The 144,179-nt window shown below is 43.7% G+C and overlaps 1 protein-coding gene across 1 annotated transcript; it reads left to right on the forward strand.

Annotated features, from left to right (window-relative positions):
* Positions 1-15,634: 15,634 nt before the first annotated feature.
* C12H11orf87 (chromosome 12 C11orf87 homolog) lies at positions 15,635-16,244 on the forward strand. Its single transcript, XM_056858643.1, has one exon. It carries the CDS (start codon positions 15,662-15,664, stop codon positions 16,121-16,123), a length of 462 nt encoding a protein of 153 aa, XP_056714621.1. The 5' UTR covers positions 15,635-15,661; the 3' UTR covers positions 16,124-16,244.
* Positions 16,245-144,179: the final 127,935 nt, after the last annotated feature.

The following is a 144,179-nucleotide window of genomic DNA, read 5'->3' on the forward strand; positions in this document are numbered from 1 at the left end:
ATTGCAAGTAGTGGGCTTCGCCATTGTGCAAAGTAGGAGAAAGTGGAAATGTGAAATATTAAATGGGGCCACCAATCATGGAGAAATGTCTATGGATAAGTATGGATAAGTGTGTCTGTTGTGTGTGTGTGTGTGTGTTCCATCAAGTTGCAGCCAATTTATGGTGACCCCGTAGGGTTTTCAAGGCAAGAGACATTCAGAGGTGGTTTGCCACTGCTTGCCTCTGCATAGCAACCCTGGATTTCCTTAGAGGGGCTCCCATCAAAAAACTAACAAGGGCCAACTTTGCTTATCTTCTGAAATCTGACGAGATTGCCCTAGCCTGGGCCATCCAGGTAAGATTGTCTATAGATAGAGATAGCTAAATAGGAGTCCACTACTAAATGCCAGTTGTTGGGAGGAGGTAACCACAGGGGATGACCTTCATGTCCTTGTGAGCTGCCTGGCAGCATCTGACTTGCCACTCGGTCAGATGGACCTTTGGCAGTAATTGCAGCAATTTTAATATCGTGTAAGCCACTTTTACTTGTTCTAATCAATTAAATGAATGGCTTTGGTCTGATACAGCCAAGATCTTAACGTTAATTATGTTGGGCTGGATCCTGAAGAGAATCTCTACTGATGGGAGGCACTTTTGTCAGTGGAATAGTACTTTTTAACTTCGCTCCTTCTGCTGCAGCCCAAAATGCCTCCCAAATGCTGCTCTTAGGGGACAGGGGACTCACAGGAACAGCACAATGGGAAGGTTGGAGCTTTGCCCCTTTGCAGGAAAAGGAGGAAATTGGCAGAAACCACTTCTCGTTCCATCAATGGAAATTTTCTACTGGATCCAACCCATGGAAGCAAACCTAGGTTCAAACTAGACCTGACTTTTCAGAGTAGTTTTTTTAGTGCAGTGTTCAGACCATGTGCAGCCCTGCAATGGGGCACCCTCATTTCATATAGATCAGTGGTCTTCAACACTGTGCCGGGACCCTCAGGTTGGGCATGGAGCATCATTTGCTGAGTCATGAACTCTTATAGAGTTACCTTTTGTTTTTCCTGCTCCTTAAACCTTGACAATTTCCAGTTAGTCTTTCTGAAGGATTGACTTGTGCCAGATCAGATTCATTTATATGCAAATGTTCTAATACTAATGGAGTGGGGGGGGGGAGAGGAACCAGCATTATGGGGGCTATGTGGTCTCCTGAGGACTGGCAACACTAGAACGAGATGGCACTGCATTAATCACCCAGTCTATGTGGTTCCTCATTACAGACATTACTAAAAAAAAGTTATGTGACATCATGCCCATTGAGAAGTTACATTAATACTGCTGAAGTAATATATGAATCAGTCCTTTGAAGCCTACTGAGAGTTGTAGATAATACAGCGCACAGCAGCTCACCTTGGGAGCACTTGTGTTCTAGACTTTGCATTGGCTTCCACTACTATTTCAGGCATGATTCCTGATGATTACCTATGCAATCTTAAGAATTCTCAGCCCTAATGTAAGGTGGCTTTTCTTATGTCTTACCATGATCCCTAAAATCAGTGGAGGTAAATTGTTCCAGTGCTGCTTCAGCAACATTCGAAGCCCTGGACCACAGGGGAGGGACTGGTGACATGGTCACTGCCACACCAGCATCCACACTTGCACCCTAGCACAGGAAGGGTTCATGTTGCCTTGGAGTGTAATTCTGAGCATACTTTTGGGGGAGTAACTCACATTGAACTCAGTGGGGCATGCGTCTAAATAAATCCCCACAGAATTGGGCTGCATCTTTTCTCTTAAATAATCTTGCGTAGGCTGTTTCTGCACAGGGATTCTTCCCTACATGGAGGGCATGGAGCTCCTCCATCCTCATGACGTTGTGCTTGTTCTGAGCAAAACTTGTGGCATGCCTGTGGCTTTCCCTTTTAAGATGGACTGCGACTTGACAGCATAGGTAGGTAGATAGATAGATGAGAGAGACAGAAAGAGATGGACCAAGGGTCTGATTCAGTATAAGGCAGCTTCATGTGTTAGTTCCTGCATTGGCAGGGGGTTGGATTGGATGACCCTGGTGGTCCCTTCTAACTCTGAGATTAAATAAATAAGTAGGTGTTCTCCCACTGAGTTAAGACCACTCTCCTTCACTTATTATGAAGCGTAGTATATAATATTAAGAATAGTGATTTTTTTAAAATTAGTATTGGCCAGAGCTCACTTTTTAAATGTAATACATTAAAATTTATGCTGGAACAGTTGGAAAGAACTGTCACTCATTAGTATTCCAAAGGCAAAACAGAGCCAAAAGCGTTTTCGGAAACATAAAGCTTTCTCCTATAACTGCCAAACATTTCCAGCAGTAGTTTCACATCAGGGATTTTTTAAAGAATGGGTGATGAAGACCGTATAGTACAGGAACCTAAATAGAGAGATGAAACGAGATGTAGTGCTTTGCACATTGGATGTGAAGAATAAATAATCGCTGTAAAATAAATAATTGCTATAAAATAGAAAAATAAATTCTGCAAAAGGGAAATTGGTGGTGTACCAGGGAGAGCATGGATATGAAACCGAAGGCTCCTGGAAGGAGTTTCACTTGAATGTCTGATTCTATATCAGCATACTCAAGCACCAGCATATAGACGCAGTAACACTGAAGGGAAGGATGCTATTTGCTACACTGCTCTGTACCTCAGCAATTTCAGGGGCTGCTGTAGACGGCTGAGGCATCTCTCTTCTGAAATAGCTGTTCCTCGTTGAGCCATTAGTATGCACAAAAGATATTGACTGAATCGGGCACCTGAAGTAGTAAGGCTTGCGCTTTCTAGCGACATTTGCTCTAGTGGCACATTTCTCGCGCTTGCTCAGAGCAAACCATTTAAATTCATCACCAGATGAACAGCAACTACATTTTGTGAAAGGTATACTTTAAAAAAAAATGGAAGTGAACAGCCACTATATTTTTCAAAAAGTATAACTTTTTATTTTACATGGATTTTATTTTAAAATACAAATAAGAAAACCAATGAGAAAAGAGTACTGAGATTACAGAATTATAATCACTGATAAAGACAAAAATCATCAATGACCTGCAATTAGGCTTACCAATTGCTTGGTGGGGGCCGGCAAAAGCCCACCAATCCACCGGGTTGCCCACCGACCAGCTGAGGGACAGCGGGCAAAAGAGAGCTAGCTAGAGTTTCAGCAGAGATTGCTAGAGCATCGGTGTTTTACTCACTAATGCAGGGATCCCTAATCTACTGCCCATGGGCACCATGGCACCTACCAATACCTTTCTCAGCACCCATTAAATGTTTTTAGAAGGTGGGTGGGGCCAGGTGGGGCTCTTGTCCCCAGGGCTTCTGATTGGCTATGCAGATTAAAATAGCATTTTGGTAGCAGCTACCACCACATTGTTTGTTTTATTCTCTCTAACTCCTCTTGGCAGTGTGTTTTAAAAATCACCCTTCCTTGTGTGGTTGACTCCGCCTCCTGCAGCAGCCATGTTGGGGTTGCGGCTAGCAGTACCCTGTGTCAGAATAAGGTCAACAAGGGTAGGACCCCTGCACTAATGAATAACCATTGCCAAGTTCCTATCTTCACCTCTCCCAGCTACAGGATTGGGGCTAAATAACCAAAGAGGCTTAATGCTGAGGCAGGTATAAACATCAGAACCTACAGAAAAAGAAGGACTTTGTTACAGAAGTAGGGTTGCCAGGTCCCTCTTCACCACCAGCGGGAGGTTTTTGGGGCAGAGCCTAAGGAGGGACTTCAATGCCATAGAGTCCAATTGGCAAAGTGGCCATTTTCTCCAGGGGAACTGATCTCTATCGGCTGGAGATTAGTTGTAATAGCAGGAGATGTCCAGCTAGTACCTGGAGGTTGGCAACCCTATACAGAAGGCTTCAGGGCCAAGAGAGCACAATATCCAGACAGTCTTGGGAAGGACCTAAATACATTCGAGTAAAGAATAATCCCTTCTCTGAATCCCATGACTGAACACATGCACAGTGCAAAATATTGTCGAAGGCTTTCACGGTCAGAGTTCATTGGTTCTTGTAGGTTATCCGTAACCTACAAGTGGACAAGTTTACATCGGGACAACAAAATGCAGCAAACAAACAAGGATAAAAGAACATGAAAGATATTGCAGACTTGGCCAACCTGAGAAATCGGCAGTGGCTGAACATGGACTGACACAAACAGGACACAGGGTCTTATTCCAAGACACTGAAAGACTGGACAATTCTACCAACTATTTTGTCAGATTGCACAGAGAAGCCATTGAAATTCATAAACATCAGCACAACTTTAACAGAAAAGAAGAGAGTTTAAGAATGAATAAGGCTTGGCTTCCTGTCCTGAAAACCTCCAGACTAACAAAGACTACAGTCAACAATAGCCATGCAGATTAGCTTTGGATTTCACACATTAACAGATCACTTCAGGATACAATGGTTCCATATTAACATACCACACCCTCATTAGCACATTATCTTGATACTTACAGGACAATGATTAGCACATTACCTTTGATACTTTTTGCAGGACAATGATTCAGCTCAACCCAACCCCTTTCTGACTATATATTACTCTTCCTACACACTTAACACTGAGAGACACTGTCCTTCAGTGTTACTCCTCTGAAGATGCCTGCCACAGCTGCTGGCGAAACGTCAGGAAAGAAAATACCAAGACCACGGTTACACAGCCCGGATAACCTACAAGAACCAATATGCACAGTGCTTTTTTCTCTCCCTACACAGTAACCACACATGTAACAGGGGGTATTTTCTAGGTTGGAGAGAGTGATTTGCCAGCAAGTATAATTTAGGAATGTCTAATTTTAGCACTGTCTCCCACCCCTCAAATTTCCCAACACATTTTGAATTTTACCACCCCCAACTTCCACCTTGTTTTATCCCTTGAACAACCCTTAGGAGAAGAATATAGATACGATTGCAGATATATGTCTTCTTCTTCGTATGTCTGCACGCTGGTACTAAACTGCACATTTAAATTGGAAATGAGAGGCAATAATCTTGTACTAATATAGCTCAACTATATTTTACGTTCAGCACATAGTTACTTTCCACATTTTAATTTATTTCAGTCTGCTGCATAGCTCATCTCTTCAAAGCTACATGAGTGTGACTACAGAAAGATACCTAGTGGTGGACAAGGAGTACTATTAAGAATGCCATTCAAGTTGACATCACTAGGTTTCACCTATGACCTCACAGGACCCCACCACATGACATTATCAAGCCTCACCCATTAACCCCCCTTTCAGTATATTCATGTCTCTTCACCATAACCTTTGTGACTTTGGGCCAGAATTGGGCATGGTTGACAAATCGATGCCAGACAGAATAAAACTTTTTCTGTTTTCTGGAGTACAAGCACGATTTTATCATTGTGCTATTGTATTTCTATTTATCAAAAAGATGGATGTATTTGTATTATGTAAAACATTTTGTAGCTGCCCTGACTGTAAATATGGACATCTGTATACATATCTTCTGATTCTCTTTTCACTCAATCATGCCTTCATATGAAGGACATGAGCCTTATTGGATCACCAACTAGAATTTGCTAAACGAAACCTAGAATAGGAAACTGAATTGATGCACACTAATGGTATCCCTGCAGGGAACCTACATGCTATAAACTGAGAAACACAGGGTCAAGTATAAAGTATGGCATTAGGTAATGTATGATTATTAATTTTGTATTGTTATTGCCATTTTGCAGTGTTAAACACTATATCAAACCTAGGAGTTTACTATTTATTATTATTGTTTATGGTAGGACCATGAAGTGCATAAGTACAATGCTGTAAGACAAGAATGTAAGGAGAAGCATAAATGCATTATTAGGTAATGTAGATTTATTGGTATTTTGTAAACCACAGTATTTTAATCACTCAGAGATGTATTGACATTGTTGTTTATGGAAGGACCATGAAGGGGAACTGATGAAGAATAGAAATGGCCGTCTTCCTCTTCTACCTTGGGGTGGACTTACCTGAGTCATACCTGTGAATAGAAATAAGATTACTACAAATTGTATAATTGTCATTGGCAAATTCATAACTTTGAGTTATAGCTATTCTGTACTAAGGATATGAGTTTGTAAATTGAAGTCTACATTGTTGATAGATAATATAATTTCATGCATCTTTATGGATTGTGTAGCCTTTCTGTGCTAGCTTTGGTGTTACTACTATTTACACAGAAGTGTCATTATTTTGTTACTACCTGGAGGTTGGCAACCCTATAACAATATGGTTCATGACATTTAGGAGCTAACAATGCCACCCTAAGTATAGTATAACTCTTCAAAGCCCATTGGCTTAAATGTACTTAGAAGGGTATAACTCTGCTTAGGATGACACTGTAAGCGAAGTTCTACATTATATAAGTTTTTTTAAATGTCTAAAACTGACTCAGGCTATTTTTTAGGATACTATTTTATGTTTTGTATTTTATCACATTCCTGAATTTTTCTTCCCCCCAAAAAAAATTAAACCTGAGTTTCATTTAGTTTATATAGTTGCACCTGTGTTGCTCAAAGCTCCAGACATCCAGACTCATTTTATAAACACAGGGGAGAGAGAAAAAAACACTATGGTTTGGAATCATATAAGAAGGCTGCACAGTTTTACTTCTGACTGTTTTTGAATTCCCATGAGACCTTGCCCATTCCTGAAATTTGAAGCTGCCGGGGACAGCATGGCCGCAGCACGGCCACGGTGCCTCCACTGAGGTTTTGCGGCCGCTGTGGGGGGGAAAGGGTTTTAAATTTATAAAAACCCAAAAATGAGGGGGAAAGGCCCCATTGCAAACAGCAATGCTGAGTCACCCAAAAAATTGGCGCAGTAACGCTGTTTTATTAGGGGGTGTTCCCAGCGCAAAAGGGGTTAGGAAGCTGCCTAATGGCAGCTTTGCCTCCCAGGATGCCCTTGGAACACCTCCTGGGACATCAGTGCGGAGAATTGCACCGGGAGAATGCTAGCGGGAGGCTGCACCGGTGTCCGAGAGCCACGCTACCACCATGGTCCAGGGGGGCCGGCATAAGTGCCCTGATGCTGGCTTCCAGCCAGTTTGCATGGTGTTGCATGGCACAGATGCCAGCATAGGGGTTATGCTGGATTCAAAGAGCATTTGAAGGCACCCCACCTTCAGTAATGCATTGTCTGTGTTAAGAAAAGTTTTTGGTGATGGCTAATGGTACTACCTGTGTTAAACTTAACAGGAAATGTGGATGCCCTAGTCTTGTTTGTGATTATAAATTCTCTCTAGAGGGGCTCTGGCTGGCAAGCATATTGGCTACTCTAGGTCCCTGGTTCTGTGACAGTCACTCATCGCAAATGGATGGAATTGGCACATTCAATATTGATGTTTTCTTTATCCAATGTAGGAAAAAATTGCATAGGAGAACAATTGTCCTCACTTGGAGGAATTTACTGTGTGTGTTTTGGAAGGGTCATATTGCCCTCGACATTACTTTATTGAAGCGCTTTAACGCCCTGTTCACGTAGTCAAATTCTGCTGTACAGCTGCAGGGGCAATCATCGGCCAAAATTTCTTTTGCTGTCTGTGCACGATGCTCCTGTTGAAGGTAATGAGGACTCCACACATGCATCCAAGCACAGAACTTGACCTAAACAAGTATTTACCAATTCCAAATGTCAGAGTGAATGATATACAGAATTATCTCCGAGCTGCACTCCAAGTGCATTATGAAAAACAGATGAAGGGCTGTTAACAAATCCGAGTCGCATTATGGATCATTACGCTGCCAGGTCTGTGCAGCACCGGACCAAATAAAAGCAGTGATGCATTCGGGTTGTAGGTGTTACCTGAACTCTAAGGAATGGCAATGAAACAAAGAAAAATAACTTGGCAGAAGATACAGCATTCAGAAGCCTCAGTTTGACTAATGCAACATTGGCGCGAGTGCCAAACTGCCCCCTATAGCAAAAGGATCCTGCTTCATTGAAACTGCTCAAGTACTGCAATCTGTTAAAAAGCTATGAAAGGTTATTAAGAGTACGTTAGCGTGCCAGAATGTACTGTTATTTTGAGACCAAAAAAAAAACACCCTTTAACCAGAGGCACTACTTCAGATTCTAGTAGCAGCTTAGATGTCAGAGCGAGTCTGTTTGTCATCTCTTTTCCAGCAAATGGATTTGTGGCCTTTTGCATCCATAACTAGTACATAGTGCCTTTTTCTTGTATAAACAAGTGCACGGAATCAGTTGCCTTGGGCATAAATATGACAATTAGTTTACTTGGATTGGTTTACTTCCTTTCTCCAGGGATGAACTCAGAGGGTAGTCATTGGTGAGCTCTGTGCCTTGTCCACTGGATTGTGGCGTGCCACAGGGCACTAGGAGAGTAAGGTGACCTCTCACAGTCGGAAAAGGCATGCATTATCATAGCAAAGCCCCGAAGCAGAGTGTGTGTGTGGGGGTGACAGCGAGGAAACAGCCATGCATAAATAGCATCTGAAAAAGACAAGCAAAATTTGCAGGGAGGTGACCTCTGACGGATGGAAAAGGCATGCATAATCAAAAGGAAGCCCAGAAGAAGTCAGCGGGGGTGACCGCGGGAAAATGTCCCTGCATAAAGGGCCTACGACTCAGCTGCTCTCCACATTCCATCCCTTCTGAGGTATATCTAGTCCTCATCAAGCCATTTTAAAGGGCTCCCAACTTTTGCCTTTTGGTTAAATGACAAAGTCATATTTATCTGCATATGTAGGGTGTTACCCAATAATTTAGAAACCTTCACTTTGTCTGTGGGTGGCCTACTTTTGTACTTTTCATCATCCATACAGGGGGTCAGCCACTTTACCATTATAACTGGAGATTCTACTGTAATTTCTTTTCTGCAAGCTATAAGATTAGAATCAGAATGCCTACCAACTACTCATACTTTTGACAACCCTTTATCCTAAATTTCACACCCCAAAGTAAATCTATGTGGGAGCTCTTGATTTTCAGGCCATTTAAAACCTAATTTGGTTTCACCTGGAGTAGCAATTGCTTCTGCAGATACCTAAAGCTATTTTTCAACAAATGATGCCAAACCCCTAGGGAGGTTACAAATCAGTGTCAGGGTCATTGACATTCAGCAAGTTGCTAGGCAGATTGACAAATGATGATATCAATCTCTTTTCAAAGATGATGATGCATTGTTCGGCATGTAAACAACCAGTTTAATTGTACACATGGTGTACTGAGATTTTGCAGCTAGAATAATAAATAGTTCTAAGTAAGGACTCACTAGCTACTAGATGGAAGATCATTAACAGTATCTCCACTTTTCTTTAAAATGAAAACAAGCATCACAGGACCCATTGAGAATAGAGTTGTGGTTAAAGGTAAAGGTAGACCCCTGTGCAAGCACCAGGTCATTCCTGACCCATGGGGTGACGTCACATCCCAATGTTTACTAGGTAGACTATGTTTATGGGGTAGTTTGCCACTGTCTTCCCAAGTCATTTACACTTTACCCCCAGCCAGCTGGGCACTCATTTTACCGACCTCAGAAAGATGGAAGGCTGAGTCAACCTTGAGCTGGCTACCTGAAACCGACTTCCGTCAGGATCGAACTCAGGTCGTGAGCAGAGCTTTTGATTGCAGTATTGCAGCTTACCACTGTGCCACGGGGCTCTCAAGAGTTGTTGGTTAGCTGCTTAACCCTATCCCTCCCAACTGTTTCCCACTGCATTGTTAGCAGCAAGGGACAGAGTCCCTGTGCAGATAGAGAGACCATTTAACTTTTTCCTTACAAGAAGAAAAACAGCTTGGGGAGGAAAGGAGACAGAAAGCTTCAGCAGGAGAGAAATGTTTCCATCCATTCTCTGCTAAAAGGGGAAGCCTCCCACACCTGCTTTTCTAAAAATAAAATCAGGGGGCTATTTGTGAACCTCTTCTACAGTTTGTCCCTCTTGCTGTTAGTGAAAATCAGAAGTTTGGTTTTTAAAATACAAGTCTCAAGGTTTTAAATTAATTGATTGCCATGCAAAGAGGTGAATTTCCCATTTCCATTTCCATGTGACCTTCAAGTCAACTGTAAACAGAAGTGTTCTGTCTGAAATATGTATTTAGTCATCCACCCACCATGTTTTCCCCCAGAACTGTAGGCATTTTGGAATAGCTTTCTGAGGTTGTTTGGAATTTTCTTTTTTTTGGGGGGGGGGTGGTGGTTACATTTTACCCTGTCTGCCTGGTATGAAAGTCTCTTTGTCACTTAAATGTTAGGAAATGGTGCCTTCAGTTTTTGTCTATTTAGCAATGGATTCTACTTCAATAGCTCTGAATTGCAGATCTCTGGATTTGAAGAACTTTGGAAGCTCTTTTATTGCTGTTAATTAACAGCTGCACACAACACACAGTAGAGATGGAAGGGGAAAGAAGAGACTTCACCAGCACCATGCAAGAATTGTCACTGAACCAGAGTGAAAAACAGAAGAGGAAGCAAAAAGATAAAGTCCAAACTCTTTTGTGCACTGTGAGGTAGGAAGAGGAAGTGCGTGTGTGTGTGTGTGTGTATCAGTACAGAAAAAACATTGCAAGTTCAACAAAGGAATTCAGAGCACACAGCACCTAGTCATGTTCTGCTCTGCTGAGGATATCCATAGACACTGCCCTCCCAAAGGAAATAAATAAGGCAAAAATGGGATGTTACACCTTGTATGCTTGCTCTGAGCCCGACCTCGCCTGGGGAGTGCAGGGTAGTAAGTTGAAATAATAAATAAATAAATAAAATATCCACAATCATATAGTTAGAAATATCATCACGTCTTTTCCCCTCTTCCTTCTATCAACATTCCTAATCAATTAAAACTTTTAAAAATATTTGTTTATTTTTAAAAAAAACATGTGTGCCTACCAGTACAGGAGGATATCTATAATAATAAATATGGATCTGTCAGTCAATCTATCTGTCTGTCCGTGGCATGCATATCTCATCAGAAAATGAAGTTAGGATGCTCAAAACTGGCCACCAGCTTTCCAATGGTTATGGGATTTGCAGTGCGAAACATGAAGGACATTGGAATATCCTGGCCCACATCATCTCCAGAAACCTCCCTCCTTGTTTCTTCCATTGGAAGCTAAAGTTTCCTCTGGCAGGCGTAACTCATCAGAATATAAAGCTAGGAATCTGAAAACTGGACACCAAGTTCAGGATGATGATGGAGGTTACAGAGCTAAAAATGAAGCGAGCTGGGAAATATTGGCCCCATTTATCGTCAGAAGCCTCCCCCATCCTATTTGTTATAAAAGCTAAGGCTATCTGCGGCATGCATAACTCATCAGAGCTATGGGGTTCAAAATGTTAGCTGTGCTAGCTGTACTGAGGCATTATTACGTTTAAATTAGGGTAAGCATAACTTGTGAGTGGAGATAATGTGCATTAGCTGAGGTATCCCAAGTGATAATTAAAGCGCTTTAAAATGCATGTTTGATTTTGGCCTAGATATCTCTATTCATTGTGAATGATCTTTTGGAAACTGCCTACATGAGAAATGAGTTCAGTTAGGACATTAATTGATTAATCGGTGCTCTACACACAATGAAATCATTTTCTAAGCTAAAAGGTAGCTGAACAAAGGAAGTTTAGAGTGTCAGTGGACAATGAAGGTATTATTATGGTTCTGATGTTTATAAAGAGGTAGCAAGGGTTTAGGGGAGCAGTTTAGAGGAAGTTGAAGAGCCCCTTGGTGCAGAGTGGTAAGCTGCAGTACTGCAGTCCTAGCTCTGCTCACGACCTGAGTTCAATCCCAACAGAAGTTGGTTTCAGGTAGCCGGCTCAAGGTTGACTAAGCCTTCTGCCCTTCCAAGGTTGGCAAAATGAGTACCCAGCTTGCTGGAGTTAAAGGGAAGAAGATTGGGGAAGGCACTGGCAAACCACCCCGTAAACAAAGTCTGCAAGTAAACATCGGGATGTGACGTCACCCCATGGGTCAGGAATGACCCGGTGCTTGCACAGGGAGCTTTACCTTTTACCTTAGACGAAGCACAGTGTGTATATGGAGACAAGTGGGTATTAGGGTTTTCACACAGTGCAACTGTTTCAGGAAGGGAGGAAGTAGGGTTGGCAAGTTACCAGATTTTTTAAAATGTGAAAACCAGAATTTATTTAGTAAAGCTGGATTTTTGGGTGTGTAAATGTTTACAGCAGCATTTTTATTGAATGATATTGTTTAAGTTGTGTAACCATGCAGTATGTCGAGGGCACCAAATTTTTGAGTTTGCCCTTTCAGATATGTGTGAGCGATTCTTGCACAAACTTTGTTGATCTGATGGAAACAGGGTGGCTGAAGAGACTTAAAAACAAGGAGATGGTAGCAGCGTAACAATGCAGAAGAATTGCTAACACATTTGTTTTCCTGTGCATCTCCTCCATCTTAACCCACCAGAGTCTACTGGACATTGTTTCTTGAGTCCATCCAGGCACCAGACTTTTAAAAACTGGAAATTGGCATTTAAAAAAATCAGATAAATATTTGTTGTCCTTTAATGTTGCCCCAAATGTACAACCTGGGTAGCCCTTCCATTTGTTCACATAAAGTTGGCCCTGACTGGTACGTTCCATTTTAGAAATTGGACTTTGGAGTCTTAGGTGGATTTGCAAGTTTAGTGTTGTGTATTGGGAAAATATGTTTGTTTAGTTGAGGTGATTGGGGATTGGGGAATGGATGGTATAGCAAGGTGGGAGGCAGTTGGAAACTTTTCTGTGGTGGTACCTTGGCTATGGAATGCCCTCCCCATAGCAATTTACCTAGCATGCAGTTTGTGAAGTTGTAGATGTATGTACTAAGTAAAGCCCAAACTGGCATTTCCATTTGCCCAGGCGTTCTCTTATTTATTGCAACCCCTCATTTTAATGCTTAGAAAGTTTAATGTCTGCCATATGCTGAGTTGTTTTGATTATATTTTTATTGCTTTGTTATAATTCCGGGCCTTTGCTTTCTCATTAGAAAGTTTTTTTACTGCTTGAACTTAAAAAATTTTTAATGCCTGTTTTATTTGGGTGTTTTTACTTTGCTGCTAAGGGTTTCAATGATTTTGGTCGTTTTATGCAATTTTATGTTTTTATTCAGATTTCTTCTAAATTTTGTAAGCCACTTTGATCATGGTGGGTGGGGGGAAACACATGAAGCTGCCTTATACTGAATCAGACCCTTTTGGTCCATCAAAGTCAGTATTGTCTACTCTGACCAGCAGCGGCTCTCCATGGTCTCAGGTAGAAGTCTTTTGCATCACCCCTTTGCCTGGACCCTTTAACTGGGGATGCCAGGGAATTGAACCTGGGACCATCTGCATACCAAGCAGATGCAGAAGGTAGGGGGAGAAGGTAGGTACTAAATACCCCCAAATGCATAAAATGTGTAGCACTTTGTATATGAGGGGAGTTTTTAGGCTGGTTCTTGTAGGTTATCTGGGCTGTGTGGCCGTGGTCTTGGTATTTTCTTTCCTGACGTTTCGCCAGCAGCTGTGGCAGGCATCTTCAGAGGAGTAACACTGAAGGACAGTGTCTCTCAGTGTCAAGTGTGTAGGAAGAGTAATATATATTACAATGATTCAACTCAAACCCAACCCCTTTCTGACTATATATTACTCTTCCTACACACTTGACACTGAGAGACTCTGTCCTTCAGTGTTACTCCTCTGAGACACTGTCCTTCAGTGTTACTCCTCTGAAGATGCCTGCCACAGTTGCTGGCGAAACGTCAGGAAAGAAAATACCAAGACCACGGTCACACAGCCCGGATAACCTACAAGAACCAACGAACTCTGACCGTGAAAGACTTCGACAGCTTTTAGGCTGTTGATTGAAATGATGAGGGAAAGGATAGGGGTGGCGTGAATCAGTGGGATTGTTGTGAAGGAGGGAAACCGAATTGTTAGGCTGGCTTGACCCGGGTGGGGGGCTGCAGACTTAACAGCGCCATCCCAAAGAGAGTTACCTCAGGCTAAACGCGCGCGCGCGCCAAGGGCCGCAACTCCGGCTTGGCCGTTGGAGCGGGGGAGGGGGACGCAAACGCGCGCGCGAGGGAGCCCGCCAAAACGCGGCTGCTGAGGCGCCGCCGGGGGTGGGGAGGGGGGGAGTGGCGGGAAAGCAGAGAGAAGCCCAGGCAGGCAGGCAGGGCGGCCGTTGGTGGGGTGGGGGGATTGAGGGGGGGGTGGGGAACCAGCCGCGTGACGTCACCGCCCGGCCCGCCTATAGGCTGCGCGCTGAGCTCCCCGAAGCGGCGGCGGCGGCTCTGCCCGCTTCAGTCGGCGCTTTCCGCAGCCTTGTGCGAGCGCGGCAGCTGGGGGCTCCCTCGGCTCCCCCCCCCGTCAACGGCCAGCGGCAGCCCAGGTAGGGGGGGGGCAGGAAGGAAGCAAGGGGGGGTTGCTCCGCCTTGCATAAGCGGTCTCCCTCCTCGGGCAGCCCGGTGGGGGAGAGGGGCAGGGGGGGGTTGCCCTGGGGAAGCCCCCTGGGGGGGGGGGCGCGAACCGGCCAAAGTCCAAACTTTGTCCGGCGCTGGAAGTCGGGGTAGGAGGAAGCCTGGGGACTCGCGAGCTGCTGAGTAATTCGTCCCTTCCCTTTTATCCCTTAGAAGCTCCTTGATCCATTGATCTTGAGCAGCATAGGTCTAGTGTTGGAGGGATATAAGGACTGGAACCAATCTTGGCACTGACAATGTAGCCTTGGGGTCCCTGTCGCTTAGTAAAACAGGCATCATGTCAGTCACAGAGGCATTGGATTTGTATATTAAAAGGGGGAAAATATAGTGCGATCGAAGTTCCTCGTCAAAGCGGCATTCCAAAAGGGCATGGGCTAATGTGTCAATAGAGCCAGAAGAGCAAGGGCAGATCCTGTCTGAGTATGGGATATTCAGAATTCTGCCCTGCATTACCATAGAAGGGTTAGCATTCAATCTAGCCAAGCAAAAAGCTCTACAGAGACGAGGAGTTGTCAGATAATATGTATAGGGCTGAGTAATTTGAGGCGGCCGGGCTGCCGAGCCTGACCCTGCCCACCCTGCTCCCTTCCCCGCTGGACTTGGTTTTGCCTAAGGCGGCTGCCCATAGGGAATCAGCTCCTGGGATTGGGAGGATGCAGGCTTCGAGCCAGGGCACTGCTGTGCCTTCTCTCCCACCCCCACCGCCCGTACAATCCTATGCAGACTTGGATTTCCATGGGATCGATGGGTTTAGACAGGAGCAACTCTGCATAGGGTGGCCGGTGTCCATCGCTTTGTCTCCCGATGGGTTCCCGTCCCTTGATTCCGCATGCAGAATGATCCCTTGTTCCTGGTACAGAACAACGGGCGTCTTACCACTTTGGGGGCGAATGGGTGGCTAGGAGGACGTGGAGGGGGGCAACGGGGCGAAGAAGCTGAGAGGGTCGCTTTGGGGTGTGTCTCGTCTCCTTTTTTTTTTTTTAATTGAAGCTGTGGTACACCCCTTCCTTTTTGCAGGCTGGATCTCCGTTTCCTCCTAGAAAACGAGGGAGGGAGGGAGCGTGAAGGATTGCTTGAAGGTGAGGCATCTCCCCCCACCCCAACACCGCTCCAGCGAGTGCAACATTGCTGCCGGCCCAGTTTCAAGCGTTCTGCAGCGAAAGAAACACGATCCTCCTCCTTGGGTTTCCGTTTTTTTAAAAAAAATTAAAAGCCTCCTCAATGAGTGCCAAGCTTTCCAAGGAGTTGAGGCTCTCCCTGCCGCCTTGCCTCTTGAATAGGACATCTGGCTCTTCAAATGCCAGCAGCACCTGCATCACGCAAGTGGGGCAGCTCTTCCAGTCTTTATCTTCCACTCTTGTGCTCATCGTCCTGGTCGTCCTCATCTTTTGCCTCATCCTGCTCTCTCTCATTACTTTCCACGTCCACAAGCGGAAGATGAAGAAGCGGAAAATGCAAAAAGCCCAGGAGGAATACGAGCGGGACCACTGCAGCGCCACCAGCCCAGGGTCAGGGGATCCATGTGAAATACCCCAAGGAAGAGAAGCATCCGGCCTCGGAAGAACCCACCAGGATTCTAATATCCAGTGTACTTCTGCCCTGGAACCTCAGAACCCCCATCCTGCAAGATCCTGTTTGGACACAGATGCTCCAGAGCTCTTGCAAACAGTGGTATTGTCTTGATTTCCTTGATTTTATTATTTTTGTGTGTGTGGAGACCTCACCAAAATACACTGTTTGGGGTTTGTACATATTTGAGTGATTATTATAATCCTGAAGAAGATGATGAAGAAAAATATTATTACTATTACTACGATTAATAATGCAAGAACGAGCCAGCCAGAATTCAAGAGCATGACAAATTGTATTGCGTTTCTTGACTTTTGCAAAGGGAAGGATGCATCTCTTCATTTATGTATTCCCCCCCTTTTAAGAGAAGATGAGAAAAAGAAAAGCTGCACAGTTGCCACCAAATATAAAGTCATCTGCACTAAAAGAAACAATGCGGGCAGTACAGATGTGATGTACATATATAAAAGATCTCAAATATTTCCCTACCCTTTTGCGCTGAGGATTATACGTAATTGTAATAGTATTTAAAGGACCATTTTTTAAAAAGAGCAATGCCAAGAATGAAAGGGGGAAGGAAAATCTGGGTGTGTGTGTGGGGAGGGGGAGGTCAGGGGGCAGAGATAACAGAAAGGAAGAGACTGATTCTGAACACGCATTTGGAGTTCAGCGGCACTGGGCAGGGGGCTGGCTTTTTGCCCCATTTGCTACAACTGAAGAGCAAGATGACCTTTCTTGTAAGGTTTCTCGGGTTAGAAACTGCACCCACTTCTTCCTTTTTCTTCCCTAACACTACCATGCTTTCCTGTTTAAGAGACTGTTTTGCTTTTCTTTCCTTTTTTGAAACATTTGCCCCACTGAAGTCAAGTAAGTCCAAATTGACCTCCCTGCTGCCCAATGCTCCTCCCCCCTTGTTAATTTCTCTCCTTCTCTCTGCAGTATTACCTATCCTGTGCCCTGCAAAGCTGCGAACTCTGAACAGTCTAGCTATGCTTCTATATCTATATCTATGGGAGGGGGTGGGGTTGTTGCTCCAGAGGAATGTTTTGGGTTGTTTCTCTCTATTTCTCAAGGCATTTTCAAGTGTAACAAGCCTTTTTCTTACATTAAATCTGGAATAAGGTACCTTTTTGTGATGAGCGAGGCCAATGTGATGTGCAGTAATTTATTTCATCATCAGATTACAGAAAAAGAAGAAGTAATCACCTTGTTGGTATAGAAGGAAACCAACTTCATGCTGTACCTTATGCACATTCCTTTTTGACGTAGTTTAGTCCCGCCTAATTTGCAGTGTGCCCCACTGAAAACTGAATTTATCCATCAGTCCAGCACAGAGCAATGTTCTGCTATTCTGATGAGGATATGGTTTTGTTGGTGTTATCCTGTCCTACACTAGGCTGCTACGTAGTGACAGTGTACCACCTTTTCCTTACCTCCTGTCCTCCTTTTGGGAATCACCTGCTAAAAAGTCTGGTAGAAGAGCCTGATGTGATTTCCCCAAGGAATAACGTCACAAATTATTTGACCATGAAGTAAAGCGTCTGAGGGACAGCTTGAGCTTGATATTGTTTGACTGATTAACAAATGGGGCATTCCATCCATCGTTAAATACTTTAAAAAGTCCCCTTTGTTTCCATGGGAAATAATTATGTATTTACCTCTCCCTAGAACTTAAAAGTACTTAAAGTTGCCTGTATTGTGGTCCAAGGTGGCCTTTAAAAATATTTATCTCCTTTATTTCAAGCAGAAGAAACGTTACTTGCAGGAAATGCAGTTTATTTGGCTCAACTAATATCAGGCCCCCCCCTTTTTTTGGGTGCAAACTGCCTTAAGGAAGTGGGCTGTTTTAAAGCTAAAACCAAATGACTGAACTTCAGGAGAAATAGAAGCTCTTAGGTACATTTTAATTAATAGCAAATACAACGAAGAGAAATAAATAGAAGAAGACATCTCCCAGACACACATTAAAAAGTAAAGACCCAACTGGATGTAATTTTCTGCCTATCTTTAATTTATGTTCTCTTTACATTCTTCCCACTTTTCCCTAGTGACAGTGGCAAGCATACTCTTTTGAAAGTATGCTCTGCTCACTTAGACAACTCGTATGTAGACTTTAGAAGATCTCTGGAGAGGGAGAAGGGAAGATGGCCTTGGTACATGGGCAGCACAGGTTCCAGCATGTTGTACTGCAGTGTGATTGTGATATCAACTGGCAACAATCTGTGTTTAGTGGATTTATTTCATATTTTTCTCTTCTTTCTTCCACTCTTGGCTAATTGGATATTGCTGCTGAGCTTCCAGAATCTTAGTCAAGAGCTCTATCATCTAGCCAGAGGAAGAAGCTTCAGAAACACGAATGGTATATCATGCCAAATATACTTTGGAAGTTATGTTAAAGCAACGCAGCAGTATAAAACTGGCAGGTTATTCTCAGATGGTATTGCTTTTCTCCCCCTCCCCAAAAGCATGGTGTCCATTTTGATTCTGTGCAAGATACTCCTGCAGTCTGATCTGGTTGTATCCCAGAAATAGCTTTCATGAGAGGTAGGGCATAGTCCCATTGAATCTAACAGAACAATGTAGTCATGCCTGATTCGGTTATTTTCAACGGGATTTAGGCTTACTCCTTGTGAACAGCGGTGGTGATAGCAAACACATGACTAGAGTGTACCAGTGCAGAGTGTAGATAGGGGCTTCAATAATTAAATATTTCTCAGTACAAAAAAGAATCCCTGCATGTAGAAACCTAGATGTTGGGATGAAAAAGACCAGCTTAGCCTAATCCCTGATATGCGAACTTTCTAAATTCAGGGAATTATGGGTTTTTTGTGAGTTTATTTTATTTATTTATTTTTGCATTAAGTGATGTGTGTCTTCACTGGCCCTGGGGCAGCTTAGGTAAAGATTCACCACCTCAGCATGATATGGATAAAGGTCATAATGGGATTTGGGACAGTGTATATGCATGTATGAGCTCATGAAGTGCCTGAAAGTAGTAGGTAAGGCTGGACTGAGTCTAATATTCCTAGCCACAAACTAAACACTGTCCATTTGAGAATTAAGCATATGCATTACTTCCTCCCACTGATAGCAATAGCACTTGAAAGTGCTTAAATTTATTTTTTTGGCTACATTGTACCCACTATGTTCCCCATGGATTGTATGTTTTGCTTATGAATAATTATATTCCATAATATCCAAGGACCAATAAAAAGCAATATGAAGCTCTGGATTACTCCAGGGCATTTCAGGCTGGCGATTCTGTCCTTCTAGTGCATGAAATCAATCACTTTCCTTCCTGTTTTATGCACTCAGTAATTCACCAGAGGTGTACTGCCTGTTAACCCTTATTGCAATTATAAATGTGTGCCATTTATGAGGAAGGGACAAAAAAAGATACCTCAGAACATACAGACAGCTCTGCATTTTAAAATGGAAATGATAACAATTAATAGCATTTATAGCTTAGCAAAAAAAGTTGGGTTGTTAGTTAGCTTTTAAAATATCTTTGTATGTGTGCATAAAAATGGTTTATGACTAAATTTGGCTTTATTTCGCAGAGAAATGGTCTGTTACTTCAAGGGTTACTTTAAAATAAACAAGCAACCCAGAATGTTTAAAACATACACACGCACACACACACACAAGATGCCAGGCATGCAAATTATTACAACAAATGAAGGCAGTAAAAGTTAATGAAGTCTTCTGGATTATAAAAATAATTTCCAAGCATGACTGGCTTTGAAATGTTTAATTTGTACAGTTTTAGGAAAGCAAGATCATGGTATTAAGGTATGTCAATTTTCTTTTCATTTTCTATGGAATAATGCACAAACTAAGAGAAGAGTATCTAGAATGCTTCCCCCCCCCCAAATGGATTTAAGGCGCAGAGGTTCTGTCAAATCAATTGCTTCAAAACCCTACAGCTACAACGAAACTTCTCCACTTAGCATTCAGTATTAATAAGGCCGACAATTCCTCAGCTTGCTGCCTTGCTCTCTTTCTTTCTCCGAATCAGAACAGCTGAAGAAGGGCTTGTATTAACTGTTTGGGGAGTCTGAGGTCACTTGCAGCTTTCAAGGGAGACCGCAGCACAATGCTGGAACATTGCTTATGATAACAGATTATTGGGGGCTCCTATCTCACTGCGGTCAAATGGTTTTTGGGGTGGCTTTCTCTCTGTGTGTGTGTATGTTTGTGGTGCTCGAGGGTTTACCCTAGAGAAACCAAATCCCCAGAAGCATAACTACATTTTGTTGTGTGGTATCTTTTGGAAGAGAGCCCATGATGGATAACACATTCCCTCTCCACTGACTAATATGTTTTTTAAAAAAATGCTTTTAAAGCTTAAAAAACAACAACTTGCATGTGAAAAGATTGGTGCATATCCAAATAGGCATCCATGTAGCCTTTTGTGGAGTGAAGGGGGAGAAAGGCTACAAAGGGTCCCTTGAGACAAAATTGGCTAGACTAGGAGGCTTTGGCAGTCTTTCCATCTCACCATTTGAATGGGATGAGGAGAGGTGCAGCAAGTTGGAAAAAGATGTGCACAGGCATTTCTTCCCACAGTGAGGATTTCCTTTTCTTCCTCCATTCTGTTTATAGAACCATAGAGTTGGAAGGGACCACCAGGGCCATCTAGTCCAACCCCCTGCACAATGCAGGGAACTCACAACTACCTCTCCCCCCACACCCCCAGTGACCCCTACTCCATGCTCAGAAAATGGCCAAGATGCCCTCTCATCATCTGCTTGTGTGTGTAAAGTGCCTTCAAGTCGCAGCCGACTTATGGCGACCCCTTTTGGGGTTTTCATGGCAAGAGACTAACAGAGGTGGTTTGCCAGTGCCTTCCTCTGCACAGCAACCCTGGTATTCCTTGGTGGTCTCCCATCCAAATACTAACCAGGGCTGACCCTGCTTAGCTTCTGAGATCTGACGAGATCAGGTTAGCCTGGGCCATCCAGGTCAGGGCATCATCATCTGCTTAAGGTCATAGAATCAGCATTGCTGATAGATGGCCATCTCACCTCTTAAAAACCTCCATGGAAGGAGAGCTTACCACCTCCCGCAGAAGCCTGTTCCACTGAGGAACCACTCTAACTGTTAGAAAATTCTTCCCAATGTTTAGACGGAAACTTGATTTAATTTCAACCCATTGGATCTGGTACGACCTTCCAGGGCAACAGAAAACAACTCGGCACCATCCATCTATACGACAGCTTTTCAAGTACTTGAAGATTGTTTTTATAAAAGGTGATATGATAACTATCTAGCAGAATTTTTGAACCTTGAAATGCAGCTCACCAGCCATGTGTTTTTACCCTGCCAGCTGCATGATCAGATATTTTTGCAGTCCCAAGCAGACAGGAAAACCCAAGATATCTCTCGAGTTATGGCAAGCCACAATTCATAGCTGATGAACTATATCCAAGCCTTGGTGGTTTTCAAGCTGTGCAGGCTTGTAGAGTTATTGAGCTACTGGTGTTGGGTCTTGGCTAGTGACACGTAGGGTTGCCAACCTCCAGATACTAGCTGGAGAGCTGCTATTACAACTGATTTCCAGCCAATAGATATCAGTTTACCTGGGGAAAATGTCCGCGTTGGCAATTGGACTCTATGGCATTGAAGTCCCTCCCCTCTCCAAACCATGCCCTCCTCAGGCTCCGCCCCCAAAACCTGGCAACCCTAGTGACATGGTAGATATAAGTGGGGAAAATTCTTCCTCAAAGTCTCAGATAAATGATTGTCTTTACATAACCTAAGTTTCCCTGTGCCGTTGTCCCTTAATTTATGGTGCATTCAGTGTAAAAGCCAACCATGTGGCACCTATAATGGTGTAAGGGAAGTGGACATCTATAAATACCAGCCACAAGCCCAGTTTTGCAGGTTTTCGCATCCTTGAATTTCCTAGTTGGCTGGGCAGGGGTGTTGGATTCATCTCTGGCTGGAGGCACCAGAAGGCCTCTTTCTCTTGTGGTCACAGGTGCCATATGGATAAGTTTCAAAGGCCTGATATAAACCTTCAGGAGACAGAAGTGGCAGAGTCCTGAGGTAGATTTTTTTAGAAACTAGCGAAGTCAGCTGGACTAGAATCTTCCTGTTGTGTGTGTGTCTGTCTCTGTGTGTGTTGTAAAGAGCATTAAAAATCAATGCTCCTCCACCTGAAGTCTGTAGTGGTACATTCTACTCTCCACTTCAGGGCTCTCCCAGCCCATTGTGTTGAACATATAGTCCATGCCTAAGTGGCTATTGTACACCTCTCATTTTGCGAAATCCTCAGGCATCCTTAGATCCATTCCCAACACAGCCATTGTAACAATGGGAGAATTTCTGTCTTTCATTCTTGCTTTCATTGTCTGTTAAATGTGGATAACGATGACCTAACTCACAAGGCTTTTGAAAGAAGAATTTAGAGTAACAATTATATAACCCTTTGTACTTAGTGGGGGCTGCAGTTCTCAGAAGAGAAATGCTTTAAAAATTAACAAATGTATCGTGACGTTAGCTTTCATGGGCTACAACCTAATTTGTCCAATGCAGCAAAGAAGTTCTTTGCCTGTGCATAGAACTGTGACAGACTGCTGGTAACACATTGCATTTCATGGCCAGTTGGGCATATGATTTACAATCCCCTCCCTCACCCCGTTTCTTCATTGTACTCCATGTGTATATATAAAAGCCAACCTATGGTACCACTTCACTGATAAATTAGATTCTGGCCCACCAAAAGCTGACACCTTCGTGCAGGGTTTCCCAACATTGTGCCCATGGGCACTGTGGCATCTGCCAGTACTTGCATTGGCGTCCCCCCCCCCCACCACCAAGCTTTTGTAAGTCGGGGCTGGTTTTTGGCTGACCTCATTGAAATGAAAAGGTTTTCTGATGGATTGAGAGGACTGGGCTTTTTTTTAGTCAGTTTGTGGTTTTATTCCCCTTCAGGCTTTTCTTGTTCTCAGGAGCTTTGAGGAGAGAGGTATCCCATTTGACTCCGCCTCCTGTGGAAGCCATTTTGAGTTTGGCTTTGCCTCCGGTGGCAACCACCCCTCTCAAAATTCCAAAGGAGCCCCCAGATTCCAAAATGTTGGGGACCCCTGCCTTAGAAGAAGAAGAAGAGTTGGTTTTTATATGCCGACTTTCTCTACCACTTAAGGAAAAATCAAACCAGCTTACAATCACCTTCCCTTCCCCTCCCCACAACAGACACCCTATGAAATAGGTGGAGCCGAGAGAGTGTGACTAGCCCAAGGTCACCCAGCTGGCTTCATGTGTAGGAGTGGGGAAACAAATCCAGTTCACCAGTTTAGCCTCCGCCGCTCATGTGGAGGACTGGAGAATCAAACCCGGTTCTCCAGATCAGAGTCCACCACTCCAAACCACTGCTCTTAACCACTACACCACGCTCGTATGTTCTCTGGTCTTCAAGGTGCCGCAGGATGTTTTGCCTTTGTTTTGTTTTGTTACAAGAAATAAATACAGCCACCACTCTGGAATTAATTTCCAGGGCTAGATGAGAACTGTTTGACCCAGTTTGCAAGACGAGGATGTTAATATAGTTTAACCAAAGTGAAACAGCAGCCATAATGCTTAGTTACGAATGCTCTTTCGGGAGATGTAGCGAGGGAAACTAGCTTAGACATCTTTTTAAAAATACAAATTCATGGGGGATAGGTCTATCAGCTACGATAGCTAAATGAAACCTCTGCTTTCAGAGGTTGGATGCTGGGGGCGTTGTCTTCATATCCTGCTTATGGGCATCTGGTAAGCAACTGTTGGAAACAGGATACTGTAAACAATAAAATCTAGGGGGAATGAAGGTACTAGAAATATCAAATATACACAAGCATACAGTAGTACCTCTCATCAAAAAATATCATTGAATACAACTAGATTTCTGACATCAATCTCTAACTTAAACAAAATACAGGTTGTCAATTCACCAGGTAAAGTTCCAAAATAAACAAATGCTTAGAGAAAATTCAACAAATTCCAATTGTAGATAAGTCAAACAAGTTCAAGTTACAAGTTAATATTCAAAATATAGTTATCCAACAAGTACAGGCTGTACATTCCACAGGTGGTGTTCAAGAGAAGTTCCTGGGTTTTTACTTGTTTTCATGAAAATGAAGAATTATCTGTTTTCTCTATTTGTTTAAGTTAAAGAGATGGATGTCAGAAATCTAAAATGGTATTCAATGGTATTTTTTGATGAGAGGTACTACGGTATGCTTGTGGAAACAGGATACTGAGCAAGAAATAATTTTGGTCTGCTCCAGTAAGGCTCTTCTTATATTCACTGTAGAACTTAAGAAGAAGAAGAGTTTGTTTTTATATGCCGACTTTCTCTACTGCTTAAGGAAGAATCAAACCAGCTTACAATCACCTTCCCTTCCCCTCCCCACAACACACACCCTGTGAGGTAAGTGGGGCTGAGAGAGCTCTAAGAGAGCTGTAACTTGCCCAAGGTCACCCAGCTGGCTTTGTGTGTAGGAGTGGGAAAACCAACCCGGTTCACAAGATTAGCGTCCGCCGCTCATGTGGAGGAGTGAGGAATCAAACCCAGTTCTCCAGATCAGAGTCCACTGCTCCAAAACACTTGCCTGTTGTTATTAATGTATCCTTTGAGTTTAAAGGGGAGTTTCCCCATTAGTATCAAAAGAGGGTTTCAGGAGGCAGAGTTCAACAGATTACTTTCCACAAATCATAGTTGGCTCCAAAATGGGACAATGACTTCTGCTAGTTGAGGAGGAAATATCTGTCTGACCTCATCCTTTTCCTTTTAGGAACTACTCCACATGGAGGACCGGGTGCCTTATCGGCACTGCATACAAAAGCAGGCTGTTTTACTGTCAATACAGATCCTATGGGCTGAGTAGGAGAAAGTTGTACATTTTCCAGCTCCCACTGGACTCAGAAATACTTTCAGTTCTGTTTTTTAAAAAGAATAACATTTTAATGAGGATTTGAAGTGACGCACCTCCAGTCTTACAAACAAGAATTCCATCCAAACATGTGTGATTACAGAATTAAGATGATCCCTGGTTGCAGAAGAGAAACTATTAAACCACAAACCCCATGCATGGCTGTGAATCTTGGTAGAATATTTAGAAATGTCAGATTTATAAATCAGAAGGTACTGTACTGCAATCAAAGCTCTGCTCACGATCTGATTTCGATCCTGAAGGAAGTTGGTTTCAGGTAGCCAGCTCAAGGTTGACTCAGCCTTCCATCCTTCCGAGGTCGGTAAAATGAGTACCCAGTTTGCTGGGGGTAAAGGGATGATGACGGGAAGGCACTGGCAAACCACCCTGTAGATATAGTCAGCCTATTAAACATTGTGATGTGACATCACCCCATGGGTCAGGAATGACCCGGTGTTTGCACGGGACTACCTTTACCTTTTTCATTGTGACCAGGAGCTGTGGATGGCGAATAATTTCTTTTCTCCCTTTGAGTATGTATGATAACACCCAAACTGGGATAATTTAATTCATTTTTTACATTAATATCCTGTTCTCCACTAATAAGGCCTTCAGAACAGCTCATGACAAATATCAGTGCAGTGACAATGATGAAATACAAATCAATTTTAAGTACAAAACAATAAAACAGCATTAAAAAAGCGGGAGTAATTTGAAATGATTCGTCTGTCATACCGCGACAAATTAAAAAATGTCAGGAAATAATTTTAAAAGGCCTTTGTCAGCTCAATACAGACAGATGGAAAACAGACGTCCTTGCTAGGGTTGCCAACAGGCCTGGAGAAAAGGCCCTGTTTCTTTAATAGAGGCTTAATGGGAAGTCGGAGCCCCGTGGTGCAGGGTAGAAAACTGCAGTACTGCAGTCAAAAGCTCCGCTCACAACCTGAGATCGATCTCGACGGAAGTCGGTTTCAGGTAGCCGGCTCAAGGTTGACAGCCATCCTTCCGAGGTCGGTGAAATGAATATCCAGCTTGCTGGGGGTAAAGTGTAGATGACTGGGGAATGCAACGGCAAACCACCCCGTAAACTAAGTCTGCCTAGAAAATGTTGGGATGTGACGTCACCCCATGGGTCAGGAATGACCCGGTGCTTGCACAGTGGACTATCTTTACCTTTTTAAATGGGATGTCATTTACCAATTGATGTTACTTCTATGCCATGGAAAGCTTCCACTGCCCATTTCTACACATTAAGCCTCTGCTAAAGGGAACAGACATTTTTCTCCAGGCTTGTTTGCAACCTAAGTACCCACAGCAATGGGAGGAAGCAAGAGTTGCACTTCCTCCTCTCTTAAGGAGAAACCTGGAAGGAGAAGTTCACGTTGCAGTCATGGACCTGGCAGTGATGTGAGCAAGAAACAGAAGGACGGGGATTTACCTGTGCTTTGCAGCCTCTTGGCCTCATAGAAGGGGGATTTTTTCACAGGCTGCTTCATTAGGCTTTGGATCTTTTTACACCCGAGTACTGCCAATGTTAGAATTTTTTTAAATTCCCAACTGAGAAATACATTGGCAGCCAAACTAGGATTCCCTATAAATACTTTCAGAGATAGGTGAGAATGTGCATGTCACAATATTGCATTTTCATTTTCCCCTTTATGAAATGCAAGAATAAATGATCTGTGGAGATGGAGACATTATGAATGGATCTTGACAGGATTTTTACATTGCATGTTTTATTTGCATGGTTCCACCAACTGGGAGATGATAAGACTTTGCTGGTTCAGGTCTGCTGGGTAATTTACAGCGCAGTCTAAAGAAGAGTTAAACCCTTCTAAGTCTATTGGCCTCAGTGAACTTAGAAGAGTGTAACTCTGCTTAGAAATGCACTGTAATCCTTTTTCAAGATGTGCTGCAGAACACACCCCTCACTCCTCCGGCTTATATTTGTGTGCATCAGAACTGAATGTTTTCCTTTACCATATGATTATTGGTTTGAATTCAGCCCTAATTCTCCTAAGCAGTGAAAACTGATAATGATCTACTGAGTTGTTTTGCAGTCAATATGGAATCATAGTTCTGTTGCTGCTGGCCCATGTTTCTGACAATCATATGTTCATAGGGGGAAAATTCATTATGACTGGCCCTTAGAGGCAGCTAGCACTGTAAGCCAGCACTGAGAGCCAGCGTGGTGTAGTGGTTAAAAGCAGAGGACTTTAATCTGGAGAACCAGGTTTGATTCCCCACTCCTCATGAGTGGTGGACTCATAATCTGGTGGACCGGGTTGGTTTCCCCACTCCTACACATGAACAAAGGGAATTAGCTCACCTGTTGCCTCCTCCTGTATCTCCACTGCCAACTGTGAGTGAATGCCAACTGTTGTTTCTGCTGAAAGGCTCAAGCCAAGTGGCCCCTGCACCAGTGGCAGAGCTACTGGGGGTTGACTACTGGGGAACTAGTGTGGCGTAATGTAGGGCTGTCGATTCGGTTCGGCCCAAACCGAAAAACAGCCGAATTTCCCGATTCGGCGGTTTTTAGTTCGGGACGAACTGAACTCAAAAATGGCGAGAAAACGGGGGAGCCGAATTCAGCGAGTTCGAGAGTTCACGAATAAATTCAGCAAATTCGGGGCACAGCAGCATAACCGTCAGTAAGCAGCATTCTCCCCCGGCCAATCAGTGGCCAAGCTGGGTCTTCTTCTTGCCAATCAGTCAGGATTGAGTACTGGAGGAATCAGCTGCTTCGCGGCCCAGCTGGGGAGAGAAAGAGAGAAATCCTCGTGGGGGGGTGCGTGTGCACATTCGCTCCTTTCCGTGGCTGCAGGTGGTGCATTTTGGGGGGTAGAGACCACAAACTTTTAGTGGAGCTTCAGATGAGCCTTCTTAAGAGACCCCCCAAGTTTTGTAAACATTGGGTCAGGGGGTCCCGAGATATGGGCTCCTCTGAAAGTTTGGGACCTCTACTCCAAAAAATGCCCCCAGGAGCCGCGGAAAGGCGCGGTTGTGTTTTTAATAGCTTTATTGGCCGAATTTTTTCCCCGAACTTTGAATTCGCGCAGAATTGCACGGACCCGAAGCGAGGGAGTTCGGACTTCGGCATATCCCGAATCCAGATGGGCCAAATTCGGCCGAATCTGAACTATATCGAATTTTTTTTCAACAGCCCTAGCGTAATGGTTAAGAGTAATGGACTCTACTCTGGAGAACCGGGTTTGATTCCCCACTCCTCCACATGAAGCCTACTGGGTGACCTTAGGCCAGACACAGTTCTCTCAGAACTCTCTCAGCCCCACCTACCTCACTAGGTGCCTGTTGCGAGGAGAGGAAGGGAAGGCAATTGTAAGCTGCTTTGAGACTCTGTAATGGTAGAGAAATGTGGGGTATAAAAACCAACTCTTCTTCTTCTTAGCAGTGGCAGGACTGAGTTAAGAAAGGGCTGGCATCAGTGGTGGTAGGTCAATCTCACAGTTAAGATCAACGGAGGAGAAAGCTCAGGGGACTTAGAACCGTCTCATCCTTTCATGCATATGAATGGGAATAAAATCAGACACAGCCAACTTCAGCAGTAAATCAGTCAAGCTTGACTTCGTGCAATACATTTACTGCGGTTTATCAAACAGCAAACTCTGAACCTACAAATATGTATTTATTTGACACAAATTTATACCACACAATTCTTTTCCATCATCGCACTGAGAAAACATGCTATACTCTTGTCAGCTAATTATTTTTTCCAACAGCTAGTTAATCCTATTTTACCTTCCTTTTGCATTGCTGTGTGCATCTGTGTCTTTGATGGACACAAATGTGCAATCACCAATACTCCTGTATGTTAGAACATCCACAATATGTCAGCTGAGCAACGTTAGACTGGGTTCCTCGCATGCATGCTTCCTTGGGTCTGCTGCTGCAGGGTGGTGTGTTGTGGCCAAGGGGACTTGTCTGTGACTTAGATGGTGTGATGTCAGACAATCATTTTACAGACATTGCTGTGACAGGACTTTTAAATGCTAAAGCAGCCTCCTAAGTATACAATAGTCTAATCAGGAGGGATGTTGTAATATCCCTGGATGGAAAGAGATCTTTTAAAAGTAGTTTACAATGCAATCCTATGCAGAGTTACTCCAGCTCTCAGCTAATTAAAATACACAGGCTAGCACTGCTTATAATCTATTTCCCCACAGAAGAGGGACCTTCTTCACATTTGGCTAATTCTACCAACCCTAAGGATGCTTTCAAAGCAGAGTATGGCACAAAGCAGGTGCCAATATTCAGTTGACTTGAGACCAACAAGTGTAATGGGGACTACTCCTTCTGAGTACAAACGATCCAATGGCTGTGCTCTGAGCAATACCTTCCACATCTTTAATTCCCCTTGTAAACTAGTTGGGGAATTCATACTAACTTTTCAAAACCAAGAAATATACTTCCTCCCATCAATCTCTGGTTCAGACTAGAAAACTTGGAGGACAAAAAGCAGAGCCAGGGGTATGGGACTATGGCTCCGTGGTAGAGCACATGGGTTGCACTCAGAAGCTCCTTGGCAACTCCCATTAATGGATCTGAAGTATCAAAGGTTGGGGAAGACTTTTCTCTGCGTAGGACCTGGAGAGCTGCTGCCAGAGTAGTAAGACTGAGGTCAAAGTGGCCAATGGAAGCTTCATACCAGATAGATAGATAGATGGATAGATAGATAGATAGATAGACAGACAGACAGAGATAGATAGATAGATAGATAGATAGATAGATAGATAGATAGATAGATAGATAGATAGATAGAACGTGGGCCTAGCAAGGCAATGCGTGTCCTTACAATCCAGGACATTCTAACCCCACTCAACCCAGTCCTGAGAAAGAATAGTACTTATTGCATTAACTTAACCACTTTATTGCATTACTGCTTATTGAATTAGCTTAGACTTGTCAGGAAGAATGTAGTGCATGAACTAGTGTATTAAAACAAGGAAGCATTTGTCAGAGCACACACATACAAACATCAAGAACAGGCAATTACAAATAAAAAGAAAATAGCATTCTTGCCAGCCCTCAGTATTTAGACTTATCTGGAAGTTCGTTATGTTGGTGCAAAGTCTGTCCTTCATACAGTGCTACCACCGCAGGAGTCTAGCGCCATGCAAACTGTCCTGGGTTAAGAACATTTACAGTGCATTCCTAAGGAGAGTTACTCCAATCTAAGCCCATTGAAATGAATTGGCTTAGACTGGAGTAACTCTTCTTAGGAATGCACTGTTAGTTTCAGCACCCTGGATAGATCCCATACTACAAGCTGCTGCTCCTCACAGGGTTTCCCTGCACAACCAGTTTGAAGACGCTTCCACAGAAGATACAATTTACATTGTATTGATAAATGACATTTCCAGAGGTGCCTCACAAATTCTTAAGGCTTTTTTAGTCAATCAGTTCTCATTGTAGGTTGGCTCCAGACCAATGAGGAGGAATGCAATTCACAGGTGGAAAGAATGACATCTTGCCGCCACTGGTTTGCTCTGTAGTTTTTAGAACCTCTCTTTGCCTTCCAGGATTTCATTGTGCAAAGCAAATTTTAAAAAAGGTATTCCCAACCACTGAGTGCCTTAAAGCTTCATTAGGTAATGGCTATTTAGTACTTCGATCACACGCATTAGGAGCATAATAATTTTCTCTGCTATTGATCCAGCTACTCCAATATAATTAAATTACCAAATAAATATTCATAACACATGTACAAACTCAATTGGACATGACTACAATCAGAACAGTGGAAGCACCATTGCTACCGCTGTACAGACAGACAAAAATGTAGATTCCTCATACTGATTCACTCTCCTTGAAGTGGTTCTGGCAAAGTCCTTGACTGTTGAAGTAAAGTCTAAGGCAGCCATTTGCGGAAAAGAAAAAAACATAAAAGAGACCATGATCAAATGATTCAATGCAAAACATCTTGCATTATGCACATATGCATTAGGAGGGGGAATTCAACAGGGCAAGTTTTTATTTTAGCATCCTGCTGCTCACATTATGTAATTCTTTTCTTCATAGCCTCAAGAGAAGAGCCACTTATCTTTCAAGAGTGGAAGTGGGGAAAAGGCAAAACATTTGCAGGGTTTCACAGTGGCCTAACTCTGGAGCTGCTGTATTCTCTCAACAGTGGTCCAAGATGCGGACTTTATGATGACCATTTTAATTGATAGTGCCATCAGTGTATATGCTGCTTTACACGGTTTCATAACCTCAAGAAGCTTACAATCTACAATTGACAGGAGGGTAGACAATAGAAGGAGAGGAAGGGAGGACTCAGGGCATATGTGAACAAATGTTTTCACACACCCTTAAGCTGTTAAACTAAAAGCTTTTCAGAATTTTATTTATTTCATTTAGACCTCTCCTTTCTCCCCAATGGAGGCTCCCAATGGCTTACATCATTCTTCTTTCCTCCATTTCCTCACTTTCACTCATACAAGATGTTTCCCACATGTTTACAGACCACCCATTGTTACAGATCTAGTGCTAGTATCCAAAATATCATGAAATTCAAGAAGGAAGAACCAAACAAATTCATTCAAAAATGGACTTTCCCAAGGTGAAATACAAAACACGCTTAAACTAAAAATAAATCTAGACCCAAGATACTAAGCATAACACCATTGGACCTACCTACGAGATTTAAAGATCTGTTCAAATATGCTACAACGGCTGCGAGAGTGGTTTTGGCAAGAACCTGGAAACAAACGTCTGTACCTGGCATTGAAGAATGGAAAGACAAGATGCTTGACTATGCAAATATGGCCAGAATGACTTTTATGATGAATCTAACAGACAATGAGTCTGTGGAACAGTTTAATGAGAAATGGTTGCCCTTCCATACTTATATATCAGCCAACTTATAGATAAATATAGTATAAGATATTAGACAACATAATCAGTTATATGAAAATGTAAAATGTTTTCTGAATACACTTGACCATTAAGAATGTTCGTTTATTGCGGTATGAAAATGTAAAATGTTTCTGAATATAATAGACCAATAATAATGCTTGTCTATTGCAGACAGATTGTTTTTGCCCCTCCCTCTTTTTCCTTTCCTGTACCCTATATTTACAATTTAAAAAAAATTTTTTTTTTAAAGGGCTTTCCCTTGTTTTGGAGTTATACATTTCATGATGAGGTAAGACTGTATGTTCTTTTGACCTTAATATGATTATTTATCTTAGCGTTCAGTTGACTTTTAGGATTAAGGTTTTGTATATAAGAAAGCCAACATGTTGTAGTGGTTAAGGTGATGGACTAGGGCCTGGGAAACCCATGTTCAGATTCCCACTTGTGCCATGGAAGCTTGTTCGTAGACCTTGGGCCAGGCACACACTCTCAGCCCTGACCCTGGCTGCTATTTGGTTGGAAAATACCTCCAAGGAACAGCAGGGTTGTGATACGGAGGCAGGCAATAGCAAACCACCTCCTAACGTCTCTTGCCTTGAAAACCCTACGGAGTCGCCATAAGTCAGCTGTGACTTGACAGCAAATGTGTGTGTGTGAAGTGCCATCAAGTCACTTCCGACTCATGGCAACCCTATGAATCAATGTCCTCCATGTCTTTAACAGCCTTGCTCAGGTCTCGCAAATTGGGGGCTGTGGCTTCCTTTATAGAGTCAATCCATCTCTTGTTGGGTCTTCCTCTTTTCCTGCTGCCTTCAGCTTTTCCTTGCATGATCGTCATACTACTGAAGCAGCTCTTAGCATTGCAACCTATGTGTTTTTGAAGAAGTGCAGCTCACTTTGCTTAGGCCTCCCTTGTCTTTCTGCCCATCTCCAAAATTCACCTTCCATTCCACTTCCCTCCATGTCACACTATGCACTGCCAAAGCTGGCAATCTCTCTTCTCAACCAGCCAATTTGGCATTGCTGACTTAAGATGTGGCTGTTCTAATTTTAGATATACATCATTTACAGGAAAAAAAGAATACATCCACAAAATCCTCTCAGATACCAAGATTCTTCAGGAGATTCTAAAAGTTCTCTCATGAAAAAGACGACGGAGGCAGATGAACACTTTAACCGGAACACTTTGGAGATAATGAAAGCCCTTCCATTGAATTTAATGAGTCTTGGATTAGACCCAAGTGCTCACCAAGCATATTGTGAAGCCTTGGCAGGGCGCCTGTCATGCTTTTGACTGTTCCTTTGAGTGTATCAACTTTAACACATTTATTGTCTTTATATTATAAATGTCTTTCCCAGAGAAGACTTTAAGAGCTCAGAATTAATAATGTCAACGTTATACATGAATCATGAATGCAACACTGACATTTTTGCCATGGCTTCTTTAAGGGCGTTTCTACTGACAGCAGAGTTTTATCTCAGAGGAGAGGACCTCAACAGGAAGCTGTTGATTGTGAAGAAATATGTGTAGCCTAACATGTCCAGGAGACAAGAAAAGGCAACTTTCAGACTGTATCAGTGGCTATCTTGTAGAAGGAAAGGGAGAAAGAATGACGGTATGACCTTGCAGAAGGAGAGGGAAATACCTGCAAAGCACTGATCAGAATCCATAACTTCTCAGCCTGAAAGAGAAGACTACTAGCTCAGGCAAAGAGATGTTGTCGGGGTGGGGTGCTGCTTATATAAAATGAAAAAACCCTCCTCGATTCTCAATGATTCATGGAAACACTGTGGAGAAAAAGGCATCAGCAATCAACAACAACCCCAAACTTGCTTGTTGCATGTTGTTGGAAACATCTAGGAGGTGATGATTCCTAAGACATATGTCCAATCATAAACACATCCCCACCTTTGCTAGCTTTTTATTGTTTTGTGTCCCCGTCATAATCTCTCTGAAGAAACAGGCAGGGAGGCCAAAAGTCTGCTGTGGTGATGTCCTTTCTGGTCAAGAAGCTCCGCGAAGAATGTGCTCTTAACTTCTCTTCATGCCGTGCTTCTCACACAACATCCTGCCATAGCCAGGCCAACGGCATTCATCTAAAAACCACACTAACCAAGAGTCAGCCACCCCTATGATTCTGACTGCAAGTGGAGTAAATGGCTGCCATTTAATTATCTTGTTGTAGATTTGTGTGTCTGGGTCCCTGAAAGCTACAGTGGTTTCTCTGCCCCCTCAAAATATGTTACACCAAAGACTATTCAACCTGCCAGAAGATGAACCACCTTTTTTCAAGGATGCTAGTGTACTGAGACATACTTACCTTGCTAACCGCCCAGAGAGCACTTCAACTGGCTTATTAGAGCACTTAGGAAGTTAGAATCTAAAGAAGGAAATACCATGTTTCCTTCAGTTGCTATTAAATGGATGAGTTAAAAGAAGAAGAAAACTCTGAGTATCTTTATTTTGTTGAACTACAACTTGCTAATTAGGGCAATAAATATTCAATAGGGCAATACATATTAATTTTCTTCTCCGTCTCTCTCCCTCTCTCTGTGAGGTAATGAATATTGCAGGACAATAACTCTGATCACTGACTGAATTTCAATACGAGGATAATGAGGGAACTCTTCTCTCATAACAGTGAAAGCAGCAAGTTTATGGGGGTCTGCCAGTCTGGTTATAGCACTGCCTGACTGCTGAATTTTTAATCTCAGCCATAAACAAATGCTGAGTGGAATCTGAGGTAAAGAGTTCAAAATGTACACATTTCTGGAAAGAGGGTGTAGCATGGGAGATTAAATCTATAAGGTTTTGTTTTGTTACCTAAGGGGCGTCATGAAAGACATTATATAAGCCTCTAGTGGGGGCCTGTTTATTTTATTTATCATTTTATTAATCTTATAATACTCTGTGCACTTCATGTCAAAGGGGGGAATATTATAGAATTAGACAGGGTACATTAAAAGGATAGTAACTGACTAGCCCAATCTCGTCAGATCTCAGAATAGGGTTGCCAACTCCAGGTTCAGAAATACCTGGAAATTTGAAGGTGGAGCCTGGGGGAGTTAGGTTAAGGGAGGAGAAGAGCCTTGGTGGGGTATAATGCCATGCAGTCCACCTTCCAAAACAGCCATTTTCTCCATGGCACAAGTGGTGATTCCAACCTGGGTCTTCCAGATATTAGTCCGACACTCTTAACCACTATACCATACTACCTTAGCCATTTTTTCTATATTGCTTGGTACAAAAAAAATGCCATTTTCCACCCTCCCCTGCTTGTTTGCCAGTCGTTTTAAATTCTTTAGTATGTGCCCTTTTGGAGAACTATAAAAAGGGAAGCAAAACATCCAAACAGTCCAGAATTAGTTGGCAATAAAACCTGCCTTATCCTGCTTTTAAACAGTTTTCCTCTCCCTCCAGTATCACTTGTTCTTTAAAAAAATGTTTAGATGTCAGCTGATTTTTAAATGAATAGGAAGAAGGGGGGGACACCTAATCCCTCGGCCTTTAGTATATTGGCTGATGACCCAAAGCACTGCTTGGTTGTTGCATTTTATGATTATTTTATTACAGATATAAATTGCCTTGGTTTCAATGGCAAGTCCAGGCAAAAGAGGGATTTGGGTTTTTTTTAAAAGGAAGAACGCTCAGGTTCCCATTTGGTTCCTTGCTACTTTAATAGGGCAAAGTGTAATCCTTTTTAGCAATTCAAGTTGCTCTTGGGGCCTCATTAAAGGGACAATGTCAGAGAGAGTCCTCCGCTTTGAAGTAGCCTTGCTCAAATGAGAGCGGATTCCTGGCTCTGCCAATACCGTCTCCACTCTGCCTGGCATGCTCTGCTGGTTTTCTTCCAAAGTGAAAACTTTTGACAGCCACTTACAGAACATGCAAGCAAAGAAAGCAGAGAGTTTTAGCTTGCCTCCACATGGAACCTGGAAGTCTCCTGAAGGGGCCATGGCTCAGTGGTAGAGCATCTGCTTAGCATGCAGGAGGTCCCAGGTTCAGTCCCCGGCATCTCCAGTTAAAGGGACTAGGCAAGCAGGTGATGTGAAAGACCCCTGCCTGAGACCCCGGAGAGCCGCTGCCAGTCTGAGTAGACAATACTGATTTTGATGGACCAAGGGACTCAGTATAAGGCAGCTTCATGTGTTCACGTGTCTCCTGATCTCCAGACCTAGGGTTGCCAGGTCCCTCTTCCCCATCGGCAGGAGGTTTCTGGGGTGCAGCCTGAGGAGGGTGGGGTTTGGGGAGGGGAAGGACTTCAATGTCATAGAGTACAATTGCCAACGCAGCCATTTTCTGCAGGTGAACTGATCTCTATCGGCTGGAGATCAGTTGTAATAGCAGGAGATCTCCAGCTAGTACCTGGAGGTTGGCAACCCTGTCCAGACCACAGAGATCAGTTCTCCTGCAGGAAGTGGCAGCTTCGGCAGGTGGACTCTATGGTATTACATCCCTGTGGAGATCCCTCCCCACCCCAAACGTCACCCTCTCCAGGCACCCAAATCTCCAGGAATTTCTCAAGACAGAGTTGGCAACCTGATCCCTAGAACATCTCTTGCCTTGAAAACCCTACAGGGTCACCATAAGCTGGACAACTTGATGACAAAAGGGGGAGGGGAGGAGAAAGGTGTTTGCAAGTTTCCAACCTGGCTGAGAGCTGCCTAGTTGAGCCCCCCCCCCTTCCTCGTACAAACATAAATGGCTATGGATACATACTTTGGTCACATTACAAGAAGACAAGACTCACTGGAAAAGACAAAAATGCTAGGAAAAGTTGGAGGCAGCAGGAAAAGAGGCAGACCCAACAAGAGATGGCTTGACTCTATAAAGGAAGCCACGGCCCTCAGTTTGCAAGACCTGGGCAAAGCTGTTAATGATAGGACATTTTGGAGGACATTGATTTCTAGGGTCGCCATGAGTAGGAAGCAACTTGACAGGGATTTGGATTTCAATGGGCAAAGCCAGCTCAAACCTCATTTGTAGTGCTGCGGAAACCACTCTCCCTTAATCCTGTGCTCCAAACACAGATAGACAGACATGGATGAGACATCAGGTAGCTCCTGAAAGCTACTTAAACCACGATCAAACAAACAGTAGTGAGAGGAGTAAGAAACAAGCTAAATGGCGATACACTGCTTTTTTTTTAAAGAGGGCAGGAAATTGTAGCTACTTTTATGTTATAAGTATTAACTTAAAAGCAAATTCCATGAGCATGCTTAATGCCTTTTGCAATGGGATGGAGATGGTAAATGATGGAGGTTAATCGCAGCAGGGAATGTTTCATGCTCTGGGCTACATATGTACCAATATTAAGAATCACAGCTTGGTATTTGCCGCTCCACAAAGCAGCTGGAGATCAATGGGCTGAGCTGGATGACCCACGGCTATGTGGGCATGCTTTTATGCAGTCCTCAGCGTATGCCACTCATGTCTCTCTCTCTCTCTGCTTCCGGACTAGTAATTGAATTCCCAAACTGGGTGCTAATGAACACTGCAGCCGGTAGTGTGAAACACAAGCCAATTAAATAATGAACCGTTCCTGTCAGCCCACCTTCAGAGGAGATAGCCTGTTGTGTCTCTGAATGAGTCACTGTTCCAGAATGGTCTTCTAACCTGACTTTGTTGTGGATAGGTCATTGTGCTGAGTCTCTCCATCGGGCCCATTGGAACATTCAGTTACACCTAATATAGGGATGTAGAACAATTCTTTGTAGTCTGGGAGGAAGACGTCTGTTGTGCCTCTGCTCATGTCCCTGTGCTGGGTGGGCTTTCTTCTAATTTTAAGGAATACCCAGAATAGTGATTCAAACAGAAAGGCAAGGGGGTAGGCTTTTATGGTCATTTATGCATGGGAGTTTTATCTGAGTTTCGTTGCTGGCTGGACCCAACATTTTCCTGTTGAGAATCTCTGCACCAGAAGTCTCCAAGCTCAAATCAAGACCTACCCCTTTAAATGCTGCTTTGTAATTGACTTACTTGTAGTGCTTATGGTGAGAGAAAATCCCCCCATAGCCACATAAAAAAGCATTTGAAGAACAACAACATGAAAATGAAGCAATCTGAAAGGAAGGGGCGGGGGAGAAATCCAAGCCTCGGTTTTAAAAAGCCTTTCTTCTGCTCAGAAAGAGCTCACAGGAAGCAGGAAGCATTTGAATCCCCACCTCTGGACATGCTGCTTTGTAATTGGCTGTGAGCGAAACCAAGCTTGTGTGCCCCACACTTTGCCTTATGCATGGGGACTTCACCCGGGCTTTGCTCAGGGAAGATGGAAAGGTTGGGTTAACAGGGGAATAAGGAGACCTTGACATTGCGAGGGCTGGCAGCAAGGTCTTTTCTAATGGAGAAGAGAATGCAGTTGGATGCAGCCTTTAATGGACCGCCATCGACTGGATTGCATTGACTGTTTTTTGCACCTATGCAGTCAGTGACATCTGTTAGAGAAGTGATTTCAAGAACTGGTCACAAGATTAGCTGGGTTCTTGAGAAGACACTGAAGCACACAGATACATTAAGTAGTAAGTCTCAACTCAAAAATATCAAACTGATTCCCCCCCCCTTTATTAGGTGCCCTTTCGAAAACTGGAGGTGGGGACAGTGGCAGATGGGTGGCGTAGGTGGTGATGATGAGATAATCAAATTGTGTGAGAAAACAGTTGTGATCATGCAAATGGACAAATCCAAACTCATTTGGACACGTTTGAACATCTCGCGGGACATTTTTGACAGCCTCAGCAGCCGAGAGAATTGCTGTGGGAGAGGGAGGAAGAATGTGTGTTTTATAAGCAGCAGTCAATGTTTAATTTCCTATTTTGGAAGTTTCAAGTTCACAGAGAAATTAGAGACGCAAAAGAACAATGAGACCACAGGGACTGTTAGCTCTGGCTGTGAACTCAGTGACCTTTGGAAAGAGTGGGTTACGCAGCAGGATGCCCAAGGTAGCACTTCGGGGGTGGCTAAATGCAAAAAGCTCAGTTGATATGCAAACGTTCAAGCACTGGATGTCGTCAAGTAAACCAAGTATTTGACTTTGGAATAGGTTTTTTTTTTTAAGTGCACTTAATTTATTCTTGTCCAAGCCTTCATATAATTCTTCAGGTTAATAATCTCACTGCTGCTCCCCTCCCCCTCCTCAATTTCGCTTTTATCGTTTCCTTGCACCGTGTCCCCAGTTCCCAGATGACCGAAGCACGCTGAATTTTAACGGTCCAATTTGTCTCCTGAAATAGCTGAGTACAAGTAAAAGTCACCCTTCGGGTTTTATTTTTCCTCTGAGGGAAAGCTCAGGCTTCTGACTGGAAAATGGTGTAATCAGTGGTTGATGTACCGGCTTGCTACCTGAAGGGTGATGCTATCTGACGCTAATAGCTATCCGGGCAATTATACAGAACAACCCCCCCCCCTTTTGCTTTGCAAGAAGAAAGGGCTATACGTACGTTCTTTAATAAATAATAAGATACACCTTATCTGTGTGTGTTGAAATAATTTGCCAGGCTGCAAGATTTGTATCTACATATATCAGACATTAGTCTTGATTTTTCTGACCTCCCCAGTCAGAACAGAAAGCTCGCGACTTGCTGTACCCAGAGAATTGAACATCACACATCTGCTATCACTGAGATATAAAGGTAGAAAATATACTTAAGATTTATATTGTCGAAGGCTTTCACGGTCAGAGTTCGTTGGTTCTTGTAGGTTATCCGGGCTGTGTAACCGTGGTCTTGGAATTTTCTTTCCTGACGTTTCGCCAGCAACTGTGGCAGGCATCTTCAGAGGAGTAACACTGAAGGACAGTGTCTCTCAGTGTCAAGGGTGTAGAAAGAGTAATATATAGTCAGAAAGGGGTTGGGTTTGAGCTGAGTATTATCCTGCAAAAGTATTGTCCTGTAAGTATCAAGATAATGTGCTAATGAGGGTATGGTATGTTAATATGGAACCATTGTATCCTGAAGTGATCTGTTAATGTGTGTAATCCAAAACTAATCTGTATGGCTATTGTTGAATGTTGTCTTTGTCTGGAGGTTTTTCAGGGCAGGAAGCCAAGCCTTATTCATGGACTGACACAAACAGGACACAGGGTCTTATTCCAAGACACTGAAAGACTGGACAATTCTACCAACTATTTTGTCAGATTGCACAGAGAAGCCATTGAAATTCATAAACATCAGCACAACTTTAACAGAAAAGAGGAGAGTTTAAGAATGAATAAGGCTTGGCTTCCTGCCCTGAAAAACCTCCAGTTGCTGGCGAAACGTCAGGAAAGAAAATTCCAAGACCACGGTTACACAGCCCGGATAACCTACAAGAACCAATACTTAAGATTGTATTGGCTTTACCTAGTGTGTAGGGTTGCCAACCTCCAGGTACTACCTGGAGATCTCCTGCTCTTACAACTGATCTCCATTCGATAGAGATCAGTTCACCTGGAGAAAATGGCCACTTTGGCCATTGGACTCTATGGCATTGAGGTCCCTCCCCAAACCCTGCCCTCCTTAGGCTCCACCCCAAAAACCTCCCATCAGTGGCGAAGAGGGACCTGGTAACCCTACTAGTATGTATTGTTAGTATCTTTTGGCCTACCCATAGAAACAGTTTTGTAGCTTTCCCCTCCCCCACAGCCAAAGCAAGGACTGTGCAGTTCAAATCAAGACAGAAGCACGAGAAATGAAGGACTTAAATTTTATATACCTTTTATATACCTTAGCAGAAAGCGGCTCAGACCATTGCTCTTAATTACATATTGCTGAACTTTCCCATTGAACGAACTGTCTTTTGTTCCTCTACCTTTGATGCACTGACTAGAATAAGAATATACCAAGCCACCATAATTCTCCCTTCTACATTTAGGACTTTCCCCCTGGCTATCATATCCAATAGGATTGTTATCTGTACTCCAGTTTTTCAGCTAGCCAGAGTCTTTTTTTGAATGAAAACTGAATGGAGGATTGCAGACTTGGGAGGGACAGTCTACCTCGTTCTGACCCGCAGCAGTCCTAGCTGATTTTAATAAAGTTATAATAAATTGTTATAAAATAAAAGCTATAATAAAATGCCCACAGTTATACTCAAAAGTCAAAGAAAAATGTTGGGGAAATTGAAGTTATTGCATAAAAACATAAGAACATAAGAAAAAGCGATGCTGGATCAGACCAAGATCCATCTGTCTGTTCACACATGTGTCTGTTCACACAGTGGCCAACCAGGTGCCTCCAGGAAGCCACAAACAAGATGACTGCAGCAGCACCATCCTGCCTGTGTTTCACAGCACCTAATATAATAGACATGCTCTTCTGATCCTAGAGAGAATAGGTATGCGTCATGACTAGTATTCATTTTGACTAATAGCCATGGATAGCCGTCTCCTCCATGAACATGTCCACTCCCCTCTGAAAGCTTTCCAAGATGGCAGCCATCACCACTTCCTGGGGTAGGGAGTTCCACAATTTAAGTATGCATTGTGTGATAAAATACTTCCTTTTATCTGTTTTGAATCTCTCATCCTCCAGCTTCAGCAGATGACCCCGCGTTGTAGTATTATGACAGAGGGAAAAAAGCTTCTCCGTGTATTCCATAAATAGATTGATATAGGTGTATATCCTGATTTTCTCCCCAATGGGACCCAGAGTAGCTTATAATACAAAAATGTCTCTTAAAACAGAAACGAAGAGTAGAGAATGTTTCTCTCTGTCTTCCAGAAGAACTTCTGCCTGGCTCAAGGCTATGGCCTTCAGGAAAAGAGGCTTGAGCCCAAGAAATTGCACCTTTGGGCAATATATTCATAAATATATCTATGTATGAAATAATAAAAAAAAAAAGATAAACTGTAACTTATGGCAGAGGAGGAAGATTCTTCTAGATGGCTAGTATATATATACATATATATATATCTCACACACACACATATTTGTTTTAGACAGACATATTTGTTATAAAACTCCTAACCATTCAAGATGAGCTAATTTGTACAGCAAATACACTTCTGTCTCTAATCTGGCGAAGACTTTGCCTCCGATAATACAGATGTTGGCTGTCCTGCTGTAGAGCTTACAGTCCAGTGGTTTAAGGGCTTAAGAACAGGTGTAGCTTAGTGATGAAGAGGGCTACCTATGCAATGGGTCCAAATTTCAGTTCAGCCATAAATTCACTAGATGACCAGAGGAAAGTTATAGCATGAAGAGCAAGCTACCTCACTGTTACTGAGATGAGGATAATAGATGCTTTTGAAGGCTTTTATAGTGTTTTACTGTAAATCTGCTGCTTTTGGTATTAAAAAGGTAAAGGTAAAGGTCCTCTGTGCAAGCACCAGGTCATTCCTGACCCAAAGGGTGACATCACATCCCGATGTTTACTAGGCAGACTTTTGTTTATGGGGTGGTTTGCCAGTGCCCCAGTCATCTTCCCTTTACCCCCAGCAAGCTGGGTACTCATTTTACCGACCTCGGAAGGATGGAAGGCTGAGTCAACCTTGAGCCGGCTACCTGAAACCAACTTCCGTTGGGATCAAACTCAGGTCGTGAGCAGAGCTTTGGACTGCAGTAATGCAGTTTACCACTCTGCGCCACGGGTATTAATGGGTTTTAATTCAGTTATTGGTTTTGGATCTGATTGTGCTCTATATTTATATTTTGTCTTGTTAGCTACCCCTGGTTACTCCTTGGAGTAGAAGGACAGGGTGAAATAAATGATTGACTTCAGAGTACAGACTGAAAAGGAAGTGCGCTGTGTATGGGAAAAATAATTGTGAGGTCTCGAAAATTGTCCCCCACTAGGGCTCCATGCCTATTCATCCTGGATTGCCCAGCATAAACTTAATATATGTGATTTGATTATTTTTAACTGGATGCCTTTCTTAAACAGAACACACAACCTCTGTTTCTGTAGCTGCTCATATATTCATTGAAAATCAAGTTGGATCCTGGTGTTTCACCTTTGGAGACCTGACTTTGATTTAGCAAGGCTACAGAGAAAATTATTTAATCAATAGTCACCAGCGAGGAAACCAATGTGCAAAGGCTCAATAGGAATGAAGGACCAAAGCACATTTTTGGGAATGGCCTCTTTTAAGATTAAGGTTAAAGCAAACTCTTGACATAGTTCTGAGAATCACTCAATTTCTAATTGAAAGTACTGTTGCTAACTCTGTAGGGGTGGAAAATTCTACCCCTGGCTTTATCTCACTAGAGTATTAAAAAATAAATACACTAAAGTAAAGTTAGAGAGGGAAACCCTTAAGTATTGCAAGCAGGAGATATTTAAATGCTTCCTCTAGAAAGTGGCTGAGTTTGATTTTACTAGGCTGGATGTGACCGTGTGAACAATCCTCAGCAGGTCTGCCAAAAAGTAAGTCCCATTTTATTCAGTGGTGCTTACCCCTGGAAAGTGTACTTAGGATTGCAGATTGTGGGCTGTAAAAGGAGGACAGGTCTTCACGGTAACAAGAATTAATGGCCAGTAAGGCTAGCTACCTGATCCCAGCCCTTGGCCCCAATCCACCACTGTCAAGAAACTGAGCGGGAGAAGACATGGCTGAAAAATGGCTTCCATGCCTCTATGGTTTCCCCACAATTAGGGGAAAATTCTAGTGTCACCTTGAAGTGATTTCACATCTTGTGCTAACTCAACCCACCCCAGGCACTCTAATCCGGTGAACTGGGTTGGTTTCCCCGCTCCTACACATGAAGCCAGCTGGGTGTCCTTGGGCTAGTCACAGCTCTCTTAGAGCTCTCTCAGCCCCACCTACTTCACAAGGTTTCTGTTGTGGGGAGAAGAAGAGAAGGAGATTGTAAGATGGTTTGATTCCCCCTAAAAAGGTTGAGAAAATCGGCATATGAAAACCAACTCCTCCTCCTCCTTCTTCTTCTAGTGGGAAACAACTTCCATGGTCCAGTGTTCAGTGGCCTTGCCCAGTTTCTTGAAACATGGGACAGATATCCCCCCATGGGGAACGGTGCTTATAAGAGGCACAGGAGGAGGCACGTCAGCCACAGGTGGCCAGGAGCAGCCTTAGCCAACAGGCAATGGGGCAGCGCCCTGAGGCCCTACTCTTGGGAGGGCCCCAACATCCCATGGCAACAGCCCCTGAAGAGAGGGTGGAGAAGAAGAGCAGGCTCCTGGCCTCATGTGGCACCCGGGTAACTGCCTTTCCAGGGGCAATGGCTCCAATCCACCTCACACAGGATGTGGGCCACCCTGTGCTTGGCCCTGGCAGGGGGGAGTGGGTGGCAGAGATTCTGGGGCCTCAGTCAGGACTTTTGCCCAGGGTGCCAGTATGACCAAGTCCATTTGCGCATGTGGCTCCTCAGCCACTGAGTATCACTGCCTCAGGGTTGCCAACCTCCAGGTGGTGGCTGGAGATCTCCCGCTATTACAACTGATCTCCAGGTGATAAAGGTCAGTTTCCCTGGAGAAAATGGCCGCTTTGGCAATTTGACTCTATGGCATTGAAATCTCTCCCCTCCCCAAACCCCGCCCTCCTCAGGCTCCACTTTCAAAATCTCCAGGTATTTCCCAACCCAGAGTTGGCAATCCTGCCGCCTTAGCCTGTTCTTTTCTGTTTCTAATTTGCTCATGTATATTTTTTGCAGTGTGGGACTTTTTTTCTCCTGAAAAAGGATCCCGAGCTCTTTTTCTTCATTACAGAATATCCCTTTTCCTCTCATGCCTACATTACCTGTCAAATTAACTAGAGGGCAATGTAAGGGATTTCTGCACACACCTGGGTTTCTCTGATGGAAAGCTGGCTTAATACCAGCCTTGGTCACAAAGCCTAAATGTATGCAAATTAGCTGTGAGGGGGAAAGTATTTTCCACATGCTCAGAGATATCCTCCAGCCAGCTTGGGCACAAAAACTGTTCCAATTTAATGAATGAAATGGGAAGCTGGGAAAGGATTTCTTAAACAAGTCCTAAGCCTATTCTTAAAGAAATATAGCTGACATTAAACAACAGAGCTATTTCTGTTACTGTTCTTTTTCAATTTCAGAGTAATGTGTCGTAAATATAATCTTTATAACTTCGCTTTCCCCAAATGGAGCACAGTATAGGGCAACATCTGAAGGTTGACAGTGCAGTCCTATGCATAGGGTTGCCAGGTCCCTCTTCACCACCGGCAGGAGGTTTTGGGATGGAGCCTGAGGAGGGCAGGGTTTTGGGGAAAGGAGGGACTTCAACGCCATAGAGTCCAATTGCCAAAGCGTCCATTTTCTCCAGGGGAACGGATCTTTGTCGGCTGGAGATCAGTTGTAATAGCAGATCTCCAGCCAGTACCTGGAGGTTGGCAACCCTACCTATGCAGCAGAGTTCTGAAGTCTAAGCCCATTGACTTCAATTGCCTTAGAAGAATGTAACTCTACTTAAGATTGCACTGTTAGTTTCCCTGTGAGGAGTGGCGTCAAGAGATTAATGACATCCCTGTGACAATCTATATATTGATTTGCATATATTGTTTTGGAGGATGGGCTCTATTGCATTACATTACATCCCCATCGAGCTCCCGCCCCTCACCAAACTCTGCTCTCCTCAGACTAGGGTTGCCAACCTCCAGGTACTAGCTGGAGATCTCCTGCTATTACATCTGATCTCCAGCCGATAGAGATGAGATCACCTGAAGAAAATGGCTGCTTTGGCAATTGGACTCTATGGCATTGAAGTCCCTCCCCTCCCCAAACCCCCCTCCTCATGCTCTGCCCCCAAAACTTCCCACCGGTAGCAAAGAGGGACCTGTCAATCCTACCTCAGACATTGCCCCCAAATCTCCAGGAATTTCCCAGGGCTGGATCTTGGGGGGTCTGGTAGGGGCACTTGCCCCCGACGCAAGGAGAGGGGGTGCCAGCATGGGCATGGGAAGTGCGGGCAAGGGCAGGAGCGCTGCCATGGCACAGGCACAGCTGCTTGCCCATGGCCCCGCTGGTGCACACACTGCCCGCCCAGCCGCTGCAATCCCTCTCTTTTTGTTTCTGCAGGGGCCCCTGCATTAGTCTCTGCCCCAGCACCTGGTCCCAGCATGCGCATGCAAGGCACACTCCCTTCCTCCGCTGGGCCCCGGGTGCCCCTTCTCCCAACTCCATGTCTGGAATTTCCCAAGCCAGAGCTGGCAACCCTATCACATCGAGATACTTGGAACAAGCAACGGTGCATTTCCTTCTGCCTCCCAAGCACACATCAAGCCTAGTGAGAGAGTGATTTTTCATAACAAATGATTCACATTATATTATGTTTCTCTCTGTGGGGGCCTAGCCTACTCTGTGCCTGAACAACACGCCTTGTCTCAATGCATGGAAAATGAGCTAGCATTTGTACAGAGGTTATTCTTTTGAATGCTGGAAATGGCAATGCAAATACATTCGTAGTTCCCTGGTTCTGTGTCTGTTAGGCATAAGCCCAGCAGACAAGAGAGAAACTTTCCCCCTTTCTCACAACATTTCGAAAAGACTTGGCAGTAGATTCAAAACACACAGAAAGGAGTAGTTTTTCATGCAACACATAGTTGCTATATGATACTTGCCGCCTAGGGTTGCCAACCTCCAGATACTCATGCCAGCAGGTTCCTCGTCAGAAAAAAACATTACAGCTACCGTTTGGATTGCTGTTCCAACCGTCTGTTCACCAGTACAGACCTGTGAAGAAGATTCCTTCCTTGGTTTCGAGGGCTTGCCTTTACAAGGACTTTTTAGTCACATGAAGTGTCTTTTGGACTCTGAGGGAAACCTGGACATAGATTTCTTGTACATATTTTCTTGTACTATTGTTAGGTATTTGTTTCCTGTTTGATGATGATTTTTTTCTTGATAACCAACTCATCGCATTAGTGAATAGTTTGCTGAACCTTTGCAAAAAGTAAAGAACACAATCCATGTAAAACCTTTATTAGGACCAGCCTAATAATACATAACAGGGTGCAAGCTTTTGTCATATCATTAATAAACTGCACTATTGGCTTCTTTTGCCCTTCCTTGTTTTGGTGACTGGTGTGGCTAGCGTTGCCAATCCCCTGGAGGGACAGGTGATTCCCCTTCCCCATCCCGACCTCTCATTTCTTGATTCCCCGGCTCCTCCACATGAAGAAGAAGAAGAGTTGGTTTTTATATGCCGACTTTCTCTAGCACTTAAGGGAGACTCAAACCGACTTACAATCACCTTCCCCTCCCCACAACAGACACCCTGTGAGGTAGGTGGGGCTGAGAGAGCTATGACTAGCCCAAGGTCATCCAGCTGACTTGATGTGTAGGAGTGGGGAAACTAACCCAGTTCACCAGATTAGCCTCCACCGCTCATGTGGAGGAGTGGGGGATCAAACCCGGTTCTCCAGATCAGAGTCCACCGCTCCAAACCACCGCTCTTAACCACCACACCACGCTGGCTCTCACATGAGTGGCGGACTCTAATCTGGAGAACCTGTTTGATTCCCCAGTCCACATGAAGCCTGCTGGGTGACCTTGGACTAGTCACAGTTCTCTCAGAACTCTCTCAGCCCCACCTACCTCAGAAGGTGCCTGTTGGGGGGGTGAGGAAAGGAAGGTGATTGTAAGCCACTTTGAGTCTCCTTACAGTAGAGAAAAGTGGGGTATAAAATCAACTCTTCTTCTTTTTCTACTGATCTAAGCAGCAGCAGGAATTTATGTTTTTTAATGGTAGTCGGGCCAATGGTGTGCCATTACTTCTGTGAAAAATCTAGAAGTGATTTCACTCTTCTCTAGGAATCACAGGAAACCCTATGGTAAAACCAAATTGTACAACCCCATAATCCTTTAGTGCTGAATGCTGCACTGCAAGATCATTTTTCCTCTACATGCTTATTGAGAAGGCACCCTAAAAATATGAAAAACATCAGCATGCTGGACAAGTATGCATCATCACTGATGAATGATCTTCAGAGGATTTTATAGTCTGCAGCCACAAGGCAAAGTCTATACCTCTGTTCTGTATTGGGAATATATTGAGATCTTTGCTTTATATTTTACAACATTGCTGGTAAAAAAAAGAGTTAAGTCAGGGGGGATCCTGCACTCTTGAGGACCTCTCTATTCTCATCACTAGACAAGCCAACCCGCAGTGGATATTCAGGATCTTACTGCATTATCAACAGTAAGAGCTTCTCAGAACACAGAACATGTGCTTTGTGGGGTGAGGTTATTGATTAGTGAGCACTGAGCAGAGGAATGAAATGTGTTTCCAAGAGGTCCCATTGGACAGCAGGCTGGCAGCAGCCTTTTCAAGAATGTGTGCAGAGAGGCATTTAAGAAAGCTTTTCTAACAGAGCAGTTCCTCAGTGGAACAGGCTTCCTCAGGAGGTGGTAAGCACTCCTTCCCTGGAGGTTTTTAAGCAGAGGCTAGATGGCCATCTGTCAGCAATTCTGATTCTATGACCTTAGGAATATCATGAGAGGGAGGGCATCTTGGCCATCTTCTGAGCATGGAGTAGGGGTCAATGGGGGTATGTGGGGGGAGGTAGTTGTGAATTTCCTGCCTTGTGCAGGGGGTTGGACTAGATGACCCTGATGGTCTCTTCCAACTCTACGATTCTATGAAAGAGACAGATGAATTGGAATAGGTTTAAAGGAGAGTGACAAAAATGGTCAGGAATCTGGAAGACATGTCTTATGAGGACTGAAGGAACTGGGTACATTTAGCCTATGAAAAAGGCTGAAGGGAAGACAGGACTGCCCTTTTCACATACCTGAAAGGTTGTCACATAGAGGGCAAGGACTTGATCTCTGCTGCTCCAGGGGAAAGACAAGGTTTACTTAGCTTAAGCTATGGGGATGGGTAGGAAGTAGATTTGCTTGAGCATTAAGAGAAAAGCAATTAGACAATGGAACTAAATTACCCAAGGGGGGGTCTTCTTCACTAGAATTCTTCAGTCGTATGCAGGAGAGTCCTCTGTTGGACAAGCCTTAGCTTTGGAATTTATCCATTGAGCAGGGGAAAGAAGGAGGAGGAGGAGGAGGAGGAGGAGGAGGAGGAGGAGGAGGAGTGGGGAAACCAACCCGGTTCACCAGATTAGCATCCGCCGCTCATGTGGAGGAGTGGAGAATCAAACTCGGTTCTCCAGATCAGAGTCCACCCACTCCAAACCACTGCTCTTAACCACTACACCACACTGGCTCTATAGCCCATAAGACTTGTTCCAGCTCCAGGGTTCTAGGCTTCTTTCCCATGCACTTTTATCAGAATTGTTTCCAAACTGACTAAAATATGGAGGCATCACCAAGTTACAAAGTTGCTTTAGTAGCTGGATCTGGCCTGCTGGCCACCACCCATTTACCACACCTAAGTGAAACGGTCAAGATGCAAACAAATCTGTCCCAATCCTGCCAACACAGGAATCTAAGGACTAACAAGAAAGATGGGAGCCTCTCAGCAGGGAAAGGCAAAGAATCTGGGCCCAAATCTAGGGTTGCTAACCTCCAGGTACTAGCTGGAGATCTCTTGCTGTTACAACTGGTCTCCAGCCAACAGAGATCAGTTCACCTGGGGAAAATGGCTGCTTTGGCAATTGGACTCTATGGCATTGAAGTCCCTCCCCTCCCCAAACCCTGCCCTCCTCAGGCTCCGCCCCCAAAACCTCCCGCCGGTGGCGAAGAGGGACCTGGCAACCCTAGCCCAAACCTGAAGACCTGGTTACTAAAACAGCATGTTCCAGTAGGAACATGGAAGGCAGTATGGGTACTGCAGCAAAGTCTTCCAAGCAACAACAGAAGGGATTCATAGTAGGCCCCACCCTTCCTGGTACACAAGTCGAAGCCCTGATCCTAAAAAGCACTTGAGGCAGGATCTTGTCTTCTGGATCAGAAGAGAGAGGAGATGCCAGTCAAGCACTCCACCACCATCCACGACTGCCATTGCCATTGTTTCTCCAGTTGACAGGGTGAGTGTGGGGGTCCCTGTAGCATGGGAGGAGCCAAATATAGGGCAAAGGGTACACCTAGGAATCCCTGGGATCAAAAGGGTATAAAGGCAAAAGGATGCTCCATAGCAGTAATTCCAGTGTCCCCACTAGCGGGAGCAAAGTACTCCTGGTTCCAGGAAGTGCTATGATCTGCAGTGGGGTCCCCCTTCCTCTTCTAAATCACCCTCAGGGACCAGAAAGGGCTCACTGAAATCGAGCCAAGATAATAGCTTGGCCTCAGTGGGCTCCACATAATGAGCAAAAAACAGTATACCAGCGCTGCAGTTTGTTCTCACTTCCCATAAAACATACAGAAACATCCATTGTGAGTCTAATAACTCTGCTCTGCTGTGTCAGGGATCCTGTGAAACGTATCTTATCGCCCTGTTCATACCCGCGCTGCTAGAGATTTGAGGACAAATTAAACTTTTATATCAGATACACTAATTTGGAAAGATTGCAGAGCCGCTCTGAAGCCCATTACAGATGACCAGAACTATTTCTGTTGGTTCCAGTGTGCATTGGGGAAAATTCATCAAGCCACCCGAGCAAGCTGGCTTGCAGTCTTGGGAGCGAGAGGAAAAGAGCATGAGAAATAAAAGAGGTGTCTAAAAGGCGAGCTTCAAAAACTGGCTACTGTCAGTTGAAAAATGAAATAAAAAGAAGCGTTGTTTGCCTTCTCCGGCACCAGTTCCTTTAAGCGCTCTCCAGGTCTGGAAGTCATAAACAAACGAACTATCTCTAAATTTAGAAAGCTGGAAAACAGGCTGGTATCTTGGTAAATGGAACTAGTGTATAATCAAGTAAGGCATATGATGCACAGCTTCTACGTCCTGCTTGGCCAAGAATGGAGGGGCCATTGCTCAGTGTTAGATTGTCTGCTTTGCATGCAGAAGGTCCCAGGCAGAGCTGTAACTAGCTAATTTTGCAGACGAGGAAAGAATATAAAATTGCACCCCCAATACATTCATAGTAGTTCTTTTGTTAAAAAGGTAAATACATAAATAACAAGAAACAAGAATAATAGAGGGAGTGATATAATAATAATGCGGATTTTGGTTAAATAGACAAATAGAGTATTATTTGATTAAATGCTGTGGGTATTTTAGTTATATTAGCGCTGTTTTGTTTTTGTTTTTTAAAATAATTTGTATCACCAGTATTTGATTTTTTTCAAAGTAATGATATATCTAGGTTTTTTTTCCTTTTTCTTTTATTGTAAGAATAAATGTTTCTAATAAAAAAGAAAGAAAAAAGAAAAAAAAGAATAATACCACAGCATTTGTTTTAGTCATGAAATCTGCATATATAATCAGCTAATGCATAAGCGAGTATTTAAGAAACTATTCAAAAAAACAAAATTAAACGACATCGGGTACCACAATTTTTGTACAATTCAATTTTCAGTGCTTTCAATGGCCTTAGTTTCAGAGGGTGGCTATGCTGCTCTGCCGTAGAACAGTCAGATTCGAGTCCAGCAGCACCTTCGAGACCAACAAGAGTTTCAGAGTATAAGCAAACAGCCCATTCCTGAGAATTGGGCCAAAAGTTCTTTGGAGGTAGCATGACCTCACCGCCAGCATAAGTGCGTGTAATCGCTCGCTTACACACACTTACGCTGGCAGCAAGGCCAGTCCCGCTGCAAGGCTAGTCCCAGTCGGTTAGGCGGCTTCCTATCCCGGATTGCCGTGGTACGCCGGCGCCGGGAACTGCTTTTTAGTAGGCACAGCCTCGCTGTTTTCAATGGGGTTTTTAGCCCCGTTGAAAACAAAAAAGCCGCAAAACGGCTTTTCCATTCCCCCGGCATGCGCAAATTGGCTTAGGAAGAGGCGCCACTGCACCTCTTCCCCGCCAACTCCGCACACCGTAGTTTCAGGAATGGGCTGTGAGAGTCAATATTAACATTAATGTTTTATTTTTAAAGTCGATTTACCACCAGACATGCGCTGCTTAGTACTTCTGGCTGAAGCAATCTTAACCGTTGGTATTTCAAATGTTCTCTGTTGACCCAAAGCAACCCATCACTTCTTCTCAAAAAAAGAGCATGGAGAGTGGGGAAGCCGGCAGTGCATAACCATCAACATACACGATGTCATGCAAGGATTCATAATCCTTGGTTGCAGTGGCGGCTGGAGCCCAGGGGGGCTGGTGGGGCAGAGGGCAGCAAATGGTGATCAGAGCCACAGCAAATTAACTCTGATTTTGGCCTTTTATGCTCAGCTGTTTCCCTCGCGATCACCCCTCTGATGACTTCAGGTCTTTGTTTTGATTTGTTTCCGACCATCAGAGGTCGTCTCGCTCTCCCCGCACGTTTCCCCGCATTTTGCTCACATTTTCAAATTGAAGATAAAACAATGCAGTGAAATGCAGGGGGAGATTGAGGCAACCTCTGACAGTCAGAAACAGCATGCATAATCCAAACAAAGACCCAAAGTCATTGGAGGGGTGACCATGAGGGAAACAGCCAAGCATAAAAGGCCTTCATCTCCATCTTTATCCCTTTCAAAACCAAGAACATTCTGGCACAAAAATCAGCCTTGGACTGGAAGTTAGTTCAGCTACTATTACTATAAGAAGGAAAGCAGCAAGGAGCTGAGCTTGGTAGGGCACTGCCCCTTCTGCCCCTGATGGACCAGCCATCCCTGCTTGGTTGATTAAATTTGAATTTGCTTTGCCCGTGTTATGGCTCTAGTCCCAAATTCAATCCCTGGCATCTGCAGTTAAAAGAATCGGGTGGTAGGTGGGAAGACCTCTTCTTGAGACTCTGGAGAGTGGCTGCCAGTCAGAGCAGACAATACTGATCTTGATAGATCAATGGACAGACTCAGTAGAAGGCATCGTCATGTGTTAGGCTGTTCAAGCTTCACACCAGTTACTGTTCAATGCTTTCACAGGTAATCTGGCAGTCCAGGAAAGTAGATTCCTTGTTGGTTGACATGAATGGAGTATGCCCTAGCCCAAAGGAAGGCAGCAGTACCAGCAGCACCAGCAGCACTAGTAATAGGACAACTTTTCTGCAATTAACTTAAGTGCCATTAAGTGCAATTAATTTTCACTGGTTTAAGGAGCTAGGGCTGCCACCTGGCACACCACCTGGTGTCCTCTTGGGGCATTTGCTAGCCTTGATTCCCAGCTTTAATAATTCAAAAGTAAACCAATCACCCTTGCGGACCCAGAGATACAAAGCAGAATGTGCAGACACTCTTCTGGCCTCCTTCCACTTTCCATTGTTCCAGACAACAAAGGAAGTCATGGCTATGATTGACATGCTCCCTGGCAAGAACGCTGAGAAGAAAGCAAATCCTGACATCAGGCTTAAAAAAAAGACTCCTCCTCTAATACCTTCCCTGCTTTTTGTGATAGGTGCCAGGAGCAAACACAAAGCCGCTGATGTACTCGATTTGTATAATGTGCATATTATGCAAATTGTGCTGCTGGAATATGGCATCCATAATTGAGGCTAGTAACCTTTGGATGAAAAGGAACACCCCTTACATGCGCCATTAAGAATCTCACTTCTCTTCCTCTCCATTTTGTTTTCTATCTCTTCCCCACCCCAGTTCATTCTAAAGCTGGGCAAAAACCACTTTGGTTCCCTCTGAAAAATTTCAGCAGCGCTCTGATTGGATAGGAGGGCTAAATCTGGGTCTTGGTTGAAGGTCTGAAGAGCCATTGCCATTTAGAATAGAAGTACTGGGACAGATGTACCAATGGCATGATTTGGTTAATAAAGTAGCTTCGTACATGTGGCAAATGCCATATATCCCAGGATTAATGCCAAAGATTTCAGCCCCAAAGGATAATTTTTGGGTTTGCACTCTGCACAGGCACAGAGGTTATGATAAACTTTTTGCTGACTAGCAGAGGGATGTGGAGAAACAAGTTTTGAGGGGTCACTCCAGAGCTAGCCAATGCCAGAGAAATGTAGATGACCCTGGCCAGAGAAGAACAATAGGCAGCCAGAGTCCCACCCAAAGTCATAGTCACTCCTAGGCAAAGAGCTTCAGGAGGCCAACGTATAGATGAGACTTTTCTCCACGCAGGAAGAGGAAAAGGATCTGCAAGAAGTGGGGGACCAAGGGCAGATACTGAAACCTTGAGTATGTTGAAGGAACTCTTGGCCATTTTACACACCAAGGTGAAGGAAGGAATCCATCCTGTCACCAGAAGGCAGCCATGGCCACATGGTGCTGAGATATCAAAGGGGGAAACCCTGAACACTGAAACCAAGGTAATAGATTTCTAAATGCCTACAACTCTAATAATGATATCATCTATTTCAAATTACAGTCTGTAGGGATATAGTGATCAGAAGATTTTGTGTTAACCCCTTTTCTTTTGAACCTTGCTCAGTCTGTTGTGTTTACATATGCTGTGCTTTTTATTTTCTCACTGAACTTCTTTTCACTTCTAATGGGGTCAGTCTGATCTCTGTGACCCACATTAAAGCCCCTGTTCACTCAACATGTAACAAGAGCAGAATGGAGAGGGGGCAGCGGTTAACCCTACTCCCCTAAAGTGCACAACTAAATGTGTTAGTTCCCTCGGTAGTGAGTGTGAAAGAGAGGGATACGTGAACACCCAAACTAAGCCTTTAATCAGCAGAGGGGCCTGATTTAAGCTTGAGGCTGGAGCCCCACAGCAGGGATCCCCTCTTTTTGAGCCTGAGACACCTTTGCAATTTTGAGAGAGGGCAGTGAGCACCACACCAAAATGGCTGCGGCAAGAGGTGGAGCCTAAACCAAAATGACTTCCACAGGAGGTGGGGCCAAACAAACAAAAAGTCTGTTTGGCAGAACCAAACACACCACCCTCACTTTGCAACAACAAAAAAATCAAAGAAAGGGGATAAAAAGAAATGAGGAAAGCCCAGGAGGAAGATGGAAAAAAAAAGCAGGGGGGATAACAAGAAGGAAAGCCTGAAGAGGGAATGGAACCAGAAGCCTGGATTCTTACCCGTCCCCTTGATCCCACAACATGTTCAGTAGGTTCTCAGAATATAATTCTAGGTCATGCACATTTCCCCGCTTAATTTGCCTGCAGACTTTTTAAAGTCAAAGACTCATGTTTAGCAACAGAGATGTTCGGAGCATGGCAATGCTAATTACACGAACTGTGTTCTCCCAAGAGATTTCTACTGGTGAGTACCTAGAGGCTGGATCATGTCTCAGGGCATCTCTGTTAATTCTGTTCAGAGTGCAACACAACGTTGCATCTCTAATTCCGATTCAAAATAAATTGACCAAGAGGATAAATCCCTGTCTACCATAAAAGATCTTTGGCAAGAAGCTCACATTTGTACAGCAGTGATACAGCAGTGATACAGAGACTATGAGACAAGTGAAAAATAATCCTATTTCCTCAATACTTGCTAGGACAGCCACCGAAATAATATGTAGATTGTTTTTCCTCCCTCTTTTCTTCTCAGTTCCTAAAATGAAAAGAAGAGAATCTTCCACCTTAGGGTTTACATTTCCATCCTTCAAATCTGAGGAGGCCATTAGAGCAAGAATGAGCTATGTCAAAAACGAACAAAAATTCTGATTCCAGGGAGATATTATACAGCTTGCTGTCTTGTGATAAAACCAGAACAGAAAATTTCGTTTCATATTATTTACAAATAAACAATTCATGCCATTGTCTTTCCCCTTCCCTTTCTGGCTTTTTGGTCTGCAGGTTTTTCCATTTTGCATGGTGTAGCGGTTAAAGTGTCAGATGAGGATCTGTGATCCAAGTTGTGAAACTCCTGGAGATTTGAGGATGGAGCCTGGGGAGGACAGGGACCTCAGTGGGGAACAATGCCATAGAATCCACCCTTCAAAGCAGCTATTACCTATAGGAGAACTGATCTCTGTAGTCTGGAATTCCGGGGGATCCCCAGGTCCCACCTGCAGGCTGGCTTCCCTATATTGGCACTCCTCCCTTGTTTTGGTGTTTGTGTGTTTATATATTTTTACTTATCAAAATTGATAAAAGAAAATATTTCTTTGCACAATGCATAGTTAAATTGTGGAACTCCCTGCCCCAGGATGTGGTGATGGCTGCCAACGTAGAAGGCTTTAAGAGGGGAGTGGACACATTCATGGAGGATAGGGCTATCCATGGCTACTAGTCAAAGTGAACACTAGTCATGATGCATACCTGTTCTCTAATATCAGAGGAGTGTGCCTATTATATTAGGTGCTGTGAAACACAGGTAGGATGATGCTGCAGTGGTCTTGTTTGTGGGCTTCCTAGAGGCACCTGGTTGGCCACTGTGTGAACAGACTGCTGGACTTGATGGGCCTTGGTCTGATCCAGCAGGGCTTTTCTTTTGTTCTTATGTTTTTAACTATTTAATATATTGTTTTAAATGTTGTTCTAGTGTTTTAATCTTTTGAGGTTTGCTGCCTTTGGGACCCTATTTGGGTGGAAAGACAGCATAGAAATATCCTAAACAAAATTTAAAAAGCACACTAACTTAATGAGAGGAGAGTAATCTCCCCAAGCACTCTGTTGCGTTTTCATCCAAACTTTCTCCAGATGTTGCAATAGAAATCATCTTATTCTTATGCTGATAGAAAATGAAATTATGGAGGCTGGTAACTGTACGATTTCCTCCCCCCACAACAATAGCTCTAAGCAGCTTGGAAGCGTTATAATACAGAAGAGATTGTGTTGCGAGATACAAACCCAGATGGGACTCCAGCTGCCAGCGTAAAAAAAAGTAAAACATTAGACTTCAATTAAAATGTACTTGGGGTTATATTTCACTAAACTTCTGCAATAATTAATTTTAGAATAACTGAAAGCAGCTACTGTCATATACAGTTGTATCCTTCAAGTTACTCAATGTTGAATTTTAAATGTTGATTCTAGATATACAGAGCTCCTAGATTTCCGCTGCTAGTAATCTTGACATTCAGTTCTCGGGTTAATGCATATTCAGTGATCACTGCAGGGTGAGGTTGGGTGGTGGGAGAAGGCAGCATCCCATGGATATGGAGTGTGAAACTATGCAGGAAGTCACACACCAGAAGAAGAACCAATTTACACAATGGTTGGGACCCAGGAGTCCTGATCTCCCATTATCAGTGGAGGCATCCACAGTAGGGTGCTGCATGAACCGCCTTAAGAGACTACCATGGAGAAGGAGGAACAGTAAGTCCCCCCTTCCCTCTCTGAGGAAGGAGCTTTGCCATCTTCTTCAGAATCTGGGTTTTCATTCTCAGAACAATCTGCAGCTATTTTGTTGGAATATCTGGCCCTTATTTGTATTGCCTGTTGCTGGCTATGTAGCAATGTGTGATAATGTTTGGTTTTAAACGAATAAAAATGACTATCTGCAGCTCAGGCTAGCCTGATCTCTCGTCAGATCTTGGAAGCTAAGCAGGGTTGGCCCTGGTAAGTAGTTGGATGGGAGATCACCAGGGAAGTCCAGGGTCACTACGCAGAGGCAGGCAATGGCAAATTATTTCTGTTTGTCTCTTGCCTTGAAAACCCTATGGGGTCACCATAATTTGGCTGTGACTTGATGGCACTTTCCACCACCACCATCTGCAGCTCAGGAAGGCCCTTGGATAATACCCTACGACGTTCAGGAGGTCATCCAACTCTGGTGGTTATTGCTCCAGAATAGGACAGTTGGCCCTTTAACATCGAGCAATTCCTAGAGAGCTGGGTCTTGGACCACACATGTTCTGGAAAACTACAGAGACATTCAGTCCATTCCAGACCATCGCTGAAGCACCCTTACTAATCTTCTCACTTGTAGTGATCTGCTTCCAGATTCTTCACAGTGATCTAACCATGGTCCTGAATTGCAGCTCAGGCTAAAGTCCTGAGAACATTTTGCTGAGCATAAGCTCCATAGAATATAATGAGACTAACGTTTGAGTAGACCTGTCTCGGATTTCTCGCTCAGACCCATAAGAAAGGACCTTTCCTGCAATATCAGACCAGTGGCCCTTATGCTCCAGCATCCTGTAAAACACATTGGTCAACTGCCTCTTTATGGCTAATTACTGGGTCATAAACTCCAAAGTTAGATTGGGAGCTGCATTAAAAAAAAAACCAGCATTTCCAAATCATGCTTATTATAAGCAAATTTGCAGCTTCAGAGCTGCACTTCTAAAGCATTCAGCAGCTTTATAACAGCGAACATTTCAACAAAAATCTGAAAGCTAGGTTTAGTTTTGAAAATAACCATTCTTCTTATCCTACAGGGTAAATGTGCAGATGTTTCTCTATGAAAACCTTGTTAAAAATAATCAGTAACTTAAGCTTGGTGGGAAAAAACCCCTGAGATGGTCCAGGTGCCATTGACATTCAAGTTTAAAATCACATGAACACATAAAGCTGCCTTCTACTGAGTCATACTATTAGTTTGTCTTGGTCAGTTTTGCCTACTCTGACTGCAGCAGCTCTCTAGAGTCTCTGGAAGAGGTCTTTCACATTGCCTATTAGGTGGTCCTTTTAACTGGAGATCGCCTGGGGTTGAACCTGGGAGCTTCTGTGTACAAAACAGATGCTCTACTACTGAGCTATGACCCCTCCCCACTCCCATATCTCTTTATGAGCAGAGGCTTTATATTGAAAACTGGGCGTATAGTCGAGAATAAAATTAATGAAAAACGCTTGTGCCATACTAGGTACAATCTACTCCATGGCAATAATTGTGCGGTCTGGTGCTAATTTGAATTAGTTTGACCGATTAACCCATACACTCGCGATCAAACACAATGCACCATCCAATTCTTTTCAGAGGAAGGACTTTGACTTTTCAAGGTTTAAAGGAGGCAAATATTCAGTCAATGTATACACACAGTTGCTGGCGAAACGTCAGGAAAGAAAATTCCAAGACCACGGTTACACAGCCCGGATAACCTACAAGAACCAATGTATACACTCTTTGCAAAAACTAGGTGGATTATTTAAATCACCCTGTTTTCTAGGCACTATTCAAGTATATTGGGAAAAAATTCCAACCTTCTAAACTTTAAAAGATAAATCCTTCCAGCTACCAGAAGTGTTAACAAAATACAGAACCAAAACTCTGGATTTCTAAAGCTCTTCTCAGAAAATAACCCAAAAGATAAACTGACAGATTGTGGATGGGATAATATTGGTTCTAAAAGCGGACCGATTTAAAGCTGAAAGAGAAGGACTTATGGTTGCCTAACAGGCAGTCCCTTTGTAATGTTTGCAACTAGCAATGATGGGGCTGCAGGGTCAACTTGCACATCTGAAGGGGGAGAACAGTCATTATAAGCTGATACACCAGAACCTTCATATCATATCAAATTATTTCTCATCAAAATAATATACAATGCTTTTCAAGACAAGCAATCCTCTCGTTCAGCTGACTGTCACTGAGTGATGTGATACCAATTAATGAACGTGTATCTACAAGACCACAGGGCCCAGTGTTTATCCTAAGCCATTGTAGGGACAGCCCTCTTTTCTCCATTTCATAAGCTGCTTGAAGAAGACTTAATATAGCTTCCTGTTTCCTAAAGCAACTTCTATGTCAGGGGTGTCAAACATAAGGCCTGAAGGCCGGATCCAGCCCGTGAGCCAGCCGAGGCAGCTACCCCCCCCCTACTCTCGATCTGGGCTGGCGAGGGATGGCCCGGCCCAACCAAGTGACTTATATGTAATATCCAGCCCTCGTAACAATTGAGTTTGACACCCCTGTTCTATATTATTTTGCCCTTCTATGGCTAGTTAGTATTCCTGTATAGTATTTCTCCTAATCAGAGCCAGTGTGGTGTAGTGGTTAAGAGTGGAGGGCTCTAATCTGGAGGACCGGGTTCAATTCCCCACTCCTCCACGTGAAGCCTGTTGGGTGACCTTGAGCCACTCACAATTCTCTCAGAACTCTCTCAGCCCAGGCGGAGATAGGCAATGGCAAACCACCTCCAAAGTGTCTCTTGCCTTGAAAACTCTACGGGGTCACCATAAGTCAGCTGTGACTTGACGGCAAAATCACACACACATTTCTCATAGTCATAGAAGCCTTCTGCAGATGTTACATTCGTGCAAGTGCATGTACTGGGAGTTCAGTGCCTTCATAATGCACCCCATTCATGCGCTCTCCATATTGTGTGAATTTGGCAGTGTTTGCATTTTCCATGCACATTCTGCCTCTGTACAGACAGGTTAGTTCTGGTTCATGTGTATGGGGGCAGTAGGTATGTGGTAAATCCATGCATTGTCCAAGTCACATAACATAGTGATTACACATATGGGGTATAATGTGAGGATTGCACATTCCCAGTAAATGTGGTTGGTGAGCTCTCAGTTTGCATGAACATAATGTCTGCAAAAGCCTAGGGTCATAGGGCTGGAAAGGATTGGAAAGGCCATCTGATCCAACCTCCTGATGAATGCAGGGAAATCCAAAGCCACATTTTCGACAGATGGCTATCCAGTCTCTGCTTGAAGATCTTGAAGTGAGGGAGAGCCCCACCCACCCTGGATAATTGGTTCTATTGTTGTTTGTTAGCCCTCCAGGGCAACTGGTTTGGCCACTGAGTGAAACAGGATGCTGGACTAAATGGACTACTGGTCTGATCCAGCATGGCTCTTCTTATGTTCTTCACTGCTCTTACTGTTGGGAAGTTTGTCCCAATACTCAACCATAATCTACCTTCCTGTAACTTAAATGCATCTAGTCTTGCCCTCTGTAACCAACAACTAATCTTTGCCCTCTTCTATGTGAAAGTCCTTCAACTATTTGATGAGTAAGATCACGTTCCCCCTCATTCCCCTCTCTTTCAAGTTAAACATACCCAGTTCTTTCAAACTTTCCTTAAGATGACTTGTTTCCAAGACTTCTAGCCATCTCTGTTGCCCGTTCCAGTTTGTTTACATCTTTTGGTACCCAGAACACAGAATAATTCAGAGGTCTGACTAGCATGGAACTCGAACTATTGCTTCTCGTGTCTTGGATGCTGCTATGATTCTGTTAATTATGCCTAAAATGTATTTCCAAGCATATGTTATTGTTTTTCATACTTTAACAAAATCTTGGGTGTACACTTCAAAAACATAATGTGCCAAACAGACCTTATCCTACTACCTTCAACACTCTTAAAAACTATTGTCTGTCTCCAACCCAAATCAGATGGAATCATGAGAATTCTTTCTTACTCCTAATGGGTTCTCAGGTTCAGCTCCTTTCTCTGGAGCTGCAAATTCAGATGGAACAATTTCTGCCCAGATTGTATTGTATATCTGCTCAATTGTTTCCCTTGGCTGGATCAGAAGCAGCAACTTGTGACAGCTCCCTGTAAACCCTGTCAACTTTCACTGCCTTATCATTTGCTTCTCCCCCTGGGCTTAGCAGACAAATTCTGACAGATGCCTGATTGGGCTACCTTTCAGACATCTATCAGAGTTTCCGGCTCTCTTGCACTCCCAGGGGATTAGAAGACAAAAGTGTTAACAAGAATCTGCTGCTGTCCACAGTCGTCCATCAGAATTTTCTAGCTCTGGCCTAGAAGACAAGGACAGGCATGAAAGACCAAGACGGTTGCTTAGTTAAGAATCACAAAATCTAATGGGAATTTTTTTTGTTAATATGGAACTAGGCCACCACTCTTTTTTTGCTTATCCAAAATTAAGCAGTGAAAACCAGGATAAAGAAACACACTGGCATGCCTTCCATCTATTTAAAATGGTCCAGGTGCAGTCCGTTTATGTGCCTCCCATTTTTACAGAAAGCCATGTATTGTCAACGAGAAGAATGACAGAGGCTGGAATCCAAGTCATTCATGCAAGACTCAGAATTTGCAGGAACTCATCCCGGAATCTGTTTCCAGAATGTGTAAAATGAGGTAACTGCCATAGCTACTGCCTGCTAGAGCTATTCCAGTTCTACAGGAATATGAAGGGCAATCTGTCAACCAAAGGATTGTCCCTAACATGGTAATGCCTTAAATCTTTATTTACATTGGCAGGCTCTTATGGGTATGGATGTTTTCCAGTAGGAAATGGCCTCCACAAGCCCCAATGAAATGAATGAGACCTATGCAAAAGGTCAGCTAGAAAGTGTATAGGCAGAAAGTGAATAGAGACCCAGCATGGTGTAGTGGTTAAAAGCAGTGGTTTGGAGCAATGGACTCTAATCTGGAGAACCGGGTTTGATTCCCCACTCCTACACATGAGCGGCGGAGGCTAATCTGGTAAACTGGCTTTGTTTCCCCACTCCGACACATGAAGCCAGCTGGGTGACCTTGGGCTAGTCACAGCTCTCTTAGAGCTCTCTCAGCCCCACCTACCTTACAGGGTGTCTGTTGTGGGGAGGGGAAGGGAAGATGATTGCAAGCCGGTTTGATTCTCTCTTAAGTGGTAGAGGAAGTCGGCATATAAAAACCAACTCCAACTTCAACTCCTCCTCCTTCTCCTCTTCTTCTTCTTCTTCAGCACCCAAGCACAAAATTGAACACAGCTGCCCCTTCCAGCTGAGCCCCCAATCCCATGAGCAGCAGCAAGGAGGAGCCTGGTCTACCAGTTTGCCTGGCCACGTATTCCTAGCCTCTTTCCCACTATGGATGATGGTGGCCATGAGGAGAAGTGAAGAGAGGCAGCAATGGTGACACTGAGACTTGTGGCGGTGGCAGCAGGTCTGAGTTCAGCACCGCTGGATTTCTGATTTCCTTGGGGACTAGTCTCATATGAACTCATGAAGCTGCCTTATACTGAATCAGACTCTTGGTCCATCAAAGTCAGTATTGTCTAGTCTGACCGGCAGCAGCTTTCCAGGGTCTCATGCAGAGGTATTTCACATCACCTACTTGCCTAGTCACTTTAACTGGAAATGTCAGGGATTGAAACTGGGATCTTCTGCATGCCAAGCAGATGCTCTACCACTGAGCCACAACCCCTCTCAGTCTCAGTGATTCCCATCTGTAAAGTGGGTCAATGTTTTCTAGAATGTCATTTAGGATTTTAGTTCCTCAACTATGCTGCATGTATTTGACCTGTTGGAGATGGGATTTGTGAGTGAACACGCATACCTGTCTGCTCTGGATGTACTTTTAAGGTTTGCACTTGTGACCAAATTGCAGTCTGGATTATGCTGGGCTGATCTGTGGTGGCAGCTTGATATCTGTGGACAGGACCACTCAGCAGCAGAGGACTTGTAAGCATATGTAACAGCCCTACATCTCAGAGGAAGAGAATGTTTCCTCTGAGGTCCATTTCTGACCCCCGGCATGTCTCTGCTAAAGTACCAGGTTCTGTTTATTTGCTCTCTTAAAAGATTCCTCTTCTATCTTCCTGCCAAAAAGCCTTATATGTGGCTAAAGGAAAAACCCCATAAAACCATTACCAAAGCAATTAAGAAATGATGCAATTACTACAGCAATTTACAAAAGTGTAAAACAGCAAAGCAATTATAAACCAATGAGCAGAAACAAATATTAGCCAACAATATTAAAACAACTCAATCAAATGCTTGACAGGATAAAAATGTTACCACTGGGTGCTTAAGTGGATAATCAAGGCACTATTCAGATATATCTGGGGAAGGTCTGCACAAGTTTAATTTAGATTGGGACTGGAGCATGTAGGAAGAAGGAGCTTAAGATTTTCCCACCATTTTCTTTTGCCAGCTTGAAACTATTCCTTAGAGATACGATTTGCCTTACTGGGGAAACTTATATGTTGTCAACAGTACATGCAAGCTTCCCCAATGAGTCTATTTCCAGCCAGGAAAACTGAGTGAGTGTGGGTATCATCTCAACTCCCTCTCCTGACACATCATGGTCCCAATCCAAATTGGGCCCATGTGCGTCAAGCACAGAATCACAGTTTTCATCTGATCAACAGGACCTGTGGTGGCCACAAGGAAGACATGAGGACTTTATAACATGCAAAGAGGCCCTCAATTGCAGGCAAATACTGCCAGAGGCACTCTCTACTTCAAGTAGCCCATATATTCCTAAAACATTATCCCAAAGCATGTTTTAGGTGGGTGGCTATGTTGGTCTTCAGTAGAAGAGCAAGATTCAAGTCTAGTAGCACCTCAAAGACCAACATCATTTCAACAATATATGCTTTCTAGAGTCAAAGCTTTCTTCGTCAGATACAAGGAGGGAAAGAAATTCTAGGCATGGCACTCCCATATAGGGTCACCAGCCTCCAGGTGGTGGCTGTAGATCTCCCGCTATTACAACTGATTTTCAGGTGACAGAAATGAGTTCCCCTAGAGAAAATGGCTGCTTTGGAAGGTGGACTCTATGGCACTATACCATGCTGAAGTCCCCCCCTCCCCAAATTCCATCCTCCTCAGACTCCACCCCCAACATCTTCAGGAATTTTCCAACCCAAAGCTGGCAACCCTACTACCATACCACTTCTGTTGACCAAACTTTGCAGAGGACACAAGGACTTTGTAATGTGTGGGCTGGCCCTTGAGAGCTAACCTATGTATTCTTGTTTGGAGGTTCTAGCAGGGGAGCGCAGCTATCGTATACCCTTGACCGAAGAACGGTACACTCCTTCTATCTGGGAAGGTCGTCCTCTTTCACAGAGCGTGCAGCTTCGGGAGGGACACACATGGAGCGGTGAGGGAGGTAGGGGACACTCGCCTAGCCAGCCAGATCAGCCGAATCAACCCTGGCGATCAATGGGGTGACAGATGTCGCAGCCAGATGGCCCTCACATCCAACCTATGTATTAAAAACAAGTCATATGGTGCAGCTGTCTCAGGACTGAACGGCTTCCTTAAGCAGGCAGAGGTTGAGTGTTTGAATGCACCCCACTTTTTAAAAAAATCTTCACTGCTTGTAGAAATTAGGGGAAATACTTCTTCCTTAGAAACAAACTTGCAGCACGTAGGGAAAGATCTTTTATTAGGAGGAGCTTTCTAACATACAACCCCCTGTTTACATTCAGAAATGAATTAATCCTAAAGACACTAGGGCCATTTTTGCATGGTAATTAGCAGCGTGTCCCAGGCTGAATTGCCCCGCTTATTTTTTTAAATTTTGCACGCTAAACTGTCATTCTGGAAGTGACTGCAAAGCTGGCGCATACCTGCTTTGCATTACAAAAGAGTCCATTTAACGCGACCTTTGGTGTTTGCTGTGAAAAATCTCCCTCAAGGAACAATGCAAAACAACGCGTTAGCTATGCATATGCTAATGGCTATGCAAACAGGAACAAAAGAGCAGGCAAGTGTGGGGAGTGGAACTTCTCCTTTTGCATTGGGACCCTGAAAAGGCATTTTTAAAAAGAGCTTTGAGCAAGCATCAAAATTGACCATGCAAAAATGGCCTAGAAGATTTTTCTAACCACATTGATTACATCTGAGTTTCCAGAGGTTTCTGGTTGACCTCTGCTAGAAATAAAGTGCTAGACCTGGTGGACTCTTGTCTGACCAAGCAAGACTGCTATTACGTTCCCATATGCAATGGAGAATTTATGCATTTCAAAAGCAAGACCTTAGCTAATCCAGAAGGATGGTGACACATCATTCCTTTTACATTTTCTTGAGCGAAGATGAAATGTTTTCAGTTTTGACACTACTCACTGGGGCAAGATTAGAACTGTGGCATCCCAAAAGCTGCCCAGCTGCCTGTTTTCATACATGGTGTCGCTGAAAACTTTGAACTGGCAGACCGTCATTCCATGCATGGGCAAGCTGCTGACAATATTGTACACAAAAAATCTGTGCTGCTGCTGAGTGAATAAGCATGGGTCAACATCTGAGTGCAGATGAAGACTCTTGGCTGGAGGGGGAGAACAGTGGTGTACTTGTAGTGTAGGAAAGAGGGGTGAGGAATATATTCAGTTGTTTCCAGACTTCAAGGAAGTCTAGGAGAGGGGCTATGGCTCAGTGGTAGAGCATCTGCTTGGCATGCAGAAGGTCCCGGATTCAATCCCTGGCACCTCCAGTTAAAGGGACTAGGCAAGTAGGTGATATGAAAGACCTCTACCTGAGACCCTGGAGAGCTGCTGCCAGTCTTAGACAATACTGACTTTGATGTATCAAGGGTCTCATTCAGTATAAGGCAGCTTCATGTGTTCAAGGAAGACAAGTGCTAGTGAATTCCACCCATTTTAAACCCTTGAAGGCAAATGTAACATTTTAAAGGGTGCAGTGATTGTTTGATAATACTTTTACTGCTCTCTAAGCAACTGTACCTTTTCTGTCCAGGGATGATCAAACGATAAACCAGTTTTTGAAGGTTTTCTAGTGGAGAATTTGAACGGAGACTAGCCAGCACCCATGTGATATCACCTATACAGACATACCAATTTATGGACTTTTTTTGAGTCAGGTGAAAGATTAATATATATGTGAATAAATGTACAAGTGCCACATTAAAAATTAAGATAAAAGGATGGGCAGGTATGCCTGATGGATAGTGGGGCAAAAGTGAGGACTGACTTGGTATGTTTGTGTCCAAGATAGAAGCCAGACTGACAATTCATGTGAAGAATGCTCTCTAATTTGCCTTAAAACCCTGCCATTGTCTGCATTCTAATTCATCACTAGAATCCAAATATTATATTAGATTAAGCAAAGTATGTTGATCTGAAGAATTGTTGTTTTTTATACCATGATTTTCTCTACCTTTAAGAAGACTCAAACCAGCTTACAACCACCTTGCCTTCTTCTCCCCACAACAGACACCTTGTGAGGTAGGTGCGGCTGTGAGGGTTCTGAGAGAACTGTGACTGGCCCAAGGTCACCCAGCAGGCTTCATGTGGAGGAGTGGGGAAACCAACCCAGTTCACCAGATTAGAGTCCACCACTCTTAACCACTAAACCGCTCTGACTCTCCATCACTGACCACTTCCATGACAGAGAAGCCACACCATTAGAGAGAACTGTGAATTATATTAATGGAAACCATAAAAAATTGTTTATGAAATTTGTTTCTCTAAAGTAGACATACAATAGATAATAACCCAAACTTGGCTAATGGCTTCATATCCTGCAGTCAGTTCAGTGGTTTTAAATCTATAATGCAATATTTCTATCCTTCCATGCTAAAAAGAGCAACAGTAGCAGCAGTCAGAAACCAAGAACAGAGCTTAAGGTTTTATTTTGGATTCTATCTAGTTCTTTGTGGTCTCAGAGTTATACAATATTGACACATGGACTTTAGCTTTAAAGACTCGCTTGAACAATCAGTTTCTTTCTGTGCACTAAAAAACAGCACTAAAAAACTGTGAGCACAAGAACTTAACATTTGGTCTTCGTGAGCGGGATGTGTTTTCCCTCTTCGTTGTTATAAATCAGAGAGCAGAAATGCTCCTTATATGAGAGATCACAGTGTGAAGCAATTTATGCAAAGCCCAACTTTGAGAACATATCAAAGACATTAATAACAACATTAAACATACTACTTTCTGTGCATAATACTTTCCAGAGTAACACAAATAAGCACTCTGAAACACCACTGATTTCAGTGGGGTAATCAATCACATCTTTAAACCTCTTCCATTGAAATCAATGATACTTCAAAGTATTCAGCCTTCTTTCAACGGTGGGGGAGACAATAATAAGTGGGAGGGAAGAAAGGAAGAGGCCAGGGTATCATGAGCATAGACATAGTTCTGTGTGCAGTTTTCATTTGGGTACTCTGGTACACTCAATAGAGAATCTGAACCATTTTTCACATGTGTACGTAAAGTGCTGTCAAGTTGCAGCCAATATATGGCAATCCAGTAGGGTTTTCAAGGCAAGAGACTAACAGAGGTGGTTTGACATTGCCTTCCTCTTCATAACAACGTTGATATTCTTTGGTGGTCTCCCTTCCAAGTACTAACCAGGGCCAATCCTGCTTAGTTTCTGAGATCTGATGAGATCAGGCTAGCCTGGGCCATCTAGGTCAGGGCTATTTTTCACATACATTGACAAAAAAAATGCATTTATTTCATCTACTGTGACTGTATGAATATATTAAAATATTTATACCCCACTTGCCTGCCCAGTGTGACCCAAAGTGACTTACATCATCATTCTCCCCTCCCCCATTTTATTCTCACAACAACAACCTTGTAACATAGGTTAGGCTGAGAGGCAGGGACTGGCCTAGGGTTGCCAGCCCCCCACTGGTACCAGGAGATCCCCCTTTTTAGCACCCTACCCCCCTAGCAGCATTCGGTCAGCCAGCAGGGGAACTTATGAGACCTCCAGTGTCTGCAACATGGTGACATCGTTTCTGGAAATGCTGGTATTTGGTCAAAACTCTATGGCAAAAGTGGCTTCTACCATAGAGTTTTGCCCAAATACCAGAGCATCCTCATGGTATTGTCGAAGGCTTTCACGGTCAGAGTTCATTGGTTCTTGTAGGTTATCCAGGCTGTGTAACCGTGGTCTTGGTATTTTCTTTCCTGACATTTCGCCAGCAACTGTGGCAGGCATCTTCAGAGTAGTAACAAAGGTGTCCTTCAGTGTTACTACTCTGAAGATGCCTGCCACAGTTGCTGGCGAAATGTCAGGAAAGAAAATTCCAAGACCACGGTTACACAGCCTGGATAACCTACAAGAACCAACATCCTCATGGTCATCGGCAACTCAATGACATCACTTCTGGTGCATGCTGGAAATGATGTCAATGTGTTGTGGATGCCGGAGGCTCCATACTACACTTACTGCCTATAAGTCCCCTATACTACCCTCCAGCCCCTGCCGGTTGCCAGGAGGCAGAGCAGGGAGTCAAACCTGGGTTTTTGTAAGTTGCCACTATAATCACTACACCACAGTGGCTCTCACAGAGTTATTAGCCTCAAGCCTTCAGGCTATGGCATGCGCTAATCAACATTATATGAATTAATTGCACAGCAGGACATACCTTATACAGAATTATATTTGCTGGGGTATATTCCAGGGTTTCCCCATCACAAAAAACTAACCAGGATTGTTATGCAAACAAGGGAAATACAGGTTTTGGGCTGCCAGCTTAGACTAGATAAGTACCTACACCATCCAGCAGGATCAGGCACTGGGGAAGCAGTCAAGGTCTTGGAGAGTTGAAGCCAACTCAGCAGCTGTTGAAGCCAACTCAGCAGCTGCCCCAGAGACGGGTTATTTCGGGGTTTTTCTTCTCCTGAACAGATATTTTGGAGAGGGGAGAATGAGGAACTGGGGCAAATAGTGGTAACAAGGCAGGTAGACTTAGATCGTCTAGACAAACTGCAAACTAACAAGTCACAGGGACCAGACGATATTCATCCTAGAGTTCTTCAAGAACTCAAATGGGAAATTGCTGAACTCCTAACAAAGATATGTAATATGTCCCTTCGATCAGCCTCTGTACCAGAGGACTGGAGAATGGCCAATGTAACACCCATTTATAAACAAGGTTCCAGGGGGGACCCAGGAAATTACAGGCCAGTTAGCTTAATGTCTGTTCCAGGTAAATTGATGGAAAGCATTATTAAAGATAGAATTGTCAAGCATATAGAAGGGCAAGCCCTGCTGAGCAAAACCCAACATGGCTTCTGTAAAGGTAGGTCCTGTCTCACTAACCTCTTAGAATTTTTTGAAAGTGTCAATAAGCATGTGGACAGGAATGAGCCTGTGGACATTGCGTATTTGGGTTTCCAGAAGGCTTTTGACAAAGTCCCCCACCAAAGACTGCTAAGCAAACTTCATAGTCATGGGATGAGAAGTCCTCTTATGGATTGAGAGCCAGCTGAAAAATAGGAAGCAGAGAGTAGGAATCAATGGTCAGTTCTCCCAATGGAGGAATGTGAGCAGTGGGGTCCCTCAGGGATCTGTTTTGGGACCGGTGCTTTTCAACCTATTCATCAATGACCTGGAGTTCGGATTGAACAGCAAAGTAGCCAAGTTTGCAGATGATACCAAATTATTTAGGGTGGTTAAAACAAAATTGGACTGTGAAGAGCTCCAAAAGGATCTCTACAAACTGGAAGAATGGGCATTAAAATGGCAAATGAGATTCAATGTGAGCAAGTGTACAGTGATGCATATTGGTGCAAAAAATCCCAACTTCACATATACACTGATGGAATCTGTGCTGGCAGTGACAGACCAAGAAAGGGATCTTGGGGTGGTAGTGGACAGCTCGATGAACATCTCAACCCAGTGTGTAGCTGCTGTGAAAAATTCAAATTCCATGCTGGCCATAATTAGACAAGGAATTGATAACAAAACTGCTTATATCATACTGCCATTGTACAAATCTATGGTGAGACCACACTTGGAATACTGTGTACAGTTCTGGTCACCGCACCTAAAAAAGGATATTACAGAGCTTGAGAAGGTGCAGAAAAGAGCAACTAAAATGATTAGGGGACTAGAGCAACTGCCCTATAAGGACCTGTTAAAACGCTTAGGGCTGTTTACCTTGGAAAGAAGGCAGCTGAAGGGAGACATGATAGAGGTCTATAAAATTATGCATGGCTTGGAGAGAGTGGACAGGGAGAAGTTTTTCTCCCTCTCCCATAATACTAGAACACTGGTTCATCTGCTGAAGCTGGAGGGTGAGAGATTCAAAACAGATAAAAGGAGAGCCACTGCCAGTCTGAGTAGACAATACTGTCTTTGATGGACCAAGGGTCTCATTCAGTATACGGCAGCTTCATTTGTTCATGTGTACTATGCATGCTCTCATCTGTCTGGTCCTGACTTATTTATTTAGAAAATGTATGTGCTGCCACTCCAGAGGCCTGTATTTTTTGTTTTTGGGGCAGCAGGGAGAGAATACAGTTTTTAGAGGCAGTCTGGTCCAACCGGAAGGCTACTGGCTTTCTGCCTCCGCTTGTTTATAAACAAAACCTCCTGTGGAATGGTTGGTTGGGGTTCTCTTTTTGACGATCCTGCTGTGATCAGAACCTTAGGTGGGTCTGGACTTTGGGGGAGCCCTTCTCCACCAAGGAGATTTCATCCCAGCCCTGTGGGTCCTGCAAGAGCGTCTCATTAGATGTAGTACTGGCTAGTTGAACAGAGATGCCATTTTCCACTGAGGGAAATCTGGAAGAATTCACAATGTTTGAGGCACATCCAATTGCAAAACACCAAGGCCCAAGCGGCATTGCATATTCTTTTTCTTGCAATGCCACCTCCATCTGCAGCTTTGCGATACTATGATACATACAACATAACAACTATATGTGATTGTTTCTGCATCCGAATCTCACACAATGCATGATTCTGATGCATAATAATCATTGTTCTAGCAGTAATAAGATGCAATGTTTGGTTCATAGGTAATTTCCTCTCTGTATGTTGTGTTAGAAGGAGGAAGCAATTTTCCTCTTAGACAATACTATTTCCAGCTGGTTAATTGCTTTCTCCCAGAGGTGGTATATTATTAGTCATACATTTAATTAGCAACCATCAGCAAGGCAGGTATAGGCCAGAAATGAGGGGTAGTAGTCTCCATTGAACATTTGTAGCATGAAAAAGAAGCATTTTTTTCTTTTGGAAGGGTATACAGTGTGGTGTGGTGGTTAAGAGCAGTCGTTTGGAGTGGTGGACTCTGATTCCCCACTCCTCCACATGAGTGGCGGAGGCTAATCTGGTGGACTAGATTTGTTTCCCCACTCCTACACACGAAGCCAGTAGGGGGACCTTGGGCAACTTACAGCTCTCTTAGAGCTCTCTCAGCCCCACCTACCTCACAAGGTGTCTGTTGTGGGGAGGGGAAGGGAAGGTAATTGTAAGCCGGTTTGAGTCTCCCTTAAGTGGTAGAGAAAGTCGGCATATAAAAACCAACTCTTCTTCTTCATTTCCTAGAGAAAACAAAAACTTTCCTGAAATATACCCTTCCAACAAAAATCCTTATCTTTGGGGATTGATTTGCTACTGCTCACAGATCCAGTTGATGGCATCATTGGACCTATATTTATTTGAAAAAATATTTTTTTCTTTCTGGAAACAAGGACGTCATCATAGTAATGTGATAATTCAGGGTGATGTCAAAGGAAACTAATTCAGAGTGAGGACAGAATCTCCTGAACTAGTATTGCCCTCACTCTGAATTAGCTTTGCTCACTTCCATGAGGTTGTTGCCCAATCAGATATGATGGGCTGCATGGTAACATCATTCCTACTAGGAAGACAGTCTATTATTCAAACAAAATTGGTATGGAAACTGAAGGCTTGATGAGACTCACATGGAATTTCCTGTTGCCACCTAGAAGCCAGGTAGGTAGAACACAAGTTGCCTGAATGAGTGTTTGGATGTGACTCACCGTGTTTCTTCAGCATACCCTTCCTATAAAAGAACTCAATGAAGAACTATCCTCCCACTGAAAGATCTCCAAACAGAGTAGGCACAGGGAAAGAAAATGTTCATGAAATTTCTCCATCTCTCATAATACTAGAATCCGAGGTCATCAGCTGAAGCTGGAGGGTGAGAAATTCAAAAGGAAGTATTTCTTCACACAACGCATAGTTAAATTGTGGAACTCCCTGCCCCAGGACATGGTGATGGCTGCTAACTTGGAAGGCTTTAAGAGGGGAGTGGACATGTTCATGGAGGTTAGGGCTATCCATGGATACTAGTCAAAATTAATACTATTCGTGATGCATACCTATTCTCTCCAGGGTCAGAGGAGCATGCCTATTATATTAGTGCTTTGGAGAACAGGCAGGACAATGCTGCTGCAGTCGTCTTGTTTGTGGGCTTCCTAGAGGCACCTGGTTGGCCACTGGGTGAACGGACTGCTGGATTTGATGGACCTTGCTCTGATCCAGCATGGCCTTTCTTATGTGCTTATGAAATGTATCTTCCTCCCCTCTGTTTTCACCTCATGTCTTGCAAGTATGTATGAAAACATCTATGGTTATACATAAAAATCATATTAATCACAAACAATTGCGTTTTCCGTGTTAAAAAAATAACAAGATCAAATACACATCAATCTACAAGAGCCATACAGAAAATATTAGAAGTCCCCCATGCTCAAGACTCATTTTGAATTCTTCTTCTTAATCCTTAATAACTTGTTGACAGATGACCATCTCATTGATTCACATGTACAAAAACTGATTATGTAAATGACAATATGGACTCCAATACTAGAAATTAGATAACAGCTGCATCTTCTTGAATCCTCCTCAATCTTGAGGGAAAAAAGACAAAACAACCTAATTGTACCACGCACTCTTATCTTCTGCCAGGGCAACTTGGCTTGTTCCCCCCCCCCCCATGGGAGTTATCATCAACAATCAGCATGGAGTCTAGAACTATAAGGCCAAAAATACCCCACTCAGCCACTTGGTTTCTTTCTTTGACAGAATAATTAGTTTGTTAGATAAGGGCCATGCAATTGATATAATTTATCTGGGCCTTATGTGAGCAGTTGTTTTAGCACAAGGCATGCTTGCTGAATTATCAGACCATTATCTCCCTTTCCTCTTCGGCAGCACTGAATGGGAACTTTGCAAGCAGCAGCTGGAAGAAAGAATTGTCTGTTTCTGACCTTGTGGAACAAGACAGACAAGATAGTGGAGAGATGGGGAAAGGAGAAGCCAATGACATTCCAGCTTAAATAAGTATTAATGCCTATTTTCTCACTCCACATACCCAGGCATCAAAGCAAACCGCACTAGACCTCCCAGACAGCAGACATGGTTTAGAACCTGAATTGAGACACAGAACTACATAAGAACACATGAAGAGCTAAGGTTGTCAACTTCCCAGTGCATCCTGGAGTTCTGCCAGAATTGCAGCTGGTCTCCAGACTATAGAGATCAATTCCCCTGGAGGAGAAGGCAGCTTCAGATGGTAGATTTTATGATGTCACATCCCTGCAGAGTTCCCTCCCATCCCTAAATGCCACCTTCCCACGTACCACCCCCAAATCTCCAGGAATTATCCAAGCTGGCATAGGCAACCCTATTGAAAAGTTCTCTTGGATAAGATCGCAGGTCCTTCTAGTCCAGCATCTGGTTCCCCACAGTGTCCAAGAAAATGGTTTCAGTCAGTATCACCCACCCAGTCAATGCCTTCCTCCAAGTAACTGGTATTCAGAGGGACACGGGGCTTCCATTTAGGCATAATGGCTGTCACCTGTTGATAGCCCTGGCGCTCAGTTTTTTAAAATGTAGCCAGACATTTTTTTAAATACAGCCAAAGAGTGTCCAGCTGTCCTCGGCCAGGACATTCTCTGCCCTGGCTCCTGCCTGGTGGAACAGCGTCCCAAATGAGATCAGGGCCCCGCGGGACCTCAAGCAGTTCTGCAAGGTTTGCACGATGCAGCTGTTCCGCCAGGCTTATGGTTGAGGACAGCTACGGTTTTCTATCAGTGCTGGCCTCTCTATCTCCCCCCCCTCTTTAATATCTTTATTTAGTTTAATTATTAGGTGGGGGGACTACTGCCCATAGGCTGCCAGGCATATACCACTGTGGAGCACCATCTTATGCACTTATGCATTTTTTTCTGATTTTAGTGACTTGTTGATTTGGGGGCTGGATTTTATTGTTATATAATGTTTTATGTGTTTTAGTAGTTTAATATGTTCCTGTCTTATTGTAAGCCGCTCTGAGCCCGGCTCCACCAGGGAGAGCAGGATATAGAGTAACGAATGAATGTATGAATTACATGGGTGAAATGTGATATAAAATATAGATTATGCCACAGCATACACAATTGGTGGGAAAGCTGCATCCTAGGAGTGGTAAGAGCTAGCACCCCTTTTATCACTTGCAGCTGTGTGTGTGTGTGTGTGTGTGTGTAGTGGAGTTCCATTGGGCTCACAATCCACCAGGAATGGTATGGAGGCATCCATATGTGGGGGTCTGTATATATGGCCACAGACATTGGAGCATTCATGACTGTTTGAAAAAAGGCCATGCAAGTGGCAAGAGCTGCAATTGTAGCATCCGCATGCAACAAAGGCACTCTTTCATGCGGACAGCTTCTTCACATGATACCAGCTACTCCACCGAACTGTGCTTGTCCCCACAAAGAAACTATGATTTTGTCAGGCCAGTGAAGTATGATCCAAGTTCTTTTGGTCTCAGATGTGCTGTTGTCATTATTTTTAACCTTTGCTGTTATCTGCCTTGGGTCCTAAAAGCTCAGTCTAGCATTGCTGTTTTTTGTGTGTGTATGAAATGATACAAAACTCAGAAAACTGGCAAAACTCTGGAAGCCTTGAAGAAGCAGGAAATGACAAAGTGTAGCCATTATTAGGCGGGGGGATCATTTGGTGATGGAAAGAGACACGGCTTGCAGCTCTGGTTGAAAACTCATCTAATTAAGTATAGCCCAGGAGGGGCTGAATTACACAGTTTAGAGCAGAAAATCTGGAAACGGAGGTATAGCTCAGTTGTTTGTTTAGGGTAGAATTATATTTATAACCTTTATAGATTACTTCACCCATTAGAACAGGAGAAGTGTGTGTGTGTGTGTGTGTGTGTGTGTGTGTGCTGCTGGCGTACTATTAATCATAAACTAAATGTTGCAGTTGCTATGGGGATGAATTGGACCCAGAAGTCAAGCTTCCCAAAGTAAGACTGAGAGATCACCTGTCCTCCCAGATGTTCCCAGACATGAGATCTACATGTCCTCCCTTCCACATTACAGAAAATGTCAAGGGAAGAAGGGATTTGGGGAGGGCTGTCATTCAGCACTAGCAGACATATTTTGCATGGAGACATCCAGGTCTAAGCCTTGGCATCTCCAACTAAAAGTTCTCAGGATATCAGGTGTATTGACCTGAGATCCTGGAAAGTGACTGTCTATCAAAGCAGACAACAGTTAGCTACATGTAGTTTTGTGGGATTGCTGGGCCTGAGAACTAGGCACAGCATTTGGCCTGCTGAAACCCAACACCCTCCTTGTGTCTGCAAAGAAAACGTTCTATTTGAAAATGATGTCCACATTTAACTAGGTAAAGGTAGTCCCCTGTGCAAGCACCGGGTCATTACTGACCCATGGGGTGATGTCACATCACAACGTTTACTAGGCAGACTTTGTTTACAAGGTGGTTTGCCATTGCCTTCCCCAGTCGTCTACACTTTACCCCCAGCAAGCTGGGTACTCATTTTACCAACCTCAGAAGGATGGAAGGCTGAGTCAACATTGAACCGGCCACCTGAAACTGTCTTCCATTGGGATCGAACTCAGGTCATGAGCAGAGCTTCGACTGCAGTACTGGAGCTTACCACTCACCACAGGGTCTTCTCCACATCTAACTGCATACCTAATATTCCTTCCCCTCCTGCCCCCATGAGATTCCAGTAAAAACACATTATTTCCTATATATGTAAACTACACAAAAACAAAAATCGAAAGTTGCAAAGTCATTGCTCCAGTGTGGTGTAGTGGTTAAGAGCAGTGGACTCCAATCTGGTGAACCGGGTTGGTTTCCCCATTCCTACACATGAAGCCAGCTGGGTGACCTTGGGCTAGTCACAGCTCTCTTCGAACTCTCTCAGCCCACCTACCTCACAAGGTGCCTAAGTCCCTTTGAGAGCCGCTGCCAGTCTGAGTAGACAATACCAACTTTGATGGACCAAGGGTCTGATTCAGTATAAGGCAGCTTCATGTGTTCATGTGTTCATTTCTCCTCTCTCAGGCAGCCAGTGGCAGATCTACAGCACCCCTAGTGGTGGGAACAAATCACTGCATGGCAGGTTAGTATTGCTCCAGTCACTGATGGGGTTTTATTAATAAACTTAATGCAACAATAGTAGACTGCAGAAGCCTATTGTCAGCTGTACCGCAACACGGGGCAATTGCTATTAAACGTTACACCATTAGCTAGAGAAGCCAATGGTCTGACAGCAGCGTCCTATGTTGAAAGGAGCATGAGTCATTTCTTCCTCGTTATGTAAATTAAAGTAAGTGAGTAAGCAGGCTGTCAGCCAATTAAAAGAATTAGCTGACTCATCAGGGTGGGTTTTTAAAAAACAAAATTAATCTATCAATTAAATTTAAATAAATTTGCCTTGACTGAAATTGCGGGCCTTTGTGAGCTTTTGAAAGAAGTGAAGAATGGAGGGGGGGATGCTACCATTATTGGAGTGAAGGAAGAGCTACCTTATTTCCTTTTTTGTGTCTCCTATTACAATAGCTATCTAAACCCAGAAGAACCTCAAAAAGCAAATGAATGCACACCGAACGTTCAGCTTCACAGATTAAAAAGGCCATCCTTTAGAATGGATCAATTGATTGATCAAAGCTCGTAGCTGTGATTAAGAGTAAAAGGGTCTTGCTCCTCTGGCGCTCAGCCCAACAGCACATCGGCTTACCAGCAGAGTCTCTGGCTAAGCTGACAGGGGTGGTGTCGGACTTGGTGCTGAGAACTCCAAGAATGATTGTCCTTGGGGGATTTCAATAAATGTACCAAGGCTGCCTTGTCAGGTCAGGGTCAAGATGTCATGGCTGCCATGACAACCATGGATCTGTCTCAGATGGTAATGGGCCTAACAAATGAAAAAGGACATATGATTGTAAGCTGTGGTGTAGTGGTTAAGAGCGGTGGTTTGGAGCGGTGGACTATGATCTGGAGAACCAGGTTTGATTCCCCACTCCTCTTCATGAGCGGCAGAAGCTAATCTGGTGAATTGGGTTGGTTTCCCACTCCTACACATGAAGCCAGCTGGGTGACCTTGGGCTAGTCACACTCTCTCAGCCCCACCTACCTCACAGGGTGTCTGTTGTGGGGAGGGGAAGGGAAGGTGATTGTAAGCTGGTTTGAGACTCCCTTAAGTGGTAGAGAAAGTCGGCATATACCGTAAAAACCAACTCTTCTTCTTTTCTGCACCAAGCAGCTTGCTGGTGAACTGATCAGGGGGCTGGGGGTATCTTCTGAAGGTGCAGTTGAGCTTGCTGCCTGCTTGTTCTTTCATTATGGATAGTTTCAGATTGATCCTAGGGGTGCTGACAGGATCCTTGGGAGTGTGAGCGCCACCACAGATACTCTGGACCCATGCCCCTCATCAGGGCTTTAAAAATCTTGCCAGGAAAAGGTGCTGGAGCCATTAGTGAAAATCCTCAACTCCTCCCTGATTGAACGGGCTCTCCCTAGGCCTTAGAAGGAGGCAGTTATTAGATTTCTCCTCAAAAAACCTTCATTGGCTAGGGATGAAGCGGCCAATTTCAGGCCAGTCTCCAAATGATCTTTTCTCGGGAAGGTGATAGAGCCTGTGGTGGCAGAGCAGATCCAGGATTTCCTGAATGACACATCTGCCCATTTCAATCTGATTTCAGGCCTGGGCTTTAGTTGCACTGGTTGGTGATCTTCATTTAAAGATGGACAGGGGATGATCTTCCTGGTTGATACTGTTTGATACAGTTGACCACTTTATTCGAAGAAGAAGAAGAAGAGTTGGTTTTTATATGCTGACTTTCTCTACCGCTTCAGGAAGACTCCAACCGGCTTACAATCTCCTTCCCTTTCCCTCCCCAAAACAGACACCCTGTGAGGTAGGTGGGGCTGAGAGAGCTCTAAGAGAGCTGTGACTAGCCCAAGGTCACCCAGCTGGCTTCATGTGTAGGAGTGGGGAAACAAATCCAGTACACCAGATTAGCGTCCGCCGCTTATATGGAGTGGGGAATCAAATCCGGTTCTCTAGATCAGAGTCCACCACTCCAAACCACCTCTCTTAACCACTACACCATGCTGGCTTATCCATCTACTTGAATTTAGAGTGGGTATTATAGGGATAGTCCTTTGGTTCTTTCATTCTCTTCTGTCCGACTGGATGCAAAGAGTCTCCACCAGAGGTGCAAAATTAACTGGGTGGCATTTATCTTGTGTGGTGCCACAAAGTTCTGTTCTCTCACCCATGTCCTTTAATATGGCCACTGAATGAGATTGTCTAGAGCTTGGGGGCTGGGTGTCATCAATATGCAGATAACGCCCACCTCTCCATTTCATGATCCAAGCCTCCAGATGCGTCCATCTTGATTCTGAACCGGTGCTTCAAGGCAGTGGTCAGGTGGCTAAGCCAGAACAAGCTGAAGCTGAATCCAGACGAGGCAGAGGTGATGCTGGTTGGAAAGGCTGATATATCCTAGAGGGAATGAATCCACTCATCTTAGATGGAGTGATGTTGCCCATTTGCGATTTTTATTCCCCAGAGCAGTTTTATTCTGTAGATTATGTTGCTGACTGCTGAAGTTATGACCAGCTGCTGCATTTTAATCTTTTTATCTCTGCTGCTTTATACAGTTTTTGTGTAGCTTTTATGATCACTTTTATTCAGCTGTGGGCTGCTGTTTTAGACCTTTTAGATTTTTTCAAGATGTCCTTTTAATAGTTTTAAAAATTTGTGTTGTGAGCTGCCTTGTTTCTATTTGTATGACAAAAAGACAGGGCTTTAATCTAATACACCTGTAATCCTCAGCATGGCACCCAGGTGTTTCCCAGTGCCCACTTCTTTCTTCAAAACCTCTCTTCTCCAACCCAGCCAGTCCTAGCTGTTCGCTACTGCATTGGAACAGGAGTTGGTTGAGAAGATCCCAGCAGCAGCAGGCATCTCCTTTTTGTCTGCAGAAACAACTGCATCCATCACAGGAGGGCACTTGGTTTGGAACTGCCAAATAATTTTGTGATTGACCTCAATCCCCATGGAAGCCATTTTTGGTTGGTTGTGCCACCCTCATAGCAGCCATTTTGTGGTTGATCGCACTGCCCTATGATAGCCATTTTGTGGTGGTGCCACTACCTGTTCACAAAGTCCAAAGAATGCCCATAGGCTCAACAAGGTTGGAGGTCACTGTATTACACAAACCAACAACCCCCTGCCTTCTACGGCTGCATGGAATCAGGAGCTGTCCAGGGTGACTAAGGCCATTTATGCATGGGAGGTTTTGCCTTGGATTTGCCTCTCTCTAGATGCACATTTTCCCCATCAAAATTCCCAAAACTTAACAATAAGCCCCTATGCAGAGTTTTGAGAATTCGGATGGGGGAAATGTGCATCTAGAGAGAGGCAAATCCAAGGCAAAACTTCCCCTACATAAATGGCCTCCAAGCAAGCAAGCAAGCAAGCAAGCAAGCAAGCAAGCAGGAAAGAAAGAAAGAAAGAAAGAAAGAAAGAAAGAAAGAAAGAAAGAAAGAAAGAAAGAAAGAAAGAAAGAAAGAAAGAAAGAAAGAAAGAAAGAAAGAAAGAAAGGCGTTTTTCTCTCTAGAAACTTGGACCTGGACAGGGAAGCAGCAATTGCCTCTCTGCTCAACTAGCATACCTCTGAACTTGAAACAAGAATAACCTGTGGCAGGTGGCTGGGAGGAAATCCTTACTATTTGGGAAACAAGCCAAAGCCTTTTTTCCCCCTCAACACACAAACCAACACTACAGTTGAAGTTCCTTTCATTCTAACATGCTTGTCGATGGAATTGTGATCATTACTGCTTACAACCACAGGCACATTATTTTTACAGTAAGTGTGAGATGCAGTTTAGCTTTATTTAAAAAAAGGCTCTTTTCTCGGTTTCTTCATTGCTTAGCAATTAATGTACTGCTATAAATAGCAATACCTAGTTTTGTTAGGGGTTTTTTAAAAGAAAAAATACTGTAGTAGCATGGAACCATGGAAACCTGGCTTAATACAGCTTATAATCAGTACGATGTCTTCCACCTTGAGGTTGAGTGTCGGTGTTCTCACTGGCAGTGGAAAGCAAAGGAAAAACAGAACAGCCAAGAACAATCGCAGCATCCTAGGAAAGGGCAGGTGAACACGTCCGACTAGGAAGCGGCCGTCAGAGGAGAGTGTTTCAAGAATTGTCTCGATGAGATGTCTACAGAGATGGGCTGTCAATAATCAGTTAAAAATAGCCTGCTAGTTGGTGGTTTGCAGTGCAGGGCTGAGCAGAGTAGTTTCCCGGGCTGGTAAAAAAAGATCACAATTGTACTTGGTGAACTGACCCTTGATTGTGCCTCTTGACAAGGATTTTTTGAAAGGCATGTTTATGATTATACCTGGCAAATAGGTCCTTGTGTCATCACAAGGAGTTCTTAATAATAAAAAAAAAGATCTCCCCCAGTCCACTAGGAAGAAAATAAAGGGGCAATAGAGTGTGGGACTAGGTTTTGGGGAAACCCAGGCTCAAATACCCACTCTATCATGGAAGCTTCCTGGATGACTTAGGGCCAACCAGTCTCTCTCAGCCTAAAACTACTTCACAGGGTGGTTGTTGTGAGGGTAAAATATGGAGAATATGGAGGGGAGAATGAGTTGTAAGCTGCTTTGGGTCCCCACTAGGGAGAAAAGCAGGGTATAAATATCAAAATAAATGAATCTGTGATGGAAAGACCTAGCATGCATGCCCTGACCCATTTCGCTCATGAAGCATTTTGTGAGTTGGACACTCCTTGAGTGCAGCTGTGTACATGGTCTCTGTGATCTTTCCCGTGCATTAGAAAGCATTAATGGACAGGAAATAAATGTTTACAATTAAAATGGCTTTCTATGGCTGGTTTTACCCTATATGCACAACAGTAGTTGGTGCAGAAGAAGAAGAGGAGTTGGTTTTTATGTGCCAACTTTCTCTACTGCTTAAGGAAGAATCAAACCAGCTTACAATCACCTTCCCTTCCCCTCCCCACAACATACCCAGACTGTCTTGCTGGGTTCCAGGACCCAGACTGAGGTCTTGCTGTCCTCCATACTGGCCAGTTTCACCGGGGTAAGATCTGTCAGCATAGAGGACTCCTTCATGGTGGCAGACACTTTATGTAATGCCTTTCCTAAGCAAATCCACTGGGAGATTTTTTTTATTTCCTTCCACATCTGATGAAGACATCACCTTCTAAATGCATTTTCTGCTATTGGCTGATATTATTCTTGGCATAAGGTGCTTTTTTCTGATCCAATTATTTTATATCTGTTATATTGCAGACTGTTGGCTTCTGTTCCTACCATTTTTTATGTCCAATTAATATTTAAGTTCAGCTCAGTTTGTTGGTCAACCAAAGAGGCTTTAACCATATGCAATAATACACCATAAAACGTTAAACCAGATACTAAATACTGTGTAAAACAACCATGAAACTTAAAATGGATCATTGAAGACAATTGACCACATGAATTTTCATTAATTCCTTCCTATTATTTTTAGGTAACTTCGAGTAATTTTCTACAGAGGTGATAGGTTTACGATGGTGGCAATAATAGCCCTGTAGCAGCCTGAATAGCCCAGACTAGCCTGACAAACTAAGCAGGGTTGCCCATGTTCAGTTCTTCGATGGAAAACCACCAAGGAAAATTGGACCATCAATGCAGAGGAAGACAAAGGCAAATCACCTCTGTTTATTTCTTGCCTTGAAAACCCCATGAGGGGTCACCACAAGTTGAGGGGCTCAGTAGTAGAGCATGTGCTTGGCATGCAGAAGGTCCCAGGTTCAGTCCCTGGCATCTCTACTTAAAGGGACTAGGCAAGTAGGCAATGTGAAAGACCTCTACCTGAGACCCTGGAGAGCCGCTGCCAGTCTGAGTAGACAATACTGACTTTGATGGACCAAAGGTCTGATTCAGTATAAGGCAGCTTCACGTGTGACATGTGGCTGTGACTTAATAGCACTTAATTATTATTTAATGATAGCCATGATTCAACTTCAGTTATTTGAATCTAAGATAAGTTGCATTGAAACCAATGACCTTTCCCCCCCTGAATGTTCACACTTGTTTTTTCCAAGATCTCCATCTTCAAAGTTGTATGGCGTTGTGGTATATTTTGTTTCCTGGCCAGCTTAGAAATGTATGTGTGGATCAAATTGAGGTTTGAACCTAAGTGGTGGTGGCTTGTCTATCATGCAGCTGTATGACTCCCAGGTGTCAATTCCAGATGTTTGGTGGGCTCCCCAGAAATAGTAGACAAAAACTTGGAAGCAGAACAAGAAGAGGTACCAGTTGTCAAAGGAATTTCAACCAGTCATTACTGGGTTTTTTCATTTCCCACTGATGCCTTGTGCTGTCCCTGGTAATATTCTTTTTATTTATTTTTACTTTACAAAATGTATACTCTGCCTTTCTGCCATCAAGGTGGCCAACAAATTTAAAACATATATAATAAAGCCACATCTTTAAAAATAATTAAAACCAACAAAAATATCATTAAAACAATTAAAACCACATAGCAACTACAATTAAAACTTTGGGCAGGAAGGATGGATCACTGAGAGAATGTCAAATGAAGCAAAAAAGGTTGTCACCCACTGGCAAAAGATGACAACAGAAGGATGCTAAATCAATCCTCTGATCGATTCTTGAACCTTCGGGTTGCATTGAACTCAGCACTGTCTGTATTACATTGATTTAGCATTGGCTGAAGAAGCCCCCCAAGCGAAACGTGATGAAATAATCTAGAGACCCCATTCTGTGATCTTTTTATCTGCATCATGGCTTTATGATAATTCTATGGATGTATTTAGCCCTCATTGATGGGCAAACTTCTTTACTGCGCATGATTCGTTGCTAATTACTGAAACTGCCTTCAGCTGTCCTGTTGTGCATGACTTACCCAACCGGCCGTTGGACTTGCATTTGCTGAAACCAAGTTCTTTCAGGCTTGCCATCTTTGGGAATTGATCGTCACATAGTATATTGAGTTACCATAAGACTGTTTTCTGGAATGTTTCTTGTATGTTATTTTTCTAGCCATTGATACAGTTGTGTTAACATTGTCTTTTTGGTGTGTGTTTTTTGCACATATTCTTGTAAACAAAGTATTGTATTCTTCATATATGAGCTTGTGCTGTTTTTCTTTGAGTTAACCACCTGGACGTTGGCAACCCTATAAGGGGCTGAGCAGCTGTTCCCAAGCACCACCTTCTGAAACCCACTGTTCAGCAAGGACCAGAACTACCGCAAAACCATAATATATTTGCAGTTAACAGAAATCAACACTAGGATCACCAGCATACAGTAGACCTATGCTTGGTTGCCTACAAAAGTATGGAAAGCCAATATCATGAAGCAACGAATGGAGCCTCCAAGAGTAATATCCTGCACCTTGTATCTTAATAGCCACTCCTTTTCATAGGGAATCCCATAGTTCTGTGAGCTCTAAATTCGGTAGCAAAGAATTTGTAACACCCTTACCAGACTTGCCAGATTTCATTATAGAAAGTCACGTTGGTTAAACCAGCATAAAACTAGCGAAGTTGTAATTGTGGCCATCCTTAATGAATAGGGTTGCCAGGTTCCTTTTAACCACCGGCGGGAGGTGTTTGAGGCAAAGCCTGAGGAGGGCAGGGTTTGGGGAGGGGGGGCTTCAATGCCATAGAGTCCAATTGCCAAAGCAGCCATTTTCTCCATGTGAACTGATTTCTATCGGATGGAGATGTAATAGCAGGAGATCTCCAGCCACCTGGAGGTTGGCAACCCTATTAATGAAGTGTGTGCGCGCGTGTGAATAATTTTTCTAGTACTTCATGAGAAAAAGAGGCATTACTGTAGACAGATACAATGTTAGAGGGAAGGGGGGTATTAGTGGGTATTTTCAATCATCTCCCTCCCAAAAACATACGTTTAATAAAGAAATTTTGAAAATATTGATCAGCTTTCTCCATGGAAAATTGAGGACTTGGCCTTCAAAGTTTTTAGCATTCTGGAACCATCGGCATTTACAAATTTATTCATAGCTTGGAAAATTTCAAGCTCCTGCCGAATGATTTAACAGAAGACTTTCATTTAACAAATTTTTCAAAGACAAAACAAATCTTGAGGCTTTAATTAAATGGAACTGAGATGAAATTAAAAGAGAAATCTCATTTCCCTCGCCTGGAACTCCAAATGAAATGTGTAAAGGACACTATTTCAAATGATTGCAAAAACCTGCTTGGGTGGTTAAAAAAACCTTCCAGTCACTTCAGAAATGGTAGGTAAGTTTTTTTATCGATATGAAATGAAATTTCACCATGACTGCTCTAATTAAACTGGGATTTGGATCAGATAGTCCATATCTTCAAGCAATCACATAATCAGAAAAACTTACTTCAGAAAACGGAGACACCTTCAGGTAGTAAATATATGTATTGCACTATCCTTCCAAATCTTTGAATCCCCAATGTACACATTTATTTTGCTCTGGTTTTGTTTTGCTAACAGGCTTTTTTAAAACTACAAAAAAGCAGTTATTTCCCTCAGTAGTTTTAATGAAATTGTCACATGCTTACAGTCACCCAGAGTACATTCTCTAGTACCTTGGGAGGGAAGGGGAGACCATCACTCCATCCTAGCGTTTGGTGTAGAGTAATGTAGCCAGGTGTGATGTAGCAGCTAAAAGACTAACAGTTATATCCTTCCAAGGCAGAGCAAAATATCCATACAGAAAAGGCCAGGGTCTCCAGCAGGCAGCCCAGAAAGGGTTACCAGGTCCCTCTTTGCCACCGGCAGGAGGTTTTTGGGGCGGAGCCTGAAGAGGGCAGGGTTTGGGGAGGGGAGGGACTTCAATGCCATAGAGTCCACTTGCCAAAGCAGCCATTTTCTCCAGGTGAACTGATCTCTATTGGCTGGAGATCAGTTGTAATAGCAGGAGATCTCCAGCTAGTACCTGGAAGTTGGCAACCCTAAGCCCAGATCAGGCCAGGCTAGAACAGACTTCTCAGTATAGGAGCTGGAGACCCAGAGCTCTGCTGCAGGGAGCTGTCCAAGACCAAGATGGGCTAGGATAGAGAGCTGTTGAGCCAGCAAAGGCTAGAGTTAATCTGAAGGATTATGTAGGGAGCTAAAAAACCCCACCCATTCCTGTTGCCAGAGTTGGGTGCTAGACCCTGGAAATGCTAAAAAGAGTGTAGGTCTCCTCCTGCATGAAGGTGGAATGTGGAACGCAATGGTAGAAGAAAAAAGAGGGGAATAGAACCCAACCTAGAAAACGGAAGTTAGGTACGGTACCCAAGGTTGGGTGGGATGAAAAATACATATAAATAATGAAAATATATAATTTATTAGAAGCGCTATATAAGAATTAAAATTTCTGGTCCGCTTGTTCCACCAGCTCTTCAAAGGGTGCTTACTGCAATAGAGATGGCAAGGGGTCTTCCTCTGAAGGCCCCGGGCACAAACCTCAGGTACAGTGAGGACCACAGGGGGCTTCTTGGCCCTTGAGGAATATTCTTCTCCCTCTGAGAAGTCTTCTTCTCAACTCAAGACCGGGCCAGGACACCTGACACCAGCAAGTCAAGAAGCCGACTGGGGAGTATGGCAGTGGTTTGCTACTGTATTTACTCAAATGCAAGACTAGTTTTTTCCCCCCAGGGGTGCTACCAAGAAAAAGAAGGGGCTGTCTTACATTTGCCTACAAGTCACAGTTATGTCCAGTAATTTTTAAAAAATAAGGTATAACTTTTCTTTGGATCATCTTACATTCAGGGTTGTCTTCCTCTCCAGAAAACATGGTGATGTGTTGTCCTGGAACACACACAACAAATGCTCCAATATAGCAATATATATAGCAATAGCAACGCATTCTAGGATGGGTAGTGCATGAGAGAACTGAAATCCCAGCATGCTCCAGGACTGTATTGGTCACCATGACAACGGTCAACTAATTATTTCGATGTGGCATGGGCCTGAGCACACCATTAGCTGAGATCACAGGAATAACTTCTGTGAGCAGAACTGTTCCTGTTAATGTTGGCAAGGAGATGGTGCGCCAGATGGACAACCATAAAGTCCTTAGGAGTTCTGACAGCGAAGCGCCTTTTGTGGATCATCTTTCACCATCCATTTTTTTACAGTGGGCTGGAACTAATGAGGACCGTCAGTTCCAATGATGCACACTGTACTTCGAACTCACTGATGAACGGTTACCTGGATGAACCTCGGAGGTGAAAGATCTGAAAGACCATAATGAACAGACCAAAGATAAATGACAACGTTTATGCTATGATTAGAGGACCTGAACCCCTGGAGTTCTAACATGTTGTTGGAATGCTTTTAAAAAAAAATAATAATCAAAGAAACCATCTAGCCAGGATAGCTAATTTGTAAACAGGCAGAGTTGTAAGGGAAAGGAGGGAAAAGAGAAGCATAGATTCCCCATCCTAATTGCAGGGGAGGAAAATGTCACTTTCCAAATGACAGTCTCTGTCCCTCACCCCTAAACCTCAGGCCCACTTCCAGAACAGATTCTAAAGTGCTGCTAGGCACACTTGGCTTGGAGTGTTTTCACAAGTGGGAGGCTGTTGGCCCAGGGTGAATGATTTTCTCACCTTCCCCATCCCACTGCAGCTCTGAAATGCTGTCCCCTAGGGGGCAAGAACCCCCAGGAACTGCATGGGGTGGCATTTTGAGCTGCAGCAGGAGGAGAGGAGGTCATATGGAAATCCTTCCACTAGCGGGAACATCCGTTAAAAACATAAGAACAAAAGAAAAGCCCTGCTGGATCAGACCAAGGCCCATCAAGTCCAGCAGTCTGTTCACACAGTGGCCAACCAGGTGCCTCTAGGAAGCCCACAAACAAGACCACTGCAGCATCATCCTACCTGTGTTTCACAGCACCTAATATAATAGGCACACTCCTCTGATATTAGAGAACAGGTATGCATCATGACTAGTGTTCACTTTGACTAGTAGCCATGGAAAGCCCTATCCTCCATGAATGTGTCCACTCCCCTCTTAAAGCCTTCCAAGTTGGCAGCCATCACCACATCCTGGGGCAGGGAGTTCCACAGTTTAACTATGCGTTGTGTGAAGAAATACTTCCTTTTATCTGTTTTGAATCTCTCACCCTCCAGCTTCAGCAGATGACCCCACGTCCCGGTATTATGAGAGAGGGAGAAAAGCATCTCCCTGTCCACTCTCTCCAAACCATGCATAATTTTATAGACCTCTATCATGTCTTCCCTTAACCTCCTTCTTTCCAAACTAAACAGCCCTAAGCGTTTTAACCGCTCCTCATCGGGCAGTTGCTCTATGCAAAAAATTGCAACTGTGGGAATTAAGGTTTTTTTTCCGTTCAGCATATAGGTTTAATATGAATCTTGGTTGCTTCTTAAAAATAAATAGATGGGGGGAAGATGAATACTGTCTCCCTGTTTGTTCTTTTCCCTCCTTCATACATTTTTCCTTCCTTCCTGTTCGAACTGAAACAAAATCCAACGTTTGTGCCAGTGTTTATGTCCATGTGCGCGTACTGCACCTGTTGGTTATACAATGAGGGGAGAAAGCTTAGAATAAATTCTGCTCCCCCTTCTCATGTTTTGCTGTTGGCAGTAGCAGCAGGGCAGGCTCCTTCCAGCACTGCTGCTGCTGGTGGAAAGTGCTGTCAAGTCATAGCCAACTTATGGTGATAGGATTGCCAACTTCCAGGTGGTAGCTGGAGATTTCTCGCTATTACAGTTGATCTCCAGGCGACAGAGATCAATTCCCCTGGAGAAAATGGCTGCTTTGGCAATTGAACTCTATGGCATTGAAGTCCCTCTCCCTCTCCAAACCCTGCCCTCCTTGGGCTCCGCCTCCAAAATCTCCAGGTATTTCCCAACCCGGAGCGGGCTACCCTGTATGGTGACCATGTAGGGCTTTCAAGGCAGGAGACATTCAGAGTTGATTTGCCATTGCCTACCTCTGCGTAGCAGTCCTACGCTTCCTTGGTGGTCTCCCATCCAAGCTCTAATCAGGGCCAACCCATCTTAGCTTCCAAGATCTGACGAGATCAGGCTAGCCTGGGCCATCTAGATTAGGGCCCTGACGCTGCTAGGGTAATGCAAAAAGCCCCAGGGAGGATGAGCCCGCAAAGCATTTCTTCCTAATGCCAGGATTACCTTTATGATGGAAAATGGGGTGATGGTGTCACAGGGTGGAGCCACAGTATGGAATTCTTTTGCACTCTGAGACTTTCCCCATTCTCTCAGCAGCTCCAAAACGAGCCACGCTGCAGCAGCTATAACAACACTACTGGCCTAAAGTGTTGTGTAGTGAGAGCCAGCGTGGTGTAGTGGTTAAGAACAGTGGTTTGGAGCAGTGGACACTAATTTGGAGAACCGGGTTTGATTCCCCACTCCTCCACATGAGCGGCGGAGGCTAATCTGGTGAACTGGATTTGTTTCCCCACTCCTACACACAAAGCCAGCTGGGTGACCTTGGGCTAGTCACAGCTCTCTCAGCCCCACCTACCTCACAGGGTGTCTGTTGTGGGGAGGGGAAGGGAAGGTGATTGTAAGCCAGTTTGAGTCTCCCTTAAGTAGTAGAGAAAGTTGGCATAAAAAAAAAACTTCTTCTTCAACTCTTCTAAAGCAAGAAGGGAGCCAGAGTCCCACCACCTTTAACAAAAGGCCACGCAGCTGTTTATGTGTAGGAGTGGGGAAACAAATCCAGTTCACCAGATTAGCCTCCACCACTAATGGAGAGTCCTCTGCTCCAAACTCTTAACCACTATACCACACTGGCTCTAAATAGATTAGCACAAACACAGGTAATAAATAGATTAGCACAAATGCAGGTGATTGAAGATAATGTGCTGAATGGAGCATTTTAAGAAACTTGTCACCCGTTTTATATAGCCTACACATTTGTCAGTGTGTGGATGACTAGAAAGCTAAATATAGGACTGAGGACCTGTAAAGCGTTCTAAGTGTCACCTGCTGGGTGATGCCAAACTCATTCCGTTTTGGAGTGCTAATGTGAGTACGATAATGCTGCAGGGAGTCGATGAAATGACCTTCAGCTTTGCCTGAGATTGGCACATGCCTTATCGGAGTAAAAGTGAGAGTTTATGGCATGCGGAGTCATCATTGCTCCCCATTAAGACCCATGCAGCTTTTTGTGTGAGATTGATATGCTAGAAAGAATCTCCTCGGCAATATGCTGTCTGTTAGAGGAGACATGCTGGAAAATTTGTTCTGCTCAAGGGCCAAGGAGGCTTCGAGCTGAAATGAATCTTCACTGCATTTGGAATTTGGCCAACTGCCTCAAGACAAACAATATGTAGGACTTGGCATTTCTACAGTGCTTTGCATGCTTGAAATGTTTTACATACATTATCATGGTGATCCTTACAACACCCCTGTAAGGTAAACCAGTATTGTTATCGCCCATATTTAAAGCTGCTGTTTGACAGGTTGCTTGGTGTATATCTAATCAATTGGAGCTTTAACTGCAGCTGATGTCACCTTCCAGTTATTCGGTGGTCCAACCAACAAGCAAATGTATTGATTTAGTACTTTTTAGCCTTCCCCTTCCTCCAAGGAGCTCAAGGATTTGTATATCATTCTCCCCTTCTCCATTTTTATCCTCAAAACCACCCTATGAAGTAAATTAGGCTGAGAGAGAGAAAGGGGGACTGGCCCATGGTCACCCACCAGTCTTCCATGGCAGAGTGGCAATTTGTACTCAGTCTCCTAGATCGTAGTGACCCAACTTGGTCACCTAGCAGGCTTCATGTGGAGGAGTGGGGAATCGAACCCAGTTCTCCAGATTAGAGTCTGCCGCTCTTAACCACTATGCCACGCAGGTTCGCCGTAAGTCAGATGTGACTTGTTGGCCAAAAAAAGTAATGTAAGTCCTATACTATATCATGGTGGAGCAGGGAGTTGAAACCTGAGATTCCAAATGCAAAATCCAAGAAGAGCAAAGTCTTCCACAGAGACTTTACTGAACTGAGAATATTAACCTTTCAAACATGGGAATCCTGGTCATGGAAGCTACGACAGGGTCGGGATGGGAGGCGGATATCAGTATATGCTGTCTTGTAGGTTGTTACTTGGCGACAGTCTCACGGCTCTGCGTATGCCATAGTAAAAGAGCTTTTTTTTTTTCATTTATGGGCCAAACAAAAGCTCTTTTAATTAAAATTTAGGAGCCAATTTCTGCTGGAGTTGCCTGGACGAGAGCCCAGAGAAAAGAAGACATTCAAATATGATGAAGTAAACTAAAGAAAGGGTGTTTTTAAATAAATATATCCATTGGGAAATTGAGTCTGAAGTAATACAAGGGCATTTGAAGTACAGGAGTTGATTAGCTGAACCAATGCAGAAGAGATACTTTCTACGAGAAACTTTTTTTTTTTAAGTTCCCTGTCCAATGCTCCAAACTTCCAGGAGTAGCAGAATGTGGTCCACATTTTTCTTAAAAGCTGCATTGGGGGGGGATTGTGGATGTAGATACTCTACAGGTACCCAGAGAGTCAGCATGGTGTAGTGGTTAAGAGTGGTAGTTTGGAGTGGTGGACTCTGATCTGAAGAACTGGGTTTGATTCCCCACTCCTCCACATGAGCGGTGGAGGCTAATCTGGTGAACTGGATTTGTTTCCCCACTTCTACACGTGAAGCCAGCTGGGTGATCTTGGGCTAGTCACAGCTCTCTCCGCCCCACCTACCTCACAGGGTGTCTGTTGTGGGGAGGGGAAGGGAAGGTGATTTTGTAAGCCGGTTTGATTCTTCCTTAAGTGGTAGGGGAAATCGGCATATAAAAACTCTTCTTCACCCATGTCTGTAACAACAGAGCTGGTGGCAGAGTAAAAAGTAATGTATAAGTTTACTGATTAAAATTTTAAAAAAATATATCCACCTGGCCCAGACTTTCAGCACCTCGCCCTTCTCTAGAGGGTGGAACTACTCATTATATAGACATCTGTGATCCCCTTTCCCGGCTTCTTCATTTTGAAAACAGTGCACCCCCTGAGCCTGCAGTTTTAAGGGGGATACCAACACAAGGGGTTTAACTAGGGATGCTACCCTACAGGTGGGCCTGGGCCTAGAAGGAAAATACAAGATGATTCCAAGATCAGAAAGGCTATGCCCTTGCAGGCCAGGTGACATCGCAACCACCCAACATGTATTGTTCAGCTGTCCATTTTATGAGTCCATATTAAATCCATCACTCCTCTGATCAGTAGATTCCCCAATAAGCCAGTAGAGTTTTTGTTTTTTTTAAAAAAATTTTTATTGTATTTTACGGGTTACAAGAATAGAGGGGATAAGGGAATAAAATATATAAAAAACAATAATTAGTGGGTCAGTATCCATGTCAAGCCCACAGGTATAGTCTAACATTAATTTCAAAATCCCTCATTACTACTTTCATGCTTGTTTCTTTCTTCTGTTTAGGTCAGCTATTTATCTGTACAGTGTGCTTTCCCAGTCCGTATTTGCTGTACAGATTTCTATCATAAAATTTCTGCCATTTCCGCTGGTGTTCCTCCGTACACTTATTCTGAAGCCAATTGGATAGTCTGGCCATGTCTGCATACTCATACGTTTACAAAGCCAGTAGAGTTAAGAGGCTCCACACCTTTCACTCCCAAATGCCAAATTTTGCACCATCACAATTAAAACTCGCAAAAATAGGATGAAAAAAATTTATTAAACCTTGCTACACTTTTTATATTAGCTTTGCAGTTCTATTAAGTCAGATAATTTTATGTATTAACTTTTGGCTGGTCAAACAGACCGTATGAATAAATACATACAGGTGGGCCTGGGGATCCCCCAGAATTACAGCTCATCTCCAGACTATAGAGATCAGTTCCTCTGGAGGAAAATGGATGCTTTGGAGGATGGACTCAATGACATTGTCCCCCACTGAGGTCCCTGGCCTCCCCAGGCTCCATCCCCAAATCTTCAGGAGTTGCCCAACCCAGATATGACAACTCTATCCCCCATCCCCCACCAAGTGGCCAGGGAAGACCTGGCAACTCTAGTTTTAACCCTTTTCTCTTTCTTCACTTTCTAGTACAGAATTACACCCACCCATAGAGAGAGCAGTTTTTACCCCAACCCTGGTTTGTATTTGGATGGGAGACCTCCAAGGAATACCAGGGGCATGACGCAAAGGCAGGCCATGGCAAACCACCCCTGAACATCTCTTGCCTTGAAAACCCCACCAGGGGTTGCCATATGTCAGCTGTGACTTGACAGCAAAAAAAGGGAAAGTATATGAGGGCCTATAAATTTCCCCAGCAGGAGTAAAAGCAGCTTGAAGGTGGCAAATTTGGGCAGGAAAATTGACATGGGTTAAATTCTCTCCCCCCTTGACCTGGTCTTCCCCTTAAAATTGCAATCTGAAAAAAGAAAAGGCAGGAATAAGATCATAGACGTAGAGGTAGCGTGGAATGCACCCTGTGTTCTGGACTCTGATCTAGCACATGGCACTGTTGGATGGCTCTGTTAAACTGCTACAGTTTGCAGTCTGAATTTATATACAGTGTTCTGCTACTCACAGAAAATTGGCATGTCAGGCAATGCCTAGTTATTCAGGCACTTTAAAAACAATTATTATATAATATTATATTATTATTACGTTCAAAGTGCTCCATGCACAGATAACGCTATGAGCTGCCGGTACTCGTTTTCTACATGCAGAAGGCTTTTCATTCGCAGGAGGTATGAGTGGATTTCCCTGAACAAATGTCTGTGCTGCATTGCGTTCCTGTTGAATTTTAGTTTAAACAAAAGATTTAATCCCTGACTGTGATTATGCATGCTTTACTGCAGCTTACTGTTCCCTTGGTTCATCGATAAGACCCTGAAGAAAAAGCAACCTGGATGTGACTGCACATATGATTGCATCAAGATTCTTTTTGTGCAGTGTTTTATTGAGTTCTGCAAGCACTCTTGTGCCTTGGTAAAGCACCACACAAAAACTAGTCTGGACCCAGCAATGTATTTACAAACATACCAAAATAACTTTTTTGCATGTCAGTAACACACTGGGGTGGGGGAGCTGCCTATGAAACAAAGGAACAGAATACTGTGGGAAGTTATGCATGCACAGTACTCTTCACAACATTTAGAAAAGAAAGAAAAAATAGACCAATGGAAAATTCCTAGTGCATCAGTTCTGCTTCAGAAATGAAACAAGGGCTGTAAGAGAAGCAAATAAGGTATCATTGGAAAATTCCCTTTGCTTTAGAAATATTTCTGACAAAAGGCAGAAAAATAATAACAACGACCGAACAAGTCGAACTACTTTAACAAGAATTGTTAGCGGAAGATAGAGTCTAAAGCTTAGAATCAGAAGACGCAGGAGCCACACTTCCAGGGAAGAGGAAGAAGTAATAAAGAAAAGAAAAAAGAGGGGGGAGGATGAATGAATTTAAAATAACTGCCACAAATTTGAATAGATTAAATAGATTAACTAGATTAAACTCAATGTTAATCGACTAAACAAACAAAAACTAGATATATTACGTGTCCAAGAAACTCACATTAAAAAAACACAAGAACATATATTAAATTGCAAAAAAAGTATATACAGCAACAACACAAACAAAAGGTGTTGCAATACATATTAATAATCCAAGTTTTGAAGTATTTGACGAATTAAAAGATCAAAATGGAAGATATTTGATTTTGAAGATTAGATTATCAGAAGGATAAGTATTGACACTGGCGTCAGTATATGCTCCAAATAATTCTAAAGCTGAATTTTTTGGGGGAAATTACCAAACATTATTAGATTTTCTAGAAGGAGAGATTTTAATTTTGGGAGGTATGAATGGGGTGTTAGATACCAAAAAAAAAAAAAAAAAAGACAGATCTAAAAATATTGGAGGATAACTCCCACAAAATGTGTTCAGGTATATGGGAATTTTAGAATCGGAAGATGCCTGGCAAGCGATTCATCCAGGTGAAAAAGATTTTAAGTATTTTTCTGATAGACGCCAATAAAATTCAAGAATACACATGTGTTGGGTATCAAAAACTTTAATTACAAAAGCAGAAATCTTACCAAAGACTTTGGCAGATCATAATCCAATAGAATTAATCTGGAAAAAATGGAAACAAGAAAGAAAGAAGATGGAGACTAATAATACATTAGTACTACAAGATGAGGTAATATTGAAATACATGAGTGATTTGATGGATCACTTCAGCATTAATAACACAACTGAAACCACTGCAGCAACAATATAGGAGACTATTAAGGCCTTCATCAGAGGAACTTCTATAGAAACAGCTGCTAGAAAGAAAAAAGAGAAATAGGAATCAATAAAGAAAATAGCAAACATGCACATAGCTTCCACCTCTAGTGAAGTGATTCTTAAGAAGTATCCATTTCTGCCTTGAACATAGAGAACTGGGCGCATGTGCATGCACACTCACATGCTTCTAGCAGACATGCGACTCCTATGCACAATGTGCTGTCATGGAATGCTGACATCTTCATGCGGCCCTACCTCCTAATCTAAACTGAGTTGCACACACTCCAGCAAAATAATGGAACACTTTTGATTAGTTTCCAAATGTCTATTAATCATGAAGAGTTCAGGAATTAATGGCATTGCTCTATTCCCTGTCATTCATAAAGCACCTAATAGATTTCTCCCATGCAAACAGTAAAGCAACCTGCCTGCCATATTTAATCAAGATGAAACATTAGAGCTAATTTCTATTAAAGAGAACCCGCTTGCATGGATATTACTTAGCTATACTGATTTATAATATAAAACGACGGCTGGAGTCAATGCCTAGGAATAAAACCTAAAATAGTGCTTTAAAAGAAATCGATAGGAATTCTTGATCCCCCTGACATTCATAAATAGAGGAGAAGCGAGAAAGCCCTTGAATACAAATAGTCTTGGCTGGATGACCTGCTACTAAGGGTGGGGGGCAGCACTGGAATAGCTTCTTCTTGTCTCACGGCCCCACAGTTCCTCTCAAGCACGTAGGCACACTCACCCCACATCCAATAAAGTTAAATGGTTTTAATTTCTCTCTCGTGCTACTGTCTGTCTCAAAGAAAATAAAGCTTACAGCCACAGTAATTGATTTTTTTTCTGTAATGAGTGAATCCTGTTTTCCCAAACAAATGTCAGCAAAGGACCAAATTCACCAGTCATGTAGATAAGAACACTCCATTCCCGTCCAGACCTTTTGACTCAGTGGTATAAACTTTCTTACCCCAAAGCTAAATGTGGCCATTCCTGATTTATGGAGTTGGTGAATACTAGGGTTGCCAACCTCCAGGTCCTAGCTAGAGATCTCCAGCTATTTCAACTGATCTCCAGCCAACAGAGATCAGTTCACCTGGGGAAAATGGCTGCTTTGGCAATTGAACTCTAAGGCATTGAAGTCCCTCCCCTCCCCAAACCCCACCCTCCTCAGGCTCCACCCAAAAAATCTCTCGCCAGTGGCGAAGAGGGACCCGGCAATTCTAGTGAATACAGAGACCCATTTACCAAGTAGCAACATACCACTTGGAATTAGGTTTGCCAGCTCTAGGCTGGGAAATACCTGGAGATTTTGGGGCAGAGCATGAGGAGGGTGGGGTTTGGGGAGGGGAGGGACTTCAATGCCGTAGAGTCCAATTGCCAAAGCGGCCATTTTCTTCAGGCAAACTGATCTCTATCAGCTGGAGATCAGTTGTAAGAGAGGGAGATCTCCAGCTAGTACCTGGAGGTTGGCAACCCTACTTGGAATGCATAAAACCATCCAGTAAAGCCAATTGATTCAGGGGCAATTGGGATGTTCAACAGGCCCAGGAATAGTTACAAGGTGCCCCCCTGGCCAGCGATGAACTGAGTCACTCAGCCATGGCCAGTAGCAATGTTGACAGGTATAGGCCCATCTGTCACTTCTTTGCATGAATACATGATGGGGCAAGCCAATGTCTTCTTCATCAGTGGCTCGAATCAAGCTACCTTGCTAATTCTCTAGGTATAAAAGGGGATCTGCCTTCCACTCCATTTGGGGGTGGGAAGGCCTGGACGCTCGGAGCGTCTGGCTCCTAGATCTGGCTTGGATGATGGGCGAAAAGAAAGAGAGAGAGAAGGGAAGTTTCCCTAACAATACATCCTCTAAACATCAAAGGGGCAGGAAATGAGGGCAAGGTGTAACTAGAGATGATCTCCCCCTGTCCTGTCTATTTACCTGACTCTGTGGTCAGTTCCCCCTCTTAATGGGCAGGCAAGTGACACCGTCCTTGAAGGGCGGATTTTCCAACACCTCGAGCTCAGCATAGCTTGCTCCTAGCCACCAGAGCAGTAGCCCACTGGAAATACCCCTATTAGATTATTTGGATTATTCATATACCGGAAGGACTCACAGCACATTCCTGACCTCTGAGGATGGAGGTCCTCAGGAGGCCAGGAAGGGGCTGCACTGGCGTCGGGGCCCGCCACACCGGCATCCGAGCTACTTACACCACCGTAAGTGGCCCCAATGCCGGCAGGGAGGCCCGGATGTCAGTCTCCCAGCGCTGCCGCAGCAGCACCACCCCAGGATGCCAGCAGGGCCTTCCGCCAGTGTCCCACCGGCATAAAGGCCCATGCTGGTGTTTCGGTGGGGGAGGTTCCCGGGTCAGTTCAGGCTTGATACAGTTGAAACATTAGTAGGCGTTAAAGCTCAGGCTGTCATTCATGTATCCCCTCCTCCTTTTTTGTCTTCAAAAATAGTGTGATGAGACCGGATCACTGGCCTGAGATCACCTAGTTGGCGTCATTGCTGAATGGGAATTTATACCAGGGTCTCCTAGATACTAGCCCAACACACTAACCACTGTACCACAATGGCATATAAAACATTTAGGCCTCAAGTACATTCCTACTTAATTTTTTAGCTTCATGTATTGCTGTTTTCCAATCATATATTGCTCCCTGTTGTATCAATTAAGGTGTTTACAGGCTTGGGTTGCCGTACTGCTGTAAAGAAAAAACGGCAATAGTTTTGCTGTTGCGGCATAATTGTGTACAAAGTTGCAACAATGAATTTACACTCGGCTCTTCACAGGAGTCCCCAGTGCCCTGAATAATTTTATTACTGGATCTGGCTCACTTGATAAAGGAGTCTTATTTTCTCATCTATCATTGTTGGAGAGTGGAAGGGGGGGAAATATCTAATCACAAATTCTTCTGGGAGACTTTTTATCACTTCCCCATATAAATCTCAGGACTTCAATGGCTTGAACAAGCCTAGGTTTTTCAGGTGAAAAGAAATATTGAAAATGTGAATGATCACTTGCGCATTTCTGCGCATTTTCCCTATGTTTTCTGGATGCTGGCTAAACACGAATCTAGAAAATGCGAAGAAAGTGCATAGAAACGCATGGGGAGAGCGAGGCGACCTCTGACTTGTCGGAAAATGCAAACATAATCAAAGCAAAGCCCCAAAGTAGTCAGTGGGGTGACCACGAGGAAACAGCTATGCATAAATGGCTGAAGTGTAAGGAGCAAACCCAAAATTCTGGAGGGCAGGTTTCTGGAACAATTCTGAAAGGAAAGAGACAGAGAAAGAGAGAGATGCTCTCAAAGCATAGTAGCATTCTTTGTTTTGGAAGTCGTTGCCTACAGTGCTAATAAAGTTTGTGGGGAGGGGAAGGGAAGGTGATTGTAAGCCAGTCTGATTCTTCCTTAAGTGGTAGAGAAAGGGACTTCAATGCCATAGAGTCCAATTGCCAAAGCGGCCATTTTCTCCAGGGGAACTGCTCTATCAGCTGGAAATCAGTTGTAATAGCAGGAGATCTCCAGCTACTCCCTGGAGGTTTGGTAAACAAAGGTTAGCGTGCTGTAGGATACTCAGCAAACTAGAAACAGCACTTCACAAGCTAGACACAATGATTATAAAGTAGTGGTATTTAATAACATATCCACCACTGATAGTATATAGGCAAAAACATGTGTTGTTAATTATTGCCTTAAAAGTAACACCAAAGAGAGGACTATGCCTTGTTACAAACAAATAACAGTATTATAGGTAAGTCCATGAAAGGGGGTGCCAACCTCCCTTTCTTCCACAGATATGCTTCTTGAGAGTAGCAATTCAGCAGTGCAGTTGTTCTCAACAGAAGCCCGGTGATCTTTCTGTTTCAGCGATTAACACCTTCTTCAGGGACCACTCCCTGGAGGTTGGCAACCCTAAGCTCCTATGGGGTGATGTTTATAAGTTTCATGTCAGGTATCTGGGCATCTGTAGGGTTGCAAGCTCCAGGTTGGGAAATACCTGGAGATTTTGGAGGCAGAGCCTGAGGAGGGCGGAGTTTGGGGAGGGGGGACTTCAATGCCATAGAGTCCAAGCAGTCATTTTCTCCAGGTGAACCGATCTCTGTCGGCTAGAGCTCAGTTGAAATAGCAGGAGATCTCCAGCTAGAAACTGGAGGTTGGCAACCCTAGGGCATCTGCCATACTGATTGTTCTGCTCACATTGGTCCTGGAGTTGTCTCCATTGAGGTAGCCAGGGAAGGTTAAGATCAGGTCATATTAGTTGCAACATGGGGTATGTTGTAAGATTGAATTCTCTTCCCCAAATAATCACCATTGAATCCATTCCTTCTGGCATATGGCAAAATGAATTTCAGCTGATATAGAATTAGTTTGCCGGTGGGATTCTGGACAGTACGCCTCCTGATGCACTGGAATACATGCATATATCTCCACATGACTATATGTTGGTTTGAAAATAATTGTCAGAATACACTCCAAATGGTCCCGCTGTCAAGAGATAGTAGATCTTTATTTGGCCTAACTAACTTGACAGCCAGCTGTGCTAGACAGCAACCAGATGATCATTTGGCTGAACAAAACATATATTCTGTGGCATGCCTCTCATTTTGCTGCCATCTCTGGTCTGTGCTTAGAGAAAAATCAACCTGTGTGAAATGACAATCCGAAGCTCCTTAATGTGCTTTGCAGTGCTCTGTCCTCTTGTAACATAATGCATGGCATGGCACTGAAAGAATTTTGTGAGGGTCATGCTACTGTGTTAGTCAAAGCGGAGCACTGGCTCTGTTTTCCTAGGCTTGAGTAGAGTTTGAAACTTGTTGGGGGCAACTGACGCTGCTAGAAGAAGAAGAAGAAGAAGAAGAAGAAGAAGAAGAAGAAGAAGAAGAAGAAGAAGAAGAAGAAGAAGAAGGAGGAGGAGGAGGAGGAGGAGGAGGAGGAGGAGGAGGAGGAGGAGGAGGAGGAGGAGGAGGCCAATATCAGAACAAAACAGAAAAGTCTTCACCTGTTGGCAGAAGACAACAATACAGATGAATCTCCATAGGTAAGGAGTTCCAAAGTTTTGGCATCACATCCAAGAAGGACCTTTCTCAGGTTGCCACCCATCTAGGCTAAGGTGATAGGGGTACCTAAAGCAGGACCTCCAAAGATGACCAGAGTAGACAGGTAGGTTCATGTAGGAGAATGCAGTCCTTTAGAATCCCAAGCTGTACAGAGCTTTAAAGGTCAATATCAGCAACATGAATTGCACCCAGAAACAGATTGGTAGCCAGTATAGATAGAACAAGACTGGAATGATATGGTTCCTATGACCCTCTGCAGGCCACATTCTGGCTGCAGTACTCTGTACCAACTGTAACTTCCACACAGTCTTTAAGGGCAGCCCCACATAGAGCGCACTGCAGTAATCTAATGTAGATGTTACCAGGGCATGCACCATAATGGATGAGCATGTCTCATTCTGATATTGAATAATGCTCCACATGAGCAAAGGAACTGTGCTGTGAAGTTCTACTGGACACATGCTTTGGAATGAATAGGGAAGCGTCTGCTAGCATAGAGCTTCATATGTGTGTTTCTAAGCTAAGTGACACCCTTCTAAGCCCTTTTGAGATAATGGGTTTAGAAAGTTGTCACTCGGTTTAGGATGTCACTGCTGGTGTCTCAGATGAAGATAAACTGGTTTTGAGCCATTGATTGGAAACAGCGCCAAGCCATGGTCAGTCTGCATATGCTAGTTTAGGTGGTTTATGGCTAACACTGTTGCTGTCGAAATTAATGTTGAACCACACAACAATACGCTACAGATATTAACTGAATATTAACTGCTCCAGTTATTCGTGTAATGGCACGCCTTCTGTTTCAGGCAAATAGTCGTTGAAAGAGCAAGGACTTGATTGCCTAAATTGTATCCTTTCATTAAAATCCGGAGGCAGCCTGTAGCAAACAATGTTCCTATTGTTGCAAGAATAACTTGGAAAAGTACAGTAAATGACTGCAAAAAATTAAACTATATGGAGGTAGTCAGGTACAGAGCCAAGTAAGGAATCTTGCCCTGACAGCACTTTTTTTTTAAATGTCCTTTGTGTTATCTAAGTAACGATAAGGTTTTGAATGACTGTAGGTGGGATATTAGTACTTTGTGAAAAAAAGAAAACCTCCAGTTTCACCCCCGCTTCTTTTCCCACTTCACTGGATAACTATTGAGAGCTGTATTATGGAACTGAAATCTGCAGCAAGGTGTTTGGGAGCTTTGGTTTCCAAGGGCATGTCCAGACATAAGTGGTTTCAGGTTATACTGTGTAACTGCACTTTTCTACATCCAGGCCCGGATCCCAAATCCTTCTGTAAACTCTAAACTCTTCAGGCTCCAGGTTGGGAAATTCCTGGAAATCTGGGGGTAGATCCTAAGGACGGTGGTGTTTGTGGGGGGGGGGAGCTCAGTAGGTGGAGCTCAGCCTGAGAGTCCACCCTCCAAATCAGCTGTTTTCTCTAAGGGAATTAATCTCTTCAATCTGCAATCAGTTGCAATTACGAAAGAACCCCAGGACCCACATAAAGGTTAGTAGCCCTACTGTAGGATATTATGGTTTTCACTGATAAACAGGAAACTTGAAGCACTAACATGTTTTTATTCTGGTGTCTATATATCTGTTTCTCAAGCGTGGCCCCCATCTGCAGATATCTAAATCTGCAGATTGAGGCTATGTTGACACTAAATGGATTTTCCTGCAAACTTGGAGGACCTTCCAGGTTTGCAGAAAAATCTGAAATCTTACAAAAAAAAACAAAAAACTGGGAGGTTTAAATTCCCCCCAAAATAAAAAAAGCATTGTTTGCATATGCAGATCATTATAGAAGATTGTTAGAGAAGGGCAGAATGGGAATGAAGTTAAAGGGGGAGGGAAGGGATGCACCCTCCCAGCATGTTTCTTGTGGGTCCCCTCTAGTAAAGTCTGAAGTGAACTCTCATCCATGAAATCTTATGCTGGAACAAAAATGTGTTAGTCTTTAAGGTGCTTACAAGACTCCTATTAAATTTTGCTGCAACAGACTAACACAATAACCCTGCAGGAGTAGTTTGCAATGAACACCTTTGTTCAGAAGACTATAAATAGCCAATACAAATCCCTGATACTGTTCTGATAATAACTCACTATTATCTGACAGTGGCCTGCAGAAGTCCTGCTTTGCATCCTTTATTTTAAGGAGCAATTCCTTATTTAATATCAAAACGTTGAGATCTTTTACAAATGTAGTAATAAAGGCAACTTTAATACTTTACAATGTTGGTATATTCCACTGGAGCACTGCTAATGTTCTGACACACATAACACATCAATGTCTTATCCAGGGCTCTTTTATGGCAGTACTCATCAGTACTGAGTACCGGCATTTCACACACACCCCATGTCTCTAAGGGGGAAATGGATGGAAACCAGCGCAACCTTATGTATCAGCACCTTTTCTTTTTACAGAATAACCACTGGTGTTACCACCTGCCGATGCATTAGTTAGCCAAAGCTTCAGAACAGTTTCCAAGAGCAGCCTCTTTATCAGCAGGTCATAGGAGAGGTTCCAGGTCTTTATTTTCTTCTTTAGGGGGTTGCTTGGATGAGGAGGCAAACTAGATCTGTGAGCTGTTCCCTCTTGTGTTGCATGCAAGATTAACTGGTTACAAGTACTGAATGGGAAGCTATATACTGGTACTTTGATGTCTTCTACGTCTAGTACCACACACCCTTCTCCAGATTGAGAGGAGCATTTCCCTACATTTATAGGGAACTTTCCCATGACGACATGCTCATTTTGAGCATGCCTCATGGAATATTCCCCTTCCATCCTGCTTGCTGCTGCCAACACAGCAGGTGTGGGTGGGTGTGGCTCTTTTACAACCCCATATGGAAGCAACCAACGAGACGCTTGATGGAATACCAATTTTCGTATTATCAGGTGTGATACTTCTAGTAGGGACAGGTGAGAAATACAAAGAGGAGGTCGGTTTAGCAAAACTGTATTCTCACTGTACATAAAGGGGGTTGCTTCCAGACAACAAGAACAAAAAAGAGGATTTCCTTGTTGAGGAGTAAAGCCTAAATAAATGTGTGGTATACTGGAATAGAGTTTGTATAGGATTAACACACACACACAAAGGTTTCCCTTTTTTGTCATCTGCTGGAGACTATTTTTGGCTCTGAAATCCCACCCAAGTTTAATGAGTAGGGGAATGGGAAATCAATCTTTTTGTACATATATGTCTGAAGGCAAAGCTTTCCCTTGTCAAGCTGCAAATGCCTCCTTGCATCCTTGTGTGACTTTTAATTCCACAAGAGGAGCATCAGTAATTATTTGTAGTTTATCTTACCTGTGGAAAGGATTCTCAAAGTTGCAAACAAATTACGCTTTTAAACAAACTGATTCTCCAGGTAATAAATGATAACATTTTCTAATCATCGGGAAATTTATGCTATTTTATTCTGAGCCTCATCGCACAGCATAGAAACCACAGTAAATCAACCAGAGAGGAAACATCTCAATTATATTACTGAGGGTTCTGCAACAGAGGGTTGCCAGGTCCCTCTATGCCACTGGTGAGAGGTTTCTGGGGTGGAGCCTGAGGAGGGCAGGGTTTTGGAGAGGGGAGGGACTTCAATGCCATAGAGTCCAATTGCCAAACGGCCATTTTCTTCAGGCAAACTGATCTCTATTGGCTGAAGATCAGTTGTAAGAGCAGGAGATCTCCAGTTACTACCTGGAGGCTGGCAATCCTACCCGAGTCACCAGCCCTTGATTGTGAAGGGAAGGGCAAGATCCAAAGGTGTTTGCCCTTTGGCTCTTAACTTGAGGATCACAGCCTAAAGTTGGGGAAGATCAGCTTGCAAAGAGAGGGAAGACCTGCTTGGCACTCAGAAGTCCTTCCTCCTTGTTTGTGTGTGTGTGCTGAATTTTTTCTGTATTGTAAGCTAGTTTGAGTCCCCATTGGGGGTGAAAAGTAATGTGTGTGCACAAGTATACATACACACATCCATGCAAAATAAAATTAGTGGCTGTGTGGTGGTGTCATAAAAAAAAAAACTCCTCCACAATCCTAATCACAAATCTTACAATTTGGCCCCTAATGATATGCTTAGAAGTATACATTATCATGAGATCTGCCCTTGCTGTTCAAAGGCATATCATGAACTAGACAATGAATACTAATCTCAGTACAATGCCTCTGCTATGCTTAGCAAACCTGAGGTTCAGTGGATGGTTGAAGGAGACTGATTAGGATTCATTAAAGTAATTGGCAGCCACCCATGACATTTCATTTTCGGTTAGCGATATAGGACCTGAACTCTCTCAGAATTAGTCTTTGTCAAAGGCTTACTCAACTGACCTGTAAATGAAATGTCACATAAAAGCAGCACATTTTTCATTGTTATGCCAACAGCATCCTTTTAATAATAATAATAATAATAATAATAATAATAATAATAATAATAATAATAATAATAATAATAGGTATTATTAAAATAAACCCAGGAATTAGGCCCACAATAACAGTGCAGCATTAATGATGTGTAATTTATGAGTGCATGTACATGAAGACATCTCACTGATTAACACAATTAGTACATTGAAAGCAAAGTTTACCAGCATAGGGTACGGAACAGAATGAAGTTGAAATGAAGGGGGGTGGGGTTCCAAACAACTTCTTATAAGTCAAAAGCTACTATGAATCTAGGTTTGGAAAAGCTAGTAATCGTGGATGCTCTTGATTTTCCCATTTATAAATCCACACCCACCATTCCCCCCTCCTCATACTAACACCCTTCTGGCAAGCATTTTGCCTTATTGTTAACAAAGTAGTAGTAGGGATGCCAACCTCCAGGTAGTAGCTGGAGATCTCCTGCTGTTACAATTGATCTCCAGCCGATAGAGATCAGTTCACCTGGAGAAAATGGCAATTGGACTCTATGGCATTGAAGTCCCTCCCCTCCCCAAACCCCGCCTTCCTCAGGCTCCGCCCCAAAAACCTCCTGCCGGAGGCAAAGAGGGACCTGGCAACCCTAAGTAGTAGGAATATTGCTGCTCTGACCTGGATGGCCCAGGCTAGCCTAACTTCATCAGATTTCTGAAGCTAAGCAGGGCCGGCCCTGGTAGGCAATGGCAAACCACCTCTGTTAATCTTGTCTTGAAAACCCTGCAAGGCCACCAAGAGTCAGCTGTAGGGTTGCCAGCTCTGTGCCAGGGAATACCTGGAGATATTGGGGGTAGAGGCTGGGGAGGGGGCGGGATTTAGGGAGGGGAGAGACCTCAGCAGGGTATAATCCCATAGAGTCCACCCTCCAACACAGCCATTTTCTTCAGGGGAACTGATCTTGGTTGTCTGGAGATCAATTGTAATAGCAGGAGGTCTCCAGTTGCTGCCTGGAGGTTGGCAACCCTAGTTAGCTGTGAATTGATTACTCTTCCCCCCACCACCACCAAGAATATTGCTATAGCATTTTACCAACACCATTTTTAAAAAATAATAATAGCAAAAAAGCTCATTGGTGCTGGAAGGTGAGGGAATGGCAGGCACAAGTGGAAATGGGGTAAAATATGGGCACAGAACAGTGGAAATCTGCATCTGCCTGTCCACACTTTCACCAAAGCTTCTTTGTGTACAATCTTCCCAGAACAACGACCTCAAAAAGGTTTTGGGAAATCTGCAAAGGAGCTGAAGAAAACCCGGGAGGTTTCGCAAATACATGATGATGTCATGCAAAAACCCAAATTAAAATATACTACTACGCAGGGGGATGACTCCATGTGGAAGCAACCTCAGGAATCTTACATTTGTTTTCTATTTTTAAAAATGATTTAGTTCAATTGTTCCCCTCCTTTTTCCTGTTGAGGACCCAAAGCGGCTTACATCATTCCCCTCTCCTCCATTTTATCCTCACAACAACCCTGTGAGGTAGTTTAGACTAACAGAGTGCTGTGACTGGCCCAAGTTCACCCAACGAACTTCCAAGGCATGACTATGGATTCAAACCAGCATCTCCTGGATACTAGTCTGACACTCTAACCACTATACCATACTGGCTCTACGAAGCTCGAGAAGAAATTGTTTAAAATCGGTGATTGGCTATGAGACATACAGAATTATGCCATGGCTGGCAGCCCTGGTCAGAGCTGAACTGCACTGCGGGTTAGTAGTTCATGATGTTGACCCAGAGAGAATATTTACAGCTCCTTGTTCTGCTTTGATCCTCAGCCCTGATTAATGGGAGGCGCTCCCTGATACACTAAAGACAAAATAGGTCTACTGGGACTTTTTTTCCCCCCTCCTTGTAATGATTCTCTCCTGACAGTCTTCCAAACTCCCACCCCATCCCCTGAGTCTGCAAGGCCAGACCAGGAAACAGGCAGGAGAGAACAAGCTGCCTTGTGTCGTCCCAGCACTGTTCTCCCCCAAATCCTCACATTAAAAAGGAAGTTATCTGGCCAGATTTGAGGTCCTTGAAAGCAGGCACATTTCTTTTACCTACATTTGTTTGTTTGTTTGTTTGTTCAATAGTTATCCCGCTCTTCCCAACAGAGTCAGAGTGGCTAACAATATTCTATGTCATTAAATAAAAAGAGCATACAAGCCAATATAACCAACATAAACTATAAAACAAGAGATTAACAATACATAGGGTTGCCAGGTTCCTCTTCACCACCGGCGGGAGGTTTTTGGGGCGGAGCCTGAGGAGGGCAGGGTTTGGGGAGGGGAGGGACTTCAGTCCCATAGAGTCCAATTGCCCAAGCAGCCATTTTCCCCAGGTGAACTGATCTCTATTGTCTGGAGATCAGTTGTAATAGCAGGAGATCTACTGCTAGTACCTGGAGGTTGGCAACCCTAACAGTACTTCTAAAATACGTAAAGAGATGGCCCCCTCAGTTTTCCCTTAATGAAGGTACACAAGCAGCAGCCCTGCCCTCATTCCCGCCTGCCTTCCAAACAAACATCATAATGTGCCACAACAGTAGTCTGATTTTAGAAGCTTTTTAGTACAAATGGGGAATTGTAAAGGAATTGTAGGAGGAAAGAACTAGGGCAAAAGGAGACAAGTCTTTTGCTCTCCCCCCTTTTGTTCCTCCCCAAATCCCATTTCCCTTACACGCTCTCTTCTTAAGAACATAGAACATAAGACAAGACCTGCTGGATCAGACCAAGGCCCATCAAGTCCATCAGTCTGTTCACCCAGCGGCCAACCAGGTGCCTCTTGGAAGCCCACAAACAAGACCACTGCAGCAGCACCTAATATAATAGGCCTGCTCCTCTGACCTTGGAGAGAATAGGTATGGATCATGACTAGTATCCACTTTGACTAGTAGCCATGGATAGCCCTATCCTCCATGAACATGTCCACTCCCCTATTAAAGCCTTCCAAGTCCAGCAGTCTGTTCACACTGTGGCCAGCCAGGTGCCTCTAGGAAGCCCACAAACAAGACCACTGCAGCAGCACCATCCTGCCTGTGTTCCGCAGCACCTAATAGAATAGGCATGCTCCTCTGATCCTGGAGAGAATAGGTATGCACCATGACTAGTATCCATTTTATCAACTCTGGATTGAGAAATACCTGGAGAATTTGGGGTTGGAGCCTGGGGAAGCAGGGGTTTGGAGAAGGGAGGGACCTCATTGGTAGGGTTGACAACCTCCAGGTATTTTTGTAAGCTTGTATGATGTTTAGAATTTTTGTGGTATAATATAGAATTTTACATTTGTATAAGAGCTTGTTTCTATGTCTACTTGGTTGTAACCTCCAGGTGGCGGCTGGAGATCTCCTGCTATTGCAACTGATCTTCAGGTGACAGAGATCAGTTCCCCTGGAGAAAATGGCTGTTTTGGCAATTGGACTCTATGGCATTGAAGTCCTTCCCCTCTCCAAACCCCACCCTCAGGCTCTGCCCCCAAAATCTCCAGGTATTTCCCAACCCAGAGCTGGCAACCCTACTCATTGGTATATGGTTTCATAGAGTCAACCTCTAAAGCAACCATTTTCTCCAGGGGAACTGATCTCTGTCGTCTTGGGATTAGCTGTAATATCGAAAGAGCTTCAGGCAACACCTGGACTTCAGCAACCCTAAGTGATGCTGGCATGTATAATGCACAGTACTGATTTATTAAGGCACAAATTGTGTTGAGAAATGCACACTTTTTATAGGCAAAATTTGTTGTGATAAAACAGATTTGGTGAGGAACCAAAGAAGCAAGACAGAAGTGAGATCCAAATGAGGATTTTCGAGCTGAAACAACAGGGTGAGAAATGCAAAAATCATCCTTACAAACCATGCAGCATTCTTTGCAGCATAATCTAGAAGTTTGCAGAATGACCCTTATATATTTCATACGAAGCTGCAGAGAGCTCAAGGTTAGTACCAGATAAAAATTGATAGCTGGGAGATAACGCTGTGGATCAGGCATTATCCAGGAGAATTATTTCAGAAATTTTGGGCTTAAAGAAGTGTTAGCATAATTACTACTCCTAATTAGCCTTTAGACCTATATCATTTTAAGACTGATGAAAGTCTTTGCTGCACGGGGTTTTTCTTGACTGTTCTGAAAGTATGGTTCTCTTGTCTTTGGGCCTTAAAAACCCTTTATTTAATTAAAAGATTAATTAATTTTTGCCTTTTATCTCCCTGCCATAGTGTTCTGCAGCCTGATCTAACCTCATTATAAAGCATGTTTACTTTTTTAAATGCCAGGCATATTCATATTAAATAGATCAATGAATAATTTAATTAGCGGAAATTGGGAGCCAAAGTTTATGAGCTGAATTAGTTTTCCCATCATTCACTAATCTGTGTGGGCCAAATCATACTTAATTGAACTGCTTAAACCAGATGAGCTCAAATTTGGTCATAATAAACCTATTCAAGGAACCAAAACAAGGGGAGGCAGCATAGTGTAGTGGTTACACTAGGATCTGGGGGACCAGGTTTAAAGCCCCACTTTGCCATGGGAACTCACTGGGTGACCTTGGTTCAGCCACTCTTCGTCAGCCTAATCTACCTCACGTTTTTTTGTTATGAGGGAAGAATGAGGTTGTAAGCTGCTTTGGAGCAAAAAGTGAGGTATAGATATCTCAACAAATAAATAAATTCTCAAACCCATTGGATTAAAAAAAACCCTCAAAATGTAAGCTGGAAACCTGCCATCAGTTTGGGAGGGAGGGAAGGAAGGAAGGAAGGAAGGAAGGAAGGAAGGAAGGAAGGAAGAAAGGAAGAAAGGAAGAAAGGAAGAAAGGAAGAAAGAAAGAAAGAAAGAAAGAAAGAAAGAAAGAAAGAAAGAAAGAAAGAAAGAAAGAAAGAAAGAAAGAAAGAAAGACAATGAAACCACTGAATGCTATTTAAAAAATAGAGGAGCAAAAAGCAAGTAACCCCATCTGTATAAGGTGTTTTTGATAAATAAATCTCTTTAAAAACCATTTCACATTGTATGTGGTGATAATGTGAGGGTTTACCACAGATTGTATGCTTAGTATGAAACTGTTGTCAAATATATTCAGGATCTCCAACTTACCAGGGGATGTGCTTGGCCTCCATGCCATGACAAGCTGCAGCTGCCCATGTCCAAGCATAAAGCTTCTATTAAAAGGACAGGTCATTTTTCTCCAGGCCTGTTGGCAACCCTCCGTCCATGTTCTTAGGATTTCAGCCAAGCCTACTTAGTTGGCTTTGGACCAACGTTTACCAAAGATGGCGTCTCTTTGCTGTTTGAAAAAACAATATTTAGAGAAGCAATTGCCTCCAGAGAGTACAGAATTAGACCAGAGGTGTCCTGTCTTTTACAAGAGTGAAACTAATATGAGTTTTTTTTCCTTGTTAGTTTGCTCAAGAGCTTTGTATATTTTGAAAGGACTTTTTCAATTATAATCAAATTTCAAATTTCAAATACCTTTATTGGCATAGTACAATCTGCAGTATATAAAAGGATAAAAGTTAGAGTAAAATAAAATTAAAATAAATCATTCCTTAATGTTGTGATTCTACTTCTGACTAGATTCCCATCGGTTGACTACTATCGTCAAAAATTTTGCCATGTTTTTGGTTATCTCAGGATCCTTATCAGCTAATAGTTTGTAAAGTATTGTCATATTATTTGATGAGAAGTTCAAAACTATACTCTTTATTAGGTTTCCTCTTGGGGAATCATAAAGAGGCAGTCCAAAAGAATATGAGACAGGGAGTCAGGACATTCCTGACTATATATTGTAATCATTATATATAACTATATATTATAATCATTCTTACCACCCTCTCTAGTTCGATATTGAACTGTTGGTTAAGTAAGGATTATGGACAATCTCATCTGTGGTACACCATCAATTTGTTTTAAACAAGCTAGCAAGAGGAATCAGATGTAAGACTCTCGGGGGAAGGGGTGAAATGTGGAATTCACTGCCAGAGTTTGCACTGATAGCCACAGGCATAGATGGCTTTATAATGGGATTAGACAAATTCATGAAGATTAGGCCTATCAATGGCTTCTGTTGTGTGTGTAAAGTGCCATCAAGTCGCAGCCGATTTATGGCGACCCCTTATGGGGTTTTCATGGCAAGAGACTAACAGAGGTGGTTGGCCAGTGCCTTTCTCTGCATAGCAACCTTGGTATTCCTTGGTGGTCTCCCATCCAAATACTAACCAGGGCTGGGGAGGGACTTCAATGCCATAGAGTCCAATTGCCAAAGCGGCCATTTTCTCCAGGTGAACTGAATTCTATTGGCCTGAGATCAGTTGTAATAGCAGGAGAACTCCAGCTAGTACCTGAAGGTTGGCAACCCTAACCACTGGTCTGATCCAGCAGGGCTTTTCTTACATTCCTAAGTATACGCCAGGTTTTCATTCTGCTAATGTATCAAGTGTTGAAAGGGAGCATCTGTACTGTTAAGACCTTATAAAAATTGAGATTGTGTACAAATACAATGGAGGAAATACTCAACATCATTTCTTAATATTTCCTCTGATACTTAATAGAAAATCTTCTTTCCCAGTTAAGCAGAGAATTTAAAAAAAAGAAAAGGTCTTAAAGGTCACAAAGAACAACTAGGTTGAACAAATGTAAAATTGCCATTTCTTAAAATCAAGCTTGTTATCCTGTTCCTATAAAGGTTTACATTGTTCCTAGTTGTTCTAGTCTTTAAAGGTCACTCTTAGGGAGCATGGGGGCACTGCATCGTTCTACTCTTGAACACTATTAATAATGTTTCATTATAGATCTTAATAGCTCAGTGATGTGGCTGTTAAGGGTATAACTGGTCCCCTTAAGGTAGTTGTCTGCTTGGAGTTCTGATCAGGCAACTATTACTGCCACCCAAATCATCACTGGTAATAAACGAGAGGCCCTGACCTGGATGGCCCAGGCTAGCCTGATCTCATCAGATCTCAGAAGCTTAGCAGGGTCGGCCCTGGTTAGTACTTGGGTGGGAGACCACCAAGGAGTACCAGGGTCACTATGCAGAGGAAGGCAATGGCCATCCACCTCTGTTAGTCTCTTGCCTTGAAAAGTCTACTGGGTAGCCATAAGTCAGCTGTGACTTGACAGCACTTCACACACATACACACACACAACAAACAAGAGGGAGCATTAGTGGTTCCTTGGTTTCTGTGTAGTGTAGTGGTTAAAGCTGTGTGGTGTACTGGTTTCTGTATGGTGTAGTGGTTAAGAGCCAGTGTGGTGTAGTGGTTAAGAGCAGTGGTTTGGAGTGGTGGAATGAGATCTGGAGAACTGGGTTTGATTCCCCACTTCCTCCACATGAGTGGCGGAGGCTAATCTGGTGAACTGGATTTGTTTCCCCACTCCTACATGTGAAGCCAGCTGGGTGAACTTGGGCAAGTCACACTCTCTCAGCCCCACCTACCTCACAGGGTATTTGTTGTGGGGAAGGGAAGGTGATTGTAAGCTGGTTCGGGTCTCCCTTAAATGGTAGAGAAAGTCAGCATATAAAAACCAACTCTTCTTCTTCTGTCTGGTTGCTGCATTCCATACAATGACAGAAGGTGCATCAGTGACCGGAAGCCCCTGTTGTAGCTAAGCCGCAGCGTATTCAATTGCAGACCCAGTCTGCTCCTTTTTCAGAGAAAGATGCTCTAACAACCGAGCACTGAGAATTCAGAAATGTATCAGATAAAGGCAGATTTTATGACACATTTCCTACCAGCAGCTTCTGGTGACCTGATACTTGTATCTAATTCTGTCTCCTCAAGCAGAACAGTTTTGTTTAATGTGGAAATATTGGGCTAGGAGGGTGCCATACTGCCTCACATTATTTATGTCTTGTTGCTCCAAAATATGTCTCCTTGGAGATGAAAGTCTCCTGCTGCTGGGGGAAGAAAGGGGGATTTTAAAAATCGAGATCATCTGTTGAGATACGAGAAGCTGAGCTTTAAGCAGGGAATAATAAATCCTGCCTGTCCTGCTTGTTGATATACACGCTGGTACTCCAAAAATCATCACACAACAGAGAAGCTTTATCGCACATTTGGTGTGTTAATTTGTATTATCAGCCAGGAAAAGATCATTGCAATGAAAGAGTCTTTGATAAATTCTCTCTCCTCTGTTTTAGCAAATATGCAAAAAAAAAAAAAAACCCTAGGCAAAAAAACCCTGAGAAAAATGTACAAATACAAGCAATAATTAGATCCATCCCTTTTGCGAGGATACCATTGATGCCAGCTGATTGTCAGACTGATCTGAAGTAAAGGCATTTATTGGCAGTCTTTCAAAGAGCTTTCTGTAGTCTTAAGAGTGAAAATGAGATGGGATTCTAGCTAGATGGCTAATCAAAACAAAATTGTGCATGGTGCTAGCATAGCAATTAGAGGAAATTGTAGATGTTGAAAAGGAGAAGCCATTAATATTCAAAGTGGTTGTGCATTGACAATCAGTTGATTTGTTATAATGTGCCTCCCATTACTTTATGTTATTTGTGCAAATATGTTTTCATCAGTTCAGTCTCTAGGAAATGCTTCTTGAACAGTTACATAAACACTAGACATGCTCTGTGCTCCTGATTAACCTGTGCGTGACATGATTCCACGAACTCTAATTAAATTACACTAGTCCATTGAGTCCACCTGTAGGGTTTCACAGTCCACACTTTAGCAAAGTTATTTTGCCTACAGTGTTGCATCACATCTCTGAGTAGGGTTGCCAGGTTCCTCTTGGCCACTGGTGGGAGGTTTTTGGGGTGGAGCCTGAGGAGGGCAGGGTTTGGGGAGGAGAGGGTCTTCAATGCCATAGAGTCCAATTACCCAAGTGGCCATTTTCTCCAGGCGAACTGATCTCTATCGGCTGGAGATCAATTGTAATAGCAGGAGATCTCCAGCTATTACCTGGAGGTTGGCAACCCTATCTCTGAGTTTAGTAAAAGAAATGCCGAACCTGGGATCCCTCAGATTGATCTTGGTATTATTACATAGCATTGGGCAGTTCCCTGGCTTAGTTGATACGTCGATCCTACATGTGAGATCTAATCTAGTAAATGTTGGATTGTGTGTGCTTGAGCTTCAGGGAAAATGTTGGTGTAACTTTCGTGCCAGTAGTTATCAAGAAGTATATTTCTGGTCCTCCGCTTGTACCTTCTTCCCTCTCCCCTTCATTTCTTTTGTTTGAACTCTAAATGTGGTTGTGTTGGATGGAAGCTTACAGCACATCTCAAGAAGTCCTCTCTGATGCCCAAAAGGTTATCTTACCATATTCGTCTTCAAGGTGCCACTGGACTGCTGCTTAATTGGGGCTGTTTAAACCACAGTTTAAGGTAAGTGAGAGGAGTTTTATTTGGAGAGGTGATGGAATGGATCGAGAAAATCAAGCTGCCAGTTAGCTCCTGATCTTCGAATGCTTGAAGGCCAGTCTTTGTACAGACATTTAGGTGGGGCCGGTGCTATCATTAGGTGAACCAGGAGGTGGATATTGGTGTTGGAGTCAAGGTGACAGTGTGCCTAGACACTGGGGGCGGCACTATATTGCTCTTTGCACTAGCTACAGATGTATGTTCACCTGGAAAAAACTGCCTCTTTGGAAGGTGGACTCTATGGCATTATACCCCAGTGAAGTCCCTCCTCTCCCCAAACCCCACCCTCCTCAGGCTCCACCCCCAAAATCTCCTAGTAGGACAATCAGGGGGGCCCTCCCTGTGATCTTAATTCCTGAGCAGGAGCTTACAACATTATTTCCCCCTCCCGCATCTTGTCCTCAAAGCAATAACCGTGTGAGGCAGGGGAGGAGGGGGAGAGTGAGTGAGCAGTATGAGTGAGTGACTGGCAAGCCAGCCAGCCCAAGATCATCCAACTTGTTTTCTTTTCTTTTTCTGTTTTGTTGTTGTTGTTTTTCTGTTGTTGTTGCTGTTTTCCTTTAAAACCAGACACACAAGTGAGTTGATTCTAAAAGGAATACCCCAGGACTAAGCCAGCCCTTCCCGAAGCCCCAGTTCCGGAACAGCAGAGAGGGGTTGAGCACCCCTCCCCAGCCTTCCAGACTCACCCAGCCCCTCGAGATCCTCCCCCCACCCCATGTAATAAATATTTATTCACAAGCCTTGGTGCCCAGCAGGGGAGAAGGAAAAGAGAGGCAAGTGGCCCATAGATTGTGCAGGGCAGTTGTGCTGCATGGCAGGCGGGGACGCAAGAGCACAGAGAAGGACCTTTCTGTTCTTAGCAGCAAAACCACAGCCCACGGCTTGTTTTCCTGGATGCTTTCATGGATTTGAAACTGGGTTTCCTAGGATTATGGCACAATTTTTTAAAATGTTTAAAAGATAGTCGGTAGCTGTTTAACTATTGATCTTCAAAGCAAAGGTACAGGAAGTGTGGAAGAGAGTCAAGGTGAACTTGCTTGCAAATACTTTGACCTTGCTCAGAAGACACAATATAAAGTCACATCCCCGCATGAAAAATGTGCAGCAATGACAACAATGGAAATGTAAGGCAGGATTCACAATGAATGTTTTCCAAAAAGCGATGTGATTCAACAGCAGAGATTTACGTTGTGTGACCTTTACGATCCTCCTTGTGTAATAAATTGATTGAGCAAAATGCTACCTGATCTAGGTACACACACACCTGGCAGGAAAAAAATAACATGGCAGTTCCTGACATCTGCTTCAATCTGTGGATTACAGGGGATGTTAGCTTGTGTGATGTGCAGTTTCTGAAGCTGTCATTAAAAGTGACACATTCAGATGAAAACTGCAAAGCATAGATCGTCCAGAATTCAATCTAAACAACTAAAAAATCCCCTATCTTAGCCCTCGAGAAACATTTTGAACAAAGAAAGGTATGATATGTTGCCATGGATCATACTGTGCAGTAGACAGGAAAAGGACTAAATTTAGACCATTCCATTTTTTCACAGTTCACAAAAATTGTCCTGATTCTGGTTTGATTGATGTGTTTATTGGATTTGAGGCCTGTCCTATCCTGAAGAGTTGTGTGGAGTTAAAAAATTTTTTTAAAACATATATATCACTCACTTATGTATCAAAATAGGCAAGGTACTTCCTAGTGTTGCCAGGTCCCTCTTTGCCACCAGCAGAAGGTTATTGGGGCAGAGCCTCAGGAGGGCAGGATTTGGGGAGGGACTTAAATGCCATAGAGTCCAATTGCCAAAGTGGCCATTTTCTCCGGGTGAACTGATCTCTATTGGCTGGAGATCAGTTGTAATAGCAGGAGATCTCCAACTAGTACCTGGAGGTTGGCAACCCTAGTACTTCCGCAACGGAAAGAAATGTGGTACACGTATAAACTAAATCTGTCCTGATTTTAAAGAATGTGGAAATGGGGCATTTTTACTTGTCTTTCTAGAAACATACCTGTTATTTATAGTCCACCTTTCTCAATGAGACTCAAAGCGGATTGCACAGTGTAAGTCACTGCAATCAATTGTAAGAGATATCTAATCAACAAGGTAATAGGGCTACTGGGCTAGTGGTGGAAAGTGACACTAAGTCACAGCTGATTTAGGGCAATCCTATAGGATTTTCAAGGCAAGAGACAAACAGAGGTGGTTTTCCATTACCTACCTCTGCGTAGCATCCCTGCTCTTCTTTGGTGGTCTCCGTTCCAAATACTAACCAATGCCTATCCTACTTAGCTTCCAAGATCTGATGAGATTGGGCTAGCCTGGGCCATACAAACAGGATTACAGAAATCTGAAACAAACCATGAAACATGATATGTTAAACAATGCAGAAAATGGCATTACATATTTTGAAGAATAAGAAGAGTTGGTTTTTATATGCCGAATTTCTCTGCCATTAAGGGAGACTCAAATCGGCTTACAATCACCTTCCCTTCCTCTCCCCACAACAGACACCCTGTGAGGTAGGTGGGGCTGAGAGAGTGTGACGAGCGCAAGGTCACCCAGCTGGCTTCGTGTGTAGGAGTGGGGGAAACAAATCCAGTTCACCAGATTAGCCTCTGCTGCTCATGTGGAGGAGTGGGGAATCGAACCCAGTTCTCCAGATCAGACTCCACCGCTCCAAACCACTGCTCTTAATCACTACACCACGAAGACAATGCAGTGAGAGCAAGATAAAACATACATTTCAGCTTTCCCACTAGGGAGCAGGGTGTATAAAAATCAATGGGGGTTTTATTTTAAATCAGATTTTAAAAATTTAAATAGGTTTTTTTTAATTTAAATTGGAATTTTTAATAAAATGCTTTTTGAGGAAAAAATCACCAATCACCAATGACATATCCTTACCCTTAATGTGCAAATGTGCCCTATTCCTTTTTGTTTTCAGATATTGTCAATTAAGGTGTAAGCCCCATTGAATACAACTGGACACATCTATAAAACTGAACTGTACAACATGGCAAATGCTGGTTTGGACTTTAGAGGTGAAGATGAGGATACTGAATTGTGTTTGCTGAGAAAACTCCAGTGCATATGCTGAATTCTTTTAATTTAATATGAACACATGATGCTGATGTATGCTGAATCAAGATCTACTATCACTGTCAGGGTCTCATTTCAAGATCTTCCATAACACCTGCTACCTTTTTAACTGGAGATGCCAGAGATAAATTCTGGAACCTTCTGCATGCAATCAGAGACTCTACCACTGAACCACAGCCCTACCATGTTCCTGGTGATCTACTTCTGGTACTTAGCAAGCCACCGCATATTGTTTTCTCCAAAAACAGTTCTGCATAGAAGGACCATAGTTGAGCTGCGATGTGATGAATGCACAGCACTTGCTTTTCAATGAGACAATAACTTTCTGAGTCATTTTGGGCTCAGGAGGATGGGTCACTTGTCTAAGGTCATCCAGTAGTTATCACAGCTGAGCAGAGATTCGAACGTGGGTACCCCACGGGTCAGCTCAGTGTTCTAGCTGCTACATTATGCCAGCCCTCTCTTTTTTAAAAGTGAGTCTTTAAATGTCTCGAGAGGCTCAAAGTAGTTCATGACAAGCGTACAAAGATGCCCATTTAGCATTTCTGCAAAGTTATTTTTCAAATAAATTAACTCAGGTCACATTATCATAGACCTCAGGCTAGAGAATTCTAAAACTGTTCTGCCGAGGCTCTGTTATAGAAGAATTATTACCAAGAGGGTATATATAATGTAATTAAAGCAAACAAATCACCTCAGTTCATTTTCAGATACATCGGAGCAAACAGAAGAGGTAATTTTTTGGGATCAAACTACAGCCCAGAGCTAATTAATAGTGGGGTGGTTGCAAGAAACACGATTTTATGGTCAACTGCTAGTTAGAATTTAGGAGAACAGACTAATTTGACTTTAAAAAGGAATATTTATGATGTTACTAGTACAGATAATACGGCAAGCCTCCTCTCTTTATACCTTGCTCTTATTCATCCATGTCACTTTATCTCAATTACAGGTTACATATATTTCTTCTAATAATGAGTCTTTACATGAATAACTTTTTACATGCAGTGCTATATCTGCAGCATAAATGCATAAAAGAGACAAAGCCAAAACAAATAGATTTATGAAGGAGAAATTAACGTATGAGTTTACGGTGGGCCATTTTGAAATTGGTTATTCCAGTGTGTACTCGATGTAATCCATTTTTAATAAATATTAATAAGATTCTGCTTTTTTCCCCTTGAAGATGGTTTCAGAGAGTAGAAAAAGAGTTGGTTTTTATACCCCACATTTCTCTACTTCTAGAGTCACAAAGCAGCTTACAATCCCCTTCCCTTCCCCTCCCCACAACAGACACCCTGTGAGATAGGTGAGGCTGAGAGAGCTGTGACTAGCCCAAGGTCACCCAGCTGGCTTCATGTGGAGGAGTGGGGAAACAAACCCTGTCCACCAGATTAGAGTCCGCCGCTCATGTGGAGGAGCAGGGAATTAAACCCAGTTCTCCAGATTAGAGTCCACCACTCTTAACCACTACACCATGCTGGCTCTCTGTTTTGGTCTGCAGTTGAACAGCTAGATTCAAGTCCAGTAGCACCTTAGAGACCCATCTGACAAACAGAGTTTTGACTCTCATAAGTTTATACTCCAAAAATCTTGTTGGTCTCTAAAGTGCTACTGGGCTTGAATCTAGCTGTTCTTTCCCCCCTGTAATATTTCCTATAATTCTATCAATGCCCGAGTCCAAATATGTTTATACCAGCCCAATAATTTAGTTAGAATCCTATTAATCCCCCTTCCAAGAAGTGCAGCTAGGTAATTTTAGACTATAGATTGAATGGTCTTAGCATCAAATTACACATTACAAAGTATGCTGGCCTGCCATGGGGAGTTGCAGCCATATTGGAGCTTTGAGTGGGAACGCCATTGAAAAGGAGCCTAATTCAATGCCAGACCATAACACAAGGGGAGGAGGGACTTCTGCCTCCCCCCCTCCCCACACACACACACCATCTTCCCGATCTGAAATGGTGTCCCGGGGCAGTATTTGCCCCACTGGGGTGGGGGGGTCAGTGTGCAAGTCTGCAGTTCATGTGGAGACCAACTAAGCAAATAACACCCCGCCCCTTGGGAGCAGGACAGTGGTCCACAAGGAAAAGAGCCTCAGTAGAAGAAGCCTATCTCTGTATCAGCTTTAAAAGTTTAGTTACTTGTGCTATAGAGAGCTATAGAGCTATAGAGAGTGGGGTGTTAAAACAGTTCATGCTGCATCTTGTAGACCTTTGAAATAATGTGAATAAAGCGGTGACCCTTTATTCACCCAATCAATTGTGTTGACCTTTTCATTCCACCTGAAAATGCCAGAGCCCAAATATGTTTCTTCCAGTCCATTAACAAGAAAGGGACTGGGGGCTTCCAGTACCACAATAACTACCCTTTTACAGTTGTTAATCATCTGGAATTCATTTAGTTATTTATTAAGTGCGGTTGCATCTTTTATGGTCTTTTACGCACGGCTGTTTCACTCGCTGTCACCCACCAACAACTTCAGGTCTTTGTGTTGATTATGCATGCCATTTGCTTTCTCTTTTAAAATATTTTTTATATATATAATAGGATACAGAAGAAAAAAAGAGGGGGAAGAGGAAAATAATGAAAAAATATATCAAAAATGTATCAGTCTCATCATTTCATCAGTTATTCTGAACAATTAAAACATCTGAACAATTCTCTAAATTTCTCTAAATAATCTCTAATCTGACAATCTTGATAATTATTCTCTAGTGAGTGTTTATAGCAGGTGAATAGTAATCACATAAGGGTTGCCATTTTGTCTTAAAGTCATCCATTAAATTCATTCTAATCACACAGCCCGGATAACCTACAAGAACCAATCTCCAAACTGTGCTTACCTGTTTGTTTTATTAATGACATCTATATGCAACCATTTCCCTAAAGAACTCAGGGCAACATAATTGAGATTATTAATTTCAAATGTTTATATAGATCACTCTCAGAAGGACAGTGCAGGAGTCCAGTGGCACTTTATTAATGCTGAAATAAAAGCTTGTGCTGGAATGAATTGTGAGTCTTTAGGTGGCCCTCCTGTGTTACCATTTTGCTGCTACAGACCAACACAGTTACCCATCTGAAATTCTCAGCATTGTAGCAGTGTGTGCGAACAAGATCTTGGGGGTGTGAGTGGACTGTAAGTTAAATATGAGCAGCCAGTGTGATGTGGTGACAAAAAAGCCTAATGATATCAACAGAGGCATATCATCCAAATCGCAAGATGTCACAGCCCTGCAGTACACTGCATTGGTCAGGCCGCACCTGGAGTTCTGGAGTGTTCTGGAGTGTGCAGTTCTGGAGGTCTCACTTCGCAAAGGATGTTGACAGAATGGAGCGGGTGCAGAGGAGAGTGATGAGGATGATCAGGGGCCTGGAGACCAAGCCCTTGGAGGAAAGGCTATGAGGAAAGACTTGGGAATGTTTAGTATGGAGAAGAAGTTTAGGGGAGTCATGATTGCTCTCTCTAAGTATGTGAAGGGCTGTCACTTAGAGGAGGGCAGAGAGATGTTCCTGTTGGCAGTAGAGATAGGACTTGCAATAGTGGGTTTAAATTATGGGTGGAAAGGTACCAACTGGATATTAGAAAAAAAATTACAGTCAGTGTTGTTCAAGAGTGGAATCAGCTGCCTAAGGAGGTGGTGAGCTCCCCCTGTCTAGCAGTCTTCAAGCAGCAGCTGGACAAACACGTATCAGGGATGCTCTAGGCCCGTGTTGGCGAACCTATGGCACGGGTGCCACTTCCGGCACGCGTAGCCCTTTCTGCCGGCACGCACGGTTCCTCCAAGCCGCTGGCCTTTCCGGCTCTGCCCCGCCCCGGATGGGGGAGGCTGTAGCCCAGGGGTGGGGAACCTCCGACATCATTGGCGGTGGCCCCCGGACTCTCCCACAGAAGCTGCCGCCATTGCCGCCGCTGGAGCGTGCGCGGCCGGCCAGGCGGGTGGGAGAGCGGGGAACAGAAGCCGAGCGCTCACACTCGGCATGGCCGGCGGCTTCTCCGGCGCCCTCTGGGCCTGTGCGGGCGGAGGGGCATGGCTGGTCGGTGGGTGCGAAGGAGGCGCCCTCTGCCCCACCCTGCTCGCCTCTCACAAGCCTGCCACCGCGCCCCACCGAGTGGCAAATCCAAGGCAAAACCTCCCATGCATAAATGGCCTCTTTCTTTTTGTCTCCCTCTGTCCTTTTCTTTCTCTCCCTTGCTCCATTTCTTTCTCCCTTTCTCTCTCTTTTTCTTTCTTTCTCTCCCTCCCTTCCTTCCCTTTCCCCCTCCCTTCCCTTCTTTCTTTCCTTCCTTCCTTCCTTCCTTCCTTCCTTCTTTCCCTCCAGCGGCTTCTCCGGCACCCTCTGGGTCTGTGTGGGCGGAGGGGCGTGCAGTCCTATTCCACCTTTGAAGTGCCCACAAGCTATCCTCCAAACACCTTTCCATTTGTCTTGATATGTAGAGAGAAAACACTAAGGAACTAGTTGCCAATCTCCAGGTACTAGCTGGAGATCTGCTATTACAGGTGATCTCCAACCAATAGAGATCAGTTCCCCTGGAAAAAACTGCCACTTTGGCAATTGGACTCTATGGCACTGAAGTCCTTCCCCAAACCCCGCCCTCCTCAGGCGCCACCCCAAAACCTCCCACTCATGATGAAGAGGAACTTGGCAACCCTAGCCTCTCCCTCTGGGCCCCCTCTGGGGGTGGCATTCAGGTTAAATTGCCGCATTGGCACTCGGCGATAAATAAGTGGGTTTTTGGTTGCAGTTTGGGCACTCGGTCTCTAAAAGGTTCGCCATCACTGCTCTAGGCTGATCCTGCATTGAGCAGGAGGGGTATGGCCCCTTCCAACTCTGTGATTTTATGTAGTTACCGAGACAGCTCCCAATCTCTGTCAGTAAAAAAAAAAAAACCCAACCAAATGATAATAAAAAACTAGCAACAAACCAGTAAACTTTGTAACAGCGTCATTAAACCAAATCATAAAAACCATTAAAAACATTAAAATGTTTTACATTGTTAGCAGTCTTGGCAGCCATTGTAAAGACAGAAAGGTAGGATATAAATACATAAATAAATAAATAAATAAACCAGTAGTTCTTCCATGTCCCACACTTTGCCTTATGCACGGAGATTTCAAGCAGGCTGAGCGCAGGGGGGAGGGAAGAATTGGGTTATTAGAGGAACGGGAAGTCCCGGGGTTTGTGAGGGCTGGCAGCGAGGTCATCTCTAATGGACGGAAAACTTATGCATAACTCAAAGGAACAACTGAGCCAGACCAGGGACAAACGTGAGTGAAAGTACCCATGCATAAAGGACCTAGGACAGCCAGAGAACGAGGGAACGAAGAGAGTGGAGCCTGTGGGAACAGATGGGAAAAGCTATTACCGCTTTCCTGAGATACCACTGAGAATCCCCATCATTGCGCTTGGCACGGCGCAGCTGTGTGCTGACCTCTGGGTAAGGGTCCCTGAAGCTGCTTACACCGCAGTTGAGCCCCAAGCCGTGTACACCTTTTGATGAGGAATTGTAGCAGTGCTGAGAGAGCAAATCGGCAGCAGGGTGGCGTTGCGAGGAGCGGCTCTGTGTGCGTGTGTGGCTGCTGCCAGACAGAAGGAATGTAATTCACGTTAAATAAGTAAGTATGACCTTCTGTTCTGTAGGGACGAGCAGCCGTATCCATCACCAGCTTGTGGAAGTGGAAGTGAGCAGCAGCAGCGGGTGGGAACACTGCCATCTTCCGTCTCCCTTCCGCAGCTGATATACGATTCTGCCAGAATTAAATTATGAGCATGTTATGGGAAGGCTGCCAGGTTTCTTTTAGAGTTGTCGCTGTCTGGGCCGGTTTTCTGCATTGAGTGGAATAAAGTGGCAGCGATTTCCCCAGTCTATACCACTTCCAGATGCAGTTGGAATGTTTCCACTAACTACCCACAGCATTCCTGCTTGCGCATAGGAAACTAGCATGCCTATTAGCAGGGGTGTTTCTCCTAAGGAAGCATTCAAACGTATAACCTTTCATTTGAAGCAGAGAGGAGTACAGTCCAGGAAAAGCTTTGCCGCTTGATATTAGTGAATGTAGAAACTGGTTCAAGTCATGGAAGCTTCTGATGAGACTTATTAGGCTTGCCTATCATTTTAGAAGAAGAGGAGGAGTTGGTTTTTATATGCCAACTTTCTCCACCACTTAAGGAAGAATCAAACCGGCTTACAATCACCTTCCCTCCCCCTCCCCACAACAGACACCCTGTGAGGTAGGTGGGTCTGAGAGAGCTGTGACTAGCCCAAGGTCACCCAGCTGGCTTCATGTGCAGGAGTGCGGAAACCAACCTGGTTCACCAGATTAGAGTCCGCTGCTCCTGTGGAGGAGTGGGGGATCCAACCTAGTTCTCCAGATTAGAGTCCACCGTTCCAAACCACTACTCTTAACCACTATACCACGCTGGCTTTAGAAAGCAGTGGCACTTTCGTCAGTAGGGTTCTCATTTCCACTCCCATTTTCACCTTCATCAGTAGGGTTCCCATTTGACCCTCAGCTAGTAAACCCAGAAGTGATGTCATCACACCACATGCACAGATTGCCACGCCCAGCCACGCCTCCACTAAGCTCCCACCAGTGGCCGGGGGGGCGGGGGCTCCTGTCCTGGTGGGAGTCTTGAAGCACTGGAAGCAGCAGGGTGGCTTCACCATTTCCAGTAGGCGTTGCTCACTATTGTATATTAGCATTCCACTAGTAAAATGTCAGCCGTCCCCTTGATCTCTGCCTACCCTTCCAGCATTCCAGTCCCATGCTTGAGGTGTCTTGGTGTGTTGTACCGACATGATAACCTCCTTTCTGGGTTCACACAGGAAGGGATGTTGCAGCATCAGGATGACACCTATTTGCTCCCCAATTCCCCCCACCACTCTACCGAGTAGCACCAGTCAATCGGTGCTGTCAGCAGAAAGTCTCCTACCCAGGGTTGCCAGCTCTGGGTTGGGAAATACCTGGAGATTTTGGGGGTGGAGCTAGAGGAGGGTGGGGTTAGGAGAGGGCAGGGACTTCAATGCCATAGGCCATTTATGCAGGGTCAATTCTGCTCCTCGCTCAATGCTGATTTTTTAAATCCTACCTTTAAAATGACTATTTACGGTCCTGATGCAAGAGGAGAAAGTCAAACAAATTCCACCCCCCCACTCACACTCGCCTGCTCCTTCATTCCTTCATTTGCATAGCCATTAGCAATAGTCGTTTGCATAGCTAAGCCACAGCTGAGGTTCTGCTTGCTTCCTTCAGTGAATGCTTCAGCGCAGGGGCGGAGCAAATACAAAAGGTCGCATTAAAGGGGCTCTTAAGAAATGCGAAGCAGGTATGCCCCGGCTTCGCAGTGACGTCTGGAATGACGGTTCAGCATGAAAAAAAAAAATATATGCGGGGCACTTCAGCCTGGAACGCGCTGCTAATTACCAAGCATAAGCGGACACAGAGTTCAATTGCCAAAGCAGCCATTTTATCCAGGTGAACTGATCTCTGTCGCCTGGAGATCAGTTGTAATAGCAGGAGATCCCCAGCCACCACCTGGAGGCTGGCAGCCCTAACCCACACTGGTTATTGTGATTAATCTAGCGTTTTTTGCTTTTCACTTGTGTGAATCAAATGTGTGAGCCTTTATTTCTATGCCATTTTCACTTTCTGTATTTTTCTTCTTTCTTGTTGGTCTCTAAGGTGCTACTAAGACTCAGATCTTGCTTGTCTACTGCAGACCAACATGGCAATTCACCTGAAACAGTTCTTTTCCCATTAAATATTTTTGAGTCTGTTTTGTGTAAATGGAGAATAATGTATAAATTATGTAAAAATAGTGCAAAACTACCATAAAAGAAACAAAGCAAGAAAACAAAAGCAGCATAAATGGGTGAAATTTAAAAGAGAACATATTTATTCATACATCCCTATTATTCAATTTACTGGTTATTTGACAATATACATCTGGTCAAGTTTTGGAGAGTCAATAAATGTCCTAATATACAACATTGTTGGGAGTGAATTTTTTGCTTTTTGGAAATATAGTTTGAAGTGGTAAATAAATCTGCAGTGGAAAATCAGTTTGCCTCAAGAGCATGGTGGGATATTTGTTAATTTATTAAAATATTTATCCTCTCTCTTTCCTTTGTGGCTCAAGTATCCTCCCTCCAAAATCCCTGCAGCCTATACCACATCAAAACCCGTGGCAAATAAAATGACCTCTAGCAGTTAGCGATGCCAACCTCCAGGTGGGACCTGGGGATCCCCTGGAATTATAACTCATCTCCAGACTACAGAGATCCTCCCCTGGAGGAAATGGCTGCTTTGGAGGGTGGGTTCTATGGCATTGAACCCCACTAAGGTCCCTTTCCTCCCCAGGCTCCATCCTTAAATCTCCAGGGCTATTTATGCAGGATCAATTTTGATGCTCGCTCAAAGCTCTTTTTAACAATGGGACCTTTAAAGTGTCTATTCACGGTCCCAACGCAAAAGGAGAAATTCCACGCCCCCCCCCATTCACCTGCTCCTTCGTTCCTGTTTGCATAGCCATTAGCAACTACCATATGCATAGCCTATGCATGGCAATGATTTTGCATGCTTCCTTGAGGGGATGCTTCACGGCAAGGGCGGAACAAACACAAAAGGTTGCATTGAAGGGGCTCTTAAGAAATGCAAAGCAGGTATACGCCAGCTTCACTGTCACTTCTTGAGTGATGGTTCAGCGTGAAAAGCTCAAAAAATATGGGGGGCAATTCAGCCTGGAACGCGCTGCTAATTACCAAGCATAAATGGCCCAGGAGTTTCCCAGCCTTGATTCTGGCAGCCCTACCCCCCTATCCCCCACCGGTAGCCAGGAGGACCAGTGACAACCCTTCTACCAGTGCCTCCTAAAAACTTCTCAACCCAGCATTCTCCTCACCGTCTCAAAGAGCTTGTTCCAGAAGGTGGGAGCTATGACAGAAGAAGCATGGATTCTAGTAGGTGCCAGGGCTACTCTGAGCAAAGAAACAGCCAGTAGGCGTCAACCTGAGCACTGCAGTTGGCACAAAGGGACTTGTGGCGAGAGATGGCCCTAGGACCGCGTGGGTCCTTGGCCGTGACAGGAAATTAACTGGAATGTGTGTGCCATGGACAAAGCCATCTCTGCAATATCTATCCCCCACAATTCTTGGGGGAGGGGACGACAATAATCTATACAGAGACCTGGGTTTGCTTTCCTAGTCGTCTGTTTAAAACCATGATGAATCACGGAAGGAAAGCCTAGAAACAAATGGAAAGGGCAAAGCAGAGTTAAGTACCAACAATCCCCTCAAGATGTTAAAGAGTTCTCAGTGTGCTATTGAGAGAAGAAGAGGATTTGTTTTTGATGCCTAAACCAATGACGGATAGTAATCGTGTATTAATTAAGCACCGGGATGTTCTGCAGAGACTAACGCTGTCAAAGGGAGGTTACAGCCAAGGGTATTTTACTAAAGGATTTCCTCAGCACGAATGATCTGTTGCCATTTCTTCCCACTCCGTGGGTGAAAACTCATTTGTGAAAAGCAGAGGTTAGACATTTGACAGGAGAGGCTCTTTCTTGGTGGATTGTGCTTTTTATCCTTTTAATCCATTAAAAAGAAGGACCGGGAAGGGTTTATACAATAATTAGTGACAGGAAAAGTCAGCAAGTGCGTGAGAGGACTTTTGTCTTCCTTCCATGGTTCAGTTTCCTTGCGAAAGGTGGCCATGCGGATATTTCAACACACATCTGGGGAATATCGTCCCCAATTACAGCCATTTTCTCTCTGGCATTGTACGCTCCTTTTATTTAGAGGGCTGGATGACTTTATACAATCCATTATTGTTCCATACTGGAGCACTAAGCTGCAGACATTATTTATTGAACCCATACATCCAGGGTAGACTCCAGGACTGAGGAATTCCCAGGAATAATAATACCCTCAACCGGGTTTGATTCCCCATTCCTCCACATGAGCTGCAGAAGCTAATCTGGTGAATTGGGTTGGTTTCCCACTCCTACACACGAAGCCAGCTGGGTGGCCTTGGGAAGATCACACTCTCTCAGCGCCACCTACCTCACAGGGTGTCTATTGTGGGGAGGGGAAGGGAAGGTGATTGTAAGCCGGTTTGTGTCTTCCTTAAGAGGTAGAGAAAGTCGGCATATAAAAACCAACTCTTCTTCTTCACTTGAACCCTCCCTCTTACTAAAAAATAGTCCTCCCTTTCATGTGTACCTGAGTGAAGAAGCAAAATGCCCCCTTTCACTCTCCTTTACGCCTCCTCCATGCTGGCATGCCTAAAAGGAGCATGAAAAAAAATTGTGGCCAGCTTGCTCCAAGTGCCTTTCAAGGCAAGAAATGGGAGATTGCACTAGAGAGGCCCCTGGTGGAAGCAGATGAGCTATGCCTCTCAAGTGGGGGGGGGGGGTCCTATGCCAGGCCATGGGTTCAGCAGATGCCCTGCCATGTAAGCCTTTGATGGTGGCCCTCCATACCTCAGCTTGACCAGTAGGAGCAGAAGAAGAGTTGGTTTTTATATGCCGACTTTCTCTACCACTTAAGGAAGAATCAAACCGGCTTACGATCACCTTCCCTCCCCCCCCCCAAGAGACACCCTGTGAAGTAGGTGGGGTTGAGAGAGCTCTAAGAGAACTGTGACTAGCCCAATGTCACCCAGCTGGCTTCATGTGCAGGAGTGGGGAAACCAACCCTGTTCTCCAGATTAGAGTTCACAGCTTGTGTGGAGGAGTGGGGAATTAAACCCAGTTCTCCAGATTAGAGTCTACCGCTCCAAAGCCCAGTCTTTCTGTCTCTCCCCACTTTGCTCCCACAGAATTACACCATGAAATATAGCCAGGAAGAATGTCCAGTTGCCCCTTTTATTCCCCTATAAAGGGAAAGACTTCTGTTCACCAACCCCCCCTCTACTTTAGTATGCACAGTCTGCCGTCAGCGTTGTTGTCACTAAAGAACGTCTAGCCTGTCCATCATCATGAAGGCGTTCAAGGTATCCATTATGATATTATTCATCTGAGCACATTAAAATTCCTTCCTGATTCTTGCCTAATGAGTCCCTGATTTGTAAGCTCTCAACTCCCAACTTAGCTGTGCTACTGCCCCAATTCTTGCTCAGTCTATTGTTTACTTTATAACTCCTTTTCAGGATGTCTTCCGCTATCCTTCCTCAAATCACCTCCATGAGCCATTCATCCTGGAAAACGTTTATCGAGGATTAATTTGCAATATATTGCTGCCGGTGCCCTCTTCGTACTGAAGTCCCTGGTAGGATATAGATTGCCCTTCTGTCAGAGAGTTAAGGGTAAGCCCATTAATCTTATTGAGTCCCATCCCCTTTCTTTCTTTTTTTGCTTACATTGAAGAAAGGATTTGCATTCTTTAAACATAAAATGAAGGAACACTCTGATTCATCGGCATCCTTGGTTTTTGTTTACTGTTATGCCACAAATATTTGTTTGGACCCAACAGGAAAAAATGTGCCTACTGATGGGTGCTGCCTACCCACATATTTCTTCAGACTGAAGAGCCCGCCCAAAACCCCATGGCTGTGCAGGGAAGTCCCAGTTCTATGCATAATGCTCACAGTGCAACAGCCAGGCATGAGAACCAGTGTGGTGTAGTGGTTAAGAGCGGTGGTTTGGAGTGGTGGGCTCTAATCTGGAGAGCCGGGTTGGATTCCCCACTCCTCCACATGAGCGGCCGAACGGTAATCTGGTGAACTGGATTTGTTTCCCTACTCTTACACATTAGGCCAGCTGGGTGATCTTGGGCAAGTTACAGCTCTGTTAGAGCTCTCTCAGCTGGGTGATCTTGGGCCAGTTACAGCTCTGTTAGAGCTCTCTCAGCCCCACTTACCTCACAGGGTGTCTGTTGTGGGGAAGGGAAGGTGATTGAAGGTGGTTTGATTTTCCTTAAGTGGTAGAGAAAGTCGGCATATAAAAACCAACTCTTCTTCAAGTCAGATTCCTATAAGCTTGGGAAGCAACTAAGGCTCAGTGGGTATAGGAAATAGTTATGGGGAAGTGCACTCAGCACCTGCGAAAGGCAGAAAACTAGCTCAGGCTGGAAAATTCCTTCAAGATGGTTACTCTCTTGACAGGGTATGGTGTGCTAAGGGTAGGGGGGAAGCAACTAGCATACAGATAATTGTTTTCATTTCCTGGAATCAATATAGTACAGCGTCTGAAGCAAAAATCTAAGCAGGCAGGCAATAAGGCATTTCCAGGTGTTTGCAAAGAAGGACAAGGATTCAAGAAGCAAGATGTCAAGAGTTTGTTTGCTGAGATTCTCCAGTCAGGCACATCTGTGTAACTCTGCTGTTTAATGAAGTGGGGGGGGGGCATTCCTTGGCCTCCCTTCACTGTCTTGTGACCTCTTCAGAATGTGAAAGCCACTGTAGTTTCGGGCTAAAAGTGCCCATTAGCTCAGCTTGATTTATTTTTAAAGAATATATATCAAGGTAGCCAAATGCACTGCTATCCTCTGGGTTCTTTCAGCCAATATCTTATTAGCAGTTGTTGCAGGGAATTCATCTGCATACGCTCCCCATCACAGCTCCTAAAAACAAACAAACAAACAAAAACAAACGGGTGCACCATGATACACCTACAGGCCTGTTCGGCCCAGGAAGGGGAATTGATCACCTGCTTTGCTTTTAAGTCCATTACACTATAAATATGTTGGTGCAGCCTGTGCTTGCAGCATGCTAAATAGATTCCTCCTGCACCGCTCCCTACAGCATATCTTAATGAAATGCTGACAGTTTGGCATCTCGTTGGATAACAGCCTTCCAGAGCATCTATCATGACTGACAGCTGATCAGGAAAAGTGTACACAACATTTGGGGAGCCCCTTCTTGGCCTCTCTGCAGGTGATTTATACCTTCCTGATAGGTGTCAATGGAAAGTCAACACTTTGAAGTATTAGTGGCTTCAGATCTGGTGTAGAACTATGCACCCATTTGTCGCTGTGCTACGGTGATGTTTAGCATGCTCACTGATGAACAACACAATTTAAATCAAGGCAGGTTCCTTGAAATATTAATGTTGCCAAACACAGGTAATAGTCTGAGGCTAGTTATTGTCAATTATGGTTCCTCTGATGTATTTTACAGAGAGAATGTTGTATTGCTTAGGAAGATTGCGGTTACTCCTCCTGTGATCTTGCTAAAGTTCTAGAGGTTCACTTTAAGTGCCACATGCTGATTAGCGGTGTGTCCCCCCCCCCCACCAATATCATTGTCCCAAGTTTATTAAAAAAAAAGGGGGGCCATGGCGCAGAGTGGTAAGGTGCAGTTCTGCAGTCAAAAGCTCTGCTCACGACCTGAGTTCGATCCCGACGGAGATTGGTTTCAGGTAGCTGGCTCAAGGTTGACTCAGGCTTCTATCCTTCCGAGGTCAGTAAGGCTTGGGGTAAAACTTGTGGGGGTAAAGCTTGCTGGGGGTAAAGGGAAGATGACTGGGGAAGGCACTGGCAAACCACCCCGTAAACATAGTCTGCCTAGTAAACGTCGGGATGTGGCATCACTCCATGGGTCAGGAATGACCCGGTGCTTCGCACAGGGGACTACCTTTACCTACCCAAGTTTATAATGCCCTCAACTGATTTTGCAAACCTCAGACTCGTAAGGCGGCAAAGTGAGCCAAACACTTCAAGCGAGAAGTATCATTTCGGAATGTTGTGCAATGTAAAACCAGCACAACAAGGTCACAGATGGCTCAACCAGGGTTGCCGGGTTTCCTGCTGTGGTGGGAGACCTTCTGCCAGCAACTTCCTTGGAGCCATGTCAGGTGAAAAATAAACAAAAAATGTTAACATCAAGCCAACAGTGTGATGCCACTTCTGAGGAAAAACAGGAAGGCTATCAGCAGGCATCTGGGGTTACAGGAACATGGAGGATGCTGTCAGCAATGGTGTGCTGCCACTTTTGGGAAAAACATGGAAGTGTCGTGCCTCTCTAGGAATTGCCAAAAACTCTATGGTTAAAGTATAGCATTTCTGGCAATTCCTAGAGGGGACTCATTTCACTTCTAGGGTTTCCCCAGAAGTGATGTTGCTGATGGCATTTCCCTCATTATTTTTCTCTCACCAGTAGGGTTGCCAGGTCTCGCTTCATCGCCAGTGGGAGATTTTTGGGGGCAAAGGTTTGGGGAGGGGAGGGACTTCAATGCCATAGAGTCCAGTTGCCAAAGCGGCCATTTTCTCCAGGTGAACAGACCTCAATCTGCTGGAGATCAGTTGTAATAACAGGAGATCTCCAGCTACTACCCGGAGGTTGGCAAGCCTACTCACCAGCCTCAGGAGCAACGGTGGGGACCAGGGACCAGGGACGGGATCCCCCTGCCCCCAGCAGGAAACTGGCAGCCCTGCTAAGTGGTGTCTGTGAAATCATACACTGGAAGGTGTTCAGGACCACTCTTCAGGATAATTCTCTTCTTACCTTTCTACAAAAGGTTACTCCTTTCCTTTTTTGTACCAAAGTAGACCATTTTAGCCCTTATTTTTAGAAAGGGCCATTTTAGCCCCCCCTTTTTTTCCCCAGGCAGTAGGTGACCTTTCTTACACGCCATATTTATTGTGCAGCTGTGTCTTGGGTTGACAAGGTGAAAATGGCTACAGTATTTTACAATTTACTGGGCTTGTTTATTTACCTGCTTATGTAACACATTTATGAGCTGCCTGGGCTTGGATTGATTTATTGCTGCCTGCATCCAAAGTCAGAACTGGCTAAGGAATTTCTGCAGCAGCAGCTAGCTGATGCCATGGCTATGAATTAACAAATTACTGATAAGAAATTCATCCAGCACTCTCCCCGAGGACATTGCATCCGTCCTCTTATACAAACAGCAGATGACATAGCAAAACTGTTGCTCTACAGTTACAGAAAGGCTGCTGGATTAAGTGGATCTTTGGCCTGATGCAGCAGAGTTCTTGTTTGTCTCTTTTTTTAAAAAATAATTTATCCTCTCCCTAAAGCAGAGCTTTAAAGCGGGTTAGAACAAACCAAGAACAGAAGTCATAACAATATAAATTGTAAAAGCCAGTGACAGTCCTAGTGGTGCAGAAGTTACCAAATGAATCAAAACCCAGACATAGGGTTGCCAACCTCCAGGTACTACACACAAGAAGGCTCAGTGCTGTAAGGATAATTGGAGCAACCCAAAACAGCACTATAACACTCTAAAGCAAATAAGTGAATTTTATAAAGTGCAAAGTGAATAAATATATACAGCATATACAAAGGGAGTACAAACAGATACAAAATTTACAATAACAATCCAATAAACATGACTTATCAAGAGGATGCCAAAGATCCTGATTCAACAGGTAAGTTCAAGTAATCAACCAATTAAGGTATCATTTGATATTAGAATTTTTTTGAATCTTTCAAATTCTTTTTAGGTTGCAGTTATTGGAACAAAGCCACAGGAAAAAAGATGTCAGACGTGTTGTCTAGATCGGGACCACGTTTCGCATATGGCTTCTTCGGTGACCTGTATCTGTGTATCAAAAATGCATGTATTCAACTAATAAATCAACATTTATAATAGACATTAAAACATTATTTAATCAATAATAAAAAGACTATGCAAGCATAAATATTCTTACCAATAATAAATAATGTATAAGTGCCTTAGTAGGTGTTGTCTCATAGGGACCGCAAAGATTTGTATCCAGGTCTCCAAAAGGACAGAATAGTCAAGGAAAGATAAGGATGGTATTTAAAAGTAAAAGGATTTGGCTCTTAAATGATCGCAGCTGTAGCAGACAGGCTCAGAAAAAACTCAGAAAAAAAGGGTTCTTAAAGTGATGCTATCCTAAAAAACAGGAATAATCTAATTCATTGTTTAGACCATTGGGAGACAATGTTCCCATAAGGAAAATAAGTTTAGTCTCCATTTGGTGCAATGTTTTTTGGATATTTTGCGAGTCATGTTGATTTATTAGTTGAATACATGCATTTTTGATACACAGATACAGGTCACCGAAGAAGCCATATGCGAAACGTGGTCCCGATCTAGACAACACGTCTGACATCTTTTTTCCTGTGGCTTTGTTCCAATAACTGCAACCTAAAAAGAATTTGAAAGATTCAAAAAAATTCTAATATCAAATGATACCTTAATTGGTTGATTACTTGAACTTACCTGTTGAATCAGGATCTTTGGCATCCTCTTGATAAGTCATGTTTATTGGATTGTTATTGTAAATTTTGTATCTGTTTGTACTCCCTTTGTATATGCTGTATATATTTATTCACTTTGCACTTTATAAAATTCACTTATTTGCTTTATAGTGTTATAGTGCTGTTTTGGGTTGCTCCAACCTCCAGGTACTAGCTGGAGATCTCCTGCTATTACAACTGAACTCCAGCCGATAGAGAACAGTTCCCCTGGAGAAAATGGCCGCTTTGGCAACTGGACTCTATGGCATTGAAGTCCCTCCCCAAACCCTGCCCTCCTTAGGCTCCACCCCAAAAACCTCCCGCTGGTGGCAAAGGGGGACCTGGCAACCCTAGCTACATGTAAGTTTCCCAATGGAGCAAATAGTGGTTCCTGCAACCGTTTTGAAGGTGGGGAATACTGCAGGGAGAGGGAACCTGAAGTCCTTTTTTCACATATGCACAGTCTCAAACTGAATCAGACCCATGTGTAAGAGCATGGAACTTCCGCCAAATATGTCGTTCATATTTCTGATGGCCACAAAGACTTTCTATCATGTGGGTCAGCCTGAAAAGTGAAAAAAACCACTGACAAGAGACGAAGTTCTAGAACTAATGGGCAAATTAAAGATTAATAAGTCTCTGGGTTTGAATGGCACACACCTAACTTCTTAAAGAACTCATATGAAACTGTTGATCTTCTAACTAGTACAGGCAGCTTGTACCTCAAATCAGCCTCCTCGTATCTGTGGACTGGAAAGTAACAAATGTTATACTGATTTTTTAAAAGCTATCTAGAGGAAATAATAGGCCACTTAGCCTGATATCTGTTCCAAATAAATAAGAAATTATTATTAAAGGTAAACTTATTAAGCACACAGAGAAACAAAACCTGCTGAGGGTTCTACAAGTAAGCCCTACTTAACCAATCTTTTGGAGTTTTTTGAGGTGGATAGGAGTTATATGGACGGTTGATACTAAGTTTGCCAACCACCAGGTACTAGCTGGAGATCTCCTGCTATTACAACTAATCTCCAGCTGGTAGATATCAGTTCACCTGGAGAAAATGGCCGCTTTGGCAATTGGACTCTATGGCATTGTAGTCCCTCCCCTCCCCAAACCCCACCCTCCTCAGGTTCCGCCCCCAAAATCTCCCACTGGAGGCGAAGTGGGACCTGGCAACCCTCGTTGACACGCTCCTTCACTCATTAGGGGAAGGCCTTAGCCTCCATGCCTTGTTGTTGGTCTTCTGGGGCAATTGGCTGACCACTTTGTGAAAAGAATTCTGGACTAGATGGACCATTAGATGGTCCTGATCCAACAGGGCCATTCTTATATTACAGACCCCTTTTGTGCCTACTACAATCCCGTTGGTGGTATTAAAACAAAAACTCTAACCTAATACTTTATTAATATAACCTATTTGCCCTGAGTGCAAGCTGCTGTGTGAGAAGTTATTGGTTTTATTTTTTGACAGTAGAACAACAGTTTTGAATCTAATCACAGAGAAGCTAAGGGGAATGTATGCTGGGTAAAAGGAAAAGCATATTACTGAATAATAAATGCAGCATAACAATTCAGATTACAGCATAAAGAAGTCAGGGAAAGGTGACCCATTTTTCTGGTTAGTTTTTAGGGGACGGTTTACAAAGTTAAAGCTATTATATATAGCTAGAGAGCTGGGCAGAAGTGTTAAATATATGTACATTCAGTGATCTCTTCTTGACTTTGAGACGACAAGCACATGTCCTGTTTCAATTCATAGGAAGCAAAGAGTGAATATTTCCATACTGATCACTAAACTAACCTAAAAGTTCATAATGAATTATCAGCATAAAGGGGGAGGATTATATTTTACTGAGATGAATGTATTTTAAACCACCCTGTGGGTTTATGTTTCAAAGAACTGGATTTTTATTTTTATTTTTAGCAAACTTTTCAGCACTTCACATTGATGTTGGCTTGTTTCAAACAGCTGGTTTTTAATTGCCTTGTTCTATTGCTTTAGTCATAAACCTGAGAAGGTCTTTGGACAAGCAGCATATAAATCTTCTAAATAAGTAAACATATTTAAAAGAGACTAACTAGCATAGCAGCAACAATAAATAGCAGGATCCTGAGGAAACGTATTTAAATAATGATCCTTTTTTGACATGGGTGAAATATTATTTAGGCTGCTGTGCTTTGCACCTACTGAAGTTTCCATCATGTTTAAGGGAAGTCCCAGGTAAAGCAAATTACAGTAGTCTAACCGAAATTCAGATCCAGACCTAACCAATGAGTTGTGAAGCCCTGCTCTCAGCACAACAACCTGATAATCAGCACTCACAACAATTGATATCTGGTTGATAACTGTGGAGCAATGTGTTTTACCCTGGTTAGTGGGAGACACCAGCACAGGGCAAGGTCTTAGAACAGCAATGTGGGGAAGGGAAGCTGGGAGCTAGGGTTGCCAGGTCCCTCTTTGCCACCGGCGGGAGGTTTTTGGGGCGGAGCCTAAGAAGGGCAGGGTTTGGGGAGGGACTTCAATGCCACAGAGTCCAGTTGCCAAAGCGGCCATTTTCTCCAGGTGAACTGATCTCCATCGGCTGGAAATCAGTTGTAATAGCAAGAGATCTCCAGCTACTACCTGGAGGCTGGCAAACCTACTGGGAGCCCTGGTCCTCTAAGTGGGAAATTCCTACAAAGGCCCGGTGGTGGCAGTGGGTGTACCAAAAGAGGGAGAGAAAAAAACCCCTGAGGGTCAGGATGCTGGGAGAGTGATACTTTGCCAGGAGGAGACTTGGACAGCCGCTGGTGACCAGACACCTTGGAGGGCAAGACAGAACAAGGCCTGCAGGTCCTTGGGGCTATTTTGCTACAATAATGTGTATTCATAGCACTCCCCAGCGTGCAAATATGTATGCATCTGGAATTCCGTGGGCCCAAATCATCCAATCCCAATGCTGTGATTCTCTAGAAGAAGTGGCTATTAATGGTTTTGTTACCCAAGAATGCTTTTTAGTCTGCCCTAGGTGCAAATACTCTTCTGACACAAAAGGTAGACACCGTGGCTCAGTGGCAGATAGGGTTGCTAGGTCCCTCTTCTCAACTGGCAGGAGATTTTGGGGGCGGAGCCTGAAGAGGGCAGGGTTTGGGGAGGGGAGGGACTGCAATGCCATAGAGTTCAATTGCCAAAGCGGCCATTTTTCTCCAGGTGATCTGATCTCTATCGGCTGGAGATCAGTTGAATTAGCAGGAGATCTCCTGCTACTACCTGGCAGTTGGCAACCCTAGTGACAGAGCATCTGCTTGGCATGCAGAAGGCCCCAGGTTCAATCCCCAGCATCTCCAGGTAAAGGGACTAGGCAAGTAGGTGATGTGAAAGACCTCTGCCTGAGAACCTGGAGAGCCGCTGCCGGTCTGAGTAGACAATACTGACTTTGATGGACCTTGATGGTCTGATTCAGTATAAGGCAGCGTCATGTGTTCATGTGTTCCCAAGTCGTGTCACCGTTTTCTATGGAAGATGAGATGACACATGGATCGATAGGAAGATTAGCTAAAAGGTTTCGTGGGAAGGCTAAAATATTTGCTCCTTGTTTATTGAAGCTTCGGTTGTTTTCACTGGCCGTGGCACATCTCTGAACAATGTGCCCAAGTGAAATGTCAGCTAGTGATTTATGTGCCTGGCTTCACCAGCAGCTTGCCTGGCATCCGCTCTCTCGAAAGCCAAAATCATACCCTGTACATTATTGCAACCGACTTCCTTTTGTGTTCCATAAGGCAAATACAGCGGATGCTAACAAGAGGCATAAATTGTAATTTGTTCAATAATAATAAGGATAATCTCCACACCATAATTAAGAAGTTGGTGCTAAACCGAGAGATACCTGCAACAATGGTGAGGTTTATCAAAGCTTCTGATGGCATTTTAATCACAGCATTGCAATTACAGGCATTTCCTTTGATGGGAAACAAATGTTGTGCTTTGAAAGGGGGGGAGAGCCAACACATTCCATTAATTATTCTTAATGATTTTTTTATCTCTGTTCTAATGGATGAATGAAATGAATGTGAAAACAGGTCTGTGATTAAAAGAGTCTCCAGAGTACAAACACCATGTATCTTCCATGCAAATCATTTGGTTCCCGATGCAAATCGTTACACCCCCCAAAGTATTGTTACGGAAATGATATAGTATCCCTGGAGCAATGTGCTTTCCTTCCATGTAAATTGGCAATATGAAGATCTTCAGCCGATACAAAAACAAGACAGAAAGAAGGTGTGCGCACCTCAAAACTGGCCGGTGAAAACAACTTCTGGTTATCTGCCGACATTGCAATAATAATAAATGGAAATAATAATAAATGGAAATAATAATTAAAAATATAAAAGCCAAACTTCCTATCAGTTAAGGACTCCCTGGTCAGATCTCAGAAGCTAAGCAGGGTCAGCTCCGGTAAGTGCTTGGATGGGAGTTCACCAAAGAAGTCCAGAGTTACTACACAGAGGCAGGCGATGGCAAACCACCTCTGTTCGTCTCTTGCGATGAAAACCCTACGGTGTCACCATCATAAGTCAGCTGTGTCTTGATGGCACTTAACAAACACACAAAGTAGGTCATTGCCAGAGACATGACCTTTCTGGGGATGGCACCTTGATGGTAGAACTGCCTCCCCACAGTCATCTACATTGTGCAGGGGGTTGGACTAGATGACCCTGGTGATCCCTTCCAACTCTATGATTCTGTTATTCTACCTGGCACTCGGTTGAATTAGTTTTAGTCACCGGCTGAATTTGTTTTAGGCACCAGGCTTTGTTTCTATTGGCTTTTGGTTACATTGGTTCTTTTTGGTTTTGGTTGACTTTTATCGCCTTTTCCCCTTCCTGCTCCATATGTCATATTTTTATTTACCGTCTTGTTCCATTGTTTCTTAATCGCTGTCAAGTAGAGTTACACAGTATTTTCATTTCTTTAGTCATGACAGATTTCATTTCTTTGTGTAGCCGCCTCAAGAGCCATGTAACTGAGACCCAGGATCTGTGTCTTGTAAAATAAATGAAGAAATACTGCAAATTTCAACATGTTTTAAAATCACAGTCTAGGGTATTGGTTAGAGATTCGGGCAAGGGAGAGAGAGGGAACTCCAGTCACATCTCTGAACGGCCTGGAGAAAGCACGGAGTAAAGAAGCTATTACAACTGATCTCCAGGTGACAGAGATCAGTTCCCCTGGAGAAAATAGCTGCTTTGGCAAGTGGACTCTATGGCATTAAAGTCCCTCCAACTCCTGCCCTCCTCAGGTTCAGCCCCCAAAATCTCCAGGTATTTCCCAACCCAGAGCTGGCAACCCTACCCTGAGGTGGTCCAGGGTTGCCAATTCTGTGTTTGGGGTTTTCTGAATATTTGGGGTTGGAATCTGGGGAAGTTTGGGTTCGAGGAAGGGAGGAACCTCAGTGTAGGGTATAATACCATAGAGCCTATCCTTCAAAGCAGACAGTTTCTTCAGTGGAACTGATATCTGTAACCTGGAGATCAGTTGCAATCCCCGCACAGGAACATACTCCTAAAGGATAGATACAGCCACAAAGCATAGGTCAAATAGTAACTGGATCGGTGGGGGGGAGGGGGTCCTAATTGGGAAGACCGTGCTCCAAGAAGCAGGTAAGACTGACTAGGAGTATCCAGGTGAGTTGGTCCTATGGTCTGCAGCCCTGAGAACACTCTCCTGGGAGTAAGCCCCATTTAATAATGAGTAAGCCTTGTTTTAGAAGGAGGGAAAGAAGCAAGTGCCTGCCCATCTAGGGAGAGGCTTTTTTCATCAAGGGCCGATCCGTTGCCTTGTGAATTAGTCTGTGGATTGCAAGTTGAGTGTCTTTTGTGTGTGCGTGTTTTGTAGATTGTAAGCCGCTTTGGGTCCATGTTGTGTAGAGAAAAGCAGATTAAATGTGCTTATTTTTTGAGAGCCAGCATGGTATAGGCATTTGAGTGTTAGACTAGGATCTGGGAGACCCAGGTTTAAATCCCCAGCCTGCCATGCTAGCTTGCCAGGTGATCTTAGGGTTGCTACACCCTGCCTGGCAACCAACAGGAAACATGGGGTTGTAAGGGATGGGGGGGAGGCTATCAACAATGGTGTAACATCACTTCCAGAAAACCTAGAAGTGACATCAGTACTCTTTAGGAATCACCAAAAACTATGGTTTTACCGATGAGTTTTCAGCTATTCTTACAGAGGCATGATATCACTTCCAGGTTTTCCCAGAAGTGACATCACGCCATCGCTGCCAGTGATTTTAAAATGTTTTTTTCTTTCTTCTGCAGGCTGCCGGAGTGCAGGTAGCAAGGTTCAGGGGTGCAGAACACCTCCTATCCCCAGCAGGCAGATGGCAATCCTAAGCGACCTTGAGTTAGTCACATACCTTCTGCCTAACCTACCTCACAGGGTTGCTGTGAGGATAAAATGGAAAGGAGATTGCTGCAAGCCACTTTGGATCCCCGTTGGGGAGAAAAGTGAAGCATAAATTAAGTAAATAAATGCATAAATAACAGCCTTACTTCTGAGCAGACCTGCTTGGGTTTGCTGTCACTCTCACCAAGCTGTGTGGTGTCCTCCTGCATTCCTGAGATTCACCATGGACCAGGAGACAAGCTAGGCTGCATTTCAGGTTTAGGTTTGCTCAGAGGCAAAGAACTGTCAGTGATTAGGAGACCCATTCAACAGCCCCTGCTCTAGGGTTGCCAACCTCCAGGTAGTAGCTGGAGATCTCCTGCTATTACAACTGATCTCCAGCCGATAGAAATCACTTCACCTGGAGAAAATGGCCGCTTTGGCAATTGGACTCTATGGCATTGAAGTCCCTCCCCTCTCCAAACCTCACCCTCCTCAGGCTCCGCCCCAAAAACCTCCCGCTGATGGTGAAGGGGGACCTGGCAACCCTACCCTGCTCTGTGACTAGAAAGTCAGAGTGCAGAAGCAGAATCAACACCAGCAGCTCCAGCAAGAATAAGAGAAGGTGTGCCATTTTCGTTTGCTGAGATGCCATTACAAAGGAAATGGTTGTGTCGGGTTTTGCTTATTAGTTTATTTGGAAACATCTCCAGTTCTTGTTGTGCAATACTGCAGTGCGATCAACTCAGCACTGCAGACGAATACCCATCTAAAGTACTCGCCATTGACAAATAGTAACCACCTCTGCATGGAGTTATAGCATATTACAAAGCATACATTCAGCACATGACAAGGGAAATGGAAAACTGCCACACTTTTGACTGTTCTGTTCAAAACCACCAGCCGTGCAAGGAACCAGCCGGAAACGGTGCATCGTAACGCAGATATCAATGGAATTCGGTGGGACTTCAGACTCAGAATGCTGCCTAGCCTGTTGGGGAATTTTATACTTCACGTTCTCTGCTCCTGTCACTTTTATGATCATTTCGTTCTCCTGGCTGAACTAAGGGATTTCGGACGTGCTGCCTGAGCCCAGCAAGAGCATCATTCAAAGCAGCAGAGACATTTGAGAACTGAATGGAGTAAAACAAAAATTACAAGATGCGGATATTTTGTTATTAGTATAGAACTTGCATTAAAAAAATCGATGCAGAAATAAAGCTCAACAAAGAAATTCATATGCTATTGCTAAATGTTCAGGGATAAAAGAGGAAATGCTAGTTAAGGGATAGATTTTGTTTTGTTGTGTTTTAACAAGACAAGACGTTCAGGAGCCAATGTAGGACAATCCTGGGGTCCTTTTCTTATTGATATACAATCCCTTCATTATTCCCCATAGGGATGCAGCAGATCTGGACAGGTTTTATATATTTATTTTTAACATCCCCACTTTCCCCTCTCAACCATTCAAGTTCTCTTAACAAGGAATCAAAGCAAAAGACAACAGAATAAAAAATTAATACTCTTAAAATAATAATCTCAAGGACAATATTAAAAGCAGCAAAGATGTAAAACACTTTTTTTTAAAGCAGCACCAATATAACCATTATAAAATGTTGGCTTGCTTAAAATGGATACATTAAATAGGTAACACCATACCATTATTTATTCATTTATGTTATAGTCCACCTTTCTCATTGAGACTCAAAGTGGATTGTGTAATTTAAATCAGTGCAATCAATAGAACAAGACATCTGATGAGCAAAGAAATAGGACTAGGATCACTGGAATCTGAAAATAAACCATGCTATCTTAACAATGCCAAATGGTAGGTAACAATGAGAGCAAGATAATACATACAGCAAATAGATAATACAAGCAGGGACCCACAAGGATTTGTGGGGGGAATCTCATTTTCTCCTTTCCCGCTATTTCCTCTTCCCCTTCTCTGAAACAATTTCACCCCTTTTCCTGTTTCCTTCTCTTTTTCCCACTAACCAGCCAACCTACTTCTATCTGCTGTAAGGCCTTAACTTTCCTTCCTTCCCTTTCCAGGGCAGACTCTGCCCAGAAAAACTATGGTGCAGTTGCACAATGCCAGGTTAAACCCAGTTGCATGGTAGGGAACCCACAAGGACTTGTGGGGAGCACCTCATTTCCCCCTGTATCCCCTTCCCCATGATATTTCCTTTTCCCCATCTCCGGGCAACCTTTCCCTGCTTCCTTCTCTCCTTACTACCCACCAATCTCCTTTTTATTTGTCCCTCATCTTCAGCTTTATTATTTCATTTATACCTCTCCTCTTCTCAACAACGTCTACCCAAAGCAGCTTACATCATTCTCCTCTCCTACATTTTATCCTCACAACAACCTGTGAGGTAAATTAGGCTGAGAATGTGTATCTGGCCCAAGGTCACCCAATGAGATTTCAAGGCAAAGTGGGGATTTATACCTGGGTCTCCCAGAACCTAGTCTGGAACTCTAACCACACCACACTGGTTGTCATGGGGTAGCTGTTGTTGAACAGTAACAAGTAACCAGGCCTGGTTGGAACATTCAAGTTGCATGGTACAAGTCACCCAGTGGTTGCTGCTGGGCTGGGCCCTGATGATTTCTTCCTCAAAGACCAAAACAGCCCTGGAAAGGGCCCTGTCTCTTCCCTCTGCCTTTTATTGACAAAAACCAAGGCTTGAAGGCTGACAATACTGTTGGTTACCTAACAATGGCCACTGAGGGCATTAGTTTCTTAAAGCTAAAAGTGCTGCCTGTATTATTTTTTGGGGTGTCAAGATTGACCCTGCCTTGGTGCAGTAACATAACCAAGCTGATTCTGGGTTTGGTTCAGGTCACTCCCCAGTAACACATACCATAAAATGGAAAAGAAGAAACTCAAGAAAATATTTTTAAAACAGTTCATGTAGATCAGTAGCAGTCATAATGCACAAAAAATAACAAAGTTACACTAGCTAACTACTTACTTAATTCTTACAGAAGAGGTGTTATAGCTGAAGCATGGTGTTCAAGAGCATACCTGTTCTTCAGGCAGCACAGGTGGAGCAAGTGGAGGAAAGCAAGATATGTGAAAGGAAAAGGGATTAAAAGAATATTCTCTCCCATCATAGGCTATACTTTGAAGGAAGTGCCGCCCATAACCTCCTGACCTTCTCCAACCAATCACAGGGATGTCTTCAAGGTCTATTCTGGACAGGAGCTATCTTCCCCCCTTCCTTCCCAGACTCACAACTGAACTGTGCGAGCTAATTAACAAGCCAGTGAGATGACCTTGGCTAGAAATCATAATTCAGGGGAGGATGACTAACACCTGCATACAAATCAGGGTGCAAAGGAATGAAAGTTTAGCTGGAATTTTCCTCTCAGATGGCTTCTCTCTTGACAGGGTAACCCCCCAACTTTTATTTTTATTTTAGTTCATATTTTTCATTTTAGTTCATTTTTTCTTCAACTCTGGGGTGTTTTTCAAGTTTGTAGAAAGATCTGCCTTGTCTGTTCATGGCTCCAGTATCTGGATTTAAGTATCCACAGACTTGGTCATGTTGAGAATGAGATACGTCAATGAGAAGCAGGGGACCCACAAAGATTTGTGGTGGGTGTCTCATTTCCCCTCCCCCACTGTTTTATCTTTTCCTTCTCTGAAAGCCCCTACAGCCTCTCCTCCTTTCCTGCTTCTTTCTCTCTTTCTCACCCACCAGCACACCTACTGTTACCATTCCCTCTGCCTTCACCTTTTGTTCCTTCCCTCCTCTTGGTTTCCCCTCCCCAAGAAAACTCTAGCCAAGTTGCACAGTGCCAGCCATCAGCCTGGGCCAGGACCAGTTGCATAGTGGGGAACCTGCAAGGACTTGTGGGGAGGGCAAATTTGGATGTGTTTGATTTGCACCATTGCAGTGTTTTCTCACCTGATAAATGGCTTTCTTACAGCAGCCACCCCCTGTCACCCATTGGCCAATGCCTACAGCTTCAAAAGGCACATCTTAAAAAGAAAAAAAATAAGTTTGAGATCATTTTGAGTTGCTACTTAAGTGTCTCAGTGTTCCTTCAAGGTCTTTCCATGAATCCAGATAACCTTCTGCATGATCCTAACCAGAGCAGTAAAAGCCTATGTGGGAACAGAGGAGAAAATGCAAACCATGTATGACTGTGATGGAGTTCACAGATTAGGTCCATGGTCCCCACCCTGTGAACGCTGTCTTATGGCAAAAGAAAAAGAAGAGGAGGAGGAAGAGGAGCTGGTTTTTATATGCTGATTTTCTCTACCTTTTAAACAGAATCAAACCAGTTTACAATCTCCTTCCCTTCCTTTCCCCACAACAGATGCCTTGTGAGGTAGGTGAGGCTAAGAGAGTTTGGAGAGAACTGTGACTAGCCCAAGGTCACCCAGCTTCATGTGGGGAGTGGGGAAACCAACCCAGTTCACCAGATTGGAGTCCGCTGCTCATGTGGAGGAGTGGGGAATCAAACCCGGTTCTCCAGATTAGAATCCACTACACCATGCTGGCTTTCTCATAGCTGCACTACTTTCCCCTGCAATACACCTGTAAGAAATAGATAGTACACATGAGATGCCAGGGATTGAATTTGGGATCTTCTGCATGCAAAGCAGATGTTCTACCACTGAGCCATAGACTCTCCCTTGAGATCAGGAAGTTAACACGAGCCTCCAACTCGACCCAAACAACTGTGTTCCCTGTCCTCTCTATCGCATGATTCCATGGTGGTTTGGGGAGAGGTGTCAGTCAAGGCTTCACTTCCTTGTGTGGGAAGGGAACAGGTTGAAGTGGAAGGGGAGAAGTTGAAGAAGAAACAAGTAAGAACAAAGCATCCATTTCCCACCCCACCCATCAACCTTGAAAAGAACTCCAGGTCTTTCCTTACAGCATTTCCTAGCAGATCAACTTTTCCTTTTTACTTTTTCAAACATTTTGTTTCCCTGCCAAAAATAGACATAAAAAATATGCCAGGAGGATGATTGATCTGGCCTGATCCAGTGGGATGGGAGGAAATTGTAACTCTTCTCAGAGCTGCCTTTGATTTGTGGAGTGTAATAACAGCAAGTCCACTTGCTTGCTCACATACACAACGCACAAGTTACAGTTCCCTCCACTGCAGCTCAGCGTGGATATTTACAGGGACCCTCTGTGCACTGCAACTGTTGACTATTATGGTGGCTTTTCCAAAAATTAGTTGTCATACTCAATTGACATGAAGCTCAAGGACATGTCACTGTGTCTCTTCACTTCCATCCCTTGTTATCCC

The sequence above is a fragment of the Euleptes europaea genome, chromosome 12 (assembly GCF_029931775.1).
Source record: "Euleptes europaea isolate rEulEur1 chromosome 12, rEulEur1.hap1, whole genome shotgun sequence".
Lineage (NCBI taxonomy): Eukaryota > Metazoa > Chordata > Lepidosauria > Squamata > Sphaerodactylidae > Euleptes > Euleptes europaea.

Bases quoted from the DNA above. Each gene is read 5' to 3' on its own strand.
- C12H11orf87 (XM_056858643.1), top strand. From the start codon at position 15,662: ATGAGTGCCAAGCTTTCCAAGGAGTTGAGGCTCTCCCTGCCGCCTTGC.